This window comes from Macrotis lagotis, chromosome 1, assembly GCF_037893015.1.
Source record: "Macrotis lagotis isolate mMagLag1 chromosome 1, bilby.v1.9.chrom.fasta, whole genome shotgun sequence".
Lineage (NCBI taxonomy): Eukaryota > Metazoa > Chordata > Mammalia > Peramelemorphia > Peramelidae > Macrotis > Macrotis lagotis.
Genome location: NC_133658.1, coordinates 778838648 through 778982826, shown reverse-complemented (window position 1 = coordinate 778982826; position 144179 = coordinate 778838648). Strand labels below are relative to the sequence as shown.

The following is a 144179-nucleotide window of genomic DNA, read 5'->3' as shown; positions in this document are numbered from 1 at the left end:
CCAAATTGCTCTCCATAATGGTTGGGTCAGTTCACAACTCTACCAGCACTGTATTAATGTTCCAATTTTCTCACATCTTCTTGAGCACTTATCAATTTCCTTTTCTGTCTTAACCAATGTGATAGGTATGAGGTGATACTTCAGAGTTGTTTTAATTTGTACTTCTATAATCAATATTGATTTAGAGCATTTTTAATGTGACTAGAGATCGTCTTAATTTCTTCATTTGTAAATTGCCTGTTTCTAACCTTTGCTCATTTATCAATTGGGGAATGACATGTTTTCTAATAAATTTCACTCACTTCTCTATGAATTTAAAAATGAAGTTCAGGCCTTTCTTGTTACTGCTTTCATAGTTAGTTCTGAGGGTATTTAGGTTTAATTTTCTTTAAGGTAGTTTGATGTAAATTTCCTTCTTGTTTTGTGCTCAGATCTTTGAGAAACCACTGGCACTCTTTTCCACCCTGGACCTCTGACCAGTGTCCCTACTTTCCTGCAATCACAAATATACACTAGGGTGTATTCAGATTCCTCACCCTGGAAATACAACCCAGGACTGAGACCCAAATCTGTATATGGGCAATGGAACAGAGACTTGCACTTAATGTCACCAAATGGCCCCCTGCAATTTCCTTCTGACTACTTGTCTGATCATCTTACCATTTGTAGACTGAAAGCTTTGCTTTAGCTTGTTCAGTGTCCCTCAAGGCCTGGACTGTTTAGGTGGTATAATTGTTGTCCTGACCTTCTAAGTTGTCATGGATTGGAATATTGTTTCATTCTATATTGCTTTGTATTGCATTTCTTAAGCATTTTTTTACTTAAGCATTTTATATTTAACAGTTTTTGTAGAAAAATTTGGGAGAGCAAAGTGCATTTCCTGACTTTCCTATGCCACCAAGCCTCTGTTCTAATCTATGATACCTTTCAACATAAGGTTCCTTGCAATTATCTTTGATTGAATTTTGATGTTTCTTTGAGATTTTTTCTTTCTTTTTTATTATTTTTTGTTTCAACTAAAGTATAACAGATTCTGCTTTAGTCTCTTATTTTAATTTCATGTATATGTATGATTTTATTTCAGATATACTTCTTTTTAACATTTTTAATTATTTTATTGTCTATTTTATGAGTGAATTAATTTTGCTCATTTTCAAAATTATGAATGCTAATTAGGTATTTATTTTTTGTTGCTCTTCTCTAAATTTCATTTTCTTTTTTCTAGCTTTTTTAATTGTTAAGGTGATTTAAATGTATAATTGTCACTTTTAATGTTTTAAAGCTTAAAATTCTTTACAGATTAAATCATTTGATTTTTATTACAATTTTTATTGATATTTTATATTTTCCAATTCCATGTTATGAAAATTTTTCAGCAATCATCCAAATGCATATTTATCAGTAACACAATTTTCTTTCCCCCTTCTTTCTCCCCTCCCCCAGTAGCAGAGAATCAAATGAACACTGTACATGTATATTTGTGTTTAGCATGTTTATACATTAGTCATTGCGTTTATGAGGAATAAGGACTAAAGGAAAAGAAAGAAAATCATAGTATAGGAAGAAAAAAAATAAGTGAAATTTTTTAAAACTATGAGCATAGAGCTCATTCAGATCTGTGAGTTTTTGTTTTTATTTTTGTTTTCATCTGGATGTGGATGGCATTGTCCATAACCAGGTTGTCCTAGATCTCTGAACTAATGAGAGGAGCTGGATCCATCACAGATGATTAACTCACAATATGGTAGTTCATGTGTACAATATTCTCTTTGTTCTATTCCCTTTGCTCAGCATAAGTTCCTGTAATTTTATAATAAAATAAATAAATAATTGAAACTTGCATTTTTAGATGGAATCCTAGTTTTGTATGACATCCTAAGGAAACTAAGCCTTGCTCTGTTTAGCTCTTTCTTCCTGCTTCACTAACTTTTTTGTGATACTTTTTACCTCCAGTTTTTTGTCCATAAGAATAATGCAACCATTTCTAGTGTTGAGATGGGGAAGAAAGAAAAAAAGGAAAAGCAAGAAACCTCCATGATAGTTTTGTTCTATATTTGAAAGGAATAGCAAACTGTTCATAGTGGATTTGCAGTTTCATGTGCAATCATCTTTAGAAATGTACTAGATTATGAAATTGTTTTCTTTAAACCATAAATTAAGATGAAATTTTTTAAGAAATGCATTCTTGATGCTTTATTTTATCATAAAGTTGATCTCAAGTGTTATGATAGTGATTCTTGATGTCTTTAAGTGATATTTTTCATATTCTTAAAAAATAGGCAATTGATTTTATTGCTAGAAATGCAGATCATGAGGTATACAGCTTTTTAAAAAAACAACCATCTAAAAATACTGATTTTTTTAGCTGTAATCTTTCCTTGACAAAGAATTGCAACCTTTGAATCATCTTCAATCTTCAATCTCCCTCATTTTTTTCTCATGATTTTTGGTACTATGTATTGTTAATCTTACCTCTTATACATCTTTGCTATCAAGCTCTTGCTTTAATGTTCATAAGGTCATTGAGTTTTTAATCATCTCTTTGGTGGACTGTTATAATGGATTTCTAATTGGATTCATTCTCTCCATTCTACACTTTACACTGTTGCTGACATTAGCTGCTCACAGACACATTGATCATGATCCCTTCCATAATCTCCATTATCTCTTCATCAACATTAAGATGTCTTCCTATGAAATAAAACTTATAGAAATAGCTCTTATCCAAGCTCAGTATTCCATCACCTATGTTTGTGTCTTTGCAACACATTTTTATGAATGCCTAGAATGTCCTTTATTTTTGTCACCAGTTTCCAAAATCTTCAACTTCATTTAAGACTCAACTCATGAGTTATCTCTTATAAAAAACACTTCCTGACTGCTGTAGTCATTGGTGCCTTTTTCTTTTCATATTGACTTTTTGAATCTCAATTCCTTGAGGGAAAGTATTATTTATTAAATTCACATTTGAAATTTACATCTTACATATATTTTATTTTTTTACCTTACATCATATTTTATATCGTATAGAAATATAAGCTTCTAGCTTCAAGCTTTATCAAGTTTTTTGGGAAGCTTGGTGGCATAATAGATAGAGTCCCATACCTACAGTCAGGAAAACTTAATTTTATGAGTTAAAATTTTGCATAAGCCACTTACTAAATGGTGACCCTGTGCAAGTCACTTAACCTTCTTTGCTTCAGTATCTGTACAATGAGCTGGAGAAAGAAATGTCAAACCATTGTAATATCTCAGTTAAGAAAACCCTAAACCACAACTGGGAAAAACAATTGGACAATAGATGGCATATAATGATGATGATGATGATGATGATGACAATTATTATTATTATTTTATATCTTATAGCTTTAAATATGATTATTGAAATGAACTAAAGAGTAAAGAAATCAAGGTAATTAAAGGAGCAATGTGATTATATTGTGATTTTAAAAATCTAGCTTTTAAAAATCAGGGTATAAAATATAGGAGATTCATGTAAATTACTTTTTTTTTAGTTTTTTTTGCAAGGCAGTGGGGTTAAGTGGCTTGCCCAACGCCACACAGCTAGGTAATTATTAAGTGTTTGAGGCTGGACTTTAACTCAGGTACTCCTGACTCCAAGGCCAGTGCTCTATCCACTGCACCACCTAGCCGCCCCCATAAATTACTTTTTAAAAATAAACTTATAAAACTTATAAAAATAGGGACACAATTGTTTCAAACCAGTTGAAGTTGATGGGAAAGACATTACCAATAAGAAAGAGACCTCTTAAAATTATACTGAGAGGGTAAAATTCTAAAACTGATGGAAGAATATGATGTACAAATACTTATAGAAGAAAAGTAGTTATCATTTTTCCTAAAATAGATTCTGTAAAAATGATATAATACTGCTGTCTCAATACCTTCCTTCTTCTTCTCCTCTTTTTCCTCTTGTCATGCAAGACACAGGGAGAAATGAACTCCTTTCTCAACCAAGTAGTCTCCCTTAGCAGGAGACAATGATCCAAGATCATTCCAAAAATACTCTCACTACTCCTATTACATAGGAGGAAAAAATAAAAGAGTCTTACATCAAAAAAAAATTAACAACTCCAAAGATATGGAAGATTTAAGGGATAAAATGGCTCCAGATTTCAAAGATGTCCCTCCAGGATAATATAGAAGAAATACCAAGGAAAACAACATAGATAACAATTCAGATGATTTAGAATTAAAATAAGGCTCTTATGCACCCAAATAATAACTATGAGAGATGAGGTCACACCTAGAGATAATTTTATATAATATAATATGTAAGAAGAAAAAAATATAGCAAATATCAATAGATGATACAAAAGAAACTGAAGAACAAACTGGGGAACTGAAAAAAATAAGTGAAGTAAATGAAAGACAAAGTTAATTCAGAAAATAAAGCAAAGAAGTTAAAAAAAGAGATTCTGAAAAAATATAGCAAAAAGGAAAAAACTATGATAGAATATCTAATTAAAGAAAAATGGTTTTCATTGAACTACTTCAGGTAAAACTAGAAGAAAAGAGCATATGCAAGGCACTTGCATATGAATGATCTTAACTTACCCTTGCCAAAGCACATAGTTATAAAACTTACAAAATTACAATTTGAAGCATTGTGGAAGAAATCACATTAAAAACATCAAATACAATACAATTTGATTTTTCAAAAATAACAAAGGAAAAAAATTTCAGAGAAATAATTATAAAAAATATATTGAATAGGGGTGGCTAGGTGGTGTGGTACCGGCCCTGGAGTCAGAAGTACCTGGGTTCAAATGCGGTCTCAGACACTTTATAATTACCTAGCTTGCTTAACTCCATTTACCTTGCAAAAACCTAAAAAAAAGTATTGGAAAAAAAATCAGAATATAATTATGAATACTGTATATAAACAGAAAACACTTTGAAGGAAAATAATTAAACATGTTTGCATTTTTGGGGGAAAACTCTAAAGAGGTTACTCCAAGTAGAGAAAAAGAAAATGTCCCCACTGTAAATTACTTCTGCCATTGAAATTAGAGGGAAAATCCTTATCTTTAGTAATTGGAATAGTAATAGAAATTTTATTTAGATTGTCCCACTATTAGAAAAGTGAAGGAACCTAAGTAGGAAATGAGAGAAAAAAAAATCAATGACTTCTTACAATAATAAGCAGAAATGAATAGCAAATATCGTATTCAGATATTTTTCACAGGGATCACTACCTCCCCTCTCATCCCAACAGATCCTAACCCAAGAACCTGGACAGTGCCTCCTCTAAATATCCACATTTACACTCTTATCTCCTTCACTTACTTTCAGGTAACATCTACATCCAAGGAAATAACATCTATCAAGACAGTGTCCATCATCTCTGATATTAGCAACACCAACCAATTAAAATTTTCTAGAGTCTCCAAATCTCCAGAAATAGCAACTAGACTCTCATAGACCAACAGTGCTTCTTCCTGCAGGCATAAAGCAGTGAGAGCTAATCCATTAGTACTTCATACTAGGGAGGCAGGTTTGTGTTGATTTAGATTATTAGATAAACTTGAGTGTGAAGAATTTCTTTCTCTTTTATCTGTACCCCAGCACTTAGTATATAGTAAATGATTAATAATTTTAAAAACTTTTTCATTAATCCATTCATGAGTAATAAAATATCTGCTTTCAACTTTCAAAACAAAAATAGTTATTAAATGGAAGTAGCAAAACATTCAACATTTTGCTAATAGAATACATATTTTATATCAATTTTTATTTTATTATTGTTTACATTTAAACAAATTCTCTCCTTCCTTTTTTCCTCTCCTCTATCCACTTAAAAGACAAGAAATTTGAATGACATGTGAAGCAATTCAAAACACATTTCTATAATAACCATGTAAGAAAAATGCAAAAAAATAAAACAAATTAAAATAAATAGGCTTCAATGTTTATTCAGAGTTCATCTGTTCTCTAACTGGAGATTTGGAAAAAAATTCATTCCCACTTTTTGTTTACTTTCCTACTCTAGGACTTTATTTGATGTGTTAATTTGTATTTGTTTGTAGGAGGATATTAGAAGATTTCTATTTGAATGCTCTCCCTACCAACTTGTCCTTATAATCCAGAATGCACATATAACTTTAAAAAAATAACTTTTAAAGTTAAGAAATTGAAGGTGAAAATAAATTTTTATCATGAATTCAAGAAAAAAGTAAAGGACAAGAAGGTAAAGTATCCTGAGCTCATATTGTTCTGTTCACCAACAGTTGGACACATTGTAATGACTCTGAAATAGTAATATCATTTTTGTCCTCTTCAGAAACAAAGGACAACCAAGAGCTAAAGTAACAGAATTTGTTGTAGAATTCAAATTAGAAAAAAAATACAAGAAGATAAAACCAAATAATAATTGTGGGCCAAATCTCCATTTATATCATTTTCTTCAATAGTTAAGTTCAAAAAGGAAATATAAATATCAATAGAGAAAAATGATAAACAAAGCATGGTAATGGTAGGATACTGGGGAATGAGAATAAGTATTTACCAAATTTGACAACTCAATAAGTACATGAGGAGAGAACAAAAAAGGAAAAAAAAATCAGGTAAAACTTTTTTTTCAAATATTTAATAAATTTTATTTTCTATATTTTACCAAGAATGTGATTTCTCCTGGATAGAAAATATCTGGCTAGGAATTTCTTTGAAATATAGATTGATACTTTGTTCTTAGCTTAGAATCAGAGAATTACATCAGAATGTTAAATGATTTATTCAGTTGCTTGTCCTTCTCTCTCTCTCTCTCTCTCTCTCTCTCTCTCTACTATGCAGAGTTGCCACTCTATACACGTGTGTGCTTATACTAAATAGACATATAGTACACATACTAAAACTGTAAAATATAATTGGACAAAAAAGTGCTGAATTTTCAGGGCATAATACATTTAGAATTAAATTACAATAGCATTGACAGTTGATATAATGAAAATTGAAACAAAATATCTTTTAAGTAATGATGGAACTAAGTTTTTCCAGATTTCATAGTTATAAAATGATTTGTTTTGAAATGCTATAAAGATGTTGGTCAAGACTTCTGCCCAAGATGCCAGAGAAAAGCCAGACACTGTCCTAAGATGTCCTCACTTTCTCTTGGAACTAATACAATCAAGCCTCTTAACAGAACTGTGATCCACAAAACCTAGAAAAAGAAACTAGGAGAAGAACATTTCCCAACAAGGTCTGTCTCAGGGTAGTGTGGGTGAGCTGGGGGCAGAGAACAGAGCCAGTGCAGGGGCAGTGTGGTTGAGGCCCAAGGACAGCTGCTGAAGCTTTGGATGAGTAAGCAGTGAGTGGGACAGCTTCTGTGGAATTAGAAGGTGAGTTCCAGTGCAGTGGGCAGGAGAGTTAGAGTGCAGCTAGACATCAGTCAGTTCAGCTGTTCTGGAAGACCAGGACCATGAATCCTGATTTTCAGCAGAATCCCTGTGTTTCCAGTTGAGTTCCTCACTCCCACCCCTGTGGGAGAAAGAGAGTCTTCCCAGATCAAGCAGAGTAACACCCCTCCCCACCCCAACCCAGTTCAGGTGTGGGCAGCAGATCTCTCTCAGTACAATAAGGAGATTAACTATATAGCCCAGCCCACATTGTGCAAGGATAATCCAGAATCTGTTGCTCTCCTCAAACCCCTGCCTCCCACCCCAGTCCTAGGGAGTGGACCACAAATTGAAGTCACAAACACACCAGAGAAACTGTCTAGTATCCATTCTATTTGTAGTTATTAAGCCAGTGAGCAAAGCCTCCAGAGATTTCAACACCAAAGGTCTGTGAACCAGCCCCTCCCTCAATACAAGTTCTTAAGTAAATGGAAGAAAATTCAGTGGAAAGGAGGGTCCATAGAAAACTAGTTTGAAGAAAAAGATCCTAACTCAGAGAGATCTAGAACTTCTGACGAGAATACAAATTTGTCTCCAGCCCAGAAAGTCTTCTTAGAAGAGATCCAGAAAGGGTTTAAAAATCAATTGGGAAATTAGGGAAAAGAAACTCAAGAGAAAATTAACACCTTCCAACAAGAAAGCAATCCTTGCAAAATACAATTAGATAAGTCCAGAAGGAAAATAATTTTCTCAATACTACAATTGGGCAAATGGAAAACTCCTTCAAAATTAGAATTAACCAAATGGAAGAGGAGTTGCGAAAGGAAAATGAAGAAAATTCTTACAAAAAGAATGGAATGAGACAAGAAGACTCTGTTAAACAAAACTAAAAAACTGAAAAAATTAGAAGAAAACAGGAAATATCTCATTGGCAACACCATTTACCTAAAGAATAGATCCAGAAATGACAATTTAAGAATCATTGTGGTTCCTGAAAACATTAAGGATAAAAAAAAAACAATTAGAAAGAATGAATCTACCAGACTACAATATTCCATCATACAAAATAATAAGACTGAAAAATGGGGGAAAAAAGTATCTTCTGGGGAAAATGAATGACCTGGAAAATTGTTCCAGGAGATACAATTCATGAATCATCCATCTACTTGAAAGACTGCACCAACAAAAGAAACTGGAAAACATCATACAATAAATCAAAAGGGAAAACTGCCAAACTCTACTAGGACAAGACAACAATACAAACACTGAAAGACTCCACAGAACCCCTCAAGAAAGCGACACTATGAATAACACTCCAAGGGTTATTATAACCAAATTCCAGAACTCTCAAATAAAGGAGGGAGTATTGCAAACAGCAAAAAGAAAACAATTCAAATATAGAAGGAACACAATCAAACTTACACAGGAACTATCAGTCTCAAAACTGAAGGATCTGAAGAACTGGAATAACATATTTCAGATAGCTAAGGACCTGGGATTACAACCCACATTGTACTACCCTGCAAAATTCAGCATACACTACCAGGGAAAATGATGGATGTTCAACGAAATAAAGGACTTCCAGAATTTCCAGACACAAAGACCAGAACAGAACAGAGAATTCAATAGCCAAATACATGACTGAAGATTTACATAAAAAAGATAAATGAAAAGGACACTGAAAAAGAAAAACTGTTTTAAACAAATATTGGTTGACTATCATATTGTATACCACTTCTAAATCTTTAGACCTTTACTTTTCTAAAGATAGAGAATAGAATATAATTTAAGGGAATGCATCTAAAGGAGATGAGTATAATATAATCTCCATCATAGAGGTCCAAGATCTCATCACTATATTTGAGACAAAAAGCCCTGAAAAAAAGGAGGTGTTAACTTTAACTTAAGTGTCTCAATATACTTTGACTCACTTTAATCACAAGCTACTAAGTATCTTTTCTAATGAGGGCTTCATGAACTGAGAGGACCAGAGATCATGTCTCTGTTACTTACAATCATTCCTAAAGTTCTCAACTGAGACCTCCAGAGTTTCCCAGTACTTAGATTTCTTCATGATTCTCTCAGTTAATTAGATCAATTAATCAATTAATTAGACTACTAATTAACCAGTGCTTCACTAAACAAGGGGTTAAATTCCCTGGGTTGGTGGGGAGGGAAAAAAGTGGGAGTCACAATAGTTGTTATTTTACTTAACAAGGTATTAATGGGGGGGGGTAGGAAAGGTGGGAGCTAAAGTGTGAGAGAAAATAGTCCTTGGGGGGAGAGACAAATAGTTCAAGAAATTATATGACTTTGGATGATGCTTTGGCTTTTGAGAATGCCTGTGTGTGTATGTGTGTGTGTGTGTGTGTGTGTGTGTGTGTGTGTGTGTGTGTGTGTACTTGAAAGATACTTGAAAGGGGGTATGGTAAAAAATGATTATAATTAAAATTTAATGCAATTTGAGTCAATGCTGCTTATCAAACAATCAAATAAATTTACTTAATAAAAAAAGAAAGAAAACTAAATTGCTAGTATCATAAATTAAAAAAGTGAACTTACCATGAGGAGCAAATTAAAGTAATAGTTCAGAATTATTTTTCCCAACTGTATGCCAATAAATTTGATAATCTAATTGAAATGGATGAATATTTACAAAAATATAAGTTGCCCAGGTTAGATGAAGAAGAAATTAAATATCTCAATAACCCTATCTCAGAAAAAAAGAAATTCAACAAGCCATTATTGAACTCCCTAAGAAAAGATTTCCAGGGCCAGATGGATTTATAAGTGAATTCTATCAAACATTTAAGGAGCAATCAGTTCCAATTTACATATAAACTATTTGGAAAAATAAATGAGGGTGGAACTCTGCCTAACTCTTTTAAGAATTCCAGTATGGTGCTGAAAACCTAAACCAGGAAGGACCAAAACAGAGAAAGAATGTTATAGACCAATTTCCTTAATGAATATAGATGCAAAAATCTTAAATAAAATCTTAGCAAAGTGATTACAGCAAGTTATCTCTAGGATGATACACTATGACCAAGCAGGATGTATCCCAGAAATGCAGGGATCATTCAATATTAGCAAAACGGTTCATGTAATTGACTATATCAATAACAAAGCTAACAAATCATCTGATTATATTCGAAAGATGCTGAAAAATCTTTGACAAAATACAACACCCATTCCTATTAAAAACATTAGAGAGTGTAGGAATAAATGAAATTTTCCTTAGAATGAATAACAGTATCTATCTGAATCCATCAACAAGCATTATATTCAATGAGCATAAGCTAGAGGCATTCCCCATAATGTTAAGCGTGAAACAAGGATGCGCCTTATCACCACTGCTATTCAATATTGTGTTATAAATGTTAATTTTAGCAATAAGAGAAGAAAAAGAAATTGAATGAGTTAGGGGAAAGAAGAAGCATAATTTCCATTCTTTGCAGATGACATGATGGTATACCTAGAAAATCCTAAACAATCATCTTAAAAACTACTGGAGGGGCGGCTGGAGTCAAGAGTCCCTGAGTTCAAATCAGGCCTCAGACACTTAATAATTACCTTGCTGTGTGGCCTTGGGCATGCCATTTAACCCCATTTTCTATGCAAAAATCTAAAAAAAAACTACTAGAAACAATTAGTAACTTTAGAAAAGTCACAGGATATAAAATAAACCCTCTTCATTTCCCAGCGTTTTTACATATTGCTAGGAAGATGTAGCAGCAAGAGCTAGAAAGAAAAATCCCATTTTAAAGTAACTTCACACAATATAAAATATTTGAAAGTCTACTTGCTAAGGCAGACTCAGAAACTGTGAAACAACTATAAAACACTTTTCACTCAAATGAAATTAGATTTAAATAACTGAACATGGATAGGCCGAGCTAATATAATAAAAATGACAATTAATTGTACCTAAATTAAGCTACTTATTTAGTACCTTACCAACCAAAATTCCAATAATTATTTGAATGAGCTACAAAAAATTACAATTAAATTCATATGGAACAAAAAATCAAGAATAGGGGCGGCTAGGTTGTACAGTGGATAGTGCACCAGCCCTGGAGTCAGGAGTACCTGAGTTCAAATCCGGCTTCAGACACTTAATAATTACCTAGCTGTGTGGCCTTGGGCAAGCCACTTAACCCCATTTGCCTTGAAAAAAACTAAAAAAAAAGTCAAGAATATCTAGGGATTTAATGAGAAAAATGCAAAAGAAGATAGCTTTGCCTTACTAGATCTAAAATTAAATGGCATCAGTCATCAAAACTGTTGGGCTATGGAAACGGAATGATGGATAAGTAGAATAGATTAGGTGTGAAAATGATAGCAGGAAATGATTATAGTAATCTGCTGTTTGATCAAGCCAAAGAATCCAGTTTCTGGGATAAGAACTCTCTCTTCGATAAAAACTGTTGGGAAAATTGGAAGCTAGTATGGCAGAAGCTTGGATTAGACCAACAGCTCACAACCTATACCAAAATAAGATCAAAATGGGTACAGGATTTAGACATAAAATACAATATTGTAAGCAAACTAGGAGATCAAGGAATAGTTTATCTGTCAGATCTATGGAAAACGAAGTAGTTTTATAACTAAGAAAGACATGGAGAACATCATTAAAAAAACTAGATAATTTTGATTCCATTAAATTAAAAAGCTTTTGCACAAAGAAAACCACTGTAACCAAGATCAAAAGAAAAGTACTAACAGTTTTTACAACTAGTATTTCTGACAAATGACTCATTTCTAAAATATACAGGGAACCAAGTCAAATTAATTAAAAAAATCATTCCCCAATTGACAAATTATCAAAGGATATGCAACGGCAATTTACAGATGAGAAAATCAAAATTATCCATAGTAATATGAAAAGTTGCTCTAAATTATTACTGATTACAGAAATGCAAATTAAAGTATCTCTGAGGTACTACCTCACAAGTCTCAGATTGGCCAATATGAGAAGAAAGGACAATGATCAATGTTGGAAGGGATGTGGGAAATCTGGGACATGAATGCACTGCTGGTGGAGCTGTGTTACCTGATCCAATCTCTCTGGAGAGCAATTAGAAATTAGACTCAAGGGGCAGTAAAAATGGACATACCCTTTGATCCAGCAATACCACTACATGAATATTCATAGCAGCCCTGTTTGTATTGGCAAAGAATTGGAAATCAAGTAAATGTCCATCAATTGGGGAATGGCTTAATAAAATGTATTGTAGGTATGTGTGTGTGTGTGTGTGTGTGTGTGTGATAGGAAAACTATTGTTCTATTAGAAACCAGTAGAGATAGAAATTCCGAGAAGCCTAGAAAGATTTGCATGAATTGATGCTGAGCAAGATGAGCATAACAGAAGTGCATTGCACACCATAAGAGCAACAAGGGGGCAATGGTCAACCTTAATGGTCCTGTTCATTTCATCAGGACAATAATCAGGTATAATTTTAGGGTATCTGTGATGGAGAATACCATCTTTATCCAAAGAAAGAACTGTGGAGTATAAACAAAGACCAAAGTCTACTACTTTCAATTTTAAAAAAAAGTTCTCTTATGTATATGTATTTCTGCTATCTCTTCTGTTTTATTTTTTCCTCAAGAACATTATTATTATCTCTTGTCAATGTATAGCATTGAAGCAATGTAAAAATTATCAGATTATCATCTGTGGTGGGGAGGTTGGGGAAAAATTATAAAATTTAAAACATTACAAAAATGATAGGTAAAAACTGCTATTGTATCTAATTGGAAAACAAATAAAATTTATATTACAAAAAGAACAAGATGCAAAAAGTTCAACTTAGAATAAAAGATGCTAGTCAAGGTGCCTCAGTTCCTGTTTTATCTCTTAAACATAAAAAAAAGTTCTTGGAGGGCGAAGGCAGATGGTCATTGTGCCTTGTTCTGGTCAGAATATTTCTTTTGAACATGGTTGTGGTAAAAGAATTGAACTAAATACTAAATATGTTGGCATATAAAAAACCAGTATACACAAAGAATATTTTAATTTTGTATGTCAAATAATCTCCTATTTCCATGTAATAGCTAAATTGGGTTCTTCTGGAGTCCTCAAATTGGAAAGCTAATTCTAAGACAGAAGTAAATTTCCCTCCAATAAAAGTATGAGTTTTTTCTGGCACAAAAAAGAAAATAACAAATTTTAAATACAGTACAACACTAGAAGCTTCATAATATAATGAACAGAAAGCTATCTTCAAATGAATAATAGAGACATGAATTCAAGGTATACCTCTGACACATGTAAATAAGGTACATAACTTTTCAAATAATGCATCTAATTGTATCTAAAAGTTCTCAGTACTATTAACAAAATAAAATCATTTGCAGTGATAGAAGTAGCTTCCTTTATCAATGAATTTACAATTTTTTTCCTTGATTCCGATGATAACACTAACATAAAATATGAAAATCTATGATCTAGCTGTTCTGAGAATTTATTTATTTTGCTAGATTCCTATATTAAACAGAAATGGTAAATAATGAATTAAATTTGCATCTAAGTACCCTTGAAAGGGAAAAAAAGAAAAAATTTGATTTGATAGATAAGATCGTGAACATTTTTAAAAGACCAATAAGTCTGGAGAAACATTAGCAACTTAAAATCAAAAGAAGAAAATGTAAATCATTTAAATTATAGATTAAAAATGTAACAATTACACAAAAGAATGAAGATTACTAATGAATAGTAAATGTAGTTAAGTTCTATCACATTAGAAAGTTTATAGTAAATGAATGATCCATATATATGTGTATATATATATATATATATATATATATATATATTGCTACCTTGACTGAAAAGGAAATTAATAATTTAAATAGACTGTTATCAGAGAAAAAAAAAACTAGAAGAGTTATCAAAGAACTCCTATACCCTCAAAACTATCCCTGAGTAATTCACAGATTCTATCAAATTTTCTGAGAAAAATTTCTATGTTATAGAGATTATTCCTTTATTAATTGTACAAATTTCTTTTATTTTCCTTTTTTCCCCCTTTCCTCTCCTTCCTTTCTTCCACCCCATCATGGCTACACAAATGGGTATATATGCATAAAAATAGCTATCTGTATTTGAATGTATTATATATGTGTGTATAACATGTATGTAGCACATATATAATTATTTTATAATTTTATTAATCAGTTCTTTAGATAGATGCAGATAGTACGCTTATATGTTCTTTATTTTTAATTTGTACTTTAATAGCTGTCAAAATGGAGACATCTAAGTGGTGCAGTGGATAAAGCACTGGCCCTGGAGTCAGGAGGACTTGAGTTCAAATTCTGAATTAAACAGTTAATAATTACCTAGCTGTGTGACCTTGGGCAAGTCACATAATCCCATTGCCTTGAAACCCCCCCCCAAAAAAAACAAAATGACATAAAATTGCTCTTAAAATATATTGCTGCTACTGTATATGTTTTATTTGTTCTTTTCTCCTGGCTCTTCATCATTTTGTACAAATCTTGCAATTACTTTCTAAGATTTTTGAACTCATAATTTCGTTTAGCATGGTAGCTTTACAGTACAACTTAGATTTTCCGCAGTTGATGGGGGTCCCTACAATTTCTAGTTCTTTGCCATCTTAAAGAGTATTGTTATAAGTATTCCATTCACATTCGAAGTTATAGTTACTATTTGTTAATTTTCTTCCATCTTATTTTTAATTCACTTTTTTTCTTTCTCAGCCTTTCTTTTTACCTCTCCCTATTACTTTAACTTCTCCCCTCTCCCACCCTACCAAGTTCCATTTCACCCTGCTCTAAGAATTCCTTTATTCCCTCTCCCATCTCCCAATCTCATTCTATGAATTCCTATAAATGTCCTCTCCCATCTCTCATTACTTTTCCAAATCTCAATCCACATACTCCTCTAAAAATCCCTCCTCAACTATGCCCTATTCTTATAACAAAGTCTCTTTAATCTTTATTTTTTGCAAGGCAAATGAGGTTAAGTGGCTTGCCCAAGGCCACACAGCTAGGTAATTATTAAGTGTCTGAGACCGGATTTGAACCCAGGTACTCCTGACTCCAGGGCCAGTGCTTTATCCACTACTTTTTAGTCTTTTTCTACCCAAATTTTTTTTAGGATCATGCCATCATAGAAATCAGCAACAACTTTTCTAACTACCACAGTAATGATGACATTGGCATTCTAACAAGATGGTGAATTAGTTCAGAAATTCCCATGCTCTCTTGATTTTCTCCAAAAGCAGAATGAAAATCACCACAAAATGATCGCAGAGCAGCAAAAATAATGGGATAAAACAGTTTTCCTCTCTAGACATCTAGAAAGGATGTCAGAGAAGACTCCAGGGGCTGAGATTTGATCTGAATGAAGTGTAGACACCTACAGGCCAATTTCATTAAATCAACTAGTAATAGGTTCTAAGAGAAGCAGACTAGGCCTCCAGGAAGCTCTCAGCCTCATGAACTTTCTTCCCATAGCTTTCATCTAAAGAACAGCAGACATTAAATAAGGGAAGATTGAAGAACTCCCTACTGTTTCTTGAAGTTTGTCCTATCTGTCAGACAAGGCAGATGCTATGATCCTGTGACTGTGGATGAGGAGTGAGTTTGGGGTCAGTATGGTTGGAAGTAGATAGGGTAGAGTGAAGTTCCAGACATTGGATGCCCAGACACAATTCAGAATACAACAATTAGGACTACTGGGGGCTTGGGGCAACACTACAATTCAAGATGAAAAACTAATGAAACTAATATTAAGCTGCTAAAAATAAGATAAATTAAATATAAAATTGAGGAAGCAAAGGAAAAAGAATCTAACCATTGATACCTACTTTGAAATGAAGAAAATCTGGATTCATATTGAAATGAAGATAATGAAGTTAAATAAAAAAGTCATCAAGTGGTCACAAACCCAGAAAGAAACCTTGGAAGAACCTAAAAAAGAATTCAAAAATCAAATAAGAGAGAGTGAGAAAAATCAGAAAAAAATAAAATCAATATCAATTGGAAAAAAGTGGTACAATATCATAACAAAATAGAATGGAATTTTAAAGTGAAATAAGAGAGAATGAGGATAATTTAGAAAAAAAGATAAAAACAATTCAAGAAAATTATGAAAAGAAAGTTAACCACAAAAAGATAAAAAATTACAAGAAATTTTAATAAATTAAAAAATCAAATAAGAGCAAGGAAAAATTAGAATATATATATATATGAAAGTTATCAGTATTATCTCATCTCAACATAAATATCTAGGTGTGGTTTGCTAACATACATATTCCACTGATTGGGTTGCATGCAGTATTTAAGAAAAATTAGCACAATTGATGTGAGGATTTGCCAATCCTATTTTAGGGCTGCTCATCTAGTTTTGATGTCCACCTTCACTTAATTAACCAGTGGCTCCAAGAAACTGTCACTTATCAGTCACACCCTAGTAAATCATTTTGACAGATGGGAATAAATCAGCCTTAGGGTAACTGATAATTCTCAGACCCATGGATGAATGAGAGAAATGATTATTAACAATCAAAGATTTGGGGAGATTCAGATTTTCCCCTTTATTCTCATTTCCTGACCTCAGTCTCTAATGGTTAAGCTAACCTTTGCCTATATCCAACCCCACTCAACCTTACAAGGAGTCTCTAGTCTCTAGTCTTAAGGTCAATTCCATTCAATCAAACTTGCTTCATGGAAACAGACCCTTATCCAAGACTAGGGTGGTCTGGGTCCCTCTGTCCAAGGATGGCATGATGTCATTTTCAGTCTTTCACTAGAACAAGTTCACTTAGGTCCACCTCTCCACTAAAGAAGAACCAGTCAGAATTGATTGTCATTCTTTTGAACACTCCTCTTCCAAAAGAATACATGTCTCATTATTGTCTTTGATTTGAGAGAGATGGCATTTATTAAAATGCTGGCATTATTGATATATTGATTAAATTACTTAGAAATAATGTCTCCAACTTTTTAAGTGTAACAGCTATTCCAGTCATGAAGGGCTCAAAGACTTTGGCTCATATGGAGAGTTCTCCTCATTGGAAGTTCTTTATGATTATGATCTGACTCCCTTTCACCAGTATTTAATTTTATTTGGGTAAATTTATATATTTTGTTACTTACCTTTTTTAATGCTACAACTTTCTAATTTTCAGTCAGCAGAGGAATTATCAGAATTTTGTAAGGTCTGTTGGAGAAGATCCCCTCAAGTCAGACTAATGATATATATTGAGGTTCACACAAGTTGAGGGAAGTCTCTGACAAAAAGGGATTTGTGTGTTTTTTTCCTTAATTTTTGGACTGATTTAATAGGAATGTAGTCTCCTGGGGAGTCCAAATTTTATCTTGGGATCATGAATTGAGTTTTCCAGTTCTATTTGTTATATAGGCATAATCTGTAAGCTTCTTGAAGGTATTGTGATCAGATGAGGGTAACAATTCTTATAAAAGCTACTAGTCCTATGGTCAAACAAGGACCATAGTTCTTGCATCTCGACATTGATTTCTGCATGTTTTTGACCATGTTTTGTCTTTTTCATTAAGATATAACCTAGATAAGCGGAATCAGGGAAGGGGCACCTATGAGCACCTAATTGAAGTAAAAAATTCATTTTCTTTAAAAAAAAGTATCCTATCATTCCTTGGCAATAATTCTTTCTCCTAAGGGGGGAATGAACAATGCATGTCAAGTATAAAAATTGGGTTTGAATTTTCATTTAGTATTTGAAGTTCTAAGATAGTATCATCATGAAAATTCACTAACTTAAAAATTATAAATGCTCTGGTCTACTGTGTTCTGAATTTTATTTTCTAATAATAGAACATGAGGTTTGAGTTAACTTTCACTATCTTTACTGGTAATTGTCAAAGTAAATTTAAAACTGTATTAAGAAAATTTCTGTTGAAGAATTTTAACAAAGAAGAGAATTTATACAAATGACCTGAACTGAAGAATTGCTATGAGACCACAGTCAAAATAAAGGACTGCATCAGATGGTTCTAAAGAACTTGAGAAATGAGATTTTCATTTTGTTTTCCCTTTATGTCTTTTATCTTCGAGGTCTACTAATCAAAGAGGATTGCCCTCTTTGATTTTGTCAAAAAGTTATCAAAGGTGATTATACCCTCAGATTTTGCCAAGCACCTGACCTTCCATTTTCACCTCAGATTGTCTTCCCTCATAAGTCCCAGAGTTAGAAAAGTGTTTGTCATAATTGAGAAATCTCAAAAAATCAACTTTATAAATTCCTCTTAAATGGTGAAAGTCATCTTGAATTTCATCCTGGGGATACTTCCAAAACATTGCTTTGCCCAGGACTGGAAAAACCTATTTTAAAAATGGAAGAACGAACTCTCTCTCATTGTGAAACAAATTCTCAGGGTGTATTTTTCAGATCCCAACTATATCTGCAGCCAGCACCCAAGTAGATAAGCTGCAAAAACTTATCAGACATAGGTATATATGTGTGTGTGTGTGTGTGTGTGTGTGTGTGTGTGTATTTGGTGCAAGAGATTAATGATCCTAAGCCCCAATCTCCTGCATGGAGTAGGAATTACATTTAATTTTATCACCATTGTGATAGTAGAATCTATCCTTCTAGTCAGGGAAGAGAGATATCTTATCTATGCAAATATTTTCTTGAGGTGACTATTTCCTAAGGGAAAGATGACATTATAAATAACCCCAAATTTGAGAGATCCAATGAGGAAGAATTTATAACAAACCTTTTAAGAGAAAAAATAATCAAATTATGTTACAGGTTAAAAAAAAGCACTGCCCAATTTCTAAATTATAAAACTTTAATAAAATATAAGGCAATAATATAAAGCAAGGCATTAACAAATACATCAAGAACAAGAAAGATGTTTACAATTCAAGCAAGTCCTTTCCAAAAAAAACTTATTCATTAAATTATTTCTTTTTATTCATTTTATTCATTTATTTTATTCATTTTATTGAATGCAAATTATTCTTTTTTTAACTTTTAAGTTTATAATTTTCTCTCTCTCTCCCTTTCTTTCCTCCTTTTTGAGAAAGTGTGAAATTTTATATTGATTATACCTTTGAAGTCATGCAAAATTTATTTCCATATTGGTTGGTTCTTGTCCTTTGTTATCAAAAAAGAACAAAATATCACTATGTTCAGACAAGTTTCGGTGTGTCCACTTGTGGCTGATCAGACCAACAGAAACTCAGAATGTTTCACCACAGGTTGGGCACAAATAGTCTGCAATAAATTTATATATCTCACATTCCTTTGAGCTGCTTCAATTCTGCATTGCTCAGAGAACCTCTTTGTTGAGGGTATAGCTTGCTGAATGGTCCTATTCCAGTGTCCTATTCCCATACAACACAATCAATTCCAAAGTTCTTAAAAGAGTGTCTCTATATTGCTTTTTCTGGCAAACCTTGTAAGCACTTGCAAAGTGTGAGTTCTCCATAAAATACACATTTGGGAAGCATGTTTGTCATTCGAACAACATGATCAGATCATTGTAGTTGCACTTTATTTTAAATTAAATTTTATTTAAGGCAATGGGGTTAAATGACTTGCCCAAGATCAAGTTGGATTTGAACTCAGGCCCTCCAGGGCCTCTGCATTGTGCCACCTAGATGTCCCCAGTTGCACTCTTTGTAGTAATATTTGAATGCTTGACAATTTAGTTAGACAAACAACCTCAGTGTCTAATATCTTCTGCAAGATAATCTTCAGAATCTTCATAACATAATTCAAATTGAAGCAATTCAGTTTCTTAGGATGGTACTAATAGACTGTTCATGTTTCACAGGTAATACAGTGATGAGGTCAGCATAATGGTTCTGTAGACCTTCAGTTTGGTAGTCTGTTTTAATACCTCTTCTCTCCCACACTTTCTTCTGGAGTTTCTCAAATACTGAACTAGCTCTATCAATGCATGTGTCAACCTCATCAATATGTACCACCCTGGAAAGTATCCTGCAAGGTAAATGAACATATCAGTATTCAAACAGTATTAAAAATTTTTCCATTTGCTATTATCCATAATTGCACATAAAGGTAATGTTTGGATGCATGATTGTGCTTTCTTGGTGTTGTTAGATCCAAATGTGCACAAACAACAGATAATTGATCCATACTCTTTAGCATCTCAGCTTCAGAGACTGAATTGAGTAGACAATCTTCTAACTATGAGCAGAAAATCATGCAATAAACTCCCTCTGTTTTGATCTTGGTTTGCAGCCTTTTCATTTTTTAAAAATTTATTTATTTTCATCAATATGTACATGCATATTTCCAAGTTATGAAATTTCCTTCCATTCTCCCTCCCCACCCTCCTCCCCTAACCAGGGGATAGTCAGATTAGCATTTTGCATTTATATTTTGTTAAATATGTTTACTAATTAGTAATTTTTGGCATGAGAAATTAGTATTAATGGAACGGCATACATAAGAGATAATTTTTATAGTGTGGTCATCAGAAAAGGAAGGGTTATTATTTCTTGTGTGTTTTGTTTTATTTTGTTTATCTTCCTCTAGTTAGGGATAATACAGTCCCTAATCAATCAAATGCAGTTGTCCTAGCTCTCTGGATTGCTGAAAGGAGCCACTTCCATCAAGGTTGTTCATCTCATAATGTTGTTCCTGATGTGTCCATTGTTCTCTTGGTTCTACTCCCTTTGCTCAGCTTCAGATTCTGTAATTCATTCCATTCTTCTCTAGAGTCTGATCCTTTATGGTTTCTTATAGAATGATAGTATTCCATAGAATTCATGTATTGCAACCTTTCAAATTGAAAATTTTATCATACCAAAACTTTGAATTTCAAATTCTCTTCCTTCATTCAACCCCACTCTCCCCACTGAATAAACAAGTGACTTGGTATAGGTCAAAAATGTATAGCTATGAAGAATTGCAATAGTCATAAAGTAAACATAATTCCCTTCCTTCCAAAGAAAAACCTCAAGAAAAATAAATTGAGAAAAAGTGTGCTTCAGTTTGTATTCAAATTCCCTCAGTTCTTTTTTGGGGATGGATAGCCATCTTTATCTTAATTCCATCAAAGAAAGTGCTTCAACATTTTTTCCCACAGATGCTATTACTAACTCTATTTCCTGCCATCCTATCACTCCCTACCCACACTTATTCTTTCTCTCCTTTCACCCTGAACCTTCTCAAAAGTGTGTTGTATCTGGTTACCCTTGCACAATCTTATCTCTTTTCTATCACCTATACCCATCTCCCCTTCCCCTGTCCCCTTTCTCCCTATGCTCAACTCAATGTGCATGTTATTTCCTTTCTGAGTCACTTTCAATAAGAGTAAAAGATTCACTTACTACCCCTAACTTTCCTCCTCTTCCATTCCATTGTAAAAGCTTTTCCTTGCCTCTTTTATGTGAAATAATATCCCATTCTCTCCTTTCCATTTCTCCCAAAACATTCCTTTCTCCTCCATTGACTCCATCTTTTTAAATATGTTATGCCTTCAAATACAACTCCTTTCTGTACCTTGTCTATATATGCACCTTCTAATTGCCGTAATAAATGAGATGCTCTATGAGTTTTCAGTACCATCTTCCCATGTAGGTAAACAAGTGGTTCAACATCCCTAATAATTTTTTCCTTCCTGTCCTCTCTTTCTATCAAACTTTCTGTTCTGGTCATTTCTGGTCATCATCAGGAAAATTTTACATTTCATTGAATGTTCATCAAAGCATATGTTTAATTTTGCTGGGAGGTTGATTTTTGGTTGTAATCAAACTCTTTTGATTTCCAGAATATTTCAAGCCCTACAAGTCCTTAATGCAGAAGCTCCTAAATTTTGTTTCATCCTGATTGTAGCTGAACAATTTTGAATAGTTTCTTTCTGACTGCTTGTAATATTTTCTCCTTAACATGGGAGTAGCGATTTGGCTATGATATTCCTGGTAGTTTTCATTTGGGAATCTCTTTCAGGATATTATTGGTAGATTCTCTTAAATCTTATCTTACCTTCTGCTTGTAGGATATAAGTGCAATTTTCCTGGAGAATTTCTTTAAAAATTAAGTCTAGGGTCCTTTGGTCATGACTTTCAAGTAGTCCAAGTTTTAAATTATCTCTCCTGGATCTGTTTTCCAGGTCAGTTGCTTTTCCAGTGAGACATTTTACATTTTCTTCTAGTTTTTCATTCTTTGGGCTTTGTTTTATTGTTTCTTCATTTCTCACAAAGTCATCAGCTTCCCTTCAATCCAATCAACAGTTGAATAAGTGTTTTCTTCAGAGAGCTTTTGTAGCTCTTTTTCCATTTGGTCAATTCTGTTTTTTAAAGCAGAATGCCTTTTTCCATTTGATCCAAACTAAATTTTAAGATCTTATTTCTTGAGTATTTTTTTATAATTCCTTCAACAACCTACTAACTTGGTTTTCATGATTTTCCTGCATCACACTCATTTCTCTTCCCAATTTTTCCTCTACATCCCTAACATGATTTTCAAAAGTCTTTATTTTTAGTTCTTTCATAGCCTGAACCAATTCATATTTTCATGGAGCTTTTAGACACAGAAGATTTGACTTTGATATCTTCTGAGTGTGTATTTTGTTCTCCCATGTGACCAATGTAATTGTCTATGGTTGATTTTTTTCTTCTATTTTTTTTTCATTTCTCCATCCTTTGATTTGATTTGAACTCTTTGTTAATGTGGGGCTCTGTTTCCAGGGTGGAGGATGCACTGTTCTAAGCTTTTGAGGATTTTTGCAGCTCTTTTTAGGAACACCCCCCACACACATCAATTCCTCCAATGTCTTATGAGACGTTTTGACTATTCTGACCTGTAATATGGTCTGTTAATGACCACAAGCACTCCCCTCTGTCCTGGAACTGTGAGGAGAGTTCCTGCTTTGCCATGGCAGTAAAGATCCTTTTCCTGACACTGGGGCCCTAGACTGCAACCAGGAACTCAGTATAGGCAAAGGCACAGAGTCCTGCCCCTGGGGTAGTAGAGAGACCTTTGCTATCTCCCTCAAACCCCTTATCATTCTGGGGTTGAGTACTCTGGAAACACCTGCTGGGTGTCTCATTAGGTCAACTCCTGGTTCCAGGGGTTTGGGCTTCCCTGAGGCTTATGCTGGACTGGGCTCTATTCTTATTCTGGTATAACAGTTTTCCTGCTGCCTTTCTCAATTGTCCTTGGCAATCTTTGGATTGAGACGTCTGGAAACCACCACTACTGTGGTGATCCCATGGGTTATTCTTGGATGGTCCCAGGGGTTCCATGGGTTATTCTTGAATGGTTGTAACTGGTTAACTCTAGGAAAGCCCACCATATACTGTGGTCCTTTTCTAATCACAGTGTAACAGACCTTTTTCATGAACATTCTAAGTTGTCTTGGGCTGGAAACTTGTTTTTCTCTATCTTTTTGTGGGTTCCACTACTCTATAATTTGGCTAGAGAGATTATTTATAGATATTTGGAGAGAGAGAAAGCTTGTGGGAATTCTTGTCTTTACTCTGCCATTGTAGCACTGCCCCAGACACATCCTAATTTCATTCATTGGTGTCCAAAAAATCATGTGAGCATTGTCCATAATCCAGAACCCAGACAAGCATGACACCATGAAATTTATGTACAATCCTGATGAACTTCTTCAAGCAACACAATTTTGACATAATTTTCCATAAACCCTCATCAAGGGCTTCGGGTAGATCTACAAACATGCAAACCTCCATTATGCTCCTGGAATTTTTCTTGGAGTTGTTGAACAGCAAAAACCATATTGACTATTCCTCAAATCTTTTTGAAGCTGTTCAGGTAGCTGATCAGCTTCCAGGTGAAGGACTAGCCTATTAAAGAGAACTTATAAGAATTATAATAGTAATAACTAAGAGAGAAGCACCCTGCTGATTGTCACAGGGCAATCTATTCCTTTTACCTTTATAGAGATGGACATTGATGCCCTTGACTTTCTGGGCAGTAGCCTCTCAATATTATTACCTGGAAATGTTCAATCAGCTTTTGTAAGAGCAATGGACCTTCTCACTTTGTAAATCTCAACTGGAATAGAATCAGCAGCAGGTGCTTTTCTAGCATGAAATGAATTTAATGACATTTAAAACCTATCCTTTAGTTGGAACTTCATTAGGGACAGTTTGACTTCAACTTAAGGTGGAACAGTCAATGGCTTCTGCATTAATTACTGTCTGTTAAGAACACTATGAAACTGTTTAGCCCATCTCTAGGATCATGTCCCCATCACTAATCAATGTAGCTCCATCAAAAATGAATTGTTGCTATTCACCATATATTTATGGTCCATAAATTGTATTTAGAGCATCGTAAAAGCACTTTGAAATGTTACTATCTTCATAAAACTGGACTTCTTCTGCCTTCTTACTGAGCCAAGAGTCCTGTATCTCTCTAAAGCTTCACTTGAATTTTACTTTTGGTGAAACTAAAAGCTGCTTTTACATAAATTGATGAACTATCCTGTTGGTAAAGTTCTTTTTCATTTAACACCTGCTGTTTTTCCCTATCATTTTCATTAAGGCAGTCTTGATGTTTGTGAGTGTTCTGACCCAGATGAGCAAAAACAAGACTTCAGACCAAATCTTAAAATTTTTCCCCTCCTTTTCTGTTCCACTTTTGCCAACTGTCAACTTTCCCTCCAAGTTAGAAGCAAACTTCCCACTCAGAGAAGCAAGGCAAACACTTGATATTATTTTTTCTAGTAGTCATTTTGGGACTGCTGCTTTGGTTGAATATAAATTTTGAGAGAGAGAGAGAGAGAGAGAGAGAGAGAGAGAGAGAGAGAGAGAGAGAATTTAGAGAGGATGAATCTCTGAATCTCTGATCTGTCCAGCACTCTGAACCACATATCACCTTCAATATTCTCACATTGTTCCATCTCTTCTCCTTTCAATCACATAGTCTATTATATGCCTCTGTTGCTCTGAGTGTGCATTCAGAAAGTTTTATTGTATTTAGGTAAACAGAAGAAAGCTTTTGCCATGAGTTCAGGAGATGAACAAGTCTTCAGTAGTAAATGACCCTTGCTGTTGCTGTTACTAATTCTATTCCTCCTATTCTAACATAAAAGACATCCAGAATTATAAGATTTTCCTCTTTTTGTACATTGATGATAATGTTCTCCAGGTCTTCTTAAAATTTTCCCCACACTCCATCAGGGTTTGTTGTGGTGAGAGCATAGGTAGTAATGATGGTGGCATAGAATTTTCCTTCAAGTGGCAATTTCATTTTCATATATATGGTACACACATAATTTTGTAGACTAGATTAGTTTTGATTGCAAAACTTACCTCAGTTTCTTGATGCTCTCCTTCACTGTGGCCATTCAAGAAAAATGTGCATCCAGTTCTGAATTCAGCATGTTAGTCTTTGTAAACCTGCCTTGTTTCACTCAGGGCTTCTATTTGGATATGATATTTGCTGGGTTCTCTCATAGCAAAAACTGTTCATCTTTCAAATCATTGGGTGTTGTGCTATCTGTGAATATGCATGCATTCTATGCATCTCTGCTGAATGGAATATTCTTTAAAGAATTTTTTGTACTTTTTTTGTGTTTCAACTATAGGATGTGATCCACATTTGCTATGGTAAACAGGTCAGGGTTGGAAAAGAGTCAATTTTTAGGGCACCTTTTCTGGACCCTTCCTCACATGAGAAGGTGAGCATTGCGATACTTAAAAGGCTGCTCAAATACCCAGTGGCTCTCAAATCCCACTGCTGGTTCTTGTAAGGAGATGACCCTATGACTTGGGCCCCTTATGCATAGGGCTCCCAGTGTATCTCCACCTACTACTTTGTCATTGTCTGTCACCATAGGACTTTGATATAGTAATGATAAAATGGTAAGGGTGATGTTTTCTGATTCCTGTATAACTTGATTTTGAGGCAGAGTTGCAGAAAGTCGACATCTTCACTCTTTCTTCCAAAACTCTCATGATCCAGTGGCAAAATAGTGTCAGGACAACTGGTGATTACTCAAAATGCAATGGATGACCTTGGTGTCTTATATATCTAACCTAGCTCTAAGCCCTCCACAGAACCTGCTTCAATTGCCTTTATGGATGTTGAAATGCATTGCTCTCATCCATACATTCCACCAACAGTAAATTTCATATGTTTGGGGTATATATCCCACCAACCAACCAATGGATCTGAAAACCACTGAATTAGCCTCAACCTTGATTGGGCTGTCTCCTGAAAAAGTTTACTGGCTCTTGTTCATGCTATAGCTTCTTGGAGTCATAGGTGAGAATTAAGTGGCTTAGGTGGACATCAAAGATGGAAAGCAGCCCTGAAAAAGTCTCAGCAGCCCTCACACCAGAGATAATAATCTTCCTTGAAAATATCCTACATCCCATTTCCATATAAAATATATTTCAAAAGAAAACACAAAATAAAAAAATTTAAAGATTAAAGAACCTCTTAGTCTGCATTCAAAATTTATCAGTTTTTTCACTGAAATTCTAAACCATATTTTTTCATCATGGGTGTTTTGGAATTGTTTTGAATAATTGATCTGATCAGAATAGCTAACCTTTCACAGTTGATCATCAAAACAATATTGTTATTATATACAATGTTCTCCTGTTTATGCTCACATTATTTTACATGAGTTCATATAAGTTTTTCCAGGGTGTTCTGAAACCATCATGCTTGTGCTTTTTTTTATCACACAACAATAGACTATCAATCATATACCACAACTTGTACAGTAGTTCCCCAAATGATGGGTACCTTCTCAATTCCCAATTTTTGCCACTACAAGAAGAACTGTTATTAATATTTTTTATATAGAAGGATTCTTTATTCTCTGATTTCTTTGGGACACAAGCCTAGTGCAAGAATGAAAGGGTATCTGTTTAGTTCCATGTTGTTTTTCATAATGGTTAGATTAGTGCACAGCTACACCAAGAGTATACTAGTCTTCCAATTTTTCGACATCCCCTCTAATATTTGTCATATTTCTTTTTTTTCAAATTTGTCAATCTGATATGTGTGAAGTTGCATTTCAGAGTTGCTTTAATTTTCATTTCTCTATTCCATAGTTATTTGGTACATTTATTTTATTTCTACAGATAGTGTTGATTTCTATTTTCTGAATTCTGCCTATCCATATCATTTCACCATTTATCAAGTGGAAAATGATTAGTATTCTTTTAATTTGATGCATTGTCTATATATTTGAGGAATAAGATTTTTATCAGAGAAACTGCATGTAAGATTTTTCCCAGTTTTATTTTGCTTTGTTTTGTTTTTTGCATTCATTTTCATCTTGACTGTATCTATTTCATTTTTACTCATACTCTTCCTGCATCCATAAATCTGATAGGCAAATTTCTCCATGTTCCTCTAAATCACTTATATTACCTTTTTGTGTCTAAATCATTTATCCATTTTTTTCTTATTTTAATATACAATGTAAGATAAAGAGGCCTGTGTCAAATTCTGCTTTCTAATTTTCCTATTAACAGATTTTGACATTTTACTACAAAAACTCAGATATTTGAGTTTATCAACCATGAAACCTCTATGGTTATTTGATACTCTATATTTTATAACAAATTTATTCTATTGATCTACCATTCTCTCTGTGGCATAGATGTGCATACTCCTTTTCAATGGACCAAAGTTTATATTTCCTTCTGATTTAATTTCATTTTGTAAATTTTATTTTAATTTATATTTTTATTTATTTACACATTACTAAAAAAAGTATTCTTGTAAGAGTAAACATGATCCTCCCTCTCCCCACAAAAAAAAACTTATGAGAAATAAAGTGAAAGAAAGAGGAAAAAAATGTGCTTCATTCTGTGTTCAGATACCATAAACTCTGTCTCTGGGATTGATCACATTCTTTATCATAAATCTATCAGAGAAGTTACTTCCATATTTTTCCACAGTTGCTGTTGCTGATTATAATTCTCCCCATCCATTCTTCCACAGTACCATTTATTATATTTTCTCTCTCCTTTCATTCTGTCTCACTTCAAAAGTGTGCTATGGGGCAGACAAGTGGTGCAGCAGACAGAGTGCCAGTCCTGGGGGCAGGAGATCTCAAGTCCACATCCCACCCTAGAGTCCTAGCAACCACCTAGCCCCATGGTCCTGGATAGGCCTCCCAATACCACTTGCAAAAAGTAAAAAAAAAAAAGAAGGTGTGTTATATCTGACTGTCTTCTCCAATGATCCCCCCTTCCCTCATCCTGTCCCCTTTCTCCCATCTCCTTTCTCTCCTTTTTCTTCTAAATTTCTATTCTTTATTATATATGTGTTGTTTCCTCTCTGAGCCATTTCTGATGAGAATGCAGGTTCCCTCATTCCCCCTCCCTTTCCCCCCAGCTATACCATTCTTTTACATTAAATATCTCACTCTATCCTACCTCTTCTTTCCCTTCATCTCCCTCCTGTGCCTTGTATATATATATTCCTTATAACTGCTCTAATAAATGAGAAGGTTCATATGAGTATTATCAGTATCATTTTCCCATGCAGGAATATATATGCAATTCAATATGAAGTAAATCCTTCATAATTTACCCCAAAGTCCTATACTTGAAGATAAAACTTCCTGTTCAGTTCTGGTCATTTCAACAGGAACATTTGAAATTCCCTATATTTCACTGAAACAGAAGAGAATGTTCAGTTTTTCCTTGGAAGAGAATGTTCAGTTTTGCTGGGTAGTTGATGCTCAGTTACATTCCAACACCTTTTGCCTTTCTGGAATATTATATTTCAAACCCTATGAGCCCTTAATTTGGATGCAGCTAAGTCCTGTGTAATACTTACTGTAGCTCCATGATATCTGAATTATTTCATTCTGGAAGTTCAGGATCTTGGCTATAATATTCCTGGGGGGGTTGTTTTTTTGGATCTCTTTCAGAAGGAGATTGGTAGATTCTCTAAATTTCTATTTTATCTTCTGGAATATAAGGGCATGTTTCCTGTAGAAATTCTTTAAATATTAAGTCAAGACTCTTTTCCTGATCATGACTTTCAGGTAGCCTAATAATTTTTAGATTGCCTTTCTGGATTTGTTTTCCAGGTCAGTTGTTTTCTCAATGAGATAGTTTATGTTTTCTTCTAGTTTTTCATTCTTTTTATATTGTTTTATTGTGCCTTGATTCTTGGCAAAGTCATCAGCTTTCTTTAGTTCCATTCTGTGCTTGTAGGAGTTGTTTTCTACAGAGAATTTTCTTATCTCCTTTTCCATCTGGTCATTTCTGCTTTTTAAGTCATTCTTTTCATCATTAACTTTTTTGGACTGCTCTTTCTATTTCACCCAAACTGGTTTTCAACATATTGTTTTCTTCAGCATTTTTTGTATCTCCTTCACCAAGCTACTGATCTGGTTTTCATGTTTTTTTCTGCATCGCTCTCATTTCTCTTCCCAATTTTGACTCTACCTCCCTTATTTGATTTTCAAAATCTTTTTCAAACATTATTATAGACTGAGTCCAACTTCTATTTTTCTTGGGGCTTTAGATGCAAAAGCTTGAACTTTTTCAACTTCTGAGTTTTGATGCTCCATGGTACCAAAGTAATTGTCTTTGATCAGGTTGGTGTTTTTTTTTCTGTTTATTCATTTCCCCACCTGTGTCCTGGTTTTGGGGTACTTCTTGAGCTTTTGAATATTATTGGAACATCTCCCACAGGAACTTCAGTTCTTTCAAGGTCTTAAGAGAAACTCTGATTGCTACCCTGGCCTGTATCTTGTTTTGTGGATGACCACAAACATATCCCTCAGCCCTGGAGCCTTAAGGAGGGTCCTTGCTCTATGGAAATTAAGGAGGGGGACCCAGGCTGCAATCAGGGTCTGAATATGGACAAAGCACAGGAATCCTGTCCCAGGAACGGAAGAGAGACCTCAACAGTCTCCCCTACCCCCCTTATGTTCTATGGGCTTAGCACTCTGGAAGCAACTGCTGGGTGGGTTGCTCTATGGGCCTGCTTCCATTTCCTGGGGTCTGGGTTGTGTTAAAGGCGATGGCTGTGCTGAGGAGAGACACAACAGCTTGGCCTTCATGCTCACTCTGGCCGAGGTTTCCCTGCTGATCTTCCAAGTTGTACTTGGTGTTCCCTGGGTTATCAAGTCAGGAAACAGCTTCTGCTGTCAGGAGCCAGTGGTTCCAGCGATCCCGGTGCCATGTGGGTTGTTCCAAGAGGGCTGGAACTCCTTCACTCTAGCAAGTTGATCCTGTATGCACTGTTATCCCCTCCAATCCTGTGGAACAGAGCTTTCCCACGGTCTTCCAGGTTATGTTGCACTGGACCATTGCCTCACTGAATCTTTCTCTAGCTTCTGTCTCTTGAAAATTTATTTAGAGCCATAATTTTAAGGTTTTTGAAATATTTTGGGGAGAGCTCCTAGGAAAGGCTGTACTCATACAGAGCCATCTTGGCTCTGACTTCCGATTTAATTTCATTTTTGTAAAATTTGGGCTGCTGTACAAATGTAGTAGAGAAGATAATAAACACATCATCACTCAATACAATAGGTTATGTACATGAGTTGTAAACAAGTTACTAAGATAATTTAGTCAGATAAAGAAGCAAGCATTCATTTAGCTTCTTCTATTTTCTAGACATTTTATAAATGCTATCTCACTTGATCCTCACAATAAGCCTTGGAGATAGGAGCTATTATAATCCCTATTTTATGTTTGAGAAAATTAAGTTAGAATAAATGTTGCACAACTTACCCAGAATTCCATGGTTAGTTTCTGAGGCAGTATTTGAACTCATGTCTTCCTGAATCTAGGCCCAATGCTGTATTTACTTTGCCATCCAGTTGTAGATGTAGGTAAGATGCAGACTTTAGAATCCTATGAAACTATTAAATTTTTTTGAGAAGATGTGTAGCATAACTGGATAAGAGTTGAGAATTTTCAATTTGGGAGCTTTGTGGAGGATGAATTGAAAAGGGAGAAAACAATAGAGAGATGAGTTAAGAGTCTATAATGACAATTCATGTAGTAGTTGAGATGGAGCTAGAGTAATATCTATAAGAATGGAGGAAAGAGGATGAAAGGAAGAGATAAGTTGAAGTTATAATTGAGATACTGTGAACAGATTAATCAGATTTGGAGTTGAGGAAGATGACAGACTCCATTGTTGAGAACCTTCAAAATTAGAAAAGTGGTTTTGCACTTAAGAGGTATAGAGAAGACTGATGGAATATATAATTGTTACTTGTGCATGTTGGGTTAAAATATTTATAAAATATTAATCAGCCTAATGACAGAGATTAGGGATAGATATTGAATCATCTAATAGAGATACTATTGGAAGCCACATAAGTTCATCAATCACCTCATGTAGGAATAATAGAAAAGAGGCCCCAAATCAGAAATTTGGAAGATGATGGCACTCACCAAACAAGATTAAAAAAGAAAAAAAGCAATAAAGTTTATATGTAATAGGATCACATTAGAGATTAGAGAACAATGCCATAACAATGAAAGGAGAAAGAATATTGATGGAAGACAATATGTTGAATATTGTCAGCAGGTGCAGAGAGATTAAAGAGAATAAGTGCTGGGAAACTTGACAGTTGGACTTATTCTTTAATAAAGCAGTTTCTCCCAACTAACAAAGAAAACAATGGCAAAACATTGAGGTTTTAGTGGAAATAATATAGAGAATTCTTTCTAGGAGTCTGTGAAAAGTAGGTGAACTTGAGAAAATGATACGGTCAAGTTAAATTTAGTGCTATTGTTTCCAAAGATTTGGGAGATTTGGCCCGAGAAATAATCAATGGCTAGTAGTGATAGAAGATGAAAGAGAGGGAATAATCAAGTGGGCAGTTTCCATTTGAAAACAGTTTGATATTATATCAAAAACATGTTCTAGCCTAAACATCAACCCTCTGCTGCCTTTCCCTCCATTCTTGGTACTCAAGATAATGTGTGAATGACAGAGACAGGGACAGAGCACTGACATAGAATTTAAACGACAGCAGAGTGATTATTGATTGGGTCCCAAAGCACAGTAGAACAATTTCTGCTGAATGAAGCATAGAGATTAGTGGCAGAGTGAAGCTGAATGACCCATAAGGATCAGGGTAAGTTACTATGAAATCTTGAGCCTGTTACTTTTTTGCAATTTCTTGCTTTCTTGACCTGCAAACTCAGATCTCATTGCTCTATCTTTTTTTTCATAATTTCTATATTCAGTGTGGTTGTAAAGATAGAAACAAGCATTAATTGTTTACTAGATAGTGGCCACTGTGTTGCTTTTTGTGGTGGTAATGGATTTGGTTGTGATTTTGATTGACATTTTCTATTTCTTTTATTGAATTTTTAACCAATAGACAAATTCTTTATATATCTACTGAGATTGAGGCAGTTGGGAGGCATAGGAGATAAAATGCTAGGCCAATAACTTCCTTTTTTCAGTCTCACTTTCCTCATCTGTAAAAGTGTAATAATGATCACACCTTCTTCAGAGGATTGTTGCCAGGGTTAAATGGGAAGACAATTATGAAGTACTTTGCAGATCTTAAATTGATATGGTTCAGTGGTTATTATGAACTTATATCACATATTAATACTATTATGCAAATTGATCAATATGCTAGCAGTATTTCATTCATAGTACTGCTAAAATAAAAATAATCATATCAATTATAATAGTACTTCCTTGCAACATAGACTACTTTTCATTCTTTGAAGTATTCTGGAGTAAGGGAAGTGTTATTCAAATGTTTCTCTTTGCTTTTTATGCTCTTGACCATAAATCTCACCACCTTTATATCTCTTCTTCATGTTTTTGTTTTGAGAAGTAGTTGATTTTATGTGTTCTCAATCATATTTTGCTTTGCTTTTAAATTTTACCCAGTTATATTTCTAAGATATTAAAATAATTTATATATCAATAATCCCCCCAAATTTTTAAGCATTACCTTTAAAAGAAACTCTATTTTCATAATCATAGTTTGAAATGTGGTCAGATTTTACCTTTATGATCCACCAGGAATTCCAAATGGGAAGAATAGTAGCAGGGGTAACCTGAAAGATCCAGCTCTTCCCAAGTTACAATACTAATCCCAATAATGGAAAGAGTAGTTTTTCATGAAATGTAGGGACAATTAATAGTGAAAGTCAGTTTCATGCTTATCCTTTTTAATTACATCAATAAGAAAACACTAAAATTAGAGTATTAATATTAATCAAGTTTAGAAATTGTTATAGTTATATAAAACAACATTTTTGTATTGAAATTTTATATAATTTTTCCAATAACTTGCAAAGATAGTTTCCAGCAATAATTCATTTGCAAGTTTATGAGTTCTGTATTTTTCTATAACTCTTCCTTCTCTTCCTCTTACCCATAGTGGTGAACAATCTGATAAAGGTTGTACATCTAAAATCATGTTTAACATATTTCCATATTAGTCATGTTCTGAAAGAGGAATAAAAACATATTTTAATTCAAAATTTCAATATAAAAAACTTGTGTTTTGAGTGATTTTGAAACAACACTGGGAGTAAAATGATGCATGTATACAGAAATATAAAAATGAAATTACTAATCCCTCCACCCTAAGCTGTGCTTGAAATGTGTTTTCTTCTTACCTCTGCCTCTTGATGAGCTTGGTACTTAATCTCAAATGCCATCTCCTTTGAGATACTTTTGTTCATTCCCCTGGATATCAGCACTCTCCACCCAATCATTATGTATTATTTGTTCATAACTTGATTCTGTTCCCACATGGACAAGCTTCATATAAGCTTCTTAAATTCAGAGATTGCTTCATTTCTATATTTTTATCCCCAGAGCTTTGCATAATGCCTGGTTCATGGTAGTTTCCTGATAAGTATTTATTGACTAATGTTTTGAAATTTTTGTCAATAAATTGAAATTTATATTAATTTTAAATGGAGAAAATATATTTGTATCATTTCCTTTTTCCCACATTTTTCCTCACTATTAAGGCTGGACTTCCAGAATTATCTTGAAGTCTAAACATTCTATTACACCTAGGCATATCAGTTGAAATATACTAAACTTATTGATATTCCACATCTTTATACTGATCCGATCTCTGGGAATTTAGTGAAGGTAATTGTACTATTGTATTCTCAAAAATTAAACATTTCCTTCAATGTACTCCTTTCAAAAATATGACCTATCCAATTCAATGCCAGTTAGTATATTCTGACCTGGTTAGACTCTAGGATTACATGAACTTTTCCAAGCTAATGACTAAATGCAGAAAGATAAAAAAAAGCCACAATAACTATTATGTATATATTACCTCAAGGTTTCCACAGTGCTTTACATAATATATAATCTTTGTTATTCACAACAGACTTCTGAGTTAGGTGCTATTATATTGATTTTATATGTGAGGAAACTGAGGTTAAGAAACTCTAAATGAGTTGCTCAGGGTCACAAAGCCATAGAAAATTAGAGGCAGGATTTGGACTTAATTATCCCTGACTCCTAATCTAGTACTCTCACCACAAAAGAAGATTATCACTTTCTTTAGTGTAGTGTCAATTTTCTAAGTTTCTTATTCCATAAAAAGATATAGAGATTTATGATTACTGTTGCATATTTTAGTTCTTCTGTGCATTGCATTATGCATTCTTATATTCTACTTCTTTTTCAAAATGTAAAAACCAAGGGAACTGGAGTTGTATCCTCCCTTTGTTGTATTCATATTATTCCAAATTATTTCTAATGAAATAGTTATGGTGATTATTATCAAAAATATAACAAATTATCTCCACCTACATTATTAACTTCACCATCATCATCACCATTGTTATAAGTGGTTTGATTCCACTAGAAATCACACTAAAGAGCAACTGTCTACAATGATAGAAGATATCATTTAGATTTAATGTTAATTAATTTTTAATTTAATTTTTGAATTAATTAATTATTTTCATTACTAATTAATTCAATTTTATATTACTAACAAAATGGAGATCTAGACATTTTCTCTGATTCTCACGATCTGATAAACATTTCCAAAATAGAAATTTTGTAGCAGATAAAGCTATTTTAACTAGCTCCTTGATAAGGATTCTGAGAAAGCAAAGGATAAAAGTCCCATGGAATAACTAACTTTAGGTCTCTTAGCTCTTCCCACAGAACTTCATGTAGGAAGGTTAGACTAGCAGAGCTGACCTACTAGTTTATAACAAAACCATACATCAGACCTAGATTCTTCTAAAATGTTCCACACTTTAATAACTAAAATCATAGTAATGTTTTGTGTTATAATAGAGCTCTGCACAAAAGAAGAGTTAGTGGGAACTAGAGAGAAGAAATGCCTGAGTTTATAATAGAACTCAGTCTTATCCACTAGATCCTCCCAGGGCTGCAAAGATCCAAACTTCAACCTGCAGAAATTTGCCCGGTCCATGGTAGATGGAATGTGTCATGACTCTGTATGACTTGGACAGAAAGAACTGAGGAGCAGAGGGAATAGAACAAGACACAATGTGTATAAAGAAGGTATATAGCAATTTCATTAAGCCTGAGTGAAAGAGCCTATCATACAGTATAAATCTGCCTTCCCAAAAATCACAAATGGCATAGATCTAGATGGGTCAATCATAAATTTCCAAACATCAGAGCCAGCTGAGATGATATAAGATCCTATACCTGGGAAAACCATTATTGGAGGAGAGGGAATAAAAAGAAAAGAGCAACAAAAGGAATAAAGGGAAAAAATACAAATTACCAGAGTTACCAAGAATAAGAAAAACTCTAAGAACTTTAGCATAAGCAGATAAACAAGCAGGGAAAACATTCTCAGAAGAAAGAAATATAGCTTTCCAGATTTCAGAAAAATCTGGAAAGACTGGAAATAAAGTGATGCTGAATGAACCTATAGATAATAATATCAACATTTTATGATGATCAACTATTAATTGTTTTTCTCAGCATTACAGTGATCAAAGACAATTCTGAAAGACTTAAGATGGAGTCATCCACATCCACAAAAATGAACCATGGAGTCTGAATGTAACAAACTATTTTCACTTTTCTATTTTTTTCTTTCTTGTATTTTTTCCATTTCTTCTGATTCCTTTTTATAGCATGAATAATATGGTAATATGTGCAATATAATTGTCTATTCTTAGTCTGTATGAAATTACTTGCTACATTAGGGAGAGGATTAAGGGTAGAATGGAGAAAATTTTATAAAATATGAATGATGAAAACTATCTACATATGTGATTGAAAAATACAATCTTAAAAAAGGTCTCCACACCTAGTAAAGAAATTCAAACACCTATAAATAAATACTATAAAACTAAGGAAAATTATTTAAAAAGGTCCCCTGATTAGGCAAAAATACTTTTGAATTTTGAAGAAATAATGGAAATATTACAGTGTTTCAAAATTGTTTAAAAGAGAAATTTAATTATGAGAATCGAATTTATGACTAGCAGATAAAATTGAAAAATTAGAAAAAAAACTTGAATTCATCATGATAAATTTCACCAAAGAAACAAAAAAGAAGACAACTGATAAGAAATGCAATAACAAGAACCGAAGGGCAATCCAGAAGAGAAGAATAAAAAGAAATAGCATTAAAAGAAAAATATTTTCTTTTCAAAATTTTTTTTTATCTTTAAATCAGTATGCCCAGAGACAATTTAGGGATCATAGGGCTCTCAAAACAATTTGACATCATAAAAAAATCAAATGCCATAATGAAAGAAAATTGCCCAGATTTTCTGACCACAGAAACTATAGTACCATTGAAAACAACTCAAAGACATCTCTAGAAAATAAAAGAAAACAAATAAAACACCAGTTCTGACAAATCTAAGACATAAACTGTTCAAATTTAATTTCAGCAAGGGACCAGGAGCAAGACATTGAAACAGAAAGGAAAGAAAATTTGCAAAATAAAAGATGATTCTATAACCATCAGAACATGCAAGAGGGAAGAGAAAAATGTGTTGCAAACAGCAAGAGCACTCAAGATGATGCTCAAGATCATCTGCCCTATAAATGTAAACTTAGTTATAAAAGAAAAATAATGAATGTTCAACAATAATGAGGCATTCAAAAATTGTTTAAAAGAAAATTAGACTTGAAGGGATAATTTACTTTTAAAATATATAAAACAGTAGAAATGCAGGAGATATGAATAAATGCAATAACCAAGGACTGTGGCAGGAACAATTATAGCAGAAAGCCCATTAAGAGACTGCTCACTAAATATTTACAGAGACATTTGGAGACAAGGGTGAAAACAGAAGTCAGATAAAAGTAATGATGGAAAGGAATTACTGGAGCATGGCAGATTAAACCTTAGAGAATCTATACATGGATGAACCTGTTTTTTTCTCAGAAGACTAAATGACACAATGTAAGGGAACATGGAAGAAAGTAGAGTAGGAGGAGGATAAAGGATAAAGTGTAATGTATCCTGATCAAAGCAAGAGCAAGTGATAAAGGGATAGCTATACTTGTGATCTTTTAGGAAGAGGAAAGCCTACAGTTAAGTGAGTGGGATAGTGGGAGTGGAAAAAGGAGGGAAAAGGAAGAGGCCTTGTTTTGATGGTAGGAGATTATGACGCTGACAAAAGTTTCTTTCGTTGAAGGAGAAACATTTGTCTAGTTTTTTTTGATGTTAAGATAATATCATTTGTACATGTCCAATATTTCAGAGGGCTTCCTCTGATGCAGACTGTTCAGCATAAGCTTCTTTCAGTTGTAAATTCTCTTTATTACTCAATGTAATTCTCCATTGTTTTTTAACCAAGTGATATTTTATTTTATAGTTCCAATTATGTTATGCAAGCTTTTCAACATTCATTCACATACCTATGCACATTTAAAAGTTACATAATTTCCTCCAACCCATCCTACTCATGCCCCACCACTTGGCAGTGAACAGTGTGGTGAACATTGTACATATTCATTTGTTTTTAACCTGTTTGCAAATTAGTCATCTTCTATATGAGGAATTGAAGGGAAAAGAAAGAAAAATCATAGGATAGGAACAAAAATATAAGAGAAATTTTTAAAAAGTGAACATATTTTACATTCAGATTCTGTAGGATTTTTTGTTTTGTTTTGATTTGCTTTTCTTCATCTGGATGTGAATATTATTGCCCATAACAGGTCTCCCAAGCTTGTTCTAGGGCTCTGAACTACTAATAGGATCTGTATTCATCACATTTGATCAATTCACAATGTTACTACTAATGCATGCAATGTTCTCTTGGTTCTGTTCCCTTCAATCAGCATCAATTCCTGTAATTATTTCCATGCTTCCCTGGAGACCTCTTAAAGAACACTGTTACTCCATATACCCTAATTTGTTGAGTCATTCCCCAATTGATAGGCATCCCCTCAATTTCCAGATCTTTACCATGACAAAAAGAACTACTAAGAATGTTTTGGAATATGTGGGACTTTCCCATTTTTAATGATTTATTCAGAATAAAGTCTTAGTATTGGTATTGCTGGGTCAAAGGGTATATCAGTCTTATTGTTCACTGGACATAGTTCCATATTGCTCTCCAGAATGGTTGCATTAGTCCATAAATCTACCAACAATGCATCGATGTCTCAATCCTCCTACAATTTCTCCAATACTAATCATTTTCCCTTTTAGTCATTTTAGTCAATTTGTATTTCTGCAATCAGTAATGATTTGGAGCATTTTTTCAAATGATTATATATAGCTTTAATTTCTTCAATTGAAAACAGCCTGTTCATATCCTTTGATCATTTATCATTTGAGGAATAACTTGTGACCTTATAAATTTGATTCTATTCTCTATGTATTTTAGAAAGAAGACCTTTACCAGAAAGTCTAGTTAGGAAAAATTTCCCCCAGTTTTGTTATCCTTCAAATCTTAGAAGATTTGGTTTTAATAGTTCAAAACCTTTTAAATATATTATAATAAAATCATCCATCTTGCAATTTATAACGTACTCTTTTTCTTTTCACATAATAGATTTCTCCCCTTTTGATAGCTCTGACAGTATATTTCTTGGTCTGTAATGATGATGATTTTTGTCCCTCATTCTCAAAGAAGACAATGACATCAGGGAGATCATGCCATGAAAAGTACATGAATTTGGTTTGAGTGAGGTTCTGTGTCAAGTCACCAGCCTCACTTTCTCCTCCAGAGCCATCTGGATCCAGTGGCCAGATATGAGTCAGCATGAGTGGAGATAGTCCAGGATGTGAGACAATCAAATTTAAGTGACTTGACTAAGGTCACACAGCTAGTTAAGAGTCAAGTGTCTGAGGCTGCATTAGAACTACCTCCTGACTCAAAGGCCAGGACTCTATCCTTTGTGCCACCTAATTGCCCCTGGGTCTGTTAATTGGTCTGTGGTATTGCCCTTTAGATCTAAATCCTGTGCCCATTTGGATATTGGTTAGGATATGAGATGTAAATCAATACCTGTTTTTTGCTATATCATTTTCCAGTATTCCCAATAGTTTTTGTTAAATAGTGAAAGCTTATCCCAGAATTTAATGTCTTTGGATTTGTCAGACAGTAGTTGATTATATCATTTACTACTGTTTCTTTTGTAGTATCCTAATCAAGTGGCCCATTATCCTATTTCTTAACCAGAACCAGGCAGTTTTTATGACTGCAGCTTTATAACAGTTTTAGATCAGGTGAAGCAAGGTCACCTTCCTTTACATTTTTTTCGACAATTCCCTTGTTATTCTTGACCTTATGTTGCTCCAGAGGAATTTTGTTACTATTTTTTCTAGCTCAGTAAAATGGTTATTTGGAATTATCATTGATATGACACTGAATAACTAATTTAATTTAGGTGGAATTATCATTTTCATTAGCTCCACATAAGTATAAGCAAGTGCTATTTTCCCAGTTATTTAAATATGATTTTATTTCTCTGAAAAATGTTTTGAAATTGTGTTCACACAGTTTATGGGTTTGTCTTGAGAGGTAGATTCTCAAGTATTCAATGTTGTCTGAAGTGATGTTAAATGGAATTTCTCTTTCTATCACTTGTCCTTGGGATTTGTTCTTATATATAAATGCTGATGGTTTATGTGGGAATATTTGCTGAATTTGTAAATTGTTTCAAGAAATTTTTTAGATGATTGTCATGGACTAAGTATACTTTCATATCATCTACAAAGAGTGAAAGCTATGGTTCCTCATTGCCAATTCTAATTCCTTCAATTTCTTTTTCTTCTCTTATTGCTAAAACTAACATTTCTAATACTATATTGAGACTAGTAATGTGATAATGGGCATCCTTATTTTGTCTCTGATGTTACTGGAAATGCTCTTAGATTATCCCCATTACATATAACATTTGTTGACAGTTTAGATAGAAAATGATTATTTTAAGGAAAACTTTTATTCCTATGTTCTCTAGTGTTTTTGTAGGAAAGGATGTTGTATTTTGACAAAGGCTTTTTTAGCATCTATTGAGATCATGTGATTTTTGTTGGTTGTATTATGGATATGTTCAATTATGTTGAGTGTTTTTCTAATATTGAATCATCCCAGTCTTCCTAGTATCATGGTGTCTTATCATAATACCAACTTGCTGTCATGTCTCTGCTAAAATTTTATTTAAGATTTGGGCATCAATGTTCATTAGGGAGATTGGTCTACGAATTTGTCTGTTTTTGTTCTTGATTTAAGCATCAGCTCAATATAGGTAACATAAAAGGAATTTGGCAGAACTCTGTCTTCTGTTTTTAAAATATTTTATGTAAAATTGGAATTAACTTTTCCTTAAATGTTTGGTAGAATTCACTTGTAAATCCATCTGGACCTAGAGACTGTTAGTAGTTTATTGTTGGTTTCTTCAATTTCTTCTTCTGAAATGGGATTATTTAAGTTTTTCTATTAATCTGGGTAGTTTATAGTTTTTGTAAACATTCATCCATTTCACTCAGGTGATTTAATTTATTGACATGCATGTGGACAAAATAGCTCCAAATTATCTATTTATTATCCTCATTGGTGGCGAGTTCACTCTTCATTTTTTGATACTGGTAATTTGCTTCTCTTCTTTTTTTAAAAAACAGATTAATTAAAAGTTTATTTTTTGTTTTTTTTCATAAAATCAACTTTTAGCCTCATTTATTATATCAATGATATTCTTGCTTTCAATTTTGTGCATCTCTCCTTTGATTTTTTAAAATTTCTAATTTCATATTTAATTGGGTATGTTTAACTTCCTATTCTAGCTTTTTTAGTTGCATACCTAGTTCATTCATCTCCTCTTTATTTTATTCAAATAAGCATTTAGAGATATAAAATTTCCCCTAAAAATTGCTTTGGCTGCATCCCATACATTTTGATATGATGTTTCATTGTTATCCTTTGTTTGGTTGAAATTATTATTTCTATGATCCACTGATTCTTTAAAATTATGGTATTTATTTTGCAATTAACTTTTGCTTTATCTATGACCCTTTATTATATATAATTTTCATTGCATCATGATCTGGAAAGTATGCAGAGGAAAAGATATATTCATTTCTACCCCCATTCAAGTTTCTCCAGAGGTCTATCATTTCTAAGTTTTCTAAGACTGAATTCACCTTATTAACTTCCTTCTTGTTTATTTTATGAATAGATTTATCTAGTTATGAGAGAAGAAGGTTGATGTCCCCCATTATTCAAATTTTGCTGTGTACTTCTTTTAATTCATTCAACTTCTCTAAGAATTTGGAAATTGTACAACTAAGTTCATATATGTTTAATAATGATATAACTTCATTGCCTATAATGTCTTGTAAGAAGATATAATTTCCTTTCTTATCTCGTTAAAGAGATCTATTGTGCTTTTCCTTTGTCTGAGAACAGAATCACTATAATTTAATTTTTTTGCTTCCACTGAAGCATGATATATTTGCTCCAACCTTTTACCTTTACTGTTTTTATATCTCTCTTCTTGAAATGTGTTTTTTGTAAGCAACATATTGTAGGATTATGGTTTTTATCCATTTTTAAAATATCTGCTTCTATTTTATAACAGAGTTGATCCAATTCACATTTATAATTAAGTTTATTAATCTTAATTCACTCCATATTATCTTTATCCTTTTGTACTTTTCTCCTGTCTTTCCTTTATTCCTCCAACCCGATGTTTTACTCCTTTTCCCTTTAATTTTTCTTTTAAATTTTAGCTTTCAGTTAAATTTTACTTATAATCTCAACTTCCCTTTTATCAGTTCCCTTTTTTCATTTTCTTTCCTTTTTCCCTCCTGTTTCCATGTAGGGTATCATAGATTTTTAAACCAATTGAGAAATTATGTTATTCCCTTTCTGGGCCAAATCTATTGAATAGGATTTACTCAGTATTCATATTCTCTCTTCTTTCTCTCTACTTTAATAGACCTTTGTGTCTCTTTACCTGCTCTTATTTATCCACTAATACCTAGCCTTCTCCTAAGAGAATCCTTTTATGTTTTTATCGCTTTAATACTATCTTGTAATTATATTCCTTTTGTCAAAATAAACTCCTTTTATCTGACTTGACACAAGTACTTTTCTCAAAAGTTGATTGATTGATTACTTGATTGATTGATAAGCAGCCTTTCCTCATGGTCACTAAATACCCTCTCTCCTTTCTCTTCTCAAGTGTCATGAATCACAACTTACTTCCTTTTCAAGTACCTTCCATGGACACACAATCCTCATAAGCCAAAGCATCATGCCAAGACAAGCCATTTCATAAGTCATTTCTAGTACCCAACCCCAAGCATGATCCTTCTAGTTTCAGTCAAAACATCAAACATGGCTTGTGTCTTCTTGATGTTTTCATGCCTAGTCTCTCTAAGTATACTCTCTCTCTGTGTCTCCATAGTACTGCAATCATAGCCTCCCTAACTACAGTCCTCCCCAAATATCAGGTACAATCTCTTCCCACTATCCCTTTAGCACCCCAACCATGGTCCTAAAACCCTTTTTAATTAAGGTATGATTTAAAATAAGATAAAATCACTTCCTATTCTCTTTATGTTCAACCCTTCTAATTAAGATTCTATCCTCTGCCCCTGTAGTACTACAAATCTCTAAAAATCGAGTAATGTTAAGTTATTTCTGATTTAATTATTTATGGAGTCTCTAAATACTAGGATACCAAGAAGGTCTCTCTTAGGAACATTATCATTGATTGTAAGGCAAGGGGGACACTGTCACAGGACCACACAGCATAGGGTGCCCTCATCAGAGAAAGTGCTGAGATCTATGAACAAGCCTAATTAAAGAATTTCAAAGGAAAGAGGGGATACATTAGTTTAGAGTAAACATCTCAGGTATTCACCTGGTCTATCCCTGTCCACCTGTTGTATAGCAGTTCTGTTGGTCTGATCAGTCACGTTGGATGCACTGAAATTTGATTCAGAGAGTGATATCATTTTGATCTTCTCAGATAACAAAGGACAAGAACCAAGCATACCCATATCTTCTAAATACAATCTCTTCAAGTTTGTTCAAGGTATCTTCCCTTGAAAGATTGTATTTTAAATTTAATATTCTATAGTTTATTGGGATTTTTCATTCTGTTTACCATTTTATGCATCTCTTGAATCTTATATTTGAAGATCTCTGCTCAGTTCTGATCTTTTCAATCAGGAAATGTTGGGAATTCTATATTTCATTGAACACTCATCTTTTTCCCAGATAGAATATGTTAAAATTTTCAGGATAGAATATTCTTGATTGTAATCCAAGGTCCTTTGTCCCCTGAAATATACTTCAGGCCCTCTAATCCTTGAATTTTTATTTTGTTTTTATTCTTTTAATTTTTTTTTTTGGTTTTTGAGAGGCAATGAAGTAAGTCACTTGCCAGAGTCACATAGTTAGGCAATTAATAAGTGTCTGAGCCTGGATCTGAACTCAGGTCCTCCTGTTTCCAGGGCCAATGATCTATTAACTGTAGTACTTAGCTGTCCCCTTTTAAATTTATTTGATAGAATCTTGGTGTCTCATAGATTCATTGGTTTCTATTTGTAGAATTCTAAATTTTAGGGTTTTATTTTCTTCAGTTAGCTTTTGTGTTTTTCCTTTTACAGTTGGTTAATTTTACTTTTTACTGAGTTTTTTCTCTTTCCAGTTGGTCAATTTGAGTTTTAGAAAAGTTGTATTCCTTTTTTTAGTTGGTTATTTCTTCTTTTAAAGGAGTTGATTTCTTTGACTCTCATTTCTTTTTAGGTCTTTAAATTTTTTTTTAAGTTATTTTATGAAATTTTGGATTTGAGTTCAATTCATAGACTCCTTTGAGTTTTCCCTTGTAGATAATTTGTCACTTCTTTCTTCTTCTGAAGTGATATTTTTATCATCTCTATCTGTATAATAGTTTTCTATGGCTAGTGCTCTTTTAGCTTTTTTTGCTCATTTTGGTTATTTGAGCTCTACTTGTAGGGTATAGGGAGTATAGAATCAAAGTTTTTATGCTAGTGCTAGGGTCTGATCCCTGTCTTATCACTGGCCAAAATGTTGCCTTTGCAATAGTTTGTTTCTTCCTTTATGTTTGTGTTCTGCCTATGTTGTGATTTGTACCAACCCAGTCCTGTCTCCAAAATATTAAACAAAAAAGGGCTTTGCCTCAGGACGTTTGTGTAATAAAAAGCATTTTATCTTAAGCAAATGGATTCAAATAAGAGCTCTCACTTGTAATAGCTGTTGGCTTTGGTAGTCACTATACATCTTTGAGGCTTAGTTTCCTCATTTGTAAAAAAAAATTCTCCTTGACAATCCTTTTAAACTCTAAATCTTATCACATTTTTTAAAATTTTTTTTCTTTGCAAGGCAATGGGGTTAGGCTTGCCCAAGGCCACACAGCTAGGTAATTATTAAGTGTCTGAGGCAGGACTTGAACTCAGGTACTCCTGACTCTAGGGCTGATGATCTCTCCACTGTGCCACCAAACCACCCCCATAAATCTTATTACTTTTGATCAAATGTATGAAGTGAATATTTAACACATATAAAATAATAATAGTGAAAACATACCTATATCCCATTTTCCTCCAGGGCTAATTGTCTATCTAGAATTGAGGAATATTGAATACTAGAAACAAGGTTAACTAACCTATATATAATCCCTTGCAATTTACATATTGACTTTGAAAATAACATATAAAGGTTATCTATCATCTAATAATGTTTAATTTATCTTATCAAATATTTCTGAATTCCACTTTAGTCTGGTTTTGTGCAACTCAGGAATTTTGGGAGATAGGTCTTAGGTTGAGTTACATTTTAGGCACTATGACGTCTTATTTATTCAATTCCTTGAATCCATATACAACATATTAAATTAAATTTAACTAACATGTAGTAAGTGCTCGTTTCTTGTAAAACACAGTTCTAGTTAAAAAATATACTGTTCAAATAAGATGCTTAAATAAGAAATGAAATTTTTTTTGTTATTGCACATCATTCCTTTATTACAGTGAACATCAAAAAAGGGGAGGGGTAAGGGGTTAGTACAGATATGTCAAAACTGATGAAGATCTGGTGGGGTGGATATGAGGAGGAATGCAATGGGACACTGAAACCTATCAGCATAATCTTGGGGCATTTCAGTGCCACAAAAAGAGTAGGGGCTATAAAATAGAGTGGGATATATTCTTCTATCCCTATGAAATCAAGGAACTTTCCTCTGATGCAGCTTGATATCTCTGAATGACTAACAAGTGGAACAGTTTAATTTCAAAAGTCACTAATAACCAGTCTGAAAGGGTCTTTTGATAAAGCAAATGCAACAAGTAAAAATGATCTCAACCTCCCATACTCATTTATCTTGTTTTATGGAAGGCACTTCCAAACAAGATTTAATGATTTGTTAAATGTCAACCTGGGTTATAGGCAGCTTCTTTCAAAAGCCACTAAGCAGGCTGTCCTAGTGGCAGAACTGGCTCATCTGAATAATTGGAACAATTGCTTCTATCAACTCCCCACATTGATCTTTTCTTACTTTGTCACTTTTTCTTACTTTGTCAGCTCTAATTAGATCTTTAGTGAGCCAAACCACCAGGAGGCATTCTGACTACTATGGTTGGGGGGGGGGGGGGGCAAGAGCAGAGAAAGGAATTGGCTTAAAATAGGAAGAAATGAGAAGAAGAAACATTGATCCCTCACTTGCAACTAGTGTTGTGATACCTGAGGAGATGGTCAGTGTTTGGAACAGGCTAGGGAGAGATGTGTGGTGGAGATGAGAAAGGAAGGACCTGGCCTCTGCTGGTAGAGTGTGAGTAGCCTACTTTCACTTCTTAACCTTGCCCTGGGCTGTCACAGCCTCTGACTTTGCAAAAGGTCTCTTCATCTCTAAGGAACTGCATGGACTTGATGGGTTTCAGATTCTTATCTAACTCATACATAATGGCAATGCTAATGGGCAGATTCAGTGCCATGATTTATTCTTCAGACAGACTCTCAAGATGAATGAAAATCCTTGAAAGACAATTGCCATGGGCTACCATCAGAACCTGTTTCCTGTCCTTGACCAGAGGGATGATCTCCTCATTCCAGAAGGATAGAACCCAGGAAGTGGTGTTTTTCAAGCTCTCACAAGAGGGCAGCTGATCCTTAGTAAGATCTGTGGAGAGACGATCCTTGTTGATGTAAGAAAGTTTGGTCAAGCTCCTTTGGAAGTGGAAAGATGTCAGAGGACCGCTGCCAGATCTTCACCTGGCTCTCACCATGCTTAGTAGCTCTCTTTGCTATGTTGAAGCCTGTCGGACCCCCATTGTGCCCTCATTGAAGCTTCAAGTTTCCAGGACCAGTGACATATCTGGTCATTGGCTCTCTTCTGGACAAAGGTGAAACAGATATCAAATTCATAGCCTGTGTCTCGAAGCACCTGGACAGCCCGGTTTTCATCCTCTTGCTCAGTTGTGCATCTTAGTGGTTGCTGAAGCAGTTCTCCAGATTCCAAGTCTGACCATCTTATAGGAGGCCATGGCAGGCCAGAGGCTCTGGGTAGGTGGTACTGAGGACATCTGTGACAGGCAAGTGAACACTGAGAATCTCTATCACTTAGTTTTTTAAAGAGAAAACTCATTTTCTTTCTTGGGGTAGGGGGAAAAGGAAGGTATAATCAGAAAATAAGTATAAAATGGGATCAAAAGGCATTGATACAAGTTTTACTTTTAAAAATCAATGATTACACACAAGGAAAAAGAAGAAAAAGAAAATTCTTGTCCATGGAAGTTGTAATATAGTGCAGGGGAAAAACAAGCACAAATAAATATCAGGCATACAAATTCAATAGTATTAAAAAATAAAATGCTAAGTGAGGTTTCCGGAGAGAACTGAATTAACAAAAGAGATTTTGAGAAGACATGTTATCAGTATCTTCTAGTTGACCATTACTGGGCAGCCAGAAGTAGAATAATTTTCCCCTTGCTTCTTCAGCTGCTCTCCTTCTTGAAGACACCAATCTACAAGTATGAAGTGATTATCCTTTCTCTTAGCAAGGTACACTGCTCAGGTCCATGCAAATACTGGTAAGGCATCACAATATTTTGATTTAAAATGAAAAGATCTCGGAGTCTGGAGACTGAACCCCAGAATGAAAAAAAGTAATCTATTTGAGTCAAATTGGTCCATTATCTGTCTAGTGGGTGTTGAGAAATTCTATATCAGTATTAAGGCTATCCATTCCAAAGCATTTTTATTACATTTTAATTTTCCCAATTGGATGAAAAAATAATTAACATTCACTTTTGTAAAATTTTGAGTTCCAAATTCTTTACCTCCTTTCCTCCCCTACCCATCTCTGAGCCAGCAAACAATTTAATGTAGATTACACATTTTACATCATTTAAAACATTCTATATGAAAAAATATACTGACAAAACAGTCATGAAACATACGCTTCTTATTTCTGAGATGATTAGTTCTTTTTTTGGATGTGGACAGCATTTTTCATTAAGAGCTCTTTGGAATTGTCTTAGGTAGTTACATTTTTGATAACAGCTAAGTCACATCCTACAATATTATTGTTACTGTGTACTATGTTCTTTTGGTTCTGCTTTTTCACTCTGCATTAGTCCATATAAATCTTTTCAGTTTTTTTTTTCTGAGAGCATCCTGCTCATTATATGTTATAGTACAATAATATTCCATTTCAATCATTTACTACATTTTTAGTCATTCTCTTATGAATCCTACTTCCTCCAATTTTTAATTATTTAGTTACTACCAAAAGCTGCTATAAATATTTTTTACATAAAAGTCATTTCCCCCTTTTTAATTTCTTTGTGATACAGAACTATTAGGAATATTATGAGATCAAAGGGCATGCAAAGTTATATTGCACTTTAAGCATAATTTCAAATTCTTATCAAGAATTGTTAAGATTATTTCACAACTCAATTTCACAACAATTTCCTATTGCATTTTATCTCAATTTTCCAACATCCATTATAACATTGACATCCTTTTTCTGTCATATTAGCTAATCTGATAGGTGAGAAGGGATATCTCAGAGTTGTTTTCATTAGTCTTTCTCTTTTCAGTAGTGATTTAGAGCATTTTTTACATGACTATGGATAACTTAGATTTATTCTGAAAACTTGTCCACTACCTTTGACAGTTTATCAATTATAGAATGACTTGTATCTTACAAAATTGAATTAGCTTGTTATATAATTGAAAGATGCTTTAATCAGAGAAAATTGATTTAAAAATCTTTCCCTCAACTTTCTACTTATCTTCTAATTTTGGCTTTTTTGGTTTTGTTTGTGCAAAACTTTATAATTTAATATAATCAAACGATCCATTTAATGCTTTCTATGGATGCTTGTTCCCAAACCATTGCTTTATCCAAACATATGACAGGTAAACTATTCTTTGTTTTACTAATTTTCCAATGAAATCATCTTTTATATCTAAATCGGTTACCCATTTTGACCGTATCTTGGTATGTAGTATAAATTGTTTACCTACATCCAGTTTCTGTCAATCTGTTTACCAGTTGTCAGATATTTTCCTTTAAATAGCTTGCTTTCATGTTCAAAAAACTTGAATTTGGAGGTTGATCATTTATGAATTGGAGAGTAGGTTATTTTTATAAATTTTACTCAGTTCTCTATATTTTTGGGAAATGAGGCATCAGAGAAACTTGCTTCAGTTGTTTTTTCATTTTTACTATAGTTAACTGTACTTCCCTGTATTCTATTCCTCCCTCATGCTGTTTATTCTCTCTCCTTTCACTTTGTTCCTGCTCATAGATGTTTGTTTCTAACTATCCCCTCCCACAAGCTGCCTTTTCTTCATCCTTCCTTTTATCCCCCCTTTCCTCCTATTTTCTTGTAGGATAGATTTCTATACCCAATTTTGTGTTCAAGTTATTTCCTCCTTGAGACAATTTTGATGAGAATTAAGTTCACTCTCTTGTCTTCAATTTCCCTTCTTCACTGTAATAAAAATTTTTTCCATCTCTCTTTTATGTGAGATAATTCTACCTCTTTTTTCTTTCTCCTAGTACATTACTCTCTCACCACTTAATTTTAGACTTTTAGATATCCTTTCATATTCAACTCATACCTAGGCCCTCTGGCTACTGTCTTCTTATAACTGTCCTAATAATGAGAAAGTTCTTATGAGTTATCAGTATTATCTTCTCATGTAGGAATATAAATAATACAACATTAATAATTCTCTTAAAATATTTCCCTTTTAGGCAGCTAGGTGGTGCAGTAGATAAAGCACTGGCCCTGGAGTCAGGAGTACCTGGGTTCAAATCCAGTCTCAGACACTTGATAATTACATAGCTGTGTGGCCTGGGCAATCCACTTAACCCCATTTGCCTTGCAAAAACCTTAAAAAAATTATTTCCCTTTCCTGTTTACATTTTTTTTGCTTGTCTTGAGTTTTAGATTTGAAAGTCAAATTTTCCATTCACCTCTGATGTATTCATCAGGAGAGTTTGAAATGAGTGTTCATCTATTCCCAATGAAGAGTATGTTCACATTTTCTGAGTAATTGGTTTTTGGAGGTTATCCAAGTTCTTTTTTCTTCTGCAATATCATATTCCAAACAATATGATCCTTTAATATAGAAAATGTTAGATCTTGTGTTATCCTGACTGACTCTCCATGATACTGTAATTGTTTCTTTCTGGCTGCTTGTAATTTATTCTCCTTGACCTAGGAGTGCTGAAATTTGATATATTCCTTGGACTTTCCATTTTAGGATCTCTTTTAGTGATTCTTTAAATTTCTACTTTACTCTGTTTTTAGATTATCAGGAAAATTTTCCTTGGTAATATTTTGACAGAGCATGTCTAGACTCTTTTTATGGATCATGATTTTCAGGTCTCCTGTATGCTCTTTTCCAAGTCAGGTGTTTTTCCAACAAAATATTTCACATTGTCTTCTATTCTTTCATTCTTTTGGTTTTGTTTTATTTTTTCTTGACTTCCTTTAAAGTCAATAGCTTTCAGTTGCTATTTTTAAGAAATGTTTAGGGAATCATTTTCTTCAGGGAGTTTTTGTATCTCCTTTATCCATTTGCCAATTCTATTTTTAAGGATTTTTTTTATCAGTTTATTTTGTTCCTCTTTTTCATTTGTCCAGTTCTGATCTTTTAAGACCTTCAAGGCCTATGCCTGGTCTCCTGGAGCCAGGACTATGCTGATGTAGCCTATGCTAGACTGTACTTCTCTTTCCAACAGACCTTCCTACCAATATTCCAAGTTGTCTTGGGCTAGAAAACTGTTTTATTGCATCTTCTTGGGAGTTTCTGCCACCCAAAATTTTAGTGCTATTATTTAAAATTATTTGGAGAGGTTTAGGGGATAGCACAGACAACTCTCTACCTTTAGTCTACTATATGAGGATCAGCTATTAAAGTGGACTCTGGTGAGAATCTTGCCTTCAATGACAGAGAGAGAGAGAGAGAGAGAGAGAGAGAGAGAGAGAGAGAGAGAGAGAGAGATCATTATCATTCTATATTTGGCACTGGACAATCTTTTTCCTTTACCTTCATAGCAATGGTTGATGTAGGAACTTTTTAACTCCTTAGATAAAATGTCCACATATAAACCAGAAAATCAGTCAGTTTTTGAATGACCAGTGGGACTTCTACTTAATAAATCTAAACTAGAACTTGACCAGGTGATTTTCCACACAAGGCAGTCTAATGACATTTGAAATCTTCAGGTGGAAGTTTCATTAGAGAGGAATTAAATTCAAGGGATGTACACAGTCACTGATGTCATCATTATTTGAGAATCATCTGTTGAAAAAACTATGGAAGTGTTCAGCCATTTTCCTACTATCATATCCTTATCACTAATCAATGCAATTATATCACCACTGAGGAGGTGAAATACTCCATTGCTTTCAGTGCATGATAAAAGTTCTTTGTATTGTTACTAGCAGCCTAAAACTAAATCACCTCTGCCTCAACCAAAGCAAGAATTCTGCACTTCTGTAAGTTTCATTTGCACATTGCTGCATAAAAATATCTTAATAAGTCCCTTTTGATTAAATGATTATTTAGCATAAATTTGGTACTTGGAACTCTACAGTGATTGTGTATAGTATATTATTTGAGCCACACAACTACCTTATGAGGTAGTTAGTACAGACATTGTTATACTATTCTATATCTTAGAAAGCTGAATCTCAGAGAATAAATGATTTATCCAACATCAGTTTCAGAGGTAGGATTAAATCCAAAATCATCATGATTACAGGTCTCATAAACTCTATTTTATACCACATTAACTCCAAGAATATTATAAAACAGAAAGCTGGAAAATAATTTTCACAACCAATGTTTATGATAAATGACTCATTTCTAAATATATAGAGAACTGAGACAAATTAAATAAGAATACAAGTCATTCTCTAATTAATGGCTTGTCAAAGGATATGAACAGGACATTTCAGATTAAGAAATTAAAACTATATATAGTCATGTGAAAAGATACTCTAAATCATTATTGATTAGAAAAAGCAAATTAAATTAACTGCCTATAAGGTAAGCTAAAATGATAAAAAAAAAGGAAAAATGATCAATTTTGAAGAGGATATGAGGAAATTGGGACACTAATGAACTGTTCATGGAGCTGTGAACTTATGTAAATCTTTGATCTAATAATACCATTATTAGGTCTATATTGCAAAGATATCATAAAACAGGAAAAGTTACACATGCTGAAAAATATTTATAGCAGCTCTTTGTGAAGTGACAAAGAACTGGAAATTGAGGGGATGCCAATCAATTTGGAGAATGGTTAAAAATTTTATGGAATAGGAATGCTATGGAGTACTATTTTTCTTTAAGAAATAATGGACAACCAGACTAGAAAATCCTGGAAGTACTTGTAAGAACTGATTGATGCTGAATGAAGTGAGCATAACTAGGACAACATTGTACACATTAATGGCAAAACAGTGAGTTGATCAACTATGTGGGACATACCTTCTTTCAGCAGTTCATTGATTAAGGACTATCTTAAAAGACCTGTTATGGAAAATGCCATAGACATCCAAAAAAAAAAAAAAACTACCTTCGCATTTAATTGGAAAAAATAAATTAAACAAAAAGACAAGTATTCATGTTTAAATTATCCCATATTCTGAATAAGGGCCTTTTCTGTTATGTGCCACAAGAATCAGAATTGATTAACTGAGTATAACTTATTATAGGAATATATATATATATATACATATATATATATATATATATATAGGAAGATTAAGGGGGAATTGTATATGTATATTTTTTATATATGTGTGTATGTATTTGAGTGCATATATGTGTGTCTACACACATATGCAAAAATACATATATATTTATTTCAGTTCTGTTCATTTATAATGTATATCATATCAAACGATATCCCACTGGCAGGTATACTGAAGAAGTGACCCAACAGGTCATTTCAATCTCTTATTTCTATGATTCCAAGAACATGTTCTGACAAAGTAAGCACTAGGGCAGCCCAATACACTCTAAATTTGTGTGGCCATGAATCAGAATTTAAAGTTGACAGCTATAATACATATAAACATCCTTGAATGAAAGAAAGGGTCATTTTACCTGGCTACCAGGTGAAGCTATAGCTGCAGAGTATTCAGCCCAATGCATTTGCTGATTGAACTACTGTTCATTAGTCTTTTGAATCATTGAAATGACCTGAAGCAAAAGAAGTAGAAAATATAGGATCATACCATGGATTTTATTTCCCCTACATACATTCCACAAGGTGATTTAAAAAAATGAATTATGGAGGAACTCTTTAACTTAGAAATTATGAACAAAAATTAGAAAAAAATCATCATTTAGGTAAGGAACAGTGAGCTCAAGAGATAAAAAATGATCCCTCCAAGAATTCCATAAGAGTGTTGTCAGCACAAAGAATTTTTCTGGAAGAAGGAGCCAACCAAAAATTATAGGAAATTTATGGAAGGAAAGAACCACATCAAACTAAGACAAGTTGCCTTATTTTTCAGAACACAGTCAAATATTTATCTTCATGTCATCTACTATCACTAAGGTTCAAAATAGAAAGAACTGCTGAATTTTGAAATTTAAAAAAAGGAAAAATAATAGCTGACTTGATTACTCAAAAAAACTCCCCCAAAGTTTGTTAGGTAATGGATTAAGGTTATTGGTATCTGCCTTGGCTCTTGCCTTATATCCTGTTAAGGAGCTTGGCAAGAATTCATTTGGGGAAAGCCAATGAATAAACTGTATTTATTCCATAGTCATTTATCTTAAAGCCATAGAGCATCAAGTTGATGTTGAGTTGCTGAGAGTGCTCACTATCAGATGGCAATTCATCAGACTTGCTGCAAAGGCTGTACTTGCCAGGGTAAAGAAAGAGAATTGGAAGTTTTGAACTGAAGACATGGGGGTCAATGAGCTCATGATTACAGCCAGCATCTGGCAAGCACCTTTAACTTGCACTCTGGGCCTCCTGGAAATCTTTGTTTTGTATCTCCTCTGGTTTCTGAAGGAATATTTCATTTCCTCCTAAGCAATAGCATTAGTTTTTGCATTGACTTGTGTATGTGTGGTGGAAGAAATAGTTTTGTTGTTTATTTTTATTGCTAAAACAGAAAATGTCTAGCTATTGTTTTCTTTATGTTTTCAAATTAAAAGTGATAATGTTTAAAAGAAAAATATCTTCCCCTTTAATGTCTGTCCCTATGATGATAATTTTTTAATGTATAAAATGCCCAATTATTGTGGTTATTGACAAATGGGTAAGAATTTCAAAATCATCTAGAAAACAATGATGATACACGGGAGTCCAAGAAACAGCAGTCAAGCATACTGGACTGATGAAGCCAAAGTAGAAGCAGCCGAGGGACATTTGACCCCAATACATGACTAACTTTAAAACCAAGTTTCTTTTCTCAAGTTGAAACAAATGTCAGCACATGAAAATAGAGGATCTATTCAATTTTTTCTCTAACCACACATTAATCTAGTGCCTTACACAGTAAGAATGGATTAAATGCCTGTTGTTTTTGTCTTGAGTTGCATTCAAATCTTGTTCTTTTGAATTGCTTTCCAGTTTCTCTTCTTTTGTTTTATGCCATAATTGCTAAAAATTAAATTATATTTTAATAGCTCTATTAACTCATTGATGGTACTGTTCCTTCTATAGTGAGGATTGCAACTCATCCACACCACCTCATTCTCTCTCTCTCTCTCCTCTCTCTCTCTCTCTCTTTCTTTCTCTCTCTCTCTCTCTCTCTCTCTCTCTCTCTCTCTCTCTCTCTCTCTCCCTCTCTCTGTATTTATATATATAAATACAGAGAATACATTCAACATGTGGAAGCATTCTTCCAAATATCTTAACATATATTCATAAAATCAGATACTTATATCTCGAAAGAGATTAGATTGGCTTCTATTTTCAAGATAAAGAAATAGAACCTAGAGAGATTAAATGATTTATCCAAGATTACACAAATAATAAAGTGGTAAAACCACTTAGTTACATCAGTGTCTTGTGACTCCTCCATTACTCTTATGTATTCACTCTCCCTGGAAACAAAACAAGTGAACTGGCCCTTTGTTACTTCTCACTCTTGCTACATAATAAGCTCTCATCCTCTGTGGTACAGGCCCTTGATGATATCTTTCACACAATTAAGTCTTATTCATTGTGTCACTTAATATGCACACACAGGGGAGTTCTGCTTAAAGCACAGGCCTTATACCAAAGATAGATTAATATTTTGGGTTTTCATGGGGTCTCATACAATAATCTAGACCATATTCAAAGCCATTTCTCAATAATTTGTGTTAAAAGAAAGGGGCACAATGGGAAATTCATTTATTAATTGATCAAAAATACAAAATATTTATAATTCTTCTATTATCTTTTTGATAATAGATCTGCTAGACACTAGGAAAACAAATACAAAGCTAAAAAAGTATTTATTCTTAATGACTTTATAATCTAATAATGGGAAATTACATAAGGAGGAATGATAGCCAGGAGAAAGGATTTTTTTTAAAATCTAGATTACTGGAGGATTGTTGAAAACTCTGTGCTTGACAGAGGAGCCAGAAAGCAAAAGTTGAGTTGTCATGATAAATTTGCTAAAATATTGATAGGTCCCATTTTTGTAGAAATTGACACTTGCCTCTTTTTTTTTCTTTACTCACTATTTTTATTTCCTGTTCCTAGGCAATGTTAGAAGAGATGTGAGCTGAATGGATGAGGGTAAATAGATGCTATATCACCCATTCAGACACCACTGATCGATTAAAAAAGTTGTCTCACTTTCTTTTGTTTTCTCTTTTTGTCTCTTGAGTATTCTTTCCTGATTTTTGAAGACTATGTATAATGAAATAGGAATACTTAGGAGACAATTGAGACTGGTAAATCTTTCAAAACCATCACAGGTCAACTGGAATTTTCAGTCTACTCCATAGCTTTAGGAGTCAAGTCCAATAAGACTTGTAGCAAATGTAGCAAATGAGTGATCTGCTAGATCCAACCCAGAAACCAAATAGCCCATCAAGCAAACTATCATATAATAAAAGTCAATTTAGTGATGATTCTTTGAAGAGAGAATGAGTTCTGGGACTAGGATTTTCAAACTACCCTTTGACCCCATGTCTTCTTTGATTCTCTTCCTCTTTACCCTTGGGCTTGGTTTCATCACTCCTCCTCTAACAATCAAAACAAACTCAATTGTCATTCTTTCTTTTCCTCATACATGACTCTCCATCTTCCTTAAGTACACCTTTGCACCAATTTTCATTGATGCCTATTATGTACTTTTACTCCTCCTCCTCCACCACATAGAATTCTTTGTTTCCATCAAAAATTATATCAAACACTGCTTACATGAAGCCTTCCACTGTATTCACAATTGTTAGTGCTTTCTCTCCCACTGCAAAATTCCCTGCTATTTATTTCAAATATATTTTATAATTACTTAGCTATGTACATATTGCCTTTTCCAACACAAAACACAAGATAACAAGGGGTTTTACTTTTTAATTTTTGGCTTTGTATGTCCAGCAGTCTTGTGAAAATGTTTTAGTCAGCAGTGCAAAAGAAGAAAGAAGTCTGGGAAACCTTCAGGCTAGTTTTTCAACCCGGGGCTATATGCTTTAACTGTAATAACAAAATCAGTATTCTTTGTTATTCTGTCTACTGATATTTACTTGCAAAATCAATGTATCACTGTAATCTACCTACAGATCTTTGAAGATGGGGTGAAGACATGTCAGTTGGAATATGTAGGCTGTTAAAAATAACATCATAACTACTACTACTTTATTCATTAGAACTTAGCAGGGGAGACTGATGCATATAGACAAGGGAGTCATAAAATACCATGAGATTATAGCAGGTAATTTTTTTCTCACTTCCTAATCTAATTTAATATCTTAGGTCTAATATTATATGAATATGAATCTTGACCTTTTCTTGATTTGTAGACTGCAGATATATACTTTTATAGGAACTTCTCAGTTACTAATGAATTTAGAGGAAGAGAATTTGGTTCTAATCTAATCTATCTAATCAAATCAAATCTAATATCATATAATCTAATCCCATCTCCACCATTGTGATTCCAAATTGTAGAACTCTTGTGAATTCCTTTCACTTCCTTAGGTCCCAGTTCCTTTATCTATAAATGAGGAGTTGAACTAAATGATATTCAAAGTCCTGTCCAGCTCCATATATGTGATCATAAGATCAGAAAATATGGGCTTTTGGGGTCAGTTATGATGCCAAAATTATTTGATTCATCAGAAGACAGGAAGATGAATTTCATAAAACTTTTTCTGAAATAATTAATCATAATGATTGTATTTAACACAAGTCATCTACCCCAATTTCCCATGCATACCTCCTGTCTCTGATGCAAGTGGTCTTAACTACCACTTTCTGAGTTTCAGTTTGCCATCAAGAACCCTTAGAAGCATACCAGCAGCAGGACTTAAAAAAATTGTTCTCCAGATCACCACCTGGCTACAACAAGCCCTGTTGGAGGAATCTTTGTGTCCTGGATAGTATTAAAAGAAAGAATTTTCTCACTTCCTTTTTTTCATTTTGAATGGGTCATGGTAAGTTTGGAGAGTAGGTATGCATATCCCCCCCTTCTAAAAAAACTCCTCTCTTCCAAATTTCTCTATTACCATTAAGACTGCCACCATCATTTTTATTGATACTTTATTTTTCCAAATGCCTGTTATGAAAGTCATTAAACATTCATCCATAGGCATATGTATATTTTTAAGTTGCAAAATTTTCTCTCCTACCCTTCCTTTCCACCCCTCTACCCTTAGTGGTAAAAAAAACAGTTTATTATAATTGTGTTAAACATGTTTACAGAATTAGTATTAAGGGAAGAGAAAACTATGAGATAGAAAAGAAATGCATGAGAGAAAACTTTTAAAAAGTAAATGTAGTGTGCATCAGATTCTGAAGGGTTTTTGTTTTTGTATTTGCTTTGTTTTGTTTTTCTTCCTTCTGGATGGGGATAACATTGTCCATAATCAGTCTAATAGGGTTGTCCTAGCTCTGAACTACTGAGATGAGCTGCAAGCATCAGGCTTGATCATCTCATAAGTTTATTCTTAATGTATATATTGTTCTCTTAGTTCTGCTCCCTTTGCTCAGCATCAAATCCTGTAACTCATTCCTTGCTTCTGTAGAGTTTAGGTTTTCTTATAGAACAATAGTATCCCATAATATTCATATACCATAATTTGCTTAACCTTTCCCCAATTGGTGGGCATCTACCATCATTTTTTATCACCCCAGTTCACTGAGTTGCATAGCTATATTCAGCTCCTGACTTTTGCTGATTCTATATATATTCAGTCATTTGCTAAATCTTATTGATTCTACTCTCATAATGTCTTTCACACATTTCCCCGTCTTTCATGTTATCTAACCTTTATAGTAGTTCAGACCTCCTCTACCTATTGCTATTTTATTATAATAATTCCTATTTGGTTCCCTACCTGAAGGATTCATTTTCTGCAAATTTGCCAAAATGATATTCCTAAAGTACAATCTATGTCATTCCATCAATCAATAAACTCTAGTTGTATATTGACTCAAGGACAAAATATTTAACCTTCATCTCATGTTTTTTGTAATTTTTATTTTTTTGAATTATAATGTATAGAATTATTAGTACAATCACTCTGTCTAAATTCTTAAATTTATGAACAAATAAAGATGTATATTGAAGATCTGTGAATATTTTAACTTATAAAGTTGAATAATCAAAAATAAAATGTGATATTGATTCCCAACAATTATCTTCTGAAGTTTGCAGAAGATATAGGTAACCAAATTTAAAAAAAGAATAAATATATTTGCTTTTGTATTCAGAGAAAGAAAACAACTTTTATTTTTCTGTATTGGGACTCTACTATATTACATATAGTAGGAATGTTAAACATTGACTCCAATAGGAATAGAAATATAAAAGTTAATTGTATTCTGTGAACCTTGTTTATTAATCTTATCATGTATGCATTCTACCTTTTTCTAATATATTCATTGGTATTTCAAAACTATTTTTGTAACTAGATTTAGCTATATTGCATACTAAAGACATAGATACCATCATCCTGGCATTGGAAATCTGTCTCTCATTCATGACTGGGATTCATGACTCTGAAGACAATATCTAGTTTTTCTGTATTTGATATAAATCAAATGTTGACTATAAGAATGATATTGTGTCTGTTGTTATTTCATTCTGATTTTCATTTTGAAAAGTTCACACAAATTAAAGTTGATGATTTCAATAAGAAAAGGCAGCATTGCATAACAAAGAATTCTAGAGGTAATATCAGGAAAACTTAGGCAAAAAAGCTACCTTAGACATTTTTGCTTTTGTGACTTACAGAAACGCACTTAATCAATTATTCAATTAATTATCAAGTATTTATTTGCCTGTAGATATTGAACTAGGTGTTAGGAATATACAGATATATTACCACATCAATGAAGATGATGATGATGATGGCATATACACACATATGTATAAATTTATGACATATATTTTGTTTAGTATGTTTATATAGAATATCTATGTATTTATACAAATGCATATATGTTTGTACTCTAATACATATACATATGCCATTTTTTATTTCATATGTGTGTGTGTGTGTGTGTGTGTGTGTGTGTGTGTGTACAAAATAAAAACACTTTAGAACAGGGAGACAGGATCCTCTAGGAAGGACATAGAAGTTTTCAAATAGATGGGTGATATTTTTGTTGAGAGATAAGAGAAACAATGAATTCTAAGTGACAAAGTTTTTGATAGAATACATTCCAGGAATGGGGACCAGTCAGAACAAAGAGATGGAAATGGGAAGTGGCATATCCTGGAACATGAAGAATGCCTTTCTAAAGTTTTTATAGATTATTAAATACATAGTAATATATATAAAGGGGTTTGACAGGTAAATTTATATCAGGTAATAAAGTGCATTAAATGCAAAAATAGGAGTTTATTTAATTATTTTATTTTCTCTGACTTAATTTTCTCCTATTTTTCCCATATTTTCTAGCATCAAAAGAAATAAAGTATGCAAAATTATTTACTAATCTTTCCCCTCTGAGGGGAAATACTGAGCTTATCATGTCCTCAAGGTATTAGACTGTGACTATAAATTAACTTTAAACAAATATGCTGAGGATATGTCATAAGGGAGAGACATACTTTTTGTGTGCTCTGCATGTTTCAAGTTTCTCTTAACTTCTGTCTTAATAATTTGGGTAAAAGTTATTTTTATGCTATTTGTATAGATGATATGTGCTATTCGACAAGGTAAGGTAGAATATTAGTAAATACTTGTTGATAAAAGGAAAGAAAGAAACCTTAAAAACTATAATATAGGGGCAGCTAGGTGGTGCAGTTACTAGAGTACGGACCCTGGAGTCAAAAGGACCTGAGTTCAAATTTGGCCTCAGACTCTTAATAATTGTTTGTGACCTTGGTCAAGTCACTTAATCCCATTGCTTTAAATAAAATTTTAATGTTTTTTTAAAAGCTACAATATAGGACCTAGAATTACCATGATGCCCATAATTCTAAACTGCTAAGATTGCATCTTTAAAAGTCTTCTAAATATTACTAGGAGTTAATACTGCATTCGACAGAGGCTATGAGACTTAGAATCAGGATGACCTTGATTTTAATTCCACCTTTAAAACTGAACCTAGATCGATCATTTATCCTCTCTGAGATTCAATTCTCTAAGATATGAAATGGAGTGATGTGGAGACTTCTGGGGTGGAGTCAAGATGGTGGCATGAAGCTAACATGATCCTGGAGGTTTTCTCTACCAAAGATACATCAAGCCTCTGAATATCCCAAAAAAGCTTTCAATGGTAGACATCATGGAAGATCTTCTGTGAAGTTTTATCTCTTTGAAGGAAAAAAGGGGAAGTAAAGCCCAGGAGGTGGGAGGGCAGGAAAGCCAGTGGGAGACTTTTAGCCACAGTGCTGTCCAGATTCCCACAGCATGACAACAGCATAGGTCCTGAAAGTTAGATAGCAAGCCAAGAGGAGGATCTTGACTCCAAACAAAATCTGAATCTTAGGAACATAGGGGCAAAAGACACGAATGGGACTGTGAACAAACCATTGCTAAGTCAGAATCTGGAAACAAAGCCAACCACTGGGCAAATGACAAGCCTGGGATCAGACCCCAACCCTAGCAATAAAAGAACAGCTTGGTCTATACTCCTCATACCTCAAGAACAGGGTTAAAACAACAAAAATGAGCAAAAAAGATAAAAGAGTGGTCACTATAGAAAACTGCAGAGAAAGATGATAACAATGCTATATTGAAAAAAGAAATCAGTGAAAAATCACTCACAGGGTTAAGTAGCAAAAGAATCAATGAATTGAACTCAAATCCAAAAGCTCATAGAAGAACTTAAAAAAGAATTTAAAGTCCAAAGAAGTGAGAAAGAAGAAAAATAGAAAAAAAGAAATGAGTCACATAGGAAAATTTATGAAAAATTGACCATAGAATTCAAAACCTTTAAAAAGGAAACCCAAAAGGTAATTGGAAGAAAATAAAACCCTAAATATTAGAATTGAACAAATAAAATAAATGAACCTGTGAGACTATAAGATTTCATCAAAGAAAATAAAAAAGTAGAAAAGAATTGAAGAAAAAGTACCTTTTAGGAAAAATGAAGGACCTGGAAAATAGATCCAGAGAGATAATATACAAATCATTTGACCCCAAGAAAGCCTAGATCAACAAAAGGACCTGAAAACATCATACAGAAAATTCTCATGGAAAATTTGCTAGAAGAAGAAGACAATATAATCAATGAAAGAGTAAAACAATCCACAGACACTCCCCACCCCCTAACCCCGCCTCCAGATAGAGACCCTAGGATAAACATACCAAGAGTTGTTATATCCAAATTCCAGAACTCTCAAATAAAGGAGAAAATACTGTAAGTAGCAAAAGGGAAACAATTCAAATACAAAGGAAGCACAATCAGACTCATAGAGGACCTATCAGTCTCAACATCATATGTTGGACAGCAAAGGACCTGGGATTACAATCATGTATTTTTTACCTTGAAAGATTCAGCATACATTGTCAGAGGAAAAGATGGATGTTCAACAAAATAGAAGGCTCCCAAGATTTCCTGAACAGAGAATTCAGTCATGACTCAAGAGATGCATAAAAAGGTAAATGAAAATGGGAAAGAAAAGACAAAATTAAACAAATGTTAGTCAAGACCATCAAATTGTATAGAACCTTAAAAGGGAAGATATAACACTTCTAATTCTTTAGAGTTTTACTTCTCTCAGGATAATGAAAGGGTTGAATGTAATTAAAGAGATTGGACTTAGAGGATATATGTATAGTTGGATCTTTTCTATCAGTTTAAGAGGTCTAAGCTGAAATTACATTTGATACAAAAAATCCCAATGAAAAGCAGGGTGTTAACTGAAAACTTAAGTGTCTCAGTGTCCTTTGACCATCTTCAATTCTGCTGTGCTGACAAAGCTTAACACTTTCTCTGATGAGGGCTTTGTAAGCTGGGTGATTGTGAGTCTCCCATAACTTACAATCCTTTGTAAAGTTCTCAAGTGAAACCTTCAGAGCATCCCAGTACTTAGATTCTTTTAAGTTCTTTTTGTTTGTTTGTTTTATTTTTATGTTTTGTTTTGTTTTGTTTCTTTTGCAAAGCAATGGGGTTAAGTGGCTTGCCCAAGGCCACACAGCTAGGTAATTATTAAGTGTCTGAGGCTGGATTTGAACCCAGGTACTCCTGATTCCAGGGGTGGTGCTCTATTCACTGTGCTACCTAGCCACCCCTAAGATACTTATCATTAATTAAATCGGGGTTTGACTTAATCCTTACTTCACTTAACAAGGAATTAAGTATCCTGTGTTTTGGGGGGTGTAAAGAGTGAGGGAAAATAGGCTTTGGGGGAGGGGAACAAATAGTTTATGAAATGATTTGACTTTGGTTGATACTTTGGCTCATGAGGATTGTGTGTCTTTGGAGGGGAGTTGAAAAGGGGTTAAGAAAAAAAAATGAATATAATTTGATGCAATTCAAGACTCTTGAAAAAGTATACCTCTAATGAGATAACAGGTAGGAAGGTACTTAGTGATTTTGAGGCAATTCTGCTTATCAAATTATCAATCCATCTATCTGTGATGGTACTTTGATACCAATCTGAGTTTATGAAACAATCAATTACTCAAGCTGTGATTGATGATACCTGATTTGTAGTAACAGAGTGTTAAATAATACCAAGAGAAAAGCACAAAGAATTTAGAAGGAAAGAAGGGAGAGTATGAACACTGAGTAAAGTCTATTGAATGAATAGATTTGGCCTAGAGAGGGTATAAGATACATTCCCACTTGGGTTTAAAAATTTATCATATGCTACAGGGAAGAGGAGGGCAGGGGAAGAAGGGATTGATAAAAGGGAAGGGTAAGGTATAAGTGAAAATAAACTGAAAGTTAAATTTAAAAAGGAAAGTTAAAGGAGAAAGGTAGTAATATGTTGTTGAGAAAAAATAAGAGGTAAGGAAAGAGAACAATTTAAAGGGTAAAGATAGTATGGAGGGAAATATGGAATAAGTAATCTTAACTGTAAATGTGAATGGGATGAACTGCCCCATAACACAAAATCACATACCAGAATGGATTAAAAGCTAGAATCCTACAATATATTGTTTACAAGAAACACATCTGAAGAAAAGAGATACACACAGAGTAAAGGTAAAAGGATCGAGCAAAATGTACTATACTTCAGCTGAAGTAAAAAAAAAAATCAGGGTTAACTATACTGATCTCAGATAAAGCAAAAGCAAAATTAGATCTCCATAGAAGGAATAAGGAAGGAAATTATATCTTCTTAAAAGGCACCACAGGTATTAAATCTATATCATTATTAAACATTATGCAAATGGTGGCATAGCATCCAAATTCCTAGGGGAAAAGTTGAGTGAACTGCAAGGAGATATAGACAGCAAAACTTTATTGATGGAGTATATTAAAGTCCCTCTCTCAGAACTACTTAAATCTAACCACAAAAATAAACAAGAAGGAAGTAAAAAGGTGAGTGAAATCTTAGAAAACTTAGATATGATAGATCTCTGGTGAGAACTTAAGCAGAATAGAAAAGAATATTCATTATCCTCAGCAGTACATGGCAATTATACCAAAATTGATCATTAAGTATAACACAAAAACATTATAATTAAATGCAGAAAGGCAGAAATAATAAAAAACACACTTCTCAGATCCTAATGCAATAAAATTGCATGTAATAAAGTGTCATGGAAATATAAAACAATAATTGGAAATTTATCTTAAATAATGGGTGGAACAAACAAAAAATAATAGAAATAATAATTATATCCAAGAAAATTATAATAAGAGACATCATAGAAAAATTTATGGGACTCAGCCAAGGCACTTTTGAGGGCAGACTTTATATCTCTAGATGCCTATATGAATAAAATAGGGAAAGAGGAAATCAATGAATTGGGTATGCAACTAAAAAAACTAGAAAAAGAACAAATTGAATATATGGAAATTCTGAAAATCAAGGGAGAGATTAATAAAATTGAAAGCAAGAAAACTATTGATCACAAATAAATTTTAAGAGTTGGTTCTATTAAAAAAACAATAAAATAGATAAAATAATGGTTAATCTGATTTAAAAAAGAAAGTAGATAATAAAATTACCAGTATTAAAAATGAATAGGATATATACCAGGTAGGCAGGGATGGTTCAATATTAGGACAATATTCAACATAATTGAACATATCACAAGCAAAATTAACAGAAATCAACCAATTATCTCAAGAGAAGCTGAAAAGGCCTTTGATACAATATAACATCCATTCCTTTTAAAAACTACTAGAAGGGGCACCTAGGTTGTTCAGTGGATAGAGCACTAGCCATGGAGTCAGGAGTACCTGAGGTCAAATCTGGCCTCAGACACTTATTAAGTACCTAGCTGTGTGTCTTTGGGTAAGCCACTTAACCCCCTTGCAAAAATCATGTGCCTTGCAAAAACCTAAAAAATAAAACACTAGAAAGTTTATGTCTAAATAGAGTTTTCCTTTAAATAATAAATAGTATTTATCTAAAACCAGCAGCAAATATTATATATAATGGGGATAAACTCAGAGCATTTCCAATAAGATCAGGAGTGAAACTAGGATACCCATTATCATGATTGCTATTCAAAATAGTTTTAGAAATGTTAGCTCTAGCAATGAGAGAAGAAAAAGAAATCTAAGGAATCAAAATTGACAATGAGGAATCAATGCTTTTAATCTTTTTTTTAATTTATTTTTGAGTTTTACAATTTTTACAATTTTTCCCTTAATCTTGTTTCCCTCCCCCCCACCCCACCCTCACAGAAGGCAGTCTGTTAGTCTTTACATTGTTTCCATGGGATACATTGATCTAAGTTGAATGTGATGAGACAGAAATCATATCCTTAAGGAAGAAAAACAAAGTATAGCAAAATTACATTATAAGATAACAGTCTTTTTTCTCTAAATTAAAGGTATAGTCTTTGGTCATTGTTCAAAGTCCACAATTCTTTCTCTGGATACAGATGGTATTCTCCATCACAGATAATTCAAAATTGTCCATGATTGTTGCACTGATGGAAAGAGGAAGTCCATCAAGGTTGTTCATCACCCCCTTATTGCTATTAAGATATACGATATTTTTTTCTGGTCATCTTGCTTAGCATCAGTTCATGTAAATCCTTCCATGCTTCCCTGAATTTCCATCCCTCCTAGTTTCTAATAGAATAATAGAGTTCTATCACACACACACACACACACATGTATGTATGTATGTATGTATGTATGTATGTATATACCACAGTTTGTTAAGCCATTCCCCAATTAAAGGACATTTACTTAATTTCCAAATCATTGCCACCACAAACAGGCTGGTATGAAAATTTTTGTACAAGTGATGTTTTTACACTTTTTCAAAATCTCTTCAGGGTATAGACCCAGTCATGGTATTGCTGGAAAAAAAATGGTATGCATATTTTTTTTGCCCTTTGGGGGTAATTCCCAATTACTCTTCAAATAGTTTGAATGAGTTCACAGATCCACCAACAATGCATTGGTGTCCCAGATTCCCCACATCCCTTCCAACATTGATCATTGTCTTTTCTGGTCACACTGGCCTGTCAGAAAGGTGGGAGGTGGTACCTCAGAAATGCTTTCAGCTGCATTTCTCTAATAAGTAATGACTTAGAGAAATTTTCATATGACTATTGATCACTTTGATTTCTTCAGCATAAATTGCCTTTGAATATCCTTTGACCATTTGCCAATTGAGGAATGGCTTGTTTTTTTGAAAATTTGACTCAGTTCTCTGTATATTTTAGAAATCAGCCCTTTGTCAGAAATACAAGTTGTAAAAAATATTTCCCAATTTACTACATTTCTTTTGATCTCGGTTATAGTGGTTTTGTCTGTACAAAAGCTTTTTAATTTAATGTAATAAAAATTATCTAGTTTTTTAAAGGAGGTTCTCCATCTTTTCCTTGGTCATAAAATGCTTCCTTTTCCATATATCTGACAGGTAAACTACTCCTTGGTGTTCTATTTTACTTATAATATAGTTTTTTTGTCTAAATCCTGTATCCATTTTGATCTTATCTTGATATAGAGTGTGAGGTGCTGGTCTAATCCAAAATTCTGCCATACTAATTTTCAGTTTTCCCAACAGTTTTTAATTGAAGAGAGAGATTTTATATCAATAGCTGGACTCTTAGGGTTTATCAAATCATTTCCTGCTACTGCACATAGTCTATTCCACTGGTCCATCACTCTATTTCTTAGCCACTAACAGCCAGTTTTGATGACTGATGATTTGTAATATAATTTTAGATTTGGTATATATAAGCAACCTTCTTTTGTACCTTTTGTCATTGAATCCCTGTAAAATTCTTGACTTTTTATTTCTCCATATGAATTCACTTACAACTTTTTCTAATTCATTAAATTAACTTTTTGGAATTTTAATTGGTATGGCACTAAACAAGTAGCTTTGTTTTGGAAGAATTGTCATATCCATAAGCAGTTGACATTTGCCCAGTGATTTAAATTTGATTTTATTTCTGTGTGAAGTGTTTCGTAATATTTTTCAAAAAGTTTTTGAGTCTGCCTTGGCAGATAGACTCCCAGGTATTTTATATTGTCTGAGGTTCCTTTGAATGGAATTTCTCTTTCTAGCTTTTTTTTTTTAATATATCTTGCTAGTTATATATAGAAATATTGAGGATTTATGAAGGTTTATTTTATATCCTACCACTTTGCTAGAATTGCTAATTATTTCCAGTAGGTTTTTAGATGATTTTTTGGGATTCTCTAGGCATATCAACATGTCATCTGCAAAGAGTGAGAGTTTTGTCTTCTCCTTCCCTATTCTATTTCCTTCAATTTCTTTTTTCTTCTCTTATTACTGAAGCTAACATTTCTAATACAGTATTGAATAGTAGTGGTGATAATGGACATCCTTGTTTCACCCCTGATTTTATTGCAATGCCTCTAGCCTATCCCCATTGCATATAATACTTGTGGATGGTTTCAGATAGATACTGCTTATTAAGCTAAGGAACAATCCATTTATTCCTATACTCTCTAGTGTTTTTAGTAGGAATTGGTACTGTATTTTGTCAAAAGTTGTTTCAGTACCCATTGATAAAATCTCTGATTTCTGGTTAAGTTTGTTATTGATATAATTAATTATACTAACAGTTTTCCTAATATTGAACCAATCCTGCATCACTAGAATAAATCCTACTTGGTCATTAGTGTATTATCTAGTTATAACTTTTTGTAATCATTTTGCTAAGATTTTATTTAAGATTTTTGCATCCATATTCAGCAGGGAGATAAGTCTATAATTTTCTTTCTCTGTTTTAACTCTTCCTAATTTAGGTATCAGCACCATATTGGTGTTGCAGAAAGAGGTAGGCAGAGTTCTGTCTTCACCTATTATTCCAAAGAGTTTATGTGCAATTGGAAACAAATAGTTATTGAAAAAATATATCGATCCCTTCCAGAAAGGGATCCTAAAATGAAAACACCAAGGAATGTTGTGGCCAAATTACAGAACTTCAGATAAAGGAGAAAATCCTGCTAGAATTCAGAAAGAAACAATTTAAATACCAAGGAGCCACAGTAAGGATTATGCAGGACCTGGTAGCAGCAGCATTAAGGGATCAAAAGGCCTGGAATATGATATTCCAAAGAGCAGGGGAGCTTGGAATGCAGCCAAGAATCCAATTTTCATCAAAGCTGAGCCTTCTCTTCCAAGGGAAAAGATGGGCATTTAATGAAATGCAAGACTTCCAACATTTCCTGATGAAAAGATCAGAGCTAAATAGAAATTTTGGACATAAAATAGAAGGCTCAAGAGACACATTAAAAGGTTAAAAAAAGGGGGAAAGAAAATAAAAACTGCTATCCAACAGAATGAAACTGGCTATATCCCCATCTGGGATAAAGATTCTCATGACTCTTGAGAATTGTAATTCTTTTAGAAAGAATATATTTAGCCAGAAGTGATGAGGACTGATGATTTTTCTGTGACTCAGATAGAATGATTTAAAAACAATACCTCCTTAAAAAGGATGATAGTAAAGAGACAGGAGAATGGAGGAGATTGAATAGAATAAATCTCATTACATTAAGAGGTACATAAGCCCTATTGTAATAGAGATGAAGAAGGGAGGAGGTGAGAATCACCTGAATCTTTCTCTCATCAGACTTGCCTTAAAGTTAACTTATAGAAATACTCAGTTAAGTTAAGAAACTTGTATTACCTTTCAAGTATTAAAGCACAAAAGGGGGAGTGCAGGATGGACATGGGGAGAAAAAGGGTATCTACAAGAAGGAAGGGAAGTAAGAAGAGGAAAAGGGAAAGGGGAAAGAAAGGGGAGGGGCTTTGATATAGGTAGGCATACACTGATGGTAGCAGTATTGGAATATGGATAAAGTGAAAAAAAAGAGGAAGATACAAACAGGGAAGATTTTATGGAGGGCAGTAAAGAGTTAGTAATTATAACTTTGAATGTAAATGGAATTAACTCTCCCTTAAAATGTGAGCAAATAGCAGAGTGGATTAAAAACCAGAATCCTACAATACCCTGCTTACAAGAAACCCATTTAATCAGAGAGATTCATATAGAGTAAAGGTAAAAGATTGGGGCAAAATATACTTTGCTTCAGCTGAAGTGAAAAAAGAAGAGCTAGCAATCCTTACCTCAGACAAAGCAGCTGCAAAAATGGATAGCATTAAAAGAGATAAGTAAGGAAACTAGATCTTTCTAAAAGGTACCATAGACTATAAAGTAATTTCAATTCTAAATATGTATGCACCCAATGGTATTACATCCAAATTCTTAGAGGAGAAATTGAAAGAGCTACAGGAAGACATAGAGAACAAAACTCTACTAGTGGGAGACCTCAACCTCCCACTCTCAGATTTAGATAAATCTAATCATAAAATTAACAAGAAAGAAGTTAAGGAGCTAAATAGATTGTTAGAAAACCTAGCTATGATAGACTTATGGAAGAAATTGAATGGGGATAGAAAGGAATAGACTTTTTTTTTGCAGTACATGAAAGTTACACAAAAATTGACCATGTACTAGGACATAAAAATCTAATGATCAATTGCAGAAAGGTAGAAATAGTGAATATATCTTTCTCAGATCATACTGCAATAAAAATCATACGCAATTTTGGGCCAATGTAGACCCAAACCTAATTGGGAGCTAAATAATGTCATTTAAAAAAATGATTTCACTCTTTGCAGATGATATGATGATATAATTAAAGAACTTGAGTTAATTCTCTACAAAATTCCTTGAAACAATTAATAAATTCATCACAATAGTAGGACATAAAATAAACTCACATAAATCATCAACATTTCTATATATAAACAACAAAGCCCTAAAATAAGGGATAGAAAGAGAAAGTCCATTTAACATAACTATATAAAACATTAAATACTTGGGAATCTACCTCCCAAGACAAACCCAGAAACTTTATGAACATAATTGTAAAGCACTTCTAACCCAAATAAAGTCAGATCTAAATAATTGGAAAGATGTCAATTGCTCATGTAAAGTTTGAGGCAATATAATAAAAATGAAAATTCTACTCTAATTAAATTATTTATTATTTGCCATACCAATTAAGCTACAAAATAATTATTTTACCAAACTGGAAAAAATAGTAACAAAATTCATCTGGAGCAAAAAAAAAAGTTCTAGTATGGCAAGGGAAGTGATGAAAACAATGTATAGGAAGATGGCCCAGCTCTACCAGGTCTGAAAGTATTCTAAAAATATCAGTTATCAATACTACCTGGTATAGAATAATGGATCAATGAATTAGGATAGGTTCAAAAGAAACAGTAATAAATAACTACAATAATCTATAGTTTGATAAACCCACAGACATTACCTTCAGGGATAAGAACTTAATACTTGACAAAAATTGTTGGGAAAGCTGAAAAATAGTATGGCAAAAACTAGGCATAGACACACATCTTATAATTTCTACCAAAATAAGGTCAAATTAGTACAGGATTTCGATATAAAGTCTATACCATAGATAAAACTAATTGACTAAGAAACACTCAGATTTATAGAAAGTATACAAATTTATGATCAACATGAAGTAGAGTTCATTGCAAACTGCAAAATGATTGATTTTGAGTATATTAAATTAAAAAAATTTTGCACTAATAAAATCAATGGGCCAAAATTATAAGGAAAACAGTAAGCTTTCTTCATAGCTAGGAATTCTGATAAAGATTTCATTTCTAAAATACATAGTTATCTGCTTCATATTTATAAGGGTGAATGTCATTCCCTCAGTTTTCAAATGAAGAAGGGCAAATTAAAACAGCTCTGAGATATCACCTCTCACCTATCAGATTGGCTAAGATGACAAAATGGGAAAATGATCAATGTTGGATTGGTTGTGGGAGAATTGGGTCATTAATTCATTGCTTGTGGAGCTGTAAACTGATTTAACCATTCTGGAGAGCAATATGAAACTATGTCCAAGAAACAATAAAACTGTTCATTCCCTTTGGGCCATCAATTCCAATTCTAGGTTTATATTCAGAAGGAATCATAAAAATGGGCAAAGTCCCACATTTTCCAAAATATTCATAGGAGTTCTTTTTATAGTGACAAGGAATTGGAAATTGAGGGGATGCCTATCACTTGGGTAATGGCTAAACAAATTATGGTACATGAATATTATAGAATACTTTTGTTCTTTAAGAAATCATAAATGGTCAAACTCTAGAGAAGCATGGTATGACTTCTGGGATCTGATGCTGAGTGAAGGACAGAAACAAGAGAACAATGTACACATTAACAAAAACATTGTGAGATTGTTAACCTTGATGGATACAGCTGCTCTCAGAAGTTCAGAGAGCCAGGACAATCCTATCAGACCTTCTATGGACAATGCTATCCCCATCCAGAAGACAAAAAACAAACCAAAAAAGGTTGTTTTTTTTTTAAATCCTTCAGAATCTGAGGAAAACTACATTCACTTTTTAAAAATCCTTTTTTTATTTCTTTCCCATAATTCTATTTCCTCATACCAAAAATGACTAACCTGCATACATCATTAACATAAATATATAAGTACAATATTGACCTTGATGTTTGCCACTGAGGGTATGGGGGCAGCAGTGGAGGTGGGGAAGAAATTTTGTAACTTAGAAATATGCATAGGCATATGGATGAATGTTAAAAAAAAACTTTCATAACATATATTTGGAAAAGTAAGATAAAATGAAAAAAAGAAATGGAGAGATGTACAAGAATGTTAAAATCTTCAAGAGAAATGACATTTAGGAGGAGGGAAGAGATGAGGTATAGAAAATTTGTTCTTGAGACGCCTAAAGAAATTCAAGATAATTTGGAACATTGGAATTGAACTGATATTTGAATTTGTGAAGCTTAAAGACATAAATTTGGAAAGGGACTTTCTGAAGATTGAAAGCCATTCCCATTGCCTAAAGAATGAAATAAGTATTGATAAGAAGGAAAGCAATTAATTACAATTGGATTTTTTCTTCCCAGTTCCTAAGCCAATTCATGGAAAAGCAGGAAAAGAAGTCAGTCTTACATTACAGTTCCTTTTAACAAACACAAATTGTCATGAATATTCCTGCTCCATCCAGCTTCTGCCTGAATGATCTGCATCTGTTCTTCCCCATGTGAGAGCAGATGCTGCACAATCATTCAAGGAGATCTGTGTGAGGAGAGACAGCTAAAAGATTAATGTCATCCTTTTAAAAACACTAAAAGCACAATGACTCAGTGACCTAACCCAGACATTCTGGAAATAACTATTGCAAAAAGACAACAAACTCATTTCTGGGCTGAGTGAAATATTTGACAAAAAAAGATGTAGAAAAAGCACTTCAGAAAGTGTTTTGAATGTTCTTTTTAGTACCATTCTTTATACATGGGCTTATGAAATAGAAAGGAAGTCAATACAGAAGGATAGTTGAAGCATGAGACACTTGCTGACTTGTCCTGGCCATTTAAGCAGGTGTTACTTTGAGGGACATTGAGGGTCAGAACCAGTAGTGCTCCATATGAAGAATGAGATTTGTCATTCATATGCAGCCTCCCTATGAGGACCTTCTGAAGATTATGGGAAGGTATTACTAACCAAATTAATCAAATAAAATGTATTCATTTTATTTATAGGAAGATATTAGTTTAATGATATAGTGAAATTTTCATTGAGGACTTGCTTCAACCAATGAAATTTGAAATCCTCTCTAGGATTTCCATAAAAGATGGCAGAGAGAAGCCAGGAACTGTCTTAAGCTCTCCTGGTTTTCTCTCAGAAGTAAAATGAACTAAGCATCTTAAGAATTTAAATCCACAGAATCTAGAGAAGAACCTAGGAGAACATTATACAGCAATGTGTGTCACAGGGGAGTGTGGACAAGTCAGGGCAGAGAACAGAGATCCAGTGCAGGGGCAGTGGAGTAATGCCTGGGCACTAAACTAAATAGTGGCAGAAGATTTAGCTGTGTGTGTAGCAGGCAGGAGAGCTCCAGTGCAGCAGGTAGACATCTATCCTGTCAACTCAACTGGTCTGAAAGACCAGGGCTATGAGCCCCCAGTTTTTCAGTGAAATCCTTTGTTTCCAGTTAAGTTTCCTCTCCCCCCCAACCATTACTGTGGGAGAAAGTGATATACTCAAACATAGTAACAGTCTCCCTAACCCCCTCCCCAGGCTCAGGCATGGACTACAGATCTCCCCCAGTGCTGATTGAGGATTAAGTAGATTAATTATATGGCCAAGGGCCCAGCTCATTTTGTTCAAAGATAACCCAGATCTTGATGCCCCACCTGATCCCCACAGGCCTAGGAATAGGCCACTAATCAAGGTCACAGAAAGCCTCTAGCAAACACTATTGTGACAGCCCACTTAGAGTTACTAAACCCAGTGAGCAAAGTTTCTAAGAATCTCAACACCAAAGATCTGTGAATCACTCCTTCCCCCAATACCAGATCCTAGGGAAAAGAAGAAAGACCAGCAGAAACCTGGAGTGCTTGAATATTACCTTTATAAAGGGATCTTAGCTCAGAGAGAACTGGAGCTTCAGAGGAGAATATGAATTGTTCTCCAGACTAGAAAGAATTCTTAGAAAAGATTAGGATAGAGTGTAAAAATCAAATGAAAAACTTAAGGAAAGAATTGCAAGAGTAAATAAACACTTTGCAAGAGAAAAATTAGCATCTTATAACAAGATAGAAAATCCTCCAAAAATTCATTTGGATAAGTGCAAAAAGAAAATATTTCAAAATCACAATTGGGCAAATGGATAGCTCCTTCAAAAATAGAACTGAACAACTGGAAAAGTAGTTACTAAAGGTAAACAAAGAAATTCTTCTTTAACAAAGAGATTTGCAACTGTGGAATTAATGACTTCATGAGGCAATAGGCATCTGTTAAAGGAAACTAAAAAAACCAAAAAAAAGAAGGGAATACTTCATGGGCAAAGCCACTGACCTGGAGGAAAAGATCCAGGAAAGTCAATTTAAGGATCATTAGGCTTTCTGAAAACTTTGAGGAGAAAAAAAACCTCTTTTGATATTTCAGGATATAATGAAGGAGAATTGCCCTGATATCATGGAATCTGAGGGCAAAATAGTTATTGAAAAAATATTATTTCCCTTCTGAAAGGGATTGAAAAATGAAAATACAAGGAGTATTGTAGACAAACTCCAGAGCTATCAGAAAAAAAAAGAGAAAATACTGCAGTAGCAAGAAAGAAACAACTTAATTACCAAGGAGACACAGTAGGACCTGACTTGCATCAACATTAACAGATCGAAGGACCTGGAATATGATATTCCAAAATGCAAGAGAGCTTGGAATGCAACCAAGGATTCACTATCCAGCAAAGCTGGACCTTCTCTTCCAGGGGAAAAGATGGACATTTAACAAAATAGGAAAATTTCAACTTTTACTAATGAAAAGATTAGAGCTAAATAGAAAATTTAGACTTCAAACAGGAGACTCAAGAGAAACATATAAAAGGGAAAAAGGGGAAAAAGAAAAAAAATGTTATCCAATAAAATGAAATTGGCTATATCCCCACCTGGGAAAACAATTGTCATAACTCTTTGGAATTGTAACTCTATTAAAATATACTTAGTCAGAAACAATGAATACTCATAACTTGTCTGTGACTTTGATAAAATTATTTTAAAATATCTTCATAGAAAAGGGGGAGCAGGAAAGAAATGGGAGGAGAGAAGAGATTAACTGGGATAAATTATATCACATGAAGAGGTACAAAGAAGCTATTGCAATAGAGGGGGGAAAGGATGAGGTGAAAACTGCCTGAGTCTTATTCTCATCATATTTGTCTCAAAGAAGGATTTCAAACACATACTCACACACACACACTCAGTTGAGTTTAAGAAACTTATCTTACCTTTCAGATATTAAGAGGGAAAAGGGCAAATGGAGAGGAAAAGGAACTGACAGAAGGAATATAAGGAAGAAGGAACAAAGGGAAAGGGGAAAGAAAGGGGAGGGAGGTTGGATGTACTGGGGCAAACACACTGTAGGATGTGGTATTTAGAAGCAAAATACTGGTAAATAGGGATAAGGTAAAATGAGGAAAATAGCATGGAGGAAATATAGCATGGAGAGCAATGGAGAGTTACTAATTCTAACTTTGAATATGAATGGGAAGAACTCTCCCATAAAACATAATCAGATAGCAGAGTAGATGAAAAACCAGAATCCTACAATATGCTGCTTATAATAATCTCATTTAAAGCAGAGAGAGATACATACAGAGTAAAGGTAAAAGGTTGAAACAGAATATATTGTGCTTCAGGTAAAGTGAAATAGGCAGAAGTAGCAATTCTTAACTCTGGCAAAACAGATGAAAAAATAGAAGTCATTAAAAAAGATAAGGAAGGAAACTATATAATCCCAAAAGTTACAACAGACAATGAAACAATTTCAATACTATATTTGAAAGCTCCAATGGTAAAGCATTCAGATTCTTAGAGGAGAAGCTGAATGAGTTACAGGAAGACACAGACAGCGAAACTCTATGGGTGGGAGACCTCAACTTCCTCTCTCAGAATTAGATGAATTGAATCATATAATAAATGAGAAGGAAGTTAAGGAGGTGAATAGAATGCTAGAAAATTGGAATATCTGAAAGGTAAGATAATGCTATACTTTTGGAAAAAAAGAATTTAACAGGGATAGAAAGGAATATACTTTTTTTCTTTAGTACATGGCACATGAACAAAAATTGAACATGTACTAGGGAATAAAAGTCTCAAAAATCAAATCCAGAAAGGCAGACATAGTGAATACTTCCTTTTCAGACTATAATAAATAAAAATCATGTGCAATAATGGTGCATGGAGAGATAGACCTAAAACTAATTAGAAACTAAATAAATTAATTTTAAAGAATGAGTGGCTCATTTCTGGATTATTATCTTTTTTTACTTTTTACAAGGCAACAAGGGTTAAGTGGCTTGCCCAAGATCACACAGCTAAATAATTATTAAGTGTCTGAGGCTGGATTTGAACTCAGGTACTCCTGACTCCAGGGCAGGTGCTCTATCCACTGTGCCACCTAGCCATCCCTCATTCCTGAATTTTAGATAGAATTAATGATTTCATCTTAGACAATGATAATAAAGAGACAATCTACCACAACTTATAGGATCCAGCCAAAGCAATCATTAGGGGGACATAACTATAATTACTTAGTTGAATAAAATAAAGAGGAAATCAATGAACTAAACATACAACTAAAAATATGGAGACAGAAGAAGTTAATAGCCCTTAATTAAATACCAAATTAGAAATTTTAAAAACTAAAGAAATTTTTAAAACTGAAAGCAAGAAAGGTATTGAACTAATAAATAAAACCAAGAGCTGATTTTATGATAAAACTAATAAAATAGGTAAATGTATGGTTAATCTGATTAAAAAAGAAATAAAAAATCAAATTACTAGTATCAAAAATGAAAAAAGGTGAACTCACTGCCAATGAAGAGGAAATTCAAGTAATTATTTGAAATTATTTTGCCCAACTGTATGCTAATAAATTTGATAATGTAAATGAAATGGATGAATATTTACAAAAATATAAGTTTCCCAGATTAAATGAAAAGGAAATTAAATACCTAAATATCCCTAACTCATAAAAAGAAATTCAACAAACCATCATTAAACACTCTAAGAAAAGATCTCCAAGGTCAGATGGATTCACAAGTGAATTCTATCAAACACTCAAGGAACAATTGTTTCCAATTCTATATAAACTCTTCGGAAAAATAGGTGAAGATGGAACTCTACCTAGTTCTTTCAATGACACCAATATGGTGCTGATACCTAAACTAGAAAGAGTCAAAACAGAGAAAGAAAATTATAGACCAATTTCCCTAATGAATAAGGAATTCAAAAATTTTAAATAAAATCTTAGCAAAATAATTATGGCAAATTATCAGTAGGATAATAAACTATGACCAAGAAGGATTCATTCTAGGAATGCAGGGTTGGTTCAACATTAGGAAAACTGTCAGTATAAGTAACTATGACAATAACAAACCTTGCAGAAATCATATGATTATCTCAGTAGATGCTAAAAAGCCTTCCACAAAATACAGCACCCATTCCTAGTAAAAACACTGTGGAGATTAAAAATAAATGGATTAGTCTCTAAAATGAAAAGCAGTATCTATCTGAAACCAACAACAAGCATTATATGCAATGAATATACACTAGAGGCATTCCCAATAAGAACAGCGGTGAAAAAAGGATGTCTTTTATGACCACAACTATTCAATATTGCATTAGAAATGTTAGCTTCTTAGAAGTTGAAGGAATTAGAATTGGGAAGGAACAAAGAAAACTCTCTCTTTATAAATCCCATGATGGTAAACCTAGAGACCCCTAAAAACCTCTAAAAAAACTACTGGAAATAACTAGCAAATTTAGCAAAGTCACAGGATATCAAATGAACCCAAATAAATCCTCAGCACTTTTATATATTACTAACAAGATACAGCAATAAAAGTATGAAAGAGAAATCTCATTTAAAATAACTTCAGACAACATAAAATTCTTTCAAAGGTAGACTCAGAAACTATTTAATCAACTATTAAACAGTTTTCACACAAACAAAATCAAATCTTAACAATTGGGCAAATATCAACTGCTTATGGAAAGGTTGAGTTAATATAATAATAATGACAATTCTACCTAGATTAAACTACTTATTTAGTGCCTTACCAATCAAACTTCCAAAAATTGCTTTAGTGAGCTGGAAAATGTAACTAAATTCATACAGAGAAACAAAAAATTAAGAATATCAAGGGAATTAGTTTTTAAAAATGCAAAAGAAGGTGGCTTAGCCTCACCAGATCTAAAATTATATTATAAAGCATCAGGCATCAAAACTGTCTTATACAGGCTTAGAAATAAAATGGTGGACCAGTGGAATAGATCAGGTGCAAAAGAGATAGCAAAAAATGATTATACCAATCTGATATTTGATAAACAGAGTCCAGATTATGGGATAAGAACTTGTTCTTTGATTAAAAAAAATGCTGGCAAAATTGTATGGCAGAAACTTGGATTATACCAACACCTTACACCCTTTACCAGGAAAGATCAAAATGGGTCTAGGATTTAGACATAAAGAACAATATTATAAGTAGATTAAAACAAGGAATAGTTTACCTGTCAGATATATGAAAATGGGAGCAGTTTATCACCAAGGAAAAGATAGAGAATATAATCAAAAACAAACTGGATAATTATGAATACATTAAATCAAAAAGCTTTTATACAAATAAAACCACTCTAACCAAGATCAAATGAAATGTAGTAAATTGCAAAACAGTTTTTTACAACTGATACTTCTGACAAAGGATTCATTTCTAAAATATATATGAAGTGAATCAAATTAAAAAAAAAGTCATTCCCCAATTGAGAAATGGTCAAAGGATATGCAAAGACAATTTGCAGCCAACAAAATCAAAGCTATCTATACTCATATGAAAAATTGCTCTAAATTATTACTGATTAGAGAAACACAAATTAAGACATCTAGGAAGTACCACTTCACACATGTCAGATTGGTCAAAATATCCCAAAAGGACAATTATCAATATTGGAAGGGATGTGGGAAATCTGGGACACTGATGCATTGTTGGTGGAGCTGTGAACTGATCTAACCATTCTGGAGATCTATTTGGAATTATGGTCAAAAGGCAATAAAAATATGTATAACCTTTGACCCAGAAATACCACTACTGAAGGGATCATAAAAAAGGGTAAAAACATCACTTATACAAAAATATAGTAATTCTGTTTGTATAGAAAAGAATTGGAAATGGAGGGGATATCCATCAGTTATGGAATGAGTAAACAAATTGTGGTATATGTATGTGATGGAACACTATTGTTCTAATGGAAATCAGGAGGTGTGGGATTTTAGGGAATCCTGTAAAACCTGCATGAATTGATGCTGAGTGAGATGAGCAGAACCAGAAGAACATTATCCATCCTAACAGCAACATGGGAGTGATGGACCTTAATGGACTTATTCATTCCATTAGTGCAGTAATCAGGGATAATTTTAGGGTACCTGTGGTGTACAATACCTGGTTTATCTTCTAGTTTTCTTCAAGGTCTGTGACAGATTTTCATTTAATTTTCTATTTTTAATTTTTCTTTTTTTGATCATCAAACGCATTTCCTGAGAAGCATATTACAAGCTCTTCTATCTTCCTGAACAGACACACAAATGCAAATACACCTATCCTCTTTATACACCACATGTTTCTGTAGTCTTTTTCAATCCCCTCCCTTTGTAAACAAATTGTCTTTCTTTTTCCTCCTGGACTCACCAATTTTGACCTCTGCCCAGATGCAAAAGGCTATAACAAAGTTCTCAGAGAAAAACAAATCCTTCAAATGTTGAATGGATCTAAAGGAACCTGATGACTTTGTGAGAAATCAAGACACAATAATTCAACAGCAAAAGAATAAAAAAAAACTAGAAGAAAATGTGAAATACCTCATTGAAAAAACAAATGCTCTGGAAAATAGATCCAGAAGAGATAATTTAAAAATTATTGGACTACCTGGAAGTCATGAGCAGGAAATGAGCCTTGACTTCATTTTAAAATAATTTATACAGAAAAATTTCCCTGATATCCTAGATGCAGAGGGCAAAATAGAAATTGAGAGAATCCACCAATCTCCTACTGAAAGAGATCCAAAAAAATCAATCCCCAGGAATTATAGCCAAGTTCCAGAACTCCCAAGTCAAACAGAAAATATTACAAACAGCCAGAAGGACACAACAAATATCATGGACCTACAGTTAGGATTACACAGAACTTGGCAGCCACTATATTAAGGGCTTATAGAGTTTGGAATATAATATTCCAGAAGGCAAAAGAGCTTGGTATGTAACCAAGATTCAACTACCCAGCAAAACTAAATATCCTCTTCCAAGGGAAAAAGATGGTTTTTCAAAGAAACAAGACAATTTCAAATATTCCTGTTGAAATGACCAGAGCTGAACAGAAAGTTTGATCTTTAGAGAGCAGGATTCAGGTGAAGCATAAAGAGAGTGTATGAGAAGGTAAATTATGAGAGATTTAATGAGGATGAACTGTGTCTATTCCTGCATGGAAAGATGATACTGATAATACTCATATGAACCTTCTCGTTTAATAGAGTTGGTAGAAGGAGCCTTATAGATAAGGAACAGGAGAGGGCTGAATTTGATGGTATAATATATTATAAAAACAGAGTCAATGAGTGAAAGAGAAATATACTGGGAGTAAGAGAAAGGAGAGGTATAATAGGCTAAGATATTTTATGTAAAAGTGTCAAGAAACAGCTTCTGCAATGGATTGGAAGGGGAGAAGGTGAGGGGGAATGAGGGAGCCTTCATTCTCATCAGAAATGGCTCAGAGAGAATACAACATACACATTCAATAGGTTATAGACATCTAGCTGAAAAAGGAGAATAGAGACAGGGGGAGGCAAGGGGGATATGTCTGATAGAGAAGAGGGTAGATCACAGGAGGGGATAGTCAGATATAACATATTTTCTTTTTTGCTTTATGCAAGGTGGTAGGATTGGGTGACCTCATTGGGACCTTGGGGCTGGGTGGTTACTGGATCTCTGGGGTGGGATGTAGGCTTGGGGCTTCTTGGTCCCAGGGCCTATGCTCTGTCATCTACAACACTTGACTGTCCCACAGCACATTTTAGAAGAGGGACAGAGTGAAAGGAGAGAGAAAATATGATAGAAGGTAATGGGGAAGAATGGAGGGAGGGATCAGCAACAGCAACTGTGGAAATATATGGAAGCAACCTCTATGATGGACTCATGATAAAGAATGTGATCCACCCAAGACAGAGCTGATGGTATCAGAACACAGACTGAAACACATTATTTTTCTCTTTCTTTAACTTTATTTCTCATGAGGTTTTATATTTTTGTGGGGAGAGGGGGTATTATATTTACTCTTACAACAAGAATATTTTAGTAATGTGTAAATAAAAGATAACATTTAAAATAAATAAATACTAAAACCTTTTCCTTTAGTCAAGAATAATTTTGTGCTTATGTGTTCAATGAATTTGATTATGAATTTGAAACATTTCAAGTAATAAAGTTTTATTTTCAAGTTTTTCATCCAGAAGCTAAGGAAATTAGTTTCCACAAATTGCTGTTGATGATTCCTACATGATCTACAATACATTCTGATAACGATAAAAAAAGAACTTTCATAGTTGTATCAGATCTTACTAAAATCTCCTTCACCAAGTTGCCTATTTCTTATGTATTATCTGTCTCCTCTCTTCAGTATTCCTTTACTCATGGACACATATTTATCTCAAGTTAGGAACATAGTTAAATAATTTGAACTTTAGTTTAAATAAGCAAGGGCTGTTGATGTTGGATACAAATGTGCAAATGGCTAAAAATAAAAGACGTCAAAAATCACAATTTCCAGAAAGAAGATTAAGTAAGACGAGGTTTTTCAAGGTTTCCCATTGCTTGAATTCTGGAGAGGCAACTTGTGGTACCCAATAAATCACAGCTTGTTGCTAAGGAAAATTAAAGATTATCATCAATCTGGAAAGTATAGCTTTTGTTGGCAATTGCTTCCAATACAATTTCATTTCCTTCTTAAATAAAATAATTTTCCTATGAGGAGAAAAATGACTAAGTTGTCAAGAACAGAAATTTGTAATCAGTCAGTTTAATCAAGCTTCAGAATCCCTATTGCTAGCTAATCTATCCAAGAATTATATCAGCATTCAATTTATATCCAGCCATGCTCCATGGTGACTGATAAAGGCAAAAACCTTAAACTGGCTTAAACTAGGCTTCCTTTGGAATACCATTTACACATAGTATTACATCTGAAAAATAGTTAAGGATAGTATTTGCCATAGTGTTTCACATTTCTTCTTTTAAATGTTTTTTTGTTGCACACTTCATTTTCTGTTATTACTCCTAAGTTTATCAATGGACTTATCATTTACTTTTAAAAATGAGACAATTGACTTCCTTCAGTATTGTCCTTTTTTCTCTTCCCCCACCCCGGTAATATGGAAAGATTGTCCTGTAATAACCATATTCTCATGAATTCTCATGGTATGGAAGTTTTATCAGACTAATATGACTAGTAAAAATTGGAAAAAAATATGAATTAGCTTGACAATTTGCTATATGCCAGGTTAGGTAAATTGAAGAATTTAGGACAGTAAAGTTGGCCACTTTGCTCAAAAGTTCATGAATTCTCTTGGCAAAAAGTCATCACTTGATCACTAAGAGTTTTCTATTATTATGACAGAATGGTAGAGAAAAGACCAAAAGATACCAGGAATGACAGAATTCTCAATAAAAAAAGAGAGTTCTCAAGTCATTTAAAGCAAAACCTAACATTTTTAATGTGTGAACTTTGATAGAGAAGCAGTTAATTTTATAATTCCAGGTTCAGCTCAAATACCCATCTCATAACACCTTTACGAACATCAAGTTTTTTGTGTTTTAGCCCAATAAATTTTTCCTGGGGGGAAAAGTTATTTAATTTGTTTTTGTTTTTGTATCTGTTATATCTAAGAATTTAATACATATGACATACATAATAAATGATTGTTGAACTGAATTACATTGAAGAATTGAGATATTACTGCAAGAATTTCAATTCATATTTCAAATGAAATCAAGAGACCTAAAGATATATGTAAATTTATAAAAGGAGAAACCATAGGTTCTCTTCACTAAAATCAATAAAGGAATTGGTGAAATCAATCTGATATATACAAAAGAAAAAAGCAAAGTTATTTCATTTGGTCAAGCAAATAGGCCAATGATCAAAAATTTAAAAGAAAGGTATAGAGCAGCTTTAGCTGAAGAAGATAAAAAAATGAAAAATTACATAAAGAAAATATAAAGGCTTTAACATTCAATCAACCTACACCTTTAAACTCTGATTTCATTGTGAATGTAAGGAAAAGAATGATTAAAAACATTTATTAAAGTATGATAATGTTGCAGGAAGTTAAAAAATGAAAAGAAATATCTTATTTTAGGCCCAAATCAACATGTTTTGAACTGAATAAAAATAAAACAATGAATGAATGGCTCTTCTTGTTTTTAAAAGCATTTTAAGTTAATTGTCCTTTCACTTATTGCTTCATTCCCTTTGAAAAATCTTTTATTTAGAGCTGCTAGGTGGTGCAGTGGATAGAGCACTGGCCCTGGAGTCAGGAGTACCTGAGTTCAAATCCAGCCTCAGACACTTAATAATTACCTAGCTGTGTGGCCATGGCCAAGCCACTTAACCCCATTTGCCTTGCAATAAAAACCTTAAAAAATATTTTATTCTTTTAAGGAAACTGCAACAGAAAGGGTCATATGCTGCGTAGACTTTTAATTTGTTCAGCTCAATTATGTCCCACAATGACATGCTCTCTCAAGTCTTTAAATGAGAATTTAATGATGAAAATACTTATAACCCAAGAATAATTTATGAATAACTCAAAAGATATGCAATTGTATATTTGACTATTAAACAAGATCATAACTCAATATTATTATACTTATAATCCAAAAGATAGAATCTTACATATATGCATATATGAAGGAAACCATTTGCATAGATAAAGGAAAGGAAAGATAAGAGATAAAAGAGGAAGAATTAATTATCCAAGCAAGGAGGCTCCAAAGAAACTGGACTGGCTGGCAAAGTCCTTAGAAGTCACAATGCAGCTTCTAGGGTCTTGATTCAGAAAGTCCTTCCAGCAGAGCATCCTCTCCAAAGGGATGGACTTCCAAAAGACACGTTACCAAGTAAAACTTTTTATAGTGCTCACATAAAAGTGGTACAGATCCAAGGGTTCTTGACTGAACTCAATGATCCATAAATTTTGGCCAAAACATCCTCATATCCTTAGTACAATCACTTTCTCCAGGAGTCTTGAAAAACCAAGTCCCCAAATGTGGACCCCCAAACATGTTTGCTAGGAATGTTTCCCAGCACTCCCTGCCCTGGAACATGTCTTGGTCAAACACGCCTTGGCTCAATGTACCTGAACCATGTCCTGATAAATAATGCCTCAGTTCAGTGTGTTCAGCTGATAGAGAAGATCTCAATTTAACCCTTCGCCCTTCAGAAACATTGTTCTTATTCAGTCTTGTGCTATGTAATTTTATAGTTTGATTTTTTAAAAAAATAAATAACATATGCTAAATTGCTATTATAATTTATATTTGCATGTATTATTTATACATTGAAAACTGTTATATCCTCTTTTAATTTCCTAAATATTAGAAATAAAAATTTTAAAGGGATGTCTATTATAAACACATTTTCATATTTAGCTTCCCTTTATATATTAACTACATTGGCTTTGTTCACTGAAAAGTTTTAATTTTCTATATTTTAAATCACCTAATTTCTTTTTTTTTTTTTTTACATTTTTTGCTGGCTTGCCCAAGGCCACACAGCTAGGTAATTGTTAAGTGTTTGAGGCCAAATTTGAACACATGTATTTCTGATTCCAGCTCAGTGGATACACTGTGCCACCTAGCCGCCCCTTAATCATCTAATTTCTTTAATAGGATCATCTATATCTCTTAGTCAGTTAAATATTTCCCCTTAGAGTTGTGAGATGTACTTTGTTCTATTTTCTGATCTCTCTCTTTATCTCTACCGTTTTTTTTTTTGTCTCTGTCTCTATGTTTTTATCTTTGTCTCTTTTGCTGAAGTTACTTTTTAGGTGATATCACTATTAGGAAATTATCATAGCACACAAAGTAAGATGCTTATTTAAATCTATTTTCTGCCTAGATTTCCCAATATTTCTTTTCTGTTCTCTAGTAGTGTAAGTTCTCCAGTACAATCACTGGGATACTTTGACAGACTGTTGATTTCTTGGTTGTTTAATCTCTTCTACTAAGGTATTTTGCACAAATTTTCAACTCTGAGCAAACAAGTATTGCTCAGTAAAGTTTGAGTTTGAACTCTGGTAATTTGATTATACCTTTATTATTGCATAATTTTCTAGGGAAACCACTTTTATTCTTTTAAATAAACTTTATTATTGTTCAGCCTAGTGCTATGTTATTTTATAGTTTGACTTGTAAAAAAAGCCCTATAAAATAAATTATTATAAATTATTATGTTTCATTATATTTACATATACAAATAGGACCAATAACCATAACTTCATAGTAGAAGTGGAAGATTCAGGTTGTTAGTCAGTTTTCCCTTACTCTTATCATATATATGCTCATCTAATTCAATTATACACTTATTTGATATCTTTTAATAATTTCTTTATAAAATTTTATAATGTATTATAGTCTAATTTTTTCAAAATACACCTAACAATTGCGCTCTTATAATCCTCAACTTAAATTCCTTGGAATCTAGTATCACATGGTAAGCACCCATTCAATATAATGGGAAGAATATTAGTATATTAAGGATATACCTTTGTTTAAAGGAAAACTTAGTATCCAAAGTGATCCTATTGATTAGAGAAATGAAAATTAAAACAGCTCTCTGCTACCACTTCACTCATATCAGATTGCCTAATAAAACCAAACAGCAAACTGATAATTGTTGCATGGGATAGGGAAAAATAGTTTCACTAATCAAATTAGATCCAACTAATAAATCATCTATAAAAATTCAAAATCAATGAAGCATTTGAGGAACATGAAAACTGAATTATAAAACATTTTAATAAATAGGAGTAAAAATAAATAAATTTGAAAGGATTTAGGATCAAAATAAATAATACTGCTCAGTTCATTCAGCAGAATAAAAACAACAAACTAAAACCAAGCATTTTATAAGGAATCCTATGCAAGTAGATAAGAAACAAATGTAAAGCTTTTAACAATTTCATTGGGAAGGGGTTTTTATACCTCAGTCATCAAAAATTACTCTCCATAGGAAAGGAATATAACATATGTATATATGTATGTATAAATGCATATAAATCCCAAAAACATAACGAAACTTTGACTTCTCCATATGTCAATTTTACAATGAATACATACAGTAAATGACAAACAAATGCATTTATCCAACTTGATTGCAAATCAAAATCAGAGGAGGACTACAGATAAGAATAAATACCAAAAAAGTCTTGAGAGTAAGATTTCTGATTCAGAGAAGAGAGTCCCAGATCTTATGGAATGGAAAACTTCCTCAAGAATCTATTTTATCAATTTAGAAAGAATAAAGGTCATGATCCATTTGCTAGTCTTCTATATGTTGGTTTCTTCCAAGAATTATTGTCTATTCCCATTTTTTTCTTATTTCATTTTTTAAATTTTCAACATTCAGTTATTGAAATATTTTGAGTTCAACATTTTTCTCCCTCTCTTCTTTCCCTCCCCATACCCAAAGCAGCAAGTGATCTTATATATATGTTATAAACATTAATTTATGTTAAAAGTATATCCATATTAGTCATGTCATGAATGAAGAATTAGAAGAAAAGAAAACATGAAAATAAAAAGAAACATGAGAAAGAAATAGGAAATTTTTCAAAGTGAAAATAGGATGCTTGGTCTGTATTCAAATTCCATAATTCTTTCTCTGGATGTGAATGGCATGTTTCATCATATATGTTTTGGAATTTTTTTTTGTCATTATATTGTTGTGAAAAGGTAAGTGTATCATAGGTGATTATCACACAATAGTGGTGTTGCTGGGTACAATGTTCTTCTGAATCTGCTCACTCCATTCAGTATCAGTTCATGTAAGTCTTTCCAGGATTTTCTTACATCTACCTGCTCTTGGTTTCTTATGAACCAGTATTATTCCATAACATTTATATACCACAATTTGCATCCCCAATTGCATCTCCTCAGTTTCATATACATTTTCACCACACACATGCACACACACAAAATCCACTATAAATATTTTCATACATGTGGCTCCTTTTCCCTTTTTAATACTTTCTTTGGGATACAATCCAATAGGGGTATTACTGAATCAAAAGATAAACATAATTTCTATCCCTTTGGACGGAGTTGAAAATTGTTCTGCAGAATGACTGAGTTAGTTCTAAACTCTATGGACAGGTCTTTTGTGTCCCAGTTTTCCCACATCCCCTCCAACATAGATTTTATCCTTTTCTGTCATTTTAGCCATCTAATGGGTTTGAAGTGGTATAACAGAATTGTTTTAAGTTGCATTTTTATTCTATAATCATTTGGAACATTTTTTAATATGATTATAGATACCTTTAATTCCTTCATCTGAAAATTGCCTATTTATATCATTATAATTTACTGATTGATAATAATTAGCACTCATAAAATTGACTCAGTTCTCTAAATTTTTAGAAAAGAATCTTTTATCAGAAACAGTAGCTGAGAATTCTCAGACAGAACCTAGATGGTAATGTAAAGCTAGAAAACTTCTGATACTTTTGCTGAAACAACTTTAAATGAAACTTCTATATAGACCTTTTTTATAGGTTTTTTTGCAAGGCAATGGGGTTAAGTGACTTGCCCAAGGCCGCACAGCTAGGTAATTATTAAGTGTTTGAATTCAGATTTGAACTCAGGTTCTCCTGATTTCAGAGCCAATGCTCTATTCACTGTGCCACCTAGCCACCCCTATATAGACCTTAAAGCTAAAGACTCTACTGAACTCAAGATTGTGAATGATCTTCAGTAAATGTGTGTTACTTCTGGGTAAAGGGGCAATATAGCTCAGCATAGGTGGGAGAGAGGGAAGGAAATGGGAGCCTGGAATCCACAGTGCAGCTCAGGTTCATACTCAAAAAGCTAGTGTGGCAGCAGACCATTAATGAGGGTTCTAATTCCAGATAGGAAAGCAAAGTACAAGCCCTGGGAATATTGGTTCCGCAGATGAGACTGGGTTGGGAAGAAACTGCTGCATGGGCAAAGACTTGGCATAAAGGATGAAATGAAATTCTGCATAGGCACCAAGTGGGCTACATAGGCAACACCTTGGCAAGCTATAAACCAGGGCCCAGATAGCAGATAGGAAGATTAGAATTATAATCCCTGTATCCCAGGAGCAGAGCTCAACTATGAAAATGAGCAAAAAACTGAAAAGAATACTAAACATAGAAAATGACTACTCTGATGAGGATAAAAAAAATGCCATCTCAGAAGAGAAAAGAATAATAAATTGCCTATATGTGAAGTGTCAAAGGAGTTTATGAATGGGACCTCTAATTGGAATTGTTCACAAAGAATGTTCAATTGAAAGAGTTCAAAAAGAATGTTAAAAAAACAGAGAAGAGAGGGAGGAAAAAAGTGGAGAAAGGAAATGAGAGCTATGCAGGAGAATGATGAAAACTTGATTGAAAAAATAAAATCTTTTAAAAGTAGATATGACAAACTAGAAAAGGAATGCAACTCATCAAAAAGAGAAATCAATCAACTGTAAAAGGAAACAACTCATCACAAAGCAAAATTAACCATTTGGTAAAGTAAACACAAAGGCTAACTGAAGAAAATAAAACTCTAAAAATTAGAATTGGAAAAATGGAAACTGATGACTCAATGAGACACCAAACTTCTATCAAACCAAAACAAATGCCTGAAAAAATAGAAAATGTAAAGAGTCTTTTAGGGGAGACAAAGGTCTAAGAAAATAGATCCAGGAGAATAATTTATGAATTATTGGTCTTCCAGGAGAATAATTTGTGAATTATTGGCCTACCTGAAAGCCTTGAAGAAAAACAAACAAAAAAGTACCCTGGATAGTTGCAGAAAATTATAATTAAAAAAACTGTCCTAATACCTCTTAAAACAGGAAGACAAAATTGCCCTTGAAAAAATCATCCATCATCATCAAAAAGAAATACCAGCATAAAAAGTCTAAGAAATATTTTAGCCAAAATTCAGAATTCTGTGGTAAGGAGAAAATACTACAAGTAGTCAAAAAGAAGCAATTTAAGAACCAAGGAATCACTATTAGAATTAAACAGGACATATCAGTTTCAACAATAAAGGATATGAAGGCTAGGAATATGATATTCCAGAAGGAAAAGGAGCTTGGATTATAACCAAGATCAACAACTGCAAAATTCAGCATATTCTTTCAGGAGAAAAGATGGATTTTCAATGAATTACAGGCCCTTCCAAATTTTCTGATAAAAAGATCAGAACTGAACAGCAACTTTAGTCTTCAAATAAAAAACTTAAGAGATGCACAAAAAGGTATTTACCAAAGGGGGAATAAAAAAAAAAACTCTAGTCAACAATATTAAATTGGATATAAACCAACAAGGGTAGATAATACTAGTAATTCTTAAGAATTTCTCTTATGATGGTTAAAAGAAACATAATTAGAGACAAGTTATAGGTATAAGAATACCATGAAAGTGTGAGCATTTAACTAATACTTTAGATAATAAGAATATACTTGGCAAGATGACAGAGAGAAGCCAAGTTAAGGTATCCTGGCTTTCCCTCAGAATTAATATGAATCAAGTCTCTTAACAGAATTAAAATCCAAAAAATCCTGAAAGAGCAAAGGAGAAGAATACCGACCAGCAAGGTCTGTCTTAGAGAAACCTGGGTGAGCTTGGAGCAGAGAGCAGAGAGCCAGTGGGGTGGGGTGAGACCCAGGACTAATCTCAGAACAGCCTCAGAAATGAAAACACAAAGGAATATTGGGTCAAATTCCAGAACTATCAGATAAAAGAGTAAATCTTGTAAACAGCCAGAAAGAAACAATTTATATACCAAGGAGACACAATAAGGATTATGCAGTAACTGACTGCATCAACATTAATGGATCAAAGAGTCTGGAATGCAATATTCCAAAGAGCAAGGGACCTTGGATTGTAGCCAAGAAATCACTATCTGGCAGATCTGAGACTTCTTTTCAGGAAGAAAAGATGGACATTTAAGGAAATAGGAGACTTCCAACTTTTCCTGATGAAAAAACCAGAACTTAACAGGAAATTTCAACTTCAAATAGGAGACTCAAGAGATACATGAAAAGGTAAAAAGAGAGAAAAGAAAAAACTGCTATCTAATAAGATGAAACTGGCTATATTCCCACTTGGGAGAAAGATTCTTATAACTCTTAAGAATTGTAATGCTATTAGAGGTAATAAACTTAACCAGAAGTGATAGACACTCATGACTTATCTGACTCTAATAGAATGATTTAAAAACAATATCTCCTTAAAAAGGGGGAGGCAATAAAGAGACTGGAGGAGCTTGAATGGGGTAAATCACATTACATAAAGAGGTACAAAGGAAAAATTGCAATAGAGGGGAAGAATGGAAGAGGGAGAAATGCCTGAATCTTAGTCTCATCAGAATTGGATTAAAGTTCACACACACACACACACACTCAGTTAAGAAACTCATCTTACCTTTCAAGTATTAAAAGGGGAAAGGGTAAGGGGGAAAGAGGAACTAACAGAAGGAAGGGGAAGGAAGAAGGCACAACAGGAAAGGGGGAAAAAAAGAGGGGAGATGGAAATAAGGGGGCAAACACACATAAGGTGGTGATATTTAGAAGCAAATACTGGGGAATGTGGATAAAGGGGAAAAAAAGGGAAAAATACAATCAGAGGAAAGATTGCATGGAGGGCATTAAAGAGTTAGTAACTATAACTTTGAATGTGAATGGTATTAATTCTCCCATAAAATGTTTAATGAATAGCAGAGTAGATTAAAAACTAGAATTCTATAATATGCTGCTTACAAGAAACTCATATGAAACCAAGAGATACATATAGAATAAAGGTAAAATGTTGAAGCAAAATATATTGTGCTTCAACTGAAGTGAAAAAAGCAGGGATAGCAATCCTTATCTCATATAAAACAGCTGCAAAAATAGATCTTATTAAAGGAGATAAAGAAGGAAACTGTATCTTCCTAAAAGTTACCATAGATAATGAAGCAATTTCAATACAAAATATGCAAAATACAAGTGGTAGAGCATCCAAATTCTTAGAGGAGAAGCTGTATGAGTTACAGGACAGCAAAACCCTACTGGTGGGAGACCCCAAACTCCTGGTCTCATATTTAGATAAATTTACCCATAAAATAAACAAGAAGGAAATTAAGGAGGTGAATAGAATTTTAGAATACTAAGAAATGATAGACCTTTGGGGGAAATTGAATGGGGATAGAACAGAATATACTTTTTTTTTTCCTGCAGCACATGGCACTTACACAAAAACTGATCATTTACTAGGGCATAATAATCTGCAGAAAGGCAGAAATAGTGAATACATCCTTCTCAGATCATAATGCAATAAAAAACCACAAGTAATAATCGACCATGTAGGCATAGACCTAAAACTAATTGGAAACTAAATAACCTCATTTTAAAGAATGAATAGTGGATCAAAAGTGGATCAAACAACAAGTTATAGAAAGAATTAATGATTTCATCCTAGATAATGACAGCAATGAGAAATATACCAAAATTTATGGGATGCAGGCAAGGAAGTTGTCAGGAGATATATTATATCTTTAAATACTTACATGAGTAAATTAGAGAAAGGAGAAATTAGCGATCTAAACATGCAGCTAAAAGAATTTAGAGAATGAATAAATTAAAAACCCCTAATTAAATACCAAATTAGAAATTCTAAAAATTAATGGAGAAATTAAGAAAGTTGAAAGCAAAAAACTATTGAACTAATAAATAAAACCAAATGTTGGCTTTATGAAAAAAAAACAATTAAATAGATAAACCTCTGGTTAATTTGATTAACAAAAAAAAAAAAGACAACCAAAATGCTAGTATCACAAATGAACAAGATGAAATCACAACCAATAATCAGGAAGAAATTGAAATAATAATTCGGAATTATTTTGCCTAACTCTATGCCAATAAATTTTACAATCTAAGTGTAATGAATGAATATTTATAAAAATATACCAGGTTACCAGGTTAAATTAAGAGGAAATTAAACGCACAAGTAATCCTTTCTTAGAAAAAGAAATTCAACAAATCATTATTGAACTCCATAAGAAAAAAATCTCCAAGGCCAGATGGATTCACGAGTGAATTCTATCAAACATTTAAGGAACATTTGTTTCCAATTCAATATAAACTGTTTGGAAAAAAGGTGAAGATGTAACTCTGCTTAACTCTTTGTTTTTTTAAGTTTTTTTGTGCAAAGCAATGGAGTTAAGTGACCTGCCCAAGGCCACACAGCTAGGTAATTATTAACTGTTTGAGGCCAGATTTGAACTCAGGTACTCCTGACTCCAGGGATGATGCTTTATCCATTGTGCCATTTAGCTATCCCTGCTTAAATCTTTCTATGACACCAATATGGTGCTGATACCAAAAAATTTATACCAGGGAGAGTCAAGACAGAGAAAGAAAAAATATAGATCTATCTCCCTAATGTATATAGATACAAAAATCTTAAAATAAAATCTTAGCAAAGCTATTATGGCAGGATTTATCCCAGGTATTTAGGGTTGGTTCAATATTAGGAAAACTGCTGGATTTATTATTGATATAGTTAATTATAATATCAGAAATCATATGATTGTCTCAATAAATGCTGAAAAAGCATTTGACAAAATACAGTACCCATTCCTACTAAAAATACTAGACAGTTTAGTAATAAATGGATTGTTCCTTAGAATGTTTAGCAGTAACCATCTGAAACCATCAATAAGGATTATATGCAAAGGGATAAGCTATAAGCATTCCCATTCAGATCAGGAATGAAACACGAATGCCCATTATCACCACTACTATTCAATATTATGTTAGAAATATTAGCTTCTGCAATAAGAGAAGAAAAAATTAAAGGAATTAAAATTGGAAAGGAAGAAACATGACTCTCACTTTTTGCAGATACATGATGGTATACCTAAAGAATCCTAAAAAATCATCTAAAATGCTACTAGAAACAATTTGCACCTTTATCAATGGCACAGGATATAAAATAAACACTATTCAATCTCCCATCCCCTTCTATATTTTACTAGCAAGATACAGAAGCAAGAGATGGAAAGAGAAACTCCATTCAAAGTAACCTCAGACAATACAAAATACTTGATAGTTCACCTGCAAAGGTAGATTTAGAAACTATGAAACCAACTACAAAACACTTCTCACACAAATAAAATTGGCTTTAAATAACTGGGTAAATATCAACCACTCACAATAGGCCTAACTAATATAAACAATTCTACCTAAATTAAACTACTTATTTAGTGCCCTACCAATCAAAATTCTAAAAAATCACTTTAATGAGCTAGAAAATATTATAAGTAAATTCATATGGAGAAATAAAAAGTCAAGAATTTCCAGCTATTTAATTTAATAAAATGCAAAGGAAAGTGACTCAGACCTTCCAATCCAACATTATATTTTAAAGCATCAGTAATCAAAATTATGTGGTATAGGCTAAGAAATATAGTGATGGATCAGTGGACTAGACTAGGTGCAAAGAGATTGCAAGAAATGATTATAGTAATTTACAATTTGATAAACCTGAAGAGACCAGCTTTTGAGATAAAAGTTCTCTCTTCAATTAAAAACTGTTGGGAAAATTGGAAGTTAGTATGCCAGAAACCTGGATTAGACCAATATCTCACACCCTATACCAAGATAAGATCAAAAGGGGGTTCAGGATTTAAATGTAAAAGGCAATATTATAAGCAAACTAGGAGATCAAGGAATAGTTTACCTGTCAGATCTATGGAAAGGCAAAAAGTTTATGACCAAGGAAGAGGTGGAGAACATCATTAAAAACAAAGTATATAATTTTGATTACATCAAATTAAAAAGCTTTTGAACAAGCCAAAACCACTGTAACCAAGATCAAGAGAAATGTATTAAATTGGGAAACAATTTTCACAACTAGTACTTTTGACAAAGGACTCATTTCCAAAATATATAGAGCACTGACTAATTTATTAAAAAAACCAAACAAAAATAAGTCATTCCCCAATTGACAAATGGTCAAAGCATTTGAAGAGACAATTTACAGAAGAGGAAATCAAAGCTATCCACTGTCATATGAAAAATTGCTCTAAAGAATTACTGATTAGAGAAATGCAAATTAAAGTACCTCTGAGGTGCCACTTCACAACTCTCAGGCTGGTCAATATGATAAGAAAGAACAAAGATCAATGTTGGAAGGAATGTGGGAAATCTGGGACACTAATACATTGCTGGCGGAGCAGTGAACTCATCCAACCTTTCTGGAGAGCAATTCAGAATTATGCCCAAATGGCCATAAAAATGTGCATACCCTTTGATCCAGCAATACCACTATTGGTTCTATACCCTGAAGAGATCATGGAAAAGGGTAAAAACATCACTTGTCCAAAAATATTCATAGAAGCTCTGTTTGTGTTGGCAATGAATTGGGAATTGAATGCATGTCTGTCAGTTGGGGAATGGCTGAATAAATTGTGGTATATGTACATTATGTAACACTATTGTTCTATTAGAAATCAGGAGGGATGGGAATTCAGAGAAACCTGGAAGGATTTGCATGAATTGATGCTGAGCAAGATGAGCAGAACCAGAAGAACTTTGTACAACATAACAACAACATGGGGTTGTTGATCAATCTTAATGGACTTGCTCATTTCATCAGTGCAACAATCAGGTACAATTTTAGGGTATATGTGATCGAGAATTTCATCTGCATCCAAAAAAAAGAATTGTGGAGTTTAAACAAAGCCTAAAGACTATTACTTTTTTTAAAAAAAATTATACTATTCTGCAATTTTCCTGTCCTTATATTTTATTTTTCCCTTAGGACATGTTTTTTTCTCACAACACCTTCAGTTTTGATCAATCTGTAGCTTGGAAACAATGTAAAGACTATCAGATTAGTTTCTGTGGGGGAGGGATGTGGAAGGAAGAAAGCAATAGTAGGGAAAATTTGTAAAATTCAATAAAAGTAAATAAAAATTTAAAAATTGTTATCAAGGTTGTCAGCTGTGATTGACATTGTAACACCCCCCTCCAAAGAATATACTTGGAAAGAATATATTTAGAGGGTATAGATATGAGTGGTTCATGAAGTGATTTTGCTTATGAAGATTTTATTTCTTTTTTGCTTTTTAGGGTTGCATTTCTATCTACAGAAAGAGGGAGTGTAATTAGAGGTTCTGTATATAAATAAATCATGGAGTGATCTTTCTTTACATCATAGTTTATTTTAGTATTATAGGGACAGAGGGAGAGAGGGGGTACTTTGAAAGTTTGAACATAAATATATCATGAAAAGAATTAATAATTACCCAGCTATGCGACATTGGACAAGTCACTTAGCCCCAATTCCGTCTAAAAAAAAGAAAAGAAAAGAAATTTTTTTAAGCGCAGCTAGGTGGTGCAGGGGAATAGAGCACCAACCCTGGAGTCAGGAGGATCTGATTTCAAATCACTTAACTCCAATAACATGTAAATATTAAAAATAAATAAATCATGAAATGATTTTGTGTTACACTGTACTTTAGTTCAACAGGGTTAAAATACTACAGAGCAGGGGCAGTTTGGTGGTTCAGTGGATAGAGTACTGAGCCCGGAGTCAAGAAAACCTGCATTCAAATTCATCCTCAGACACTTAATAATCATTTATCTTGACTTTGACTAAGTCACTTAACCCCAATACCTTGAAAAAAATACCATAAGGGCAGAGGGAGAGAGTGTACTCAATACTTAAATGAGGTTTGTAATATTAAATGAAGAGAGGGAGAAACTGTACTTACAAGGCCTGGATATACATAGATCATTAAATGATTTGTCTTTCCTTGATATTTTAGCTAGCATTAGAAAGAGTGTATTACAGGGGAGGATAAAAATGGTTCATGAAATGATTTTGTTTTACATCATACTTTATGTTATGAAAATTATGTCTATAGAGGGTGCTTGAAAGTGGTAGCATAAACTGATTATAATTTGATTATTTATAATTCTAAAGAAGTTATTTCTAATTGAATAGAAGGGGAGAATAATTGGACAAAGGCTGTGGGTATGAAGTGACTATTTGCCAATGTTCCTTATAAATTAATCATCAATCCATGGAAATTGTACTTCTACTAGGACAGATAAAACAATTCTATTTTGTTAGATGGATTGCACATGACAGAATCAAAATAATAAAGCTATTTATATTTATCCTCCAAAAAAGTAAGACCACATGAAGAAGCACAAAGACTTATTATAGTAAAGGGAGAGAAAGGAGGGTATGAACATTGAGTAATTACTACTGTCAATAGATTTGGCCCAAAGAGGGAATAACCAGGAATACCACTATTGGTTCCTACATTCCTGATAGGGTTTAAAAATCTATCTTACTCTTCAGGGCAGTAGTGGGGAAAATTTAAAGAAAGGAGAAGAAGGGAATGATGAAAGGGATGACAAAATTAAAAGTAAAGTTTAAATTAAAATTAGAAAAGTCAAGGGGGAAAGGGAGCAAAATTTTGTGAAGAGGGATAAGGGGGGAGATAACATGGAATGAAATACAGAGTTAGTAATCTTTACAGTAAATGTGGATGGGATGAATCCACCCCATATAATGGAAGCAGAGAATAAAATGGATTAAAAAACAGAATCCTACAATATGTTGATACAAAAAACACAGTTGAAGCAGAGAAATACACACAGAATAAAGGGAAAAAAGCTTGAGCGAAATATATTGTGTTTCTGTAGAAGCAAAAAAATACAGGGTTAGCAATCCTGATTTCAGAAAAATCAAAAGAAAATATAAATATCATTAAAAGGGATAAGGAAGCAAACTATGTCTTCTTAAAGGCATCATAGACAGTAAAGTAATATAATTATTAAACACATATGCACCAAGTTGTACAGTATCCAGATGCTTAGATCAGAAGTTAAATAAATTCCAGGGAAAAATAAACAGCAAAATTATAATAGTAGGGAAAAAAACCTATAGTATTAGGGGACTTCAGAATTAGATAAAATTTCCACAAAATAAACAAAAAATTCAGCAGAACCAGATGGATTCAAAGTGAGTTCTACCAAACATTTAAGGAATAATTAATTGTGATTCTATATAAACTACTTTTAAAAATAGAAATAGGAGTTCTGCCAGATTGCTTTTATAATACCAATGAGATACAGATATCTAAACCAGGAAGAGTCAAAATATATATAAAGAAATTTATAGAACTATTTCTCTAATGCACATTGAACAAAAAGTTTAAATAAAACTTTAGCAAAGATATTACAATAAGTTATTACTAGGATAATACACCACAATCAGGTATGATTCATATACCAAGTGGGAAGGAATACAATATTAGGAATACACTCAGCAAAATTGAACATATCAGTAACTAAACAAATAGGAAATCATATGATTATCTCAAGTGATGTTGAAAAAGTCTTTTAAAAAATCCAACACCTATCCCTATTAAAAAAAATACTAGAGAGTATAAGAACAAATGAAGTTTTCCTGAAAATAATAAAATAAGACAAAATAATATCTAAAACTATCAGTAAGCATTAGATTTAAGGGACATAAATAAGGAATATTTCAAGTAAAATCGGGGTGAAACAGGGATGTCATTGTTGCTCTTATTATTCAGTGATGTTATTTTTTTAAATTAATTTTTATTAAAGATATTATTTGAGTTTTACAATTTCCCCCGCAATCTTGCTTCCCTCCCCCCACCCCCCAAGGAAAGCACTCTGTCAGTCTTTACTTTGTTTCCATGTTGTACCTTGATCCAAATTGGGTGTGATGAGAGAGAAATCACATCCTTAAAGAGGAGAAGAGAAGTCTAAGAGGTAACAAGATCAAACAATAAGATATCCGTTTTTTTCTAAATTAAAGGGAATAGTCCTTGCACTTTGTTCAAACTCCACAGCTCCTTATCTGGATACAGATGGCACTCTCCTTTGCAGACAGCCCAATACTGTTCCCGATTGTTACAATGATGGAATGAGCAAGTCCTTCAAGGTTGAACATCACTCCCATGTTGCTGTTAGGGTGTACAGTGTTTTTCTGGTTCTGCTCATCTCACTCAGCAAGTGGTTATTATAAATGCAAATTTTAGTATTCAGAGGAGAAAAAAGAAATTTAAGGCATTAGGATTGGAAATAAGGAAACAAAATTTTTACTCTTTGCAGATGATACGATGTTATACTTAAAGAACCTGGAAAAGCAAGTAAAAGTTTCTTGAAATAATGATTTCAGCAAAATAGCAAAATATAAATAATCCCATATAAATCATCAGCATTTCTATATATATATGAACAATAAAGCCTAAGAGTAAGGATAGAAAGAGAAATTTCAATCAAACATTAGAGAACATAAAATACTTGGGAATCTAGATCCCAAGACAAACCCAGGAACTATATAAACACAATTACAAAATATTTTCATACAAATAATGACAGATCTAAACAACTGGCAAAATGTCAATTACTCAAGATTGGGCCAAGAAATATAATGAAAATGATGATTTTATCCACATTAAATTACTTTTTCAGTGCTATAAAACTGAATAGGTTTTTTTTCCTGAAAAAAGAAAACAATTTTATTGAACTAGCAAAAATAGTAACAAAATTCATCTGGAACAACAAAAAGTCAAAAAAAATTAAGGAAAATGATGAAAAAATGCAAAGGAAAGTGAGTTAGATGTACCAGATCCAAATCTGCATTATAAAAATTGCAGTCATCAAAAATTACCTGATATTGGTTAAGAAATAAAATAATGGATTAGAATAGGTGCAAAAGGATCAAGTAGCAAATTATTATAGTATTCTACTGTCCCATAAACTTGAAGACATTAGGCTCTGGCATAAGAACTCACTATTCCACAAAAACTGCTTAGAAAATTCTAATAAAGAATTTTGAAAACTAAGCATGCATTTCCATTTTCCACCCTATTCCAAAATAAGTTCAAAATGGGTATAGGATTTAGATTAAAAAAAGTGTGATACCATAGACCAATTAAGAAAAAGAAAGACTCTGTCAGATATTTGAAGAGGGGAGAAGTTCATGACCAGGTAAGAAATAGAGAATATTATAAATTGCAAAATGGATGATTTTGACTATATTAAAATTTAAAAAGTTTGTACAAATTTGGAATTATGCCCAAAGGGAAATAAAAATGTGTAATCCCTTTGATCCACCATTCTTAGGTCTGTATCCTGAAGAGATCATGAAAAATGGAGAAAAATCACATGTAGAAAAATATTAATAGCAGCTTCTTTTTTTTGTAGAGACAAAGAATTGGAAATTGAGGGAATGTCCATCAATTGCAAAATGGCTGAATAAACTGGTATATGTATGTGATGGAATACTATTGTTCTATAAGAAATCATGAGGTGTGGGTTTTCAGAAAAGCGTTAAAAGACTTCCATTATTTGATGCTGTGTGAAATGAGCATTCAATATATCCTGAAGCATTGATTCAGACTTTTTTTTATCCTCAATGTTTTCAAGAAACCCATTGATTATTAATTTGTCTTTCCTGGATCTCTAGGTTGGTTCTTTTGCCAATGAGATATTTTAAATTTTCTTCTTTGTTTTTTGTTTGACAGATTTTTGTTGTTAGTTTCCACAGTTGCCACTCTTTTTTAGAGAAGAATTTTCTTCATTTGCTTTTGCATTTACTTAATTTACATTCTTCATTACTTTGAATCCATACTCCTTTTCCTATTGGTCAATTCTATTTTTGAAGCAGTTTTCCATTTGCCCAATTGTGCTTTTGAGAGAATTATTTTCCTTTTGCACTTGTACAATTGTATCTTTGAAGGTCTAATTGCAAGATGTTAGTTTTCTCTTTGTGTTTCTTTTCCCAATTTTTCCAATTGATTTTTAAACTCCTTCCTGATCTCTTCTAAGAAAGAAGTCTTTCTGGACTAGAGCCCAATTCATTTTCTCAGAAGTTCTAGCTCTCTCTGAATTAGGATCTTTGTTTTCAAGGTAGCTTTTGATGGACCCCAATTTCTCTGGCTTTTCTTCATTTGCCTAGGATCTTGTGTTGGGGGGGCACTGGTACACAGACCTGGTGTTGAAATCCCTTGAAGTTTTGCTGACTGAGTTTAGTAACTCCAAATTGGCTGACCATCTGAGGTTGCTGTATTATTCTGGAGGGTCTGTGATCTTGATTTGTGATCCATTCCTTAGGCCTGGGGAGGGGTGGGGGAGGATGGACTTCTCCTGGGAAGAGTCTCTTTCTCCCACAGGGATGGGGAGGACTCATCTGAAAACAAGGGGACTCCAGTGAAAACATCAGGGCTCATGCCCCTGATCTTCCAGGCCAGAGGAACTGATCAGATTGATGTCTAGCCTCACTCTGGAGCTCTCCCTCCCACAGTTCACACAGCCAAAGCTTATGTGGCTTTTCTCAGGTTAGTCCTTGGGCCTTACCCCACCACCCCTTTGCTGGCTCTGTGCTCTTTGCCCCCAGCTCCCTAAGACAAACCTTGTTGGTAGATATTCTTCTCCTACCTTCTTTTCTGGGTTTTGTGGATGTAAATTATGCTAAGAGTTTTGATTCATATTACTTCTGAGGGAAAGCCAGGAAATTTTTGGCCATCTTGACCAGAACCTGAATTAACATTTCTAATATTACACTGAATATTAGTGGTGTTAATGGGAATTCTTGTTTCACCCCTGATCTTATTGGAAATGCTCCAAGTTTACCCCCATTATGTATAATATTTGTTGATAGTTTTAGTTTTGTTAGTTTTATTATTTTACCTTTTACCTTTATAGTTTTATTATTTTAAGGAAAACTCCATTTATTTCTAAAATTTATAGTGTTTTTTTTTTTTGCAAAGCACTAGGGTTAAGTGGCTCACCCAAGGCCCTAAAGTAGGTAATTATTAAGTGTCTGAGGCCAGATTTGAACTCAGGTACTCCTGACTCTAGGGCCGGTGCTTTATCCACTGTGGCACCTAGCTGCCCAATTTCTAGTGGTTCTTTAATAGGAATGGATATTGTATTTTATCAAAAGCTTTTTTTTCAGCATCTATTGAGATAATCATATGATTTGTTGGTTTTCTATTGATATATTTAATTATGTTGAATATTTCCCGTATATTGAACCATCCCTGCCTACCTGATGTAAATCCAACCTAATCATGGTGTATTATCCTTGTAATAACTTGATGTAATCTCATTACTACAATTTTTAGATTTTGCATCAGTTTTCATTAGGGAGATTGGTCTCTTATTTTCTTTGTCTGTTTTGGTTTCTCCTGATTTAAGTATCATTACCATGTTCGTGTCATAAAAGGAATTTGGCAGAACTCCATCTCCTCTTATTTTTAGTTAGCTTAGGTAGAATATAAATTAATTATTCTTTAAGTGTTGGTAGAATTTAATTGCAAATCCATCTGGACATGGAGATATTTTCTTGATTATTTCTTCAACTTATTTTTCTAAAATGGGATTATTTATGTATGCTATTTCCTCTACTGCTAATCTGGGCAGTTTTTGTTTTTACAAATATTCATTCATTTGATTCAGGTTACCAAATTTATTGGTATAGTTTGAATTAAGTAGCTCAGAATTATCCCTTTAATTTCCTCCTCATTGGTGGTTAATTCATCCTTTTTATTTTTTATATTATTATTATTATTATTATTATTATTATTTTATTTTCTAGGCAATGCGGTTAAGTGGCTTGCTCAAGGCAAGAAAAATCCATAAATTATATGAACACAATTATAAACAACTTTTCACATAAATAAAAATAGGTATAAACAACTGGAAATTGAGCATGTGTAGGCTGGACAAAAATAAGGAAAAATGGCAATTTTAACTAAAATTATCTGTTCAGTACCATAAAAATCAGACTACCAAAATTATTTTATAGAGTTAGAAAGAAATAATAAAATTCATCTGGAGGATCAAAAGTTGAAAAGTATCAGAGGAATTAATAAAAAATGCAAAGTATGGAGACCTAGATATATCAGACATAAACATATATTATAATAGTGGATTAGTGGAACAGATTAAGTATGGAAAGAAATAGTAGTGAATGCTGAAAATAATCTACTCTTTTATAAACCCCAAAATTCTAACTTCTGAGCTAAGAATTCACTATCTGACAAAACCTGCTGGGAAAACTGGAAAATAGAATGACAGAAACAAGGTATAGACCAACATCTCACCCCCTTAAACCAAGAAGAGTTCAAAAAGGTACAGGATTTAGATGTAAAGGTTGATATAATAAGTCAATTAAGAGAACAAGGATCAGTTTATCTTCTATCAGACCAAATAAGAGATAATGAACATTATAAAATACAAAATGGATAATTTTGATTATATTAAAAGGATTTCGCACAAATAAGACCAATGCAAACAGGATTAGAATGAATGAAGAAAGCCTGGATGCAATTTTCCAGCTAGTATTTAGATAAAGTATATGTTACTATTAAATACATTGAGAACTGAGTCAAAATTATAAGACTCAAATTGACAAATGGTCAAAGGATATGGAAAGGCATTTTCAGATAAAGACATAAAAGCTATCAATAGTCCTATGAAAAAATGCTCCAAATCATTATTTATTAGAAAAATGTAAATTAAAACAACTCTGAAATATTTTATCACACCTATCAGATTGATTAAAATAACTAAAAAAAAGGAAACTAATCAATGTTGGAGGGGATGTAGGAAAAGTTGTACACTGAAGCCCTGATGATGGAGTTTTGAACTAATCCAAACATTTTGGAAAGCAATTTGAAACTATACCCAAAGGACAATAAAACTGTGCATTTCCTTCAGTCCTTTAAAATACTACTAGATCTATATTCCAAAGAGATAATAAAAATGGGTAATGACCCACATGTACAAAAATATTTATAGAAGTTCTTTTTGTCTTGGTAAAGAATTGGAAAATAAGGCAATCCCCATCAATTAGGGAATGCCTGAACACATTATTTTATATAAATGTGATAGAGTACTATTGGTCTGATAAAAATTAAAGTGGGAGAATTTCCAAAGTGGAGTCATTAGTGACTAGAAGCTAAGTTGCTCCTGGAATTTTTCTCTGAACAAATTTAAATGAAGCCTCTAAACAAATCCTAATATGACAGAACTCACAAAAAGAAAAAAAGAGTGAATCAATACTTCAACTCAAGTTATCTTGTTGGTACTTCAGGAAAGCTTTCTCTAATGTGGCTGAAAGGGAAGTGCAATATTGTCTAAGCAGAGCAGGAAAACCAGTGAGAGGTTGGATCAGACTATTCTAATGCAGGGTCAAGATCATCTGAGACTCCATATGAAAAGAAAGGGAGAAAATTGTGTCCTTCCCTCCACCCAGCCTCCACCCTGCCCCAACTCCCAAGTAAAAAACAAAACAAAACAAAAAACAATCTTGTCCCAAGGACAGAATTTTATTTTCAAAATAAGCAAAAAGCCAAACAAACACAGAGGAAAGATCAGAACACCATCTCAAGGTATCCCAGGTTTTCCTCTTATCTAAGGTGCTGCCTATGCAAAAGTTTGTTCCCTCCTTTAGGGTAATCTTGGCTTTCCCCTTACCTATGGCATTGCCTATGCAATGGGTTGATTCCCTGAGTTTTAGGGTAGCCCAACCCAGGCCCATATTGGTGCACCAGCATTCCCAGAGTGCAAACTCTCTCCTGAGTTGGGGTTGGAACTCTCACTGCTGACCTGTTGTAATACTGATTTGTGCTTTGACCTGGGCTATGATATGGCTAGGTGATTTCACTGGTTTTCCTGCTTTCCTGCTAATGCTGGGTTATACATCCCTTTTCATCCAAAAGAGACAAATCTTTCCTTAAGTACCTCCATAATATCTTGAGTTGAGAACTTGTTATACATTTTTTTTTGTGTGTGGCATCTATAGCTTTATGGTCTATGTAGAGGTTTCATTGAAAATTGTTTCTGGAAAAGCTCCAGGAGTTTCCTAGCTTCATCTCTCAATCTTGGATTCACCCTGGAAGTATGGAAATAAGTGAAATACAATTGTACATATGCAACTTTCTCCAGATTGTTCCCTGCCTTGGGGAGTGGAATGGAAGGGAAGGAGGGTGGTAGAAAAATGTGGAACTCATAAATTTCCAAATGGATGAATGTTGAAAACTATCTTTGCAAGTAATTGGAAAAATAATTTAATAAAGGGCCTATGTAAATTTAAGCTAATATTTAAATGGAAACTAACTAACCTAATTTTAATGAATTAATGTATCAAACAACAAATAAGAGAATTTCATCCAAGACAATGAAAATAATGGAATACCATGACAAAACTTGTGGGATGCAGCCAGAGAAGTTTTGGGGGAAATTGTATAGCTCTAAATGCTTATATGATTAAAATAAAGAGGAGATCAATGAATTGGGCAAACAATTAAAAAACTAGGAAATGAAGAAATTAAAAATTCTCAAACACCAATGATGAAATTCTGAAAAACAGAAATAAATAAAGATAAAAAACCAAGAAATTAGGTAAACGTTTGGTTAACTTGATTTAGAAAAGAAAGAAAACCAAATTACCATTACCAAAAACAAAATGGTAATTTTATTACTAATGAAGAGAAAATCAAACTATTATTTTGGAGCTCTTTTGCCCAACGGTATGCCAGTACATTTAATAATGTAGTTAAATGGATGAAATTTTACAAAATTTAAATTGTTCTGATTAGCAGAAGTAGGTCAAAAAAAGAGGGAAAAGAAATTGAGCAAACCATCAATGAACTCCCTGAGAAAAAGTCTCCATACTTTGGGGCATAGGCAAAATTGTGGCCTAAAGTTAGGACACTTCTGGAGTTTTTCCCAAAATAACTTTGAATGAACCCTCTAAACAGTTCCAAAGCCACAAGATGCCCCATGAAAAAACTAATGAAACAGTGGGGATACCTTGGAGGAATTTCAGGAAAATGTCTGTCTCTTGGATAAAAAGGAAGTATAGCCCAATGTAGGTGGGAGAGCTAGGAAGTTCATGAGAGACTTTTAGCACAGCTAAGGTTCTGCAAAGTTCTGACAGCAGTGAGGTCCCAACTCCATCTAGAAGAAGAAGGATTCCAGCCCTGGGAAGTTGATTCAATGTTGGACTACATTGGCCCAGGGAGCAAACAGTGAGCACTGGGAATGTCAGAACTGTAAACCAAGGACAAGAACTCCAGTCTCCAGTAAACAAATAAACAAACAAATAATAAAAAAAACTGTGGAGTATATCCACAGGAACAGAACTCAACTGACAAAATGACCAAAAACACAAAAACCAAAAAAAGCACTAAGCATTGATAGCTACTATTCTGAGATGGATAAAACAAACATCATCTCAGAAGAAAAAAAAAAGCTATGTCTACCTGTGAAACTTCTAAGGGACTGATAAACTGGCCTCAATTAGAAAAAAAGATCTGTTGGAAGAGGTCAAAAAATTTTTAAAACAGATCATAGGAACAAGAACAATGCAGAAAAGTAATGAGGGTCATACAGAATTATGAAAACGTAATTAAAAAATAATAATTTTAAAAGTAAAATTAACCAGATGGAAAAAAGACCCAGAATCTCAGTTCCTTATCTTTGCTGATGGTAAGATGTGCTCATATTTTTCCCAAGGGAGATAGAACTTTTGTGAAGTTCTTCCAAGATATCTTGAGCTGCAAAATTGTTTCTCTCTATCACTTTGTGGATTCTATTTAGAGGATTCATTTAAAGTTGTTTCAGCAAGAAAATGGGAAAAGCTCTGGTAGTTTCCTGGCTGCTCTCCAACATCTTGACTCCACTCTCCTAATTAATCTTCATAAAATCTGCCTTTTCTAAAAATATAAGATTAAGCTTATCACTTCTATTCAATGGTTAGAGCCATGAGATTGATGCAGTTATTTCATTTGTGTTTCTGATCAACTTTAACAAATATTTTTCTAATGTCCATTATAGATTAGTAAACTGTATCCACATTTGAGTCCATTTCTTGATGTGTTAGTTAAATAAAAAAGATAATTCCAGTCTTCTGCAATGTAAGATTGACTTGAATTAGTATGTTTTCCTTCTTTATTTCTGAGGATTAATCAATTTTTAAATGATACCCTTTTGTATGGTAATTAGTTTTGCAACTGCCTTTGAATTACATAAACAAAATAAATTATCCCTTTAGTTACATGAGATAATATCAAAAAAGTTCTGAGCAGTTTGATTTCTACCTTCATCAGTGGAGGAAATACACTCATCTATAAGATCACAAATCCTCTGAAATGTAAAAGTAAAATATGTGACAAGTTTTGCAAATTTTGGCTACCATATGAATGTTATTGTTATTTTACAACAAAACAGAATTGGAGCCCCAATTGATAAATGGCCAAAAGATATGAATAGACAGTTTTCAAATGAAGAAAATAAAGCTATATAATATATAAAATCACATGAAAAATACTTGAAATCATTATAGATTAGAGAAATGAAAATTAAAAAAAAAATAATGAGATTTCACCTCACACCTGTAAGATTGACCAAGATAAGAAAAAAGGGTAAATGGGTAAATGATCAATGTTGGGGAGATCATGGGAGGTTTGGGATATTGCTGCATTACTGGTTGTGAACAGATCCAACTTTTCTGGACAGCAATACGGAACTATATACCCAAAAAGCAATAAAACTGTTCATCACCTTTGACCCAGCAATTCTAATTCTAGAAAAGCCCTTCATGTTCCAAAATATTCATAGCAGCCCTTTTTGGATGAACAAAGAATTGAACATTGAGGGGATGCCCAACAATTGGGGGATGGCTAAACAAGTTATGGTAATTGAACACTATGGAATATTATTGTACTATTGTATAAATGGTCAGACTTTTAGAGAAGCATGGAATAAATTACAGAATTGGATGTTGAGCAAAGGGAGCAGAATCAAGAAAATAAGGTACACATTAACAGCAACATTGTGAGATGATCAGTCTTGAGCAACTCCTCTCAGCAGTACAAAGAAATAGGACAATTGTATTAGACTGGCTTTGGATAATGCTGTCCCCAAAGGAAGAAAAACAATACAAAACACACACACACACACACACACACACACACACACACACACACACACAAACACACACACATACACACACACAAACATACACTCATGCAACAACCCTTCAGAATCTGATGAACACCTTATAAAAATTATCTCTCATTATTTGTTTCCCTTAATTCTAATTTCTTATACTGAAAATAACTAATCTGTAAACATATTTAGTAAAAAAATATGTATGTATAATGCTTACTTGGCTTTGCTGCTGAGGGGGGGATGAGAAGAGAGGTGGAAGGAAATGTTGTAACTTAAAAATATACATATTAATATGCATGAAAACAAATAAATAAAAAATTTATAAAACAGAATTGCAGTAAGGGCTTATCTCAGTAAAATAATTTTGACTACCATTGTACAGTAGTGGATTGCCTCAGGGTATAGATTCAGTAAAATTAGGTGTGAATTCTAAGATGGACACTTTCCAAATATTCAGTAATAAATAAAACTACTGTACCTCGCTGGCCCTAAGTTTTCTCTTCTGTAAAAATCAGTATGGTTTCATTAGTATCAGACTGAAAGAATTAATATGTGACTCTAGTAGCATGATGTTTCTAAATTGCTTTGTAAACTTTAAAGAATTATACAAATGTTAGTAACTACTATTTGTTTTCTGCACAACCTGTTAGAATTATTTCAATTCCTATATTTATATATATATATATATATATATATATATATATATATATATATATATATATATATATATATATATATACTGGAATCTCGGTATAATCTCATCAGAATTCAAAAGAAGAAATATAATTCCCATTATGTTGATTTATAATATTTTTAAAATATTGATGTCAAGCTTTCTAGTCTTTATTTTGACGTACTGACTTTCTCCACTTAAAAAACTAGTCAAGACAGTACTTTTGTGTTTACAATCCCATGATTCCTCTCCTCATTCCCACAATTTCTTAGAAATTATTGAATTTGTTTCAATTTCTTCTTCTGTAAAAATGGAGAGAATAATGCATCTTCCTTGCAAAGTAGCTTTAGGTTTAAATGATATAATAAATAAATAGTGCTGTACATATCTTAAAGTCTTATGAAAATGCTACTATTATTATTTCTATTACAATTTTGACTTATAAATCAACACTCTTTGGGTCCAGTCAGACAACCAGGCTTTAACCCATCAGCAAAGTCTCATCCTGTCTACATGACTGTATACTGCCTCCAAAATTTCTCAAGGTATATTATAAATAAGATATATTTCTTTTTATCTTAATATTTATAGCTGAAATTCACATCTAGGATAGAGCAAAACAATTAGATTGTTTGACAAAATAAACCTCATATAATTTTATATATTAAAAATAGCTCAACATATAATATGTTTTATGTTAAAGACTTTCAGTAAGAGGTAAACCACTATCTCCTAGGAAATCACTGTGGTCTTGAACATTGCAACTGCTTGATAAATGATTTTTCACTCATCATCAATTTCATCATCTATTCATTCATCTACTCATTCATTCCCTTCCATTGCCACAATCATTTGTTTAATATTATTTGACCTTGAATTCATAAGATTTTGATAATTTTAAATAGATAAATAGTGGAATAGTATTTTGAGGTATTAACAGCCTTTTAATCATGACAGATCTTCAAGCAGAGACTATATACACCCTTCAAAAAGATATGGTTTAGTAAGAATTATTATTCTTATACTGGTTTGACTAAATGGCTTGAGAGGACATAGCTATCCCTTCCACATCTTGACTTTCCCCATCACAGTTTTGATATATGATGACTCAGCATAAAAAATTAAATGGCAATTATTTTGGAGAGATTTGTAAAAACCAGATATGACATATAAAAGCCCACACATGACACAGAAACATACTTAACTGAAATTTATCAATAAGGTATAGCAAAACTGTGAGTCATATGTTAGACATTTCCTAAACTGATTTTAAATATTCAATTGCTATTGCTATTAATGAATATGGAAGACTGGGAAGAGGTAGAAGAACCCCACCTGGTGGTAGAGAGAACTAAGATGATAAGACTCTAAGGATGGTTATTAAAGATAGTGAAAGAGGGGCTCATTAGTAGGCAATGAAGTTTGGAGCCTTTAAGGAAACAAATTCTGAAGAGTAAGGGTTGATTGGGACTTTGTATATTAAAAGATGACTCGGGCAATATTTTTGAATTCTTTTTGAATATCCAGTTCTTATCAGAATCATTAATTATCTCTGCTTTATAATATGAGATGAACTTTCTGGCTAACAGGTCTTCATCTTCAATATTTGGTTTTGGAAAGAAATTTAAGACTTTCAAAGCCACCATTCCTTCCACATAACAAGGATGATAACTTTGATGTAGAATCAAAGACTTTCATTACATCTTGGAAAAAGTCATTCTGCCCATAAATGAAAATAATCTGTTACTTTAGCATACCTGATGAGAGAATCTTGCAACTTTTTTCTGACGATGTCCAATGAGAGGGAACCTACTAGATAACCCTTCTACTTTTGGACAGCAATTTCTTTCCATTCTCTTGGTTCAACATTCTGAGACTAATTCTTATAATTCAAATCCATCTTTGGCATATCAGCCTTTCAAATACTTAATACACAATTATTATAACCACTTACAATAACCCAAACATTCTTTTCTCCATTGAAGATATTCCCAGTTCCTTTAAACAGTTTTCATCTGACAAAAAATAAAAATATATGGTTTCACTAACTTAAAAATTGTCCTTCTTATTCTATAGTTGACTATAATTAATACTCTTTATGTTGTAAAACCAGAGAAAAGGAAAACATGAACAATCTTTTATTTGTATAATTCAACTCATGACTCCTTAGTAGTTTACTTGTTTTTGTTAATTCATAGTTTCTAGACTGAGAAAATTGACAAATCATTTTTAGGAGATAGTTTGCTAGTCATGCCTCCTACATATTACATTTATGAAGTTAATTTTGATGAATCCAAATGTAACACTACATTATCCCTCTGGAATTACTTCAGATGCTCTACCCTCTCATTTTTGAATGCCATCCATATAGTCCCATGTGTTTTAACTATTCTCACTCTATCCTTCTGGGTCAATGTATTGGGAATTTTAATCTGAATAACATTAGTCTGTTTTTATCACTCACCTCTTTGAAGCTAGGCAATCTCCAGTCCAGTAAATAGTCTCACAAAGCACATAAGAGTTTTCTTGATCTAAGTCTGCACTGAATAAATAAATGTCTGGTAGCAGTCCCTCAAGATTGGTAGTCATCACTTCCCAGATAAGTTATTTCATCCACATAGAATATTTCTGCTTACAGCTCTGGGACAGTTAGGTGACCCAGTGGAGAGATCACTGAACCTGGAGTGATGAACACCAAATTTTGCCTCAGGCATTCATTAGTAATTTAACCCTGAGCAAGTTATTTAACCTCTGTAAGTCTCAGTTTCCTTTTCAACAAAATGTTCTAATGAGATCTATCTCACAGGATGTTGTGATGTTATTATTCATAAAATCTGAAAATTTAAAAGTGGCATATAAATATTAAATAGCAGCAGTAGCTCAAGTAGTAGTAGTAGTAGTAGTAGTAGTAGTAGTAGTAGTAGTAGTAGGTTTATTATTGTTATTTTATAGTTGCATAAAATAGAGCTCATCACCAAAAAAGGAAGAGAGAGAGAGAGAGAGAGAGAGAGAGAGAGAGAGAGAGAGAGAAAGAGAGAGAGAGAGGAAAATAGACCAGGAGAGAGACAGGAAAAAGCGGAAGAGTGACGACTAAGGAAGAAAGAGGGGTGGAGGTCAGAAAGTAATAAGAGATACATACAGAGACAAAGAGACAGAGAGTCTTACTAGATGTTGGAAGGGAACCAAATCAGAAATGAGGAGGTGACCTATATTATAATCCCATATAAAACATAACCATTACTTGTAAAAATTTGTCCATTTAGTGGTTCTAAGATTAAATGATGGTGCTCCTAAGTCATAAAGTCCCTTATTTCATAAACGAAATAAGCTTAAAATTCAACAATGGTAAACTTAGTCTTCATTGGAAAAAATCACTGGTGGGAATAGTTATGTGTATGCTTATTTTGGTATTTAGCCTATTTAGCTAAAGTAAACTTATTTATTTATTTATTTATCTATCTATCCATCTATTTATTTATTTATTATTTAAGGCAATGGGGTTAAGTGACACAGCTATGCAATTAATGTCTGAGGTCACATTTGAACTCAGGTCCTCCAGGCTCCAGGGCAGGTGCTCTATAGATTGCACCACCTAGCTTCCCTAGCTGAGGTAAATTTAAATGATAAACAATTTGTAAAATAATGTTGAAGTAGAAGTCAGCTAATACATTCAACTAAAAAACACTTTGGACAACCATCATTATGATTCAGTAACAATTGAACGAGTTTCTATAGTCTCTGTAGTGGGGGACAACAGTAGAAAGGCCAAGTCTATGGAATAGGAATGCTGACTTCCTTGGAAATATTATTCTAATAAATAATAATTTATTTTCTCCAGAATTATAGTTGCTTTGAGTCACTGAGAGGCTTTTCATCTTTACAATTAAAATGTAGTCTCCACTCTTCAAATAGTTTACAGTTTAATGGAGGAAAAAACCATCTATCAATATATAAATAAAATAAATTATGGATTACATGTTTAGGATAATCCATCATGATAGTAATATAGTTAACTTTAGATGTGAATATAGAACTACTGATTTTCATCCTAATGGTTATATATAGTTGACATATCTAAAGTGCTTTATTTTTTTTTCAAAGCGCTTTACTTACATCATCTCATTTGTGTTTTATGACAAGACTGAATTAAATTTCTATTTTTTTTTTAGAGGGGTCTGTGACTTGGAGCACAACTACTCAGCAAAGTATAGCTTAAAGATTTGAATTTAAATCCTTGTTCTATAACAACCTGTGTATACCTTCAGATCTAGTTAACACCTATTAGGGATACTGGATGAAATGATAGCTTACCTTAAGGGGCATCAAGTGGATGAGATGAGAGGTATAATGAGTACAAGCATAATTGCAATCTTAAATATCCCCCTAAGGAGACAAACCTTGTTAAATAGACTTTATAGGTAAAATAAATCAGGTTATATACCTATAACTACTTTGAAGACTCTGTGATGAGAGAAAAAATTTATATGTCATCAAGGTAACAAAAAAATTAGCAAGAATAAATACTATGAAACAAAATGACAGAAGCAGTCATCAACACTGAATAACATTAAGTCTCTTTCTAAGAGGGTAAACCACTCTAAATGTCCACTTAATCAACACATTTCATCTTGATTCTCAGACATCCCCATTAACTGTCTAGTCCTTGGAAACATCTTTTCTTAGATACTCTGAAATAAGTCTTATTTTCAGGGCATTTCTAAAAGGGACTTTTCCTAATAAAATTGCTTCTTTGGTTTCATGTCACTTGCAAAGATTCATAGATAATTCTGTTAAAATCTGACAGTAAGACTTATTAGAATATTGCAAAACCTCCTAAATTTGTTTTTCCCCAATAAGTGGTTCACATATCAAAAGTAGTAGCTTCCTCTTTACCTAAACTCTTTACCTGACATGGACACTACCATCAATATGCTGAAGGAGGAATCTTTAAAAAGAATCTGTGAGGGCTTGGCTTTGAAAGACCTTTTGAAATTAACAGACACAAAAAATACGAATATAATTTCACTTTCTTAACAATTATCAATGAAATTTTATATGTAATACATACATATTTGCATATATATATATATAGAAAAATATATTATTTTATATATTTCTATCTACATCTAATTCTTAGGAAAAACAATATGGCCTTACTTTTTCAAAGTTTGCTTCTCTATTTCATTATAAAAGTTTTATACTTTTTTCTTAAAAATGTTAAAATTTATATCTCATTCCCTATATAATCCAGAAATAATTAGAAATTTCATGAACTTAATCTTATACATAAATATATAAATAATGGAATGTGGAGTTGACTATAAAAAGAGAGTGACAACTATAAAATCTTGCATATTTTCATTCTATCAGATAACTCAGATATTTTCGCATAAATCTCATAATTAACTGATTTAATATAACAACAACAACAAGAACTTTATAACATATGCAAAACAAGGTCCTGAGTCCTTAGTTTACCAAGAGCCTTGAGTCTTCTTTATTTCTGAAATATAAATTATTTGTGTGGATAAAACTTTCTTTTTTCCACTGTAACAGTTAATGGTAAGCAATAAAGGGATTAAGACTCCCAATCTCCATGTAAGTATTGAACCTTCCCAGAAGGAATTGCAGTAAGATTTATATCCAGGAACTTTCTTAGTGAAGGGCTGTTCAGCCTTGGACCTGAAATCTTCCTGAACCATATCTATATTGATGCATTGTGATTTCTAATACATCTTGGTTTGAAAAGAGTGAATTTAATATTCACTTTTCTTCATCTGCTTGTTATTTTTTTATCCCTTAATGCCTGTGCACATTTTGTGAAGGTACCATCTGTAGTTGACAAAAAGATATATTCCTTTTCTATTCCCATTCAGATTTCTCCAGAGGTCTTTGACATATGACTTTCACCAAATTCCATAAATCTCCTTGACTTCTTAAGTATTTTATGGTTATATTTATCTTGTTTTGAGAGGGAAAAATTTAAATCATCTATTTTTAAGTTTTTTCTATATTTTTCCTGTAATATTTAAATTATCCTTTAAGGATTTGAATACTATGCCTTTTAGAACACAAATTTTAAGTATTGATATTATTTCTTTGTTTAAAGTTCCTTTTGTGGGGTCGCTAGTGGCACAGGGGATAAAGCACCTGTCCTGGAGTCAGTAATACCTGAGTTCAAATTCAGCCTCAGACATTTAATAATTACTTAGCTGTGTGAACTTGGGTGAGCCACTTAACCCCATTACTTTGCAACCCTCCCAAAATAAATAAAATAAAGTTCCTTTAACAAAATATGATTTCTATGTTTGTCTCTCTTAACTAGATAGATTTTTGCTTTTACTTTGTCTCAGATCATGTTAGCTACCACTTTCCCCCGCCCTCAATTGAAGAATAATGGATTTTACTCCAGATCCCTTTTAATCATTGTTTCAAGTGTGTTTCTTATAAATAATATATTGTTGGATTATGGTTTCAAATCTATTTTGCTATGTTTCCACTTTATAGGTGAAGGAATTCCATTCACAATAAGGTTATGATTATTGATTTTTTTTAATCCTTCCTCTCAGATTTTTTCTTCTCTTTCTCTTTTTAGTCTGTCTTTCCTTAAAAGTCTGTTTGGTCTTTTGCCAGTAACTTATTTAATTGACTTTCCCTTCCTATTAGCCTTTGTCTTTTCCTCTTATCCCTTTTCTTTCTTAAATTGCTGAAGGTTAAGATAGACTGCTATAATCAATTAAATCTATATATTGTCACCTTTTTCTAATGAAAGTAAGATTCAAGTATTGTCAGCCACATCCCCATCTTCCCTTGCATCTTAAAATATCTGCCTTTGATGTGAGATTATTTCCCCAATTTTTCTCCCATTCATCCTTCTCACTTTTCATTTTTTTAATCAACGTAAAATTAACATTTCTTTTTTTATAAATTTATTTACTTCCATTCATATGCACATGCATATTTCCAAGTTACAAAATTTTCCCTCCACCCTACCTTTCCACTCCCCTCCACTCAGCAGGCAGCAGTCAGGTTAGCATTTTACACATGTGCTTTGATAATCATATTTACAATTTAGTAATTTTCTGCATGAAGAATTAGGATTAAGGGAAAGGCAATAATTTTTACAAAGTTCTTCAGAAATGAAAGGCTTGTTTTTTGGGGGGTGTTTTCTTTTGTTTTGTTTTTCTTCCTCTAGATGGGTATAGCATAGTCCATAGCCATTCTATTACAGTTATCCTAACTCTCTGGACTGCTGAGAGGAGCTTCTCCCATTAAGGTTGTTCATAATATTATTGAAGTGCTCATTGTTCTCATGGTTCTACTCCCTTTGCTCAACATCAAATCGTAAAAGTCATTCCATGCTTCTCCAGAGTCTAACCATTTATGATTTCTTATGGAACAACAGTATTCTATAGTATTCATTTCTATATCTTCTTTAACCATTCACAATTGATGACTACCCCTCAATTTCTAGTTCTTTGCTATTCCAAAGAGAGTTCAATATTTTGGAACATGTAAGACTTTTCCCAATTTTTTATAATTTCTTCTGGATAGAGACCTAGAATTGGATTTTTTGGGTCAAAGGTTATGAAAAGTTTTAATGCTCTTTGGGCATAGTTCTCTATTGCTGTCCATAAAGGTTGGATCTGTTCACAACTCCACCAGCAATGCATCAGAATCCCATTTCTCTCACAACCTCTCCAACATTGATCATCATACCGTTTTCTCACCTGCGCTAATCTAATAGGTGTGAGATGATAGATACCTCAATGTTGTTTTAATTTTCATTGCTCTAATCATTAGAGATTGGGAACATTTTTTCATATGATTATATATAACTTTAATTTCTTCATTTGACAACTGTCTTTTTTTATCCTTTAGCCATTTATCAATTGATGCAGTTCACTATATATTTTAGAAATGAGACTTTTATCAGAACTCCTAGTTGTGAAGCTAAGTTTCCCAGTTTTCTGCTTTCCTTCTAATTTTGGTAGCACTGATTTTATTAATACATAAACATTTTTAATTTAATAGAATCAAAATCATTAATTTTGAAGTTTATAATGTGCTCTAATTCTTGTTTAATCATACATTTATCCCTTTTCCATACATCAGATAGAGTATTTTAAGGTCTATTAATTTATCTATGGTATTACTCTTTATGTCTAAATCCTGTATGGATTTTGACCTTATTTTGGAATAGGGTTTGAGATGTGGATCTGTGCATAGTTTTTGCCATACTATTTCCCAATTTTCCCAACAATTTTTGCCAAATATGAGTTCATATGCCAGAGGCTGATGTCTTTGGGTTTGTCAAATAGTAGATTGCTGTAGTCTTTTACTGCAGTTTCTTCTGAACCTATCATAATCACATTGATCTATTACTCTATTTCTTAGCCAGTACCAGGTAGCTTTGATGACTACTGCTTTACAGTATAGTTTTAGATCTGGTAGAGTTAAGACATCTTCCTTTACATTTTTTTTCCAATAGTTCCCTTGCTATTCTTGTCCTTTTGTTGCTTCAGATGAATTTTGTTACTGGTTTTTTGTAACTCAGTAGTTTGATTTGTATGACACTAAATAAGTAATTTAATTTGAGTAGAATTGTCATTTTTACTATATTAGCTCAACCTAACCAGGAGTATTTGAGACTTTTCCAATTATTTAGATCTGACTTTATTTGGGTGAGGAGTGCTTTATAGTTGTGCTCATATAGTTTCTGGGCTTGTCTTGGGAAGTAGATTCCCATGTATTTAATGTTGTCTACATTTGTTTTAAATGGGATTTCCCTTTTTATCTCTTGCTCTTGGGCTTTGTTGTTCATATATAGAAATGCTGATGATTTATGTGTTTATCTTATATCCTGGTACATTGCTGAATTTGTTAATTGTTTCAAGAAGGGTTTTGGAAAATTTACTTGGGTTCTCAATGTATACTATCATATAGTCTGTAAAGAGGGAAATTTTTGCTGTCTCATTGCCAATTTTGTTTCCTTCACTTTCTTTTTCTTTTCTTATAGCTATAACTATCATTTTTAATACTCTATTGAATAGCAATACTGATAATAGGCATCCTTGTTTCACCCCTGATTTTATTTGAAGTACTCTGCATTTATTCTCATTAAAAATGATATTGGTTGATGGCTTTAGATAGTTACCATTTATTATTTTAAGGAAAACTCCATTTATTTCTAAACTTTCTACTATTTTTAATAGAAATGATGTTGCATTTTATCAAAGGCTTTTTCAGCATCTATTGAGATAATCATTTGATTTTTGTTGGTTTTATTATTGATATATTTATGTTGAGTGTTTTCCTAATGCTCAACCATCACTGCCTGTCTGGTATAAATTCAGCCTGATCATGGTGCTTTATTCTGGTAATAACTTGCTGTAGTCTCATTGATAAAATTTTGTTCAAGATTATTGCATAAATATTAATTAGGGAGGTTGGTCTATAATTTTTTTCCTATTGGTCTTTCCTGGTTTAGGTAGCAGAACCAGGTAGGTGTCATAAAATGAGTTTGGCAAAACTCCTTCCTCTCCTATTTTTTTACAATAATTTATGTAGAATAGGAATTAATTGTTCCTTAACTGTTTTGTAGAATTCACTTACAAATCCATCTGGACCTGGAGACTTTTTTTTTATTGACAATTTCTTCAAATTCTTTTTCTGAAATGAGCTTATTTAAGTAATTTATTTCCTCTTCTGTTTAATCTGGGCAGTTTATATTTTTGTAAATATTCATCCATTTCAACAAGTTATTCAATTTATTGGCATACAGTTCAGTAAAGTAGCTCTGAATTATCTTTTAAATTTCTTCTCCACTGATGTTTAGTTCAACCTTTTCATGTTTGATATTGGTAATTTGATTATCTTCTTTCTTTATTTCAATCAGATTACCAAATGTTTGTCTATTTTATTGGCTTTTTCATAAAACCAACTCTAATTTTGCTTTATGAGATCAATGATTTTCTTGTTTCCAATTTTATTAATGTCTCCATTGATTTTCAGAATTTCTAATTTGGTATTTAATGGAGATGTTTAATTTTTGTTCTTTTTCTAGGTTTTTTAATTTGAGATGCAATTCAATTATCTCTTTCTTATTTTATTCATATAAGCATTTAGAAATATAGAGTTTCCCCTCAAAACTATCTTGGTTACATCCCATACATTTGGCATGATGTCTCATTATTATCATTTTTTTGGTTATAATTATTGATTATTTCTATTATTTGCTATTTGATCCACACATTATTTAAGATAAAGTCATTTACTTTCAAAATTAGTTCTTGGTTTATCTTTCCATGACTCTTTATTACATGTTATTTTTATTGCAACATCATCTGAGAAATGTGTAGTTATTTTTCTGCCTTTCTGCATTTGATTATAATGTTTTTGTGCCCAAGTATATGGTCAATTTTGGTAAAGGTGCCATGTACTGCTAAGATAAAGGTATAGTCTTTGCTTTCCTAATTAATTTTTCTCCAGAGTTCTATCATATCTGTGTTTTCTAAGATTTCATTAATTTTCTTAACTTCCTTTTTGTTTATTTTGTTGTTAGGTTTATCTAGTTCTGAAAAAGATTGAGGTATCTCCCATTATTTAAGTTTTGCCATCTATGTCTCCTTGTAATTCACTCATCTTTTCTTGCAGTAATTTGGATGCTATACCACTATATAGCTGTTATAGCTTCATTACCAATGGTGCCTTTTTAGAAGATTTAGTTTCCTTCCTTATTTCTTTTAAAGAGATTGATTTTTGTTTTTACTTTATCTGAGATTAAGTTCAGTATTCCAGATTTTTTCACTTCAGCTGAGGCATAATATATTTTGCTCCAACCTTTTATCTTTACCCTGTGAGTGTGTCTCTTCTTCAAATGTATTTCTTGAAAACAACATATTGTAGGATTCTTGTTACTAATTCTTTATTTCCCTCCAGGATTTCTTCATTTCCTTTTTCTCTTATTTTGCTTCATTTCTCCTTTCCTTTTCTTTTATTTCTCCACACCAAAATTTTACTACTTTTCCTCTTTGACTTTTCTTTTAAATTTTTTAAAATTTTATTTTCACTTATATCTTTCCTTCCCTTTTATGAGTCCTTTCTTCCCTTTCTTTCATTTTCCTAGTCCCCCCCCCCATTTCCCTGTAGATTAAGTTAGATTTTCTAAAACCAAGTGGGAATGTATCTTGTTCCCTCACTGGGCTAAATGTATTGAATAGAATTTACTAAGAATTTACATTCTACTTTCTTTCCCTCTAAAATTATAAATCTTTATGCCTATTCCTTTGGTGTTATCTATCACTCTAATATTAATAATCAGGTTTTACCAATCACAGTTTGATTATTTGATTGCTTGATAAGCTCATATTGTTATCAAGATATAATCTCTGATTGTTTACTTGATTTCTTGATAAGCAACATTGACTCAAATTGCATCAAGTTTTAATTATAATTATTTTTACCTTACCGCCTTTTCAAGTATCTTTAAACTACACACAATCCTCTTCAAGAGCCAGAATATCCAAAGCAATGTTTTCTTGAACTATTTGTGCCCCTTCCCCCAAACCAATTTTCTTTCACCTTTTACCTAACCCCTCCCCACCCAGAGTACTTAACACCTTGTTAAGTGAAACAAGGTTTATTTTCTCTTCCACTCTACCCCCTTCCCCTCTCAGGGCACTTGATCCCTTGTTAAGTGAAAGCAGGGTTAAATTAAACCCTGGCCTAAGGAATTGTAAGAATCTTATAAAGATCTCTAAGTACTGGGATGTCTTGGAGGTCTCATTTGAGATCCTTATAATTGATTATAAATTACAGGGACACTGACTCAGATCCTTGCAGTTTATGAAGTTTAAAGGGCTCTAAATACTGGAAGGCTCTGGAGTCTCATCTGAGAACTTTACAAATGATTGTGAGATACAAAGACTCTGACTCAGTTTATGATGCCCTCAGTAGACAATGTGCTAAGCACCTTGTGATTAATGTGAGTCAAAGGATAATGAGACACTTATATTTCAAGTTAACATCCCTCTTTTTCTTCAGGGCTTTATGTCTCAAATATACTGATGTCATCTTGGACCTCTTCAATTGAGAGATAAGACCCATGATACCTATATACATTAGGTTCATTCTCTTCAATTATTTTCTGCTAAGAGAAGTAATGATCTAAAGAATTAGAAGTGATGGGGGGAGGCTAGGTGGTGTAGTAGGGGCAGCAAGGTGGCTCAGTGAATAGAGCATTGGCCCTGGAGTCAGGAGGCCCTGACTTCAAATCTTACCTCAGACACTTAATAATTACCTAGCTAAGTGATCTTTGGCAAGTCACTTTACCTCATTGCCTTGTTAAAAAAAAAAAGAATTACAAGAGTTATATCTTCCCATTCAGAGTTTTATGCAATTTGATTATCTTGAGCAACATTTGTTTTGTTTTGGTTTTTCCTTTCCCTTTCCTTTTTCATTTACTTGGTTTTTTTTTTTTAACACCACTCTTCAGTCATGTATTTGGCAATCGAATTCTCTGTTCAGTTCTGGTCTTTGTGTCAGGAAATTTTGTAAGTCCTTTATTTTGTTGAACATCCATCTTTTGTCCCCTGACAGTATATGCTGAATTTTGCATGGTACTATATTCCGAGTTGTTCTTTCCAAGTCCTTTGCTCTCTGAGATATGCTATTTCAGATCTTCCAATCTTTCAGTGTTGAGACTGACAAGTCCTGCATTTCCTTTATATTTGAATTATTTTATTTTTGCTGCTTGCAATATTCCCTCCTTTATCTGCAGGTTCTTGAATTTGCCTTTTACAATCCTTGGAGTTTTTGTCCTGGGAGTTTTTATCTTTCTGGGGGGTTCTGTGGATTCTTTCAGTGGTTATATTGTTATCTTGTCTAGTAGATTTGGACAGTTTTCCCTTATAATTTTCTGCATGATATTTTCCAGATTCTCTTGTTGGTCCATGATTTCTGGCAGTCTGATTATTCATAGATTGTCTCTCTTGGATCTATTTTCCAGGTAATTTTTTTCCCCTAAAAGGAACTTTACATTTTCTTCAACTTTTTCAGCCTTTTTTTTTTTTTGGTGGATGAAATCTTGTATTCTTGTCTTCTATTTGTTCAATTTCAATTTTTATGGTTTTATTTTCTTCAATTACCTTCTGTTTCCTTTTTCAGTTCGTTATTTTTATTTTTAATGCAGTTGATTTCATTGATCAACTTTTCACAACTTTTCTGCATAACTCTAATTTCTTTTTTCAGTTTTTCTTCTTCCTCTCTTCTTTGGCTTTTAAATTGTTTTTAAGATCTTTTATGAGCTTTTATAATTGAGTCCAATATATAGACTGTTTTGCTACTTCTCCTGTGAGTGATTTTTTGCTGCTTTCTTCTTCTGCATGAGATTGCTGTCATTCTTGTTTGAAGTAGTTTTCTATAGTGAGCACTCTTTTAACTTTTTTGATCATTTTTGTTGTTGAATTTCTGCTCCTGGTATAAGGAGTATAGATCCAAGCTTTTATTTTGCTGGGGCTAGGGGTCTGATCCCTGATTGTTGCTGGCCAAGATGTTGCCTATGCAGTTTAGGCCTTGCTTTTGCAGTGATTTTTTTTCATCTTTTATGTCTAGGTTCTGACTTAACAGTGGTTTGTTCTCAACCTAGTCCTGTCTTTTATCCTATTGTTTTCAGGATTCAGACTTTGTTTGAGGTTGAAGTCCTTACTGGCTTTCTATCTGTCTACCAGGATCCCTTATTAAGCTGTCAGGATCTGGATTGCACTGTGGCTAAAAGCTGCCTGCTGGCTTTCCATGTTCTCCTGCCTCCTGGACTTTACTTTCCCTTTTCCCCAAAAGAGATCTTCACTGAAGATTCTCCATGATGTCTACAGTTGAAAAATTCTTTAAATCTTTTTTTTTGATTGGATCCGAAGTATGAATGTCAGAGTTGGGGCTTCATTTATCTTTGGTAGGGGAAAGCTCCAAGAGCATATTAGCTTTGTACCACCATATTGGCTCTACCCCAGAAGTCCATGGAATATCATTTAAATTCTGTACCAGCTTTCTCAATATTTAATGTATTAACTACCCTAATTATAATAAAGATTTTAGGGTTTATAATTATCATTTTCCCATATAGGAATGTAAACTTTTTAACCTTATTGACTCCTTCATGTCTCTTTCATATTTACCTTTCTGTTTCTCTTGTTTCTTTTATTTGAAAGTCCAATTTTCTATTCAAATCTGATATTTTCATCAGAAATGTTTGAAAATCTGTTTTTAATTAAATCCCTCTCCCCACATAAGAATTATGTCCAGAATTGATGGATATGTTCTTAATGGTTGTAAATCCTCTGGAATATTACATTCCAAGTCTATGCTTTTCCCTTAGGGATCATCAACAAATCAGTGAGACATACCTACCCTGGGAATTTACTATGTTGACTTTGGATGGAAATTTAAACAAATTTGAGTTAAACAATTCAACATTTTTGTTTCCACTGATAAAGAATTTTCCTTTCCTGTCATAACAGACAATCTGATAGATATACATTGGGACCTCACAGTTGTTTCCATTTGAATGTTTCTAATCTATAGTGACTTAGAACATTTTATATGACTATAGAGAGCTTCCTCTGAAAACTATTTGTTCATTATTTTTTGACCACTAAAAAATTTGTAATAAATGTGTATTCTTATAAACTTGTCTCCACTTTCTGTATATTTGAGAAATAGGAACTTTATCAGAAACACTGGCATTAAAAATGTTCCCAATTTTCTGTTTTTTCTTCTAATTGTGATTGCAGTACTTTTGTGCAAAAACTTTTAAATTGATTCAAAATTATCATTTTGCATTTCATAATATTCTTTATCATTTGTTTGGTTATCAATTCTTTCCTTCTCCATAAATCTGCCAGGTAAACTATTTTTGGTGTCCTCATTTGTTTATGGTACCCTGCATGTCTCAATCATTTTGAACTTATCTGGCTATAGTATGTTAGATGTTGGTCTATGCCTAGTTTCATTCATGGATTTTTTCCAATTTCCTTTGCATTTTTCTCAAATTGTGGGTTCTTCTCCCTGAAGCTGTACTTTTTGACTTTATCAAACAGAAGTTTACTTTAGTCATTTACTACTTTGTCTAGTTTACCTAACCTATTTTACTGATGTATTACTCTATTTCTAAGCCAATGCTAAACAATCTTCATAAAAGCTGCTACATCTAAAGGTATTTTTTCTGCATCTATTAAAATAATTAAGTGATTTTTTTGGTTTTGTTATTAATATGATCAATTATGCTGATAGCTTTCCTAATACTGAACCAGACCTGAATTCCTGGTATAAGTCCCATCTGATTATAATGTATGATCCTTGTGGTGTACTGGGTAATCTCGTTACTAGTATTTTATTCAAAATTTTTGCATCAGTATTCATCAGCAAATTTGGACTATAATTTTCTTTCCCTGTTTTGACTCTTTCTGATTAAGTTATCAGAACCATAATTCCTTCCTCATCTATTTTTTTCCAAAAGAAATAGTATTGCAATTAAGTATTCTTTAAAGGTTTGGTAGAATACTTGTAAATCAATCTGATCCTGGAAAAAAATATGCTTATTTATATTCATAATCAAATGATTTATTAAGCTACAATTTGCCAAAAACTTTTCAAACTATAAAGATGAAAAGACAAATGAGAAAGATAGAGAGAAAAAGACAGAGAGAAAAACTTCAAAAAAATTAGTCCATGACATGTATAGATAAAATACAATAGGGGGGATCATTCTATTATCATTTCAGCACTTTCTTTTATTCTAAGGAAACAGTTTCACAGAACTGCTCACATTAAGTATTACAAAATGGCTTTTTAAAAGTACTACAAAAGGCAGCAATATGCTAGTAAATATTTACACCATCTATGTACATACCTAGAAAGATTTAAATTTTAATATGCATTATTAACATTTTCTCCATCACTTTCTTAAGCAACTTTAACAAAACAAAAAATCATGTCCTGATATTAACAGTTTCCAATTTCTGAAGTATAAATGTTCATACTGAAAAGTTAATAGTACATTCTTTTGAGGATGTGTGGGATAAAAAATTCACTTAAAAATATTGAGAGACTCCTCTGAGCAAAGAGAAAAAAAAAACTTTACTTTGACTTTTTCTTGAGAGGTCATACTCCAAGTCTCACAAAACTAGTAAAGATCAAGGAGCTGCCCCAAATTGAGAGTCAAGCATGATTATATGGCCTAACACGATCCCTTCCTCCTCCCTATCCTCTCTTTCTTTTGATTCATTGGTTAGTCTTCAGACTTACATTCTACTCATGAAAACCCCAGCAACAAGAAAAGAATGAAAGGTTTTCATGAAATGTTACCTCACCATCCAGATGGTAAGAACATCAAAAAGAATTTTAATGACCTATGTCTATCTAAATGAAATAATATCTGAGTATGTAAGGTCTTCTAACTATCCTCCTAGTCTGTAAAAATAGTCTTATCATCTAACAAGAGGTTTATGAGCTTCTTTGCAATGCAAAATTTTTCTAATAGAAAAAGTCTACTATCTTTCTTGTCCTCAGTAAAAGTAGGCTTATCAAAAGTTAGGAGAATGAGTCTCCTCTTTGGAATACAAAGGAATTTTTTTCTAGAAATAATTTAAGAATAATAGTTTGTTCTTTAATAGTTCTTAACCCTGAGAGGATTTCACTAGGAATATTACCCCTGAAATGGTTTTATTGGGAATATTCCACTCAATTCCTCTTAGTTTTCAACATTCGAAGTCCTCTCATATGATCCTTGATACCCCTTCAGGTTCTGTTCTCTCTTCTTGTCCACTTGGGACTCATCTTGTTTTTGGAACCCCTGAACAAACAACACACACACACACATAGATGCAATAGAAGAAGATGAACTTTTTTCTCTCGAAGATATTCTTCAATATCTTTATGAATCTGCAGAGTCCATTCCAATCTCCAATTTGGATGACTGGTTGAGATCTTCTCTTCTGGTAAAGCAGCTTCTTAACACAACATCTTATCTACTTAGACTCACGTTTTCATCATTAGATCATAAAATTCTAGAGTTATTGCAATTCACATTTTATTTTGCCTTACTCACTATCATTGATAAACATACTTCACTTTAACAAAAATAAAACATCTCACCTCCCAAATGAATATGTTGAAAATTATCAAGTTAACTTGAGCTTATAACATTTACATTAGTTGTTTATCTTACTACAGTTTCAAGCACGTAACATACAAACAGTTTTAAACTCTTGTTCTTTATTAAAATAATCTCAAGCATCCTTAACTAAAATAATTTCCTTCCTTCCCAAAATGTTTCTAACTATAAATGAATCTTTCCCTGATATACTCAACTGACTTACATTCCCTTTCTAAAGTAGAACTTGAAATTCCTACTGCACAGAAGTATATCTTGAGATTAAGTAAACATTTTTTTCTTCTTTTTTTTACCTAAATATCCTTTTTCCTGGCATAAAATAAAATAAAACAATTAATTAATTCTTTTCAAAACCTAATATAGGTTATAGCAGAGGTTAAAACCACATGCTGGGTTATCTAGCTATTAAATTCCAATTGATATAAAATTTCTATATCAGTTTGACTTTTAGTGATTTATTATAAAGATCCAGGACATCAAAAGAAAATTCCTTTATTCATATCATTTTGAGTGTTGGTTTCCAGGCTGAGGTCCTTTGGATAATCAAATTTCTTAAGCCAAATTTTAGATTTATCCAGTAAGACATTATTCAAACGTCACTTTTTGGTAAGTCAAGTCAAAAGGGTCCAACCTCAGACTGTATTAAAAAGTTACCCCTTCAACTTATAGCACACTACACCTGTCACCTATGTAGTCTCCAAACCTCCTTTGGGCTTCCAGATTTCAAGAGAGCATTGACTCAACAGCACTTCCATTGCTTATAAAGCCTGATATCAGTCACAAAACAAAAGCCATTTAAACGTCTTTTGATCTAAAATAATAATTCCATCTAATTAAATCTCCAAGAGAATACACTTCACAAGGACTGAATGTTGATTCTAATTTGGATGGGTGGGGTCACAATCAATCAGCTCCCTTTCCTACACATATATCACATATAGCTACTCTGGGTGTCCCTGTTATCAGAATACATTAAATAGGGTACTCTCTAAACTTTCAAAGAGCAGTCAATTTCCCCTAGCATCTGCATGGGGGAATATGTATATTCACATACAAAAATATTCTTCACACCTATGTTCCATAATTTAACTGGATGGTCTACCCTTCTGGTGACACTAACTTCTGATCTGTGGACCCACATCCATTTGTTTGAAATAACATCTGCTTTATATCTGGATAAAATGGTATGTTAGAAGTCTCTTGTCTAGAAGCCCTTCCTTTCAGCTTGCTGTATCACACAATAAATAAATACCTCCTTTGTCTAAGAGCATATTCTCAGAATTCTCATGTAACAACTAGCCAGTGATTGACACAGGAAAAAAAAATCACAAATTATTATCATTATTGTCTTTCCCATGCTACTCAGGTACTTTTACTTCAAAGCAAATACCCGCAACTTTGAGATATATGTTTATCTATCTAGATAGATATACATAAATTTAACCACAAAATTCTAATTCACACACACACACACACACACACACACACACACACACACACACACACACATATATATAAAATTTGGAAGTTCTTATGCAAACAATTCTTTACAATAAAACTGTTTAATTATTAGCCACATTTGAAATACAAATTATGACTTTTCAGAATTATTTCAATCCATTAGAATATATTAAGGGTCTCTAAATTTTTCAATATGAGCTATTAATTACAAATTTAATAAAACAGTAATAAGTGTTAACACATTAAGTACTAGATTTCACAAAACAATCTTCCCATTATTACATTTATACCTGGACCTACAGATCTAGAGCAAGGTTAAACACATTATTTAAAAATTTCAGGGAACTCAGAGGGTCATGACCTTTGATAATTTCCCTCATTATCCCGACAAAGAAATCAATCATTAATTCCAGCTTTTGATGTAATTATAGTAAAACAGCTTATATTTCAAAAAGTAGATCACATGACTGATAACACTTTTTAACATCTTACTAATTAACATGTCATGTAATTAGGGTTACATTATTTTAAATTTCCTAATTATTTTCCAAAGCCCCTCATATTTATTCAACATTATTCAAAAGGGTATCTTGCATTTAAGATATACTTCCCAATCTCATAAACTATCCTTCTGAGCCTGAATTTAACATGGGGGAAGAAATGTGCCATTTTACTTCTTTAAAATTTAAACATTAAATTCTTAACCTCCTTGAAATATATGATTTCCATGTTAACATTTCATTCTCTTAAAGCAAAACAAAAGAGCAATTTCTCTTAAAGTTAGCCTTATTATTAAGTGTCTTTCCACACAAATCTCTATTTGCCTCTTATTCCAAATGCATTTCTATTTTCAAAACAAAGGAAATAATATTCTTTATGAGTTTAGTCTTATATATATATGCATATATATGTACACCTTTTACCTATGCCAGTGTTACATTTACACATATAATTCCTTCTTACTAAATAACATATATTAAGTTAGCTACATTGATGTTACATATAAATATTCCCTTTCATAAATAGGAGATTAAAAAAACAAAGATTTTCACAAATTCTCTGGACCAAAAAGAACTAGACTCACATAACTTGTTGGCATAGTATTCTTTAGTTTTCTCATAAAAAAATGTTTACAAATGTGATGCATGAAACTTCAACTCGTTCTTTGTTTAAGATTACAGCACAACTTTAAATTCTCCGAAGAATTCGTAGTTTGAAGCTGCTCTCAGATATTACTAATTATTCATAACTCATTTCAATTCCATGTATATTTCCATTACTCCCTAGAATTTTTCAACACAGAAAAATTCTTAAGACTACATGCTACTAAAAATCCATTTTCATGGTTACAAGATTTTCTTTATACTTCTCTTAAATTCCAAAAATTTTATTCAAAAATAACCTTAAATTATTTTCTTTTCAAAACCTAAAATGTTTGAAAATTCTTTTTATTTTTATCAGTGCAATTCCAATTTCTCAATGCTCTAACTTACTAAACACTTTCTATCCTCAATGATCAACATTTCTCAATATTAGAAATGTTCTTGGAATTGGAGATTCCCCACTTTTTGAGAAGTCAAAGTAGTATGTACCAATTCATCTTTATTTTTTATCATTCCTCGCCCACACCAGATTTTTTCCAAATATAAGAACTATACCGCAAGCATATGTGAAATTGATGTAAATATTACCTCCCCCTTGTTTAGTAATTCTAAAGCTTGCTTAAGAGCACATAACTCACACGTCTGCACTGACAATTTTTTGCCAGACTCCAAGTCTCCACCAAGAAAATTCTGTCCCTATCAGAGCATTTCCATTCATTCTTTTCCCTCCTATGATTCTGGAGGAATCATAATGCATTATAACCAAAATGCCCAATCTTTTTTACAAATCCCTTAATTCAGTTATATGTATTTTCATATTACTTTGAACAGACAATTTAGCATATTATAGACTCAATAATAACATAAAAAATTAACATTTACCTAGCAATTGCTTTCATATCAAACTTTTCATCTTATTGGGTTTACAATTTTCTAATCAATTCACTGCCAGATACTGCAAAAGTAACAGTCAAATGTAATTTTCAGATTATCCCAACCTTATTTAAATATATATCCAATAAAACCTATAGCTCTCTATACATTCTTCTCTTATTCTCTTCCCAAGTCTCTCAAAGCTTATATTACTCATACTATACAACATTTTCCCTTAATATACTGTTCCACTATTTTTTCCTTTAACTCTTTTTGATTTTAACACATTCTGAACTAGAGTCACATAGCTTAGACAGCTTATATAAAGGTTCCCATTGCTATATAAAACACATACATGATTCTGTTTTTCACAATACATTTTACATTCAAAAGTTTTAATATTTAAAACTGTATACTTTTTTAGGAAGGCAAATAACCACTCAAATCTGCAGCCCAGTTAGAATATCCCCTGCTTTTATCCAGATAAAAAAAAAAAAAAAACTTCCCTCATAAGGAAGCAGGTCCAAAATCTTTCCTGGGGGCTCTTCAGTTCTTAGATCCCCACTTGTTCCATTATTCTCTGTAAAAACTAACATTACCAGAATCTATACTAATAACTTCCTGAAGCTATAATATTACCAGGTCATTCTTGTAAAACATTGGCTATCTAGTTTCTCTTATTCTGATGTTTCTTTGTAACCTCATTATATACTCACAAATGAATGTGACTCTAGTCTTTCTGGAATTTGCTTCCTCAAAACTTTCTCATGTTAAAATAGCATTTCTTTCTATGATTTCTTTATTCTACATATTTGGTAACTTTCACTGTTTCTTTCCTGTTTCTTGAACTTCAAATAAGGTTCTTTTTAACACTTATTTTACCAAGTCTTAATAAACACTTCTCTCTCTCCTCTCTCTCTCTCTCTCTCTGCCAACATCAAGGTAGAAAGATAAGCAGGCCAGCTGCAGAAGAGAAGGTGGGAGGAGGGAGGGAAAACCAGCATCTGGCAGCACAGATCAGCAGAGAAGAGTTAAAGAAGATGCCTACAGTTTGCAATTAACTCCTGTGCCATTGAAAGAGAGAAAAAAAATCTGATATTCAGGAGCTGTTCCAATTCTCCCCTAAGGAATGAATATAAGGAAATTGTGATGGATTCCCCTAAATCAATCAAAGCTCTTCCATCTGCTCCCCCTACTGACTGTTCAGGAGGTGCTGAGGGAGGGGTTTGCAGACTCTCAACTTGGGGGGATAACAGTGGAGGAATGTAAGGAGGGGGTGGCAACAGCAAAGGTTCCTATTGCTTAGACTTCTCCTCCTTCTCACCTTTGTCCTTCACAACAAATTGAACCATCTTGGGCAACCATAGGGCTGTATAGATCACTTCTTTCTCATTGTGAAGAGTTTTTGAATTTATATATACATATATTCATTTTTTTTGACACATCAAATCATCAAAGGAACTGAACTTTGGCCAGAAATTGTTTCCTTGGAGATGGGCCCCAGTCCAAGTTAGACAACAATATTTAATCATGCTCTTTTTATCCTTTCCTTGGTACTTTGGGATCTAATTTCAACTTCTAAGTCTAGTCCCTAAAGTACTATCAACTGGCACCCCTGGGAATGATGTCTTCTTGCCACTTAGTTTTAAACTTGCCCTCCCCATCCCTTTCAGATTCTTGCCTCCATAACGTGAATTTGACCTGTGCCAAAGTTCCTCCTGCCTTGTCTGCAGATGTGACAGAATACGTCTCCTCTTTGTATCTCACAGACCCTGGCTGTTTTGGACTTAAAAGGAAAGGGGGGCTCACCCTGGAGCATACTGGTCTTTCAGAGATGTTCTTCTGGGTTTGTGTATATAAACTTAATCTTGACTCTAATAGCCTCTTGGTTCAGCTTCTGTGAGGGGGAGGGGGCATTTCTCCCTCTCTCTTGAGAGTGCCAACTCCAGAGCCTTTGGTCAATAAATAAAAATAAGTCTCTCCTCTAGGTTTTTTCCCACCCCTCAAGATGTGTGCCTTCGTATCTATGTCCAAGAGAGTCTTAAAGAGGGATGATTTCCTGACCAATACACCAAACTGTGTGGGCTAAAAAAAGGCCACTTAAAAAATATTGAGAGACACCTTTGAGCAAAAAGAAAAAAAAATATTTTGGCTTTTCTCGAGAGAGGGGCATAATCCAAGTCTCATAAAGGTAGTGAAGACCAAGGAGCTGCCCTGAACTGACAGTCAAGCAAGATTATATGGCCTAACACTCATTGGTTAGTCTTCAGAGTTACTTTTTTACTCTTGAAAATCTACTCTAGCAACAAGGAAAGACTGAAAGGTTTTCATAAAATGTTACCTAACCATCCAGATGGGGCAAACATCAAAAAGACTTTTTAACGCACTTCTATGTCTATCTAAATGAAATAATGTCTCAGCATGCAAGGACTTCTACTATCCTCCTACTCAGTAAAAATAGTCTTATTATCAAACAAGAGGTTTATGAGCTTCTTTGGAATGCAAGGTTTTTCTCATAGGAAAACGTCTACTATCCTTCAAGTACTCAGTAAAAGTAGTCTTATCAAAAGGTAGGACAGTGAGCCACCTGTTTTGAATACAAGTGTCTTTCCTCTGGAAATAGTTTAAGAATATAGCTTGTTCTTTCTTTAATATTTCTTAACCCTGAGAGGACTTCACTAGAAATATTAACCCTGAAATGGTTTTATTGGGAATATTCCACTCAGGGATATCTAAACTAGAAAGAGCAAACTCCTGCTCATGTCAGGCTTCCACTGAAATAGTTCTTTGATTTAGTGAAAAATTAGATGATTTTACTACATAGGAAGACTATTTTCATTGAATGACAATGAAGCTGGTTATAGACTGTGAGGAATGAAGGGCATTGTTGGTCTTCACAGGGTGTGGAGGGGGGCCCCCTTTGAAATCCATTACAAAGGGGGAATGGCCTCAGTCAATCACAAAACTGGGAGAGTGCTCCTAATCCCATTCCCAAACTGACAAACTAGATTAGAAGAAACTAGTTCTTAACTGGTCAAGAGTAACCTAGTCTGGACCTTCTCCTTTGCACATGCTTAAAGAGATCTATCTATTCTTCTATGACTGGCATGAATGGGGCAGGAACAAAGTCTTTCAAAGTACACAAAAGAGTTGTATGTTGGGATTTCCCCACCCCTCTCTCCCCACATGAGAGATATGTGCCATTTTGTTTAGATATCTTAATAAAAAGCATTTTAATCACTCTGGACTAAGTATTCTCCAGCCATTTATAACATGGACTATATTATCCCCACCCAGAGGAAGGAAAACAAAATAAAATATACAGGGAGGAAAAACCCTCCTGAATCTGATGAACACTTAAAAAAATTATCTGTTATGTCTCTCTTTCCCTAAATCCTAATTCCTCATGCCAAAAATTACTAATTTGTAAACATAGTTAACAAAATAACCTGACTGTTCCCTGATGAGGGGAGGGGGGTGGGAGGGGAGGGTGGAGGGAAATTTTGTAACTTGGAAACATGCATGTACATATCAATGAAAATAAATAAATAATTTTTTAAAAAAAGAATGACAATGGAGCATAATACATAGCACAATATATTTGAACTCAAAAAATCTGGTTTTCAGGTGCATGCTTGAATTCAAAGTCTGTTAGTGATCCTTGAGGACCACAGCTGTAAGATAACAAAGACAAAGGTCTCCAAGACCCTCTTGCCCATTGCTCTGGACCCAGCTCTGGACCTTGGCCACCTATGGGTTAGGAGACGCCTGGGGGTGTGAACCCGCCCACATGGGTGCTGGGAACGCCCCAGTAACCGGAGTGGCTCCGCCCATGAGGGAGGAACAGAGGAGGAGCTCCGGGGAGGAACAGAAGACTAGATAAGGGAGGGGACTGGGGAAGAGGAGAGGCTTTTTTCCCTGCTATGTAAGCAATAAAGACCTGCTTGTTAGACTGCAACCTGGTGTTCTGTCCAGTTATTGCCCTCCTTCCCCAAAGGAGGGTCCGTGCGTCCGAAGACAGGGGAAAGGTATGTATCCAGGCAAAGGCTCGGGATAGGTCCCCGAGCAGCCCATCTGTTATTTTCCAATACTGCTGGCTTGGTATCTCCGGATGTCTTCATTCTCCTACTTTTGTTTTTGTCCAGGAAGGGGCTCATCCTGAGATAATCAGATTATAGTAAAACTGTAAAGATAAGGAAGTATGACAAGAATTTTGGCAAACAACTTTATGATCTGTTTGTATGGTTGGCTCCCACTAATTATCTCAGGAGATATGTTTGTGCTGTGGAAGGGCATTGGTAAGATATATATATATATATATATATATATATATATATATATATATATATATATATATATATATATGTTAAGGATACTCAATAAAGCAATAAAGTGGTCTTTTGGTCTTTTGTTCCTACGAAAAGAGGCTCCTGTCTTTCTTCCTTTCACTGTAGCTGAGAACAAATTCTTTGCTGATCAAAGGACTCAAAGTAGTTGGTGCACCGTTTCATTTCAAAAGTCAACATGGAACAGAGAACAGATAGTATTATTTAGAATATCTAGATTCAAATTCTGACTTTGTTCAACCTATCAACCAAGAAACATTTAGAAACCTTTACTGCAAAGCATACACTAAGTGGAAAGAGCAATCCTATTTCTGCTTATCATCTATCTGGGTGATTTCAGCAGTCCCTTGAGCAAGACCTCCTTGGGCTTCAACTTCTTCATTTTTAAAAGTAAAGAATTTTACTACAGTCTCTTGGGTTCCTTCTGTCTCTAGATCTCTCATCCTCACCCCCAAATTGACATGTTAATAGCACCCTTTTCAGTGGTTTGATTCAAGTATCAATCAAGAAACCATAAGAAAAAATACTTCGGAAACCTCAGAATCTTGTAAAAATGTGAGTTAATAGTATTGTATACCAAGCATATCGTCAGGGATATATCATCTAAATGGTGTGAATCTCATTTTCTTCATTTCTAAGGTGAATAGAATGCATGAATATATCAGTGTTTGCACAAGAGACCTTTTAAAGTTTTTTTTTTTTTTTTAGGTTTTTGCAAGGCAAACAGGGTTAAGTGGCTTGCCCAAGGCCACACAGCTAGGTAATTATTAAGTGTCTGAGACCAGATTTGAACCCAGGTACTCCTGACTCCAGGACCAGTGCTTTATCTACTACATCACCTAGCTGGCCCCTTTCAAAGGTTATATAAGGTAAATGTTGCATTGATTGTCACCATTGTCTAGTGAAGGAAACAGCAGCCAATTGTTGCAGTGCCTATTGTTCTGAGGACCCATGCTTTTCCTTACAACATCAGAGATATAAGATTTGTTGATCCTAAAACCCATTTTCTTTCAGGATGCTTCTCTCATCACAAAAGTATCTCCTTTAAGGGCATAATGAGGCTGGTCTTTTGTGAGTCTCTAGTATCTATGAAAGGGTTTGTAAACTACAAAATATCAAAGATGTTCTTTTACTATGAAAAGTACTGGTAGTATGAGGAGAAGATGGTATAAGAGGAATAAGGAGGCACAAGGTAGATTTCCTTAGAAGTTCAAAGCTGTCACACCTGCTAATAGAATGTCCAAGTTGGAAGCATGAGATTTGGAAAGGATTTCAAAGGCTACTCTGGGACCATAGCCAAATGCTAGAACCACTTCACAAAGGAGTTTCCTCTCCAATCCGAAAAGAGTTGTATAAAACTTTATTTTATTTTAAAGCAAGTTTTTTAATGGCAATATGCAAGTTCAGAACCCAGTGAATCTTCAGTCTTGATGGAGAATTTTTGAAGATGTAGAAATGTTTCTAAGTCAACTAGAATTAAGGAACTTTTAATTGGAATGATTTTTTTTCTAATGAGTTCTGTACCTATGATTCAATAGCCAAGTCTGTTGCTCTAGATTATGAGGTCATTATCCTTAGCATGCATTGATCAAGAAAAAACAGGTGACATTTTTGTTGTTTGTTTATAGAAAAGTGGAATTATTCTGTAGAAGTCTGATCATTTAGGAGCTGAAGGTGAACAGTATACTCTGTCACCTAACAGAAAACTAACACAAATAAGAGATGATGTCAGACAATTCATGGATTCCTGCCTAAGATTGTTTCTGAGGTCATACCCTTGGCTAGTAGTAGAAGTATCAATTCCTTCTCATTTTCAATCCATTTTTCATATGGCTGCCAAAGTAATCTTCCTAATGTACCACTCTGAACACATCATTCTGCTCAAAAGTTGTTAATGACTTCATATTCTTACAAGATAAAATGAAAATGCCATATTCTAGCATAGATGAGATTCTCAGTGGTCTAACTTCAAAAACAAACATTTATAGGACAAGAAATAAATGATCATCTATGTCACTCCTTTACCCCTATCTCCATTTTCCTAGTGCAAGTTAGAAAGGCAGGGCAAGGGAGAGATAGACAAAAATAGAAAGATTTTCATGATTCTTTCTTTTGATTATTATTCCTACCTAAGATACATAATGTCATCATTTTGAAAAGAAACAAAAGTTTTTTGGGGAACTGATCCTACTGTAACTATCCAACATACTAAAGCTTATGAGATTTCCTTGGAAGTTGATACTATAAAAATGCAGGAGAAAGATGAAGAGAACTGTGAATGTAGAAACTGGGTGGAGAGGTAAATTGACTATCACCAACTCTTGAGATGTAAATTGACTAGAAGTAGAGAAGTGTGATTGTAACAGAAACAATTCATAATCTTAAAGGCTGTTCAAATTAAGTAGAGATCCCCATTACCATTGAGTCATTGTTTAATGTGAAATTTGTATCCTGATTTCCTAAGGCTTTACCCTCTACCTAATTCCAGGTCCAGTATAGGAGAATAGAGTTCAGCTTTTGCCCTCATAAAAACCTGGGTTGGACTTGTCAGGGTTGTAGTTTTCTCTGACCTATTGGCCCAGCCAACTTTGCTTGGCTATTTTTATCTCCCTCCCTCTCTCTCTCTCTCTCTCTCTCTCTCTCTCTCTCTCTCTCTCTCCCTATGTATTGTAACTTCTTTCAATACATTTTTGTTTTATTTCCACCCTTCTTTCCAGAGTCCTGAACTCAAGTAACCAGTGGCTACAATATAACTGTTGCTTCTTAATAGAGCTAAAATCCTTTGTCAAACATATATGTATATATATATATATATATATATATATGTATATATATACATACATGAATAGAGATATACACAGATGCATATATGTATATATACATATACATTCAGATACACATATATAAAAACATATACACATCCACATCTAAAAGATATAATTGTGTGTATGTATATGTATACAGACATTGAAATACATAGACACAGAGAAACACACACATATATCCTGGACCACTTCTTCCTTTTGTATACCACCAACCATCTGAGATCATACACATACATGAGTACACAATACACATAAATGCACATGTATATATAGACATTTATACACACACACACACACACACACACACACACACACACATATATATAGCAAACATATGAATTTTTATTATATATGAGTTATACACATCCTAACCTCTTCTCCCCTCAGCCTTCTCTAAGGAGATTTTAATTCCTGTAAAAAGGGGAAGTATGGGGGGCAGCACAGTGGTGCAGTGATTAGAGCACTGACTCTGGAATCAGCGGGACTTGAGTTCACATACAGCCTCAGATATTTAATTATTACCTAGCTTGTGTGATCTTGCACAAGTCACTTAATGCCATTGTCTTGCAAAAATAAAAAAAAAGCGGTAATCTGGAAGTTAGTTTTGCAATATACTCTGCTATTCTTGAAGTGAAGAGGTACTAGAACAGAATTAATTTTTGATTCTTTAGATATTATTATTCTAGAAAATGTAATGAAGTTTATGCTATCTTTTGATCCCTGTTCATTATTATTAGTTAGTTATTACATATGGATGTGTATATATATTTTTATCTAATAAATAAAAATTTATTCATAGTAGAATGGTAGAATCAATGCTAATAGATTTGGTGGAAATGACAATCGTGAGAACTGATAACCCATTGGTTGATCTTTTCTTCATTATTTAGTGTTTTTTTCCCTTCTCAAATTCTTTGGTAAGTTCAGTGTCCTTCCAGTATGTTAATTGCTTAAAGGCAACATTCGACTTACTAGTATCAGCTAGCAAAAATATTATTTATAAGACAAATGTTTAATAATAATTGATGTGCAATAACAAGGGAACTTGATTTGATCAGCTGAGAAACTTCCTTCAAGCTTACTGAGGAACTGGTCCTATTGCAGCTGCTGAAGGGGCTGAAATTTTTAAGATTTCCCTGGAAACTGATACTACATAACTGCTGTTTCTTGGTAGAACTAACATCATTTGTCACACACATATATACAATATACATATACATGGATATGTATATTTTTATGTATATATATATATATATAGCTGAATACATACACCTATAGAGACATGCATATCCCCTTCTTCCCCTATCCTTGTGAGATTACACACAAATACACACACAGTCACATACACAAACACATGCACATGTATATATACAAACTTATTTATGTAGTTTTGTGTATATGTATATATATATAAAACTACATATGGTGAACCCTTTTCTATTTGTGGGAGCTCAAACTCCACATGACATATTAAAGGGAAGCATAATAGACATTAGCCTCTTCTCCCCTCACTGTTCTCCAAGGAGACTTTAATTTGTAAACTAGCAATATTGCTATTCTATCAAATATGATCAGGATTATGCTAACTTCTGATCACTGTTCATTATTATTAATTAGTTATTATATAATATACATGAATATGTTTATATATAGTCACTAAAAGTTTATTCATATTAGAATGGAATTGACATTCATAGATTTGATAGAAGTGATAATGATGAGTACTGATAACACTTTAATTGACCTTTACTTTGTTACCCAGATTTCTTTCCCTTCTCAAGTTCTTTTGTAGATGCAATATTTTTTAGTAGGAAGTCAGTTGCTTAAAGGTAACTTTCGACTTTGTACTGAAAATCATCTAGCAAAATGCTTTTTACAAGATAAATGTGTAATAAATGTTCATAGTGTAATAACGAGGGAACTTGATTCTATCAGCTGAGAAACTTCCCTGAAGGTGTACAATAACTTTGCTGCTTTTCTATTAAGAAACTTTTGATTAAGTCCATGATTAGAAGAAAAAGGACTACTGAGTCTCAAACTTTTCTCTCATTTTTCTACCCTTCATCTCCTAGTTAAAAGTCAAATAGAATAAAATTAGTTCATAAAGAAGTTGAAATTATTTTTCCTTCTATTGTCTATTAAAACACCTAGGAGGCTCCTACTGACCTACATGACCACAGGAGATGTATCCAGGATAATCCATCAGATAAACTGTTTCATAATCAGTGGACAGACCTTTTCAGGCCTCTAACTCCAGTGTATGGTCTAGAAGATTTATATGCTACTGACCTTTTTTCCTGCTGCATCTAAGCAGGATAAGCTGCACATGGTAGGAAAGGAGTTAATCCGAGTAACAACCTTTTTTGAAGGATCCAAAAATGGTTGACTCTATTATGACTCCTCATATAAAACATTCTGTTAGGATCAAAACCCTAAGTGACATCATAGCAAAGGAAAAGTTTTCTCCCATCACAATTAACCTCATGAAATTGCTTGCTGAAAATGCTCACTTAAATACTCCCCCAGGAGTCATTTCAGTATTTTCTACCATGATGAATGTGTATCATGAATGTGTACAATGCTCAGTTACTACTACATCTACTTTGATATTGCAAGTTTTTCAAAATTAAAAACAGTCCTGAACAACTTCCTAAGTAAAGGTCAAGTTCTGAAAATGGAGGTTAAGATGGACTCTTCAGTCATGTAAGGAATAATTGTTCATATAGGAAGGAAATATGTTGATATGTCTACAAGATTCGAAATCCAGAAACTAAGTGGAATTGTGAAAGAAGCTGTTTAAAAGCAACATTTTCCCATAGTTTATCAATGAAACATCCAAAAATTGTGGAAACAGTAAAGTATTTGGAAAATTTATACAACAGCAAAAACAACTAGAAGAGTTCCTCAACAAAATTCTCTTTCTGTCCCTTTTCCTCTCAATCTTAAATCATCTTTAAGATTATCCTTTGAATGGGGCAGCCAGGTAAGGAAGTAGATAGAACACAACCCAGGAGTCAGGAGGACCTGAGTTTAAATCTGACCTCAGTTAGTAAATACTTACTTAGCTGTGGGACCTTAAGCAAGTCATTTAACCCATTACCTTGAAAAAATAAAAACAAACAAACAAAAAAAGATTACCTTTGGTCAAGACTACCCCAATTAGATGTTTCTAGTTGTGACCTAGCATTGCATTATTCTCAAAAGACGGATACATCAGACTTGCTCTTAGATTGAATTGCTGAATTGAAGTATGCCAGATTACTTTATTGTTATTAGTCCTTTGCCATTTTATATAATAAAGGTCTCTTTGTTTGTTCTCTTCCATACACACTTCTTATTTTCACTTTCATACTGTTTAATTATTCATGTCTCACTTCCAACAAAATTGCCCCTCAATTACTATAGGCTTCTTACTCTGTTATTTTTCCCATCTCTAGTGCTTTGCAAAACATCCCAAACATAATTAGTACTTAATAAATGTTTGTGAATTGATGGATAGTCCACCTTTCAAGGTTTGTTTTTAGTTTTTTTCATAGTTATTTCATCCAGATAGCACAGTAGATAAGCATGTGGAGCCTGAAGTCATGAAGATATCTTTTTTGTTTTTTTTTTAAAGATTTTATTTATTTTGAATTTTACAATTATTCCCAATCTTGCTTCCCTTCCCCCACTCCCCACAGAAGGCAGTCTGTTAGTCTTTACATTGTTTCCATGGTATACATTGATCTAAGTTGAATGTGATGACAGAGAAATCATATCCTTGAGGAAGAAAAATAAAGTATAAGGGATAGCAAAATTATATAATAAGATAACACCGCCCCCCATATTAAAGGTCTTTGGCCTTTGTTTAAACTCCACAATTCTTTCTCTGGATACAGATGATATTCTCCATCATAGACAGCTCAAAATTGTCCCTGATTGTTGCACTGATGGAATGAGCAAGACCATCAAATTTGATTATTCCCCGCCGCTGTCAGGTTGTACAATGTTTCTCTGGTTCTTGTCATCTTGCTCAGCATCAGTTCATGCAAATCCTTTCATGCTTCCCTAAATTTCCATCTCTCCTGGTTTCTAATAGAACAATAGTGAGGAAGATATCTTTTAAAGTTCAAAACTGGCTTCTATTTTGTGTGACCTTGAGAAAGATAAATACTCTTTTTGCCTAATTTTTTTTCATTTGCAAAATAATCTGAAGAAGGAAATGAAAAAACATTCTAATACTTTTGCCAAGAAAACCCCCAAAGGTGTCACAATGGGTTAGTCATGATTAAATGACAAATTGCTGTTAGGTTTATCTCAGTTTTCCAGGGCAAAGACGGAGAAAATTATGTTGGACTATAGTCAATAATTATAAAATGTTAAAATATGGTGACCAAAATCTAGGGCAAGCAAACAGAATGGGGAGGAGTATTTGTTTAGCTATTCACTTTTAATTAGACAAGATGCTTCACCCTAAGCTGCCACACTTCTAGATAGCAAGTGCTGATCATAAATGAGTTTTGATCTGAATTATTTATGGATATCCAAACTGCAACTCAACAGATTAAGATTTCAACATTAGATTGATTCTCTGCCAAATCCAAAGTAGTAATAGATCTTAATAACAGGCATTGAAGCATTCTCTGGTTCACATTCAATTTGGACCTTGATGGCAATTTGGGGGGATTTCTCTAAGAAGCTGTACTTGCATTTGGAATACTGAAATATTGGGAGAAACACATTTCCTGATTCATTTCAATTTGCTCTATAATAACTCAGTCTCACTGATAATGGCATTTCAAGGTGGAAGCTATAAACCTAGTGCACAAATAAATTACATGGAAAGAATTATGATTCTGATATTGTGACCCTCAAGCTAAAGAGTATACTATTGTAAACTTTGCAGAGTGAAGATATTCTAAAAAGGGAGTAATCAGGGACAGTTGAAAAAGAAGGACTTTCTCCCCTCTAGGCATTATTACCTTCTTTGAAGGTAGAAAGGTCAGACCACTGCATAGTTCAGTAAGTTTCCAAATATATTTCCTTTGGAATATGAACCACGTCCAATGTTTTAACTTGTAGCCATTTAAAATAGTGTCATTCAATAAATTAGTTTAAGTTATATTGTGTTATTCACCTGTTTTAGAGGACAAAAATTGTTAATTGCAAATTATTTCACAGAATCATAGACTCAGAACTAAAAAGTATGTGGAAACAATTTATTCTATTATTGTTAGTTCTACCCTCTGCTCTCATATAGATGAAATTCAATTATTTTTCATTTTAAGCAGTCTAAATTCTCTTTTACTATCAAACTAATGTATACATTTGACCACTTTCCTGTTCAAAAAATTTTCAGTGGCTCCCCCATAGAATATGGAAGAAAAAAGAAATTACTTACAATTACAAAAATTACTTAGAAGGATATTTAGCACTCTCCTCAGTTTGTCTTCAACCTACCTTTCCAGTCTTACCTTACCCCATTTCCTTACTAAATTATCTCTTTATCTGATATTCAGGTAAACTGTTACCTACTTCAAGATTTTATCTTTTCATATCTTTGTTTATTGAAATACTTCATTTTGCATGTTACTTTTGTTATACTCATTATGGTTACATATCTTTTGCCTTGCAACTTACCTGAAATATAGTAGCTATTTAATAAATATTTGTTATCAGGAAAAAAGCCAAGATATTGTGTAGAAAGAATCTGGAAAACCGCTTCTCTCAAAAACTAATCTAATGAGTTATTTTCCCACCCAAGTAAGCAAAGAGTGATCAATGTCTGTGAACACTAGGGGAAAAAAGTCTAGCCAGAAAGAGCCAGCAAGTCACCTTTGGGGACTGATATACAATTGAACATTGTGAGGAGAGAAGAGTTTACTGTCCAGAAGAGAGATGTCTAATTCTGTGTGGTTAGCAGGAACAAGTACTAATTGGTTCACCCACAAATTAAGTTGCCACAAAAATTTCTCCTTCAAACATGAATTCTAATGGGGTTATCTCAACTATAAAAAAATTGGGCCTTATTTACATAATTTCTTTCTGCTATTTAGAGATATTTCTTTTTCTAGAAATTTGTATTAAAGCCTGATTTAATGATTATATGATGGAAAATATGTATTTTTAAGAAAACAAATTAGAAGCTATTGAACATAGGTGCTTAACCCAGCCTGTTGGACAATCACTTCCAGTAGTGGGCAAAGCAATTATGTTATATAAGTGTATGGAAGTATTATTAGTAGAAGAGGAGGTACTTCCTAAAACAAGATGACAACTTGATAGCTCATTAAAATATAAAATGCCTAATTGCAAGGTCCTTGTAGTTTTCCAGATACAATGTATTAATGATCTTGTCTTCACTAACCCACTCCACTATAATGAATAAAATGAGTTTTAATGGAAAGAGTTTCATCTGGTATAATGCATTAATCAACACTTGAAATGCTTCCAGTTTCACAGATATCGTGGTACAGGCAGATCTACTTCCAAAAGGCCCCAATAATAGTTGAGGTGGACTTCCAGAGTAAAACCAAGATGGCAGTGTGAAGCTGGGAAGCTCCTGGAGCTTTTTCCCAAATAACATTAAATAAAGTCTCTATATAGACCCTAAAGTTTCAAATATCAGCAAAAAAAATAAAGTGAAACAATTTCTCAGCTCAAAATATCATGAAGGAAGTTCAGTAAAGCTACATCTTATTTAGGTAAAAAGCCCAACATAGAAAAAATGGCTAGATAGACACCAGGAAACTTAATCACAGCACAGTTCAGGTCATGGCTCAGCAAGTCAGTGTTACAGCAGGCCAGCAGTGAGGATCCCAACCCCACCTCAGAAAACATAGTTCAAGGATGAGAAATGCTGGTGCAAATGATGGTACTGGATTGGGCTACCCTAATACAGGGAACAACCTGTTGTATAAGCAACACCATAGGTAAGCAGAAAGCCAGGGCTACTGAATTGACTTGGTGAACAGAAAGCCAGGGCTAACTTACAGGAGGGCACAAAACACACATAGGCAATACCACAGGCAAGCAATATGACAGGGATTAGTTTCTGGCCCCAGCACTGAAAGATTAGTACTATACTTCCTGTGCCTCAGGAACAGAGCTCAACTATCTACATGAGCACAAAAATCAAAGAAAATAATTTTATATATAGTTATTAATCAGATAGGAATGATAATAATGCCATCTCAGAAGAAGAATGCAATGACAAAATGACTACATGTGAAGCCTTAAAGAAATTTTTTGGGGTTTGTTTTTTTTTTTTTTAGATTTTTGCAAGGCAAATGGGGTTAAGTGGCTTGCCCTAGGCCACACAGCTAGGTAATTATTAAATGTCTGAGACCGGATTTGAACCCAGGTACTCCTGACTCCAGGGCCAGTGCTTCATCCACTGTGCCACCCAGCCACTCCTCCACTGCGCCACCCAGCCACCCCTCCACTGCTCCACCCAGCCACCCCTCCACTGCGCCACCCAGCCACCCCTAGCCTTAAAGAAATTTATGAATCATCCTCAAATCCAAAAAAACCTCTTGGAAGAGCTCAAAAAGCAGTTTAAAAATCAAATAAGACAGGGAGAAGAAAAAATGGAGAAAAGAAATGAGAGCCATGAAAGAGAATTAAGAGAAATTGACTTAAGGAATCAACTCCTTTAAAATTAAAAATGACCAACTTGAAAAAGAATGTAATTCATTGAAAAAGTAAAACTGATCAACTGGAAAGGAATGTAGCTTACAGAAATGTAAAATTAACCAAATGGAAAATGAAAACACATTAAAAAGTAAAATCAACCATTGGAAAAGAAAATAAAAATACCTAAAATGAATGACTCTGAGAAACTCAGATTTCATCAAAAAAAACCCCAAAGATTGAAATAAAGGAGAAGTATATCTTAGAAAAAATACTCAACCTGAAAAATAGATCCAAGAGAGTTAGAAATTATTGGTCTATCTAAAAGCCTCAATCAAAAAAAAAAAACTCTAGAAAATGTTTCAGGAAATTATCATGGAAAACTGTCCTAATATCCTAGAACAAGAAGACACAATATTCCTTGAAAGAATTCACCAATCATCTCCAGAAGATCTCAGAATAAAAACTCAAAGGAATATTGTAGCCAAATTTCAGAATTCAGATCTAAAGGAGAAAATATTTCAAAGAGCCCAAAAGTTTCATTTTAAATACCAAGGAACCACAGTCAAGATAATGTAGGACTTATCAATAGCAACATTAAAGGATCAGAGTGCCTGAAATATGATATTCTGTAATGCAAAGGGCCTAGGATCACAGTTAAGACTCAACCATCCTAACAAATTTCAGCATATTCTTGCAGGGGAAAAGATGACTTTTCAGGGAAAAATGGAATTTCAGACTTATCTGATAAAAAGACATGAACTGAAG

The 144179-nt window shown here is 33.3% G+C and overlaps 2 pseudogenes; one reads left to right on the top strand and one right to left on the bottom strand.

The window, feature by feature from the left end:
- Nucleotides 1–46544: 46544 nt before the first annotated feature.
- LOC141506974 (phosphoglycerate mutase 1-like) lies at nt 46545–47342 on the bottom strand (annotated as a pseudogene).
- A 13212-nt stretch (nt 47343–60554) lies between these two features.
- On the top strand, nt 60555–138600 carry LOC141506965 (ATP synthase peripheral stalk subunit OSCP, mitochondrial pseudogene; annotated as a pseudogene).
- Nucleotides 138601–144179: the final 5579 nt, after the last annotated feature.